The sequence below is a fragment of the Pteropus medius genome, unplaced genomic scaffold (genome assembly GCF_902729225.1).
Source record: "Pteropus medius unplaced genomic scaffold, Ma_sr-lr_union100, whole genome shotgun sequence".
In the NCBI taxonomy this organism is placed as follows: Eukaryota; Metazoa; Chordata; class Mammalia; order Chiroptera; family Pteropodidae; genus Pteropus; species Pteropus medius.
Genome location: NW_024350259.1, coordinates 490,281 through 632,278, shown reverse-complemented (window position 1 = coordinate 632,278; position 141,998 = coordinate 490,281). Strand labels below are relative to the sequence as shown.

General features: G+C 38.6%; 1 protein-coding gene and 2 pseudogenes across 1 annotated transcript; 1 reads left to right on the top strand and 2 right to left on the bottom strand.

The window, feature by feature from the left end:
* Positions 1–68,402: 68,402 nt before the first annotated feature.
* On the top strand, positions 68,403–68,521 carry LOC120583115 (uncharacterized; annotated as a pseudogene).
* Positions 68,522–70,841: 2,320 nt separating this feature from the next.
* On the bottom strand, positions 70,842–84,982 carry LOC120583114 (heat shock transcription factor, Y-linked-like; annotated as a pseudogene).
* A 17,250-nt stretch (positions 84,983–102,232) lies between these two features.
* LOC120583113 (heat shock transcription factor, Y-linked-like) lies at positions 102,233–107,062 on the bottom strand. Its single transcript, XM_039838452.1, is given in 4 exon segments — positions 102,233–102,572; positions 105,431–106,065; positions 106,552–106,567; positions 106,569–107,062. Coding segments are annotated over 4 exon segments (1,485 nt in total).
* Between the last annotated feature and the right edge of the window lie 34,936 nt (positions 107,063–141,998).

Sequence of the window (141,998 nt, the reverse complement as noted above, 5' to 3'; positions counted from 1 at the left end):
GCTGCCTCTTTCTACCGGATCTGACAATGGACTTGCCGTTGTGTCTGAGACAGTCCAGACTCTGAACAGAGCTCTGGGAATCAAATGGAAGCTCCACACAGCCTTCTGGCCACAAAGCTCAGGGAAAGTCTAATGCATGAACCAGATCCTCAAAACCACTCTAGCTAAGCTTTGTCAGGAAACCCAGCTAACCTGGACTGAGTTGCTGCCTTTGGCTCCACTCTGGACACTGTTCACCCCAAGGTTTTCAGGCTATCCTCTTTTGAAATCATTTCCTAGAGACCTCCACCAGTGATAGGAAATTGAAAGCAGATTCTTGATTAATGATGACCTAGAGCTGTCCCAATGCCTTCAGGCCTTAGGCAGAATTCTCTGCCATATCACTCAGGAAACTTTAGAAAGGGCCCATATCCCCTTAGGAAATTGGGTATACCCCTATAAACCAGGAGATGAGGTATGGGTTAAGTATTGGAAAAAGGAGCGCCATGCCGTCAAGAGGCACTGCAGAGCCTCTTCTTGATCAGCTGCTCCGAGTCACATTCTGGAGATAGCAGAAGTCCACCTGACATCTTCGGCCCTGCTCTGGCCACCCTCGGAAGCTGGCCAGTCTATGCATGGCAGAAGCATGAGGATGGACCATCCAGACTGTCCAGATGTACTGTTATCCTCCTGTAGCCTTACCCTCTTTGGTGTATTGGTCCTGCTACTTGCTTTAGGTTTGGCCTCAGTAGTGCCCTCCAACTGGACTTTGATTCAAAGGATCATTGTAGCCTTGACCAATCTAAGTTACGTAAGGATCCTCTCAATTCTTACACATTTAGACTAAACTCATTCATGGTATTGGACCACTAACAGCACGACAACTGACTTTTCCTGGGTATCTGCCTCCTTCTCCCTTGCCTCATGCATCTTATTGTTCGCTCCACTACCTCCCCGATAGAGGCTATGGTAGACAGAAAGACTGCAGCAAAGGTCCTTATGCTGTGAAAGTACCAGCTCCTAGCTGAGGAATATCAAAAAGTTGACACCCTGTAAAAATGTAAGAGCACCAAAAGCGAGGAATGAAGAATTTCCCTCTCAATTGCAAACATTTCTAATTAGCTCTTTCTGCTTCTGTAAAAATGCTTGTTGCAAAACCAAACATCTCAAGGTCAACGGAGAACTCATCCTCCCCTAAAGATATATTACTTTAGTGCTTGTTACATAGAAAATCCTATGATCTATGACTGCCAGTAGCAAATTCAGAGATCTGTAAATCAGCCCATGCCAACTATATCAACACAAGTATGAAAACAAAATTGCCCCTAAGTTCAGGGCCCATATTTTCACAGCACTAGCTCTTCTGAGACCACCAGAGTAGAAAACTGAGTTACCCACCACCTCCAGGTACTGCTTGTTTTCTTGCTTCTCTGAGTTTTTGCAACACCACCTTTAAATTTTCTAATGCATTTTTTTACCTTGCTTTATGTTCCATCCAAAGAGAGACTTAATGTGTCATTCTGGCATTGACTGACTCTTAGATGCTGAATTCAGTGCCTCAGCATGGCTAACAAATCTCTTGAAGATCTGGCCTCTGTGTTTCTTCCCTATCTTCCCTTCCCAGCACAGATGTATCCTCTTTGAGATTCCTTGCCAACTTTCCTTGTCTACATTGGCAGAGATCTGGCACAGTGCCTGCCAGATAATATATTTTAGTATTTATTAAATGAGCCATAATGAAATTTCATCTTACACTAATTAAAATCTACTTTCTTTTTCAAAACAGCAAACTTCCCATGGTCATCAAGCTATTGTTGCTGCTTGAGTCAGTCAATTGTGCTAGGTCTAGGGACAGAGAGTGTTAAATATTCTTCTTTAAATCATACCCCAGAAGTCACAATAGATCTTTCCATACTCTGGAATTGTTACTGTGTCTTCATGCCCCCACCATGAATGATTCTCCTCCCCATTACTGTGTTTCAATTGATGCACTACTTAGACACAACCATATCCAAAGGGTTCAAATAGGATCATAAGTTTATCAGAATAGGTCTCTTTATGTCATACAACCAGTTATTCTTCTTATCTGTACCCAGGAAGTAGCCAAAAAGACATAGGCCCTCATTTGAGACAGTTGCATTTACTAATCAAATTACTTTACAAAAATGTGTGGACTTAGGTTAGGCGAGGGTGGGAGAGTTAGAAATAAGCTCAATGTGCAATAATACCAAATGTCTGCATATCTTAGGGAATATGGAACATCCATGAAATACTTGGACTTTTTCACATTGCTTTGAATAAAAGGTGCAACATTATCAGAATGCAACAGACCTGGAAAGCTAAATGCAGAGACATGCTGAGGCTTTGCAACACCATTGTGTTGCTAAAATTGGTTAATCAGCCAAGAAAAGCAGGTTGTAGCTTAAAGAAGTGTCACCAGTGTAGATGCAACTTAGATTGTTTTGATAGGAAGCAAATGGGTCAGGGGAAGCAGTGGCTGCATCCCGTATAATAATATCTTTAGGACTAAGGGTCAAATGGAGCAATTTTCATCAGGAGTCACAAGTCTGGCATTCAGTGATAACTTTTACATGAACTGCATAGACTTTCTCAGTTTGTGTACCTGTACTCTTATGATGGTTCTGCTGTCATAAACACTGAGAATCTGAGATTCAGGTAGTCTGCATCGGCAGCTAGACTCTAGCTCTCTCTTCAGTCAGTTGGACTTATGGCGGACATCCTCAAAATTATCTGGATTGGAGTCATCTGCTGATGTTTGTTTCCATATTTAATGCCCCAAAGAAGAATGTTTTTGAATTTTCAGATGTAATTTTTCATGATGAAGCAGCTACACTACTGACAACAGCCTCAGATGGGCTAGAATTGTAAAATCAAATACCCTGTAAGCTGAAATTGGCCCCTTAGTCTTCCCACTGAGTCCAAAAGACATATCTGTCTTTCCAAGTGTCTAACAGCTTGTGATGATGACTAGCCAGACAGACCACTAGACACCACCAAGCTTTGACATAGCTAAGCCATCAAGTGAATTACACCTATGCAGCTAGAAAAATCTTTATAAATCAAGGGTCTCATTGCACTACCAGCTTTACTTGGTGGCAGAGACTGACATATAAAGTTTCTCCTGGTAGAATATTTGTGACCCCTTCAGGCAAAACCTAGTTGATGCCAGGGCCAAACAAACCAGTCTTGAATTATTCACTAGACGTAGATGCATTTTCCAGTACCTAAAGTCCACCGACGTACTAGGTCTCCTTCTTAGGTTGGGATGAACTTCTGTATCTCCATATGTTCAACATTGACACCACTTATCTTCAGCTCTGGGCACCCTTCAATTCATTAGCCAAAGCCATATTCCTTATCAATTGGGAGCTGTCATATCATCTTGCTTCTTGCAACCTAGAAAGCAATTATTAACAACTGACACGTTATTTGGGAAGAAACATTCAGTTTTAATAGTGCAGGATCCTTACTCTCTTTTGTTCACCACTTGGGTAAGAAAATTTGCTACAGCGTCCCAGAAAGTATTCTTCAATTCTTAACCTAAAATCTTGGACCATAGCCTCTGTAGTATGCAACAATTTTATTTTATTAGTTTTCTTTTAGCTGCTATTAACATTGTACCATGAACTTGGTGGCTTAAAAAACACAAATCTGCTCTATCTCAGTTCTGGAAGCCGAAAATTTAGGGTTGGTTCCTTCTGAGGACTATGAGGGAAAATCTGTTCTCTGCCCCTCTCCTAGCTTTCTATGGTTTTCTGGCAATCTTTGGAAATCTTTGGCTTGTAGACACATCCCCCTGATTGCTACCCTAATATTCATAAGGCATTTTTCCCGTGTGCATGTCTGTGTGTCCAAATTCCCCATTTTCATAAGGACACAAGTCATATTGAATTATGAGCCCATCCTTCTAGAGTATGGCCTCTGCTTGTATGCTATACCTGCTTATGTAGTCTGAGATTTTACCATACTTGAAAGGTAGGAACCTTCAAGTTACTCTTTGCACGTACTGGCAGAAGACATGAGTCTCTCGGTCAGGAAAAAAAAAAAAAAGTCCACATACCTTTTTACTCATAGCAAAAGCATTAGTCAATGTTTATGTTTGTATTAGTTACCCTAATCTTAACTGAGTAACATAGAATCACTCCTTGGTGCCTTCATATGCAGTGGTCTTTTTCAGGAGAGAATTATCAAGGACACTTGGAAATAATCGGGATGTGTTACTGTTCTCAACAGATGGGGCTTCTGCTCATGTGTAACATAAAATTAACATACTCCTGAAGAGAAATTAAAAAGCCTGGTAGGTCTGCTTCAAGGATGGAAAAGTCAATTCTGAATGCTTATAGGAAAACAAAAAAATATCACTCAGTTTTTCTTTTTTCTTTTCTCTAATATCCAGCTTTGAAGCAATCTCAAGGTGATGGTAAACTGAAAATGGGAGCCATGATTACTCAATAAAATAAAATACTGAATGAGGGAAATTTCCTGAGTGTTTGGGTAAATTGTGATGCCTAAAGTTGGGGTAAACAATCAGAATTTTTTTTCTGTCTTCATTCACTTGGATATGGGTGCAATTATGACGTGGGTATAGCAATGCTGGGCAACCAGAATTCCACCTTTCTGCCTGAAGATACAATAAGAAAGAACCCAGAAACTATAAAATGACAGCATGATTGTGGAAAGGAAGATATTGGGTAAGCAAGCCTATATAGTAGTGTGCTAAGTGACATCACCACTCAGCTGCCTATAAATTCCAAGTCGTTGATAATTGAACAGGCTAGTATTCACTTCTCAAGTGACCACTACATGGCATATTCTGGAAACAGATCTGAATACAGCAGCAAATGCTTCGAAAATGAAATTGATCTTGAAACCACAGGACCAGGAACCTGCCTAAGACAGGCACCTAAACCTATCTAGATGAATTTGATGTTCAAACAAAATATCAGAGGATGCATTTTTCTGTGTGTTTTTGAGTGCAAGCATGGGGACAGCTCGTGTCCAGGGTCAACAAGCAACAGGTTCATAGCTTAAAAAGAAGAATTCGAAGTGCAATTAGAACAACAAAGCAATCTAATCTATGTGATGAATTAAACCAGGAGCTCAAGCCTATATAGCAATGAAACAAAAACCATTATTATCTTGAAGTTCTTAATGACGGATTCATACCAAGGAAAGTTGCCCTTTTCACAATAGATTAGAAAATCAAACTGAGGGCACATTCTTTCTAAGAAAAGAGTAAAAAGAAATAAGAATTAATAATAAATAAAAAGAGTCATACAGTTCTGATCTGGTCATGTTGGGAAAACGGTTCCCTTCCACAGTTACTTGCGTTAATATTTTTCAGCTTTAGATTTAGGTCATCAGTTTATGTGAAGTTTCTTTCAGGTTTTGGTACCTTCTTTAGGAGTGACAAGTCTATCAAATGATCTGGTCGCTGGGTCTTAGCATCACAGGGGGTGTGTCAATGCTATCTGGTAAGTGTCCTTACAACAATGCTGGTGGTATTATTTTTTTAAGGTTTCTTTTCTAGTAAACCTAATCTTCATGTGGTAGATTTGGATTTTCAGTTTTTCATTTCCTTGGATTGCACTGTGAAGAGATTTTTCTATCAGAGTGTGATGGTGTTCTGTAGAAGCTATTAAGCCTTTACAATATTAAAGTATGACTTCCTTAACAACTTTTGATCCAAAGAGGCAGGAGCCAAAAGTATGGTGCATTCTGTAAAGTATCTTGAAAGGTGAAAGCCTATGGGTTCCAAAAAGTGTAGATCTGAGGGTGACAATGAGGCCATTAGTAGGTTCAAGAAAACCCAGAGATTGAGTGTGGTAGGCACAGTGAAAATGTTGTAGACTTGGCCAAATAGTACAGCCTTGTATTATCACCTTACCAGTAAAATAGTTTCCTCTGTCACTGTGCAGTTTGACAGGAGCTCCCCAATGGGATCAGTGTTCTCTAAGAAGCCTTTGGTCAGTAGAGGAAGTAGCTTTCTCAGTCCAATGAGAAAGTAACAGACTGTGAATAAAACATTTCTATCCATGAGATAGTGTTCGGGTGTGGGGAAAGCTATATGGAATCTCTACACCAAACATCAAACGGTCCATTAGGCAATCTAAAATTTCCAGCAGCAGTGGCAATACAGTTTCTGGATTATCCTTGAGACAAGTGGGAAAAGTGAGGCAGGCTCTTTTGCAGGCTTGTTAATATCTCCCACCACAACATAAGTTCATAGATGCTTCCATTTTGTCAATAGCCAAAGGTTTAAAGCATCTACAGTGTACGGAGTGGGAATCTGAAAATTTCTTGTAGGACTGGTTTGCTATTTGGCTCAAACTACAGTGGCGTACATTTATTGAACCAATACTTACTACATTTTCATATTGGATTTCCTTTTCTGGGTAAATTGTTGGGTATTTCAGTTTCAGTAGAACAGCCCAGCTCCCAAAAGAATGAGGTCAAACACTAGTACAGTTCCAATAAAACTGATCCCAAGTCAGGCAGGAGTTCCAAATGAATACTTGCAGGCAAAACAAGGACCTTAATCTGAACAGCAGGAAGTATTTCAACAGTTTCCTCATAGTGTCTGGAGAACTTCAAACACAAAGAGAGCAGAAGCTCTGAACCAGGAGAGAAACTAGCCCTTAAACTCCAGGGTCAGGGAGGGAACTTCTAGCTCAAAGGACTCTGTGGATACTGCAAATATTTGCTCAAGGTCCCCAGAAATTTCCAGGATCACTTCTGGATCCCTATGTGTGTCATTATATAATATCCACCTTAAATGGGCAACGTTTGTGGCGGGGTCATGTCATTTTCTTTAAAGTTTCACATTTGGGTGCTGGGATGCTGACTGTTTCACCAAGAGCATTAAAACGTGTTATTTCTGTTCAGGGCACATATACCACAGCCACTGCCTGATGTTCACCCATGAAGATTGCAGTGTATTTATAATCTGCTGATAAACATAGCAATAAACCCATCAAATACCAGCAAGGGCTGTGGGAGAAGGAGAAAAAAAGTATTGATGCAACAAAGAGAATCAAATAGATCAAACAGATGCCAAGCTAAATTTACAATGAACAGGTTGAAGAAAAGTGAGCTACAGAAAGTCCAAGACATGCGAAATGGGAAGCAAAACATTCCTGTCATCAGGGCCCATTGTGCATGCAAAGGAAAAAAATCTGGAAAATAAAATGGTACAGAAATTGTGGACATGGAAATTGTTTTGGAAAATCTTACTGTCCTTCACCATTTCTAAGAATGCACTCAAAAATCTCTTTTAGAGACTTAGAATGTATAAATTACTGATTTATTTTTTACATAAGGCAACTCAAATAAAAAGGTGATTAAGAACACATCCTCTATATTGCTATCAGCAAATATCGTATATTATGCTAGAGTACCCCTCTATGTCAACGCTTCATTGATGGATGTACAGATGGAAACCATGAGAAGTCTATAAATACAGAAGTGAATTATTGGCTATGAAAGAGTCATGTCTCTGATAATGACATGAAGGAACATTTAAGTAACAACTAATGATAAAAAGCCATGGCTAGCAATACATAAAATTGTCTTTGCAGTTAAAAAGAAAATAATGGTATTACCTGGAAAACATGGGTTTATTCCAAAACAGCAAACAGTTGCAATTTCAAACAAGCAGGTCATAGCAAAAGTCACAGGCAAGACCCACAGATGAAGAGGGGAAATGTTATTTCAAAGAGGAAATGGGGGATCTTGGGAGGGGTTTTTTTGAATGCAAGCCCACTGGAGAAATGAATGTGATCAGCGTTATTCAGAGTGAGTTCAGGTTTCTCGTTGGCTGGGTTACCAGGCGTCAGTTTCTTGCGGGGAAACTCAGTGTCCGACGTTCTTGTTGAGGCCTATTATTGCTCTTTCTTTAACGCGGAGGAGTCTTCTGAGGTGTGTGTAATTGATGTCGGGTGGTACCACATGAGAGCGTCCTCGCCTGGCTCCCGTCTCCATTCGAATGAGTTTTCCCCTCTTTCAGTTTCACAGTAATTATAAAACATCTCCAGTTAGTCGGCTTTTTAATACGTGAAAATTATGTGATATTCTGTGGTCAAATCCAGGTAAAAGCCAGAAACACTCTTTCCATTTTTCTCTTTTGAAACCCAGTAGGTGTTTAGTTGACACCCCTGTCTGGACACCTTGTCTTTGTATGGGATGTCTTATTTTTATGCAATATACTTGTTGGGTCGTTTTCAGGTTTTCGTTTGTGTTTGGTTTTAACTATGTCGTTTTACTTCTGAAGCCTTCTGAGACCCACCTGACTTAAACGTCCCTATTACCCATAACATCATTTCTTTCACATTTAAAATTCTCCAAGAGTGTTCTTCGAATACACATTATTTCACTCGTGTCTGCACCTTCGACACATATGGAATCCATTGTATGTCTGTACATGGTCTCACCAGAATTTACTGAATGACCCAGTTTTTCTCAGAAAGGAATGTGGTATTCACACCAGCTGGTTCTAAAGTTCTTGCTGAAAGTGGATTTCATAAGGAAGGGCAAAAATGGACTAGGTCAAAATTCGGGATGCTGACGTAAGTCCAGTAGAACAGAGAATCAGGACAGGATGGCTCCGTCCACCCTAAACATCTGGCACGAGCTCGCAGTGCCGGGCTCCACTTGGGTGTGGGCGCTGGAACCTGCCGAGTGGGTCTTTCACAAAGGCGCGCTCGAGATCATCAAGCGACACCCGCAAGGCCGTCGGAGGTCGCCGAAGGCTTCGTGACGCCCGGTCACGGGACCCAGAGCAGCCAATCCCGCGTGCTGGGGCGGGGCCTAACGCAGGACGTGCGGCGACACGCTCGCCGGCCACGCCCTCAGCCCAGGACTGGGTACTGCCAGTGACCGACAGGCAGGCTCCGCCCCATGCCCCGCCTCCTTGCGTCTTCAGACCTGCAATTGGCGGGTAGGACCCTGGGATCGTAGCACTGACTGGCTGCTGGAGATGAACTTACTCTACTAGCGGGTGCTTCTCTTCCTACTCCTGAGCCAGTCAAGTGCCAAGAGCTTGGATTCTGCGCCTGTCCCGGTCTGCGTGTGGCATGCACAGCTCAGTGGCGGGGACTGACAGGAAAACGGCGCTGTGGGGGAATAGCTATGCGAATTCCCCTTAGCCGAATATCTTCAGATTCCAGTCTAAGAGTGCCAGGGTCCAAATCCCATCAGCCTTGAGGGACATTGAAGCTTGTCACCTTGAGGAAACGAACCCACTCACGTCCTCTTACCTGGAAGGACCTCAAATGTCAGCGTCCCGACAAATCCCAGCAATGATTAGACCCCAGCAAACCGTGAAAACCACAATTCCCCTCAGCCCGAGACAACTTCAAATGCCTCATCTTGGGACACTCTCCATATAGCACCTATTGGAAGACCAAACTCATAGAGTCAGTTATCCGAAATGTCCTTGTACGGGAATTCAGCCCCGCCTGCTTCAAAGTCCCCAGCTTCATTCAGTGTCTGGGAACCTAGAGCATCTTAATGAGAGTCCTCACAATTCATCAGCCTGGAAGATCCCAACTCTCTCAACCTGAGAATCTCAATGGCTTCCTTCTGAAAGACTTCATGTCTTGTCCCAAGAGACCACCGCTAGCATGATGGACCCCAAATCATTTTGGCCCGAGAGACCCTTTGTCTGTGAAGACCGAGCCTGCTTTACGTGCTTTCTGTGCTTTATGGCCAAATTTCCCAGCAACTTCAAGTGGGATTGCCACAACACCCTGTGAGAAATACGCATATCCGATCTCTGTAAGGGCATGCTGATTGTCAGTCTGACCGAATTACTGGAAGCAAGTACCTCCAAGTTTCCTTTGTGCTTCTGTGTCCTCTAACCTCATGGCTCCCCACAATCACTCACAGCCATGTCCATCCTCTTGCCTTTACCCCCTTTCCAAAAATGGGTCCATCTACAGGAGAGCTATTGGTTGACTTTCTCCCACATGCACGGATCCTCTTAGGCTCTCTACATCTCCCTTTTCTGGACCCCTTATCAGATGGAGAAGACAGGATTTGCTCTGTGTACTGGTCTGCCCTGTCAGCCCCTCTCAGCACCTTCTCCACAACAGGCACCTCAGACTTGCATTCTAATGTTATTGATGTAATCTATTATTTTCTCTAGGCCAACAATGCTTACCAAGACATTATCACATATTTACTTCTCCAAGTAGAATGGACAGACATGGCAGACTGGGTGAAAATCTATTCCAGGAATGTGAAAAGGAACTATGATGTGCTGCAGGCTACAGGGAACAGGAAGTCTCTGGTGCAGATGAGCCTAGGAAACATGAAGCTCCTGTATAACCTTGGCTCTCTCTTAGGAATTTCCATCTGCCTACAGTCTCCTTCTGTGTAGATAACAATCTGGAGGGAAATTTAGGTCTTTTCTGTCAGCGCAGGGCTGGCACTAATAATACAATGCTCAGGATGTCTTGCTCTAGGCTCTCCCAATCCATCAGAGTGAGTCACTGTGGCTTTGTGGTGCTTTGTTTTTTTCTTCAAGCTGTTCCCTTTCAGGATAATGATTTTTTTTTCTTTCCAGGTCTCAGAAGCCCTAAACCAAAATTCCTGTATCAATGAAGGCAGGCCATCAAACCCCAGGTACATGACTCTGAGGAATCGAATGAAGAATGGGCTCCAAGGCAGCAAGGAGAGGGACCAAGAGGACTTAGAAGTAGCATCCTGAAACTTACCAGGTTTTAAGTCTAAGCTGCATCTCAGTAGGTTACAAGGGGATGGTGTCTGCTTATTTAGCAAAAAAGATATAAAACAGTAGGTTACACACTATTCATATAACATTTTGCAGTGTGTAAAATAATGACATATATCATTTATAAGATATATCCCTATAGCCACAGACATACACATTAGTAAACAGTAAGTGTATAATAACCTGAGAGTGAGTAAGATCAGTTCAGAATAGCTATCATCAAAAGAGAAGGAGGAAGATCTGGCAGATGACTTGTCTGTGTCTTGGTTAAATTTTTCTTTGTTCATTTTTTAAATTTGAAATAAGAATTAAAAGACTGAAACCCACTGTGGCAGATACTGAGATCAAACTGTACGGTTATGGATGTATAGATTCTCCAGTAACATTGTCTGCACTTTTCTATTTGTGTAAAATGCATCATTTTAAATGGAAAATTAGATTTGCTAAATATGGTCAATTACGTAGCAATTAAAGAAACCTTAGGTAAGTTGGAATCCATCAAAGAGATTTCTAATACTATTCTCACAGTAATTGCATGATTGGATTTAATGACTTAGAAGAAGAAATGAAAATATGTAAAGATACATAATTCATTTATGTATATTTTATCATACCACATGATCTTCTTCTTACCCCTACATAAATCTGATTCTTTATCTCGATTAAGGGAGGAGTTTTCAGACAACTGTGAGTCACCTTGATGTCTCCCACATGTCATAGACTGGAGACAACACCAAATACATAAAATAAGTTCAATCATAAAAGAGAAGTGAATAGCTTATTTCCTCTTGTGCTCAGGAGTGTTTAGAAGAAAGTCAATCTGCCTAAACTGGAGACAGCAACTTGACTGGTTCTGCACTTTCCCTGTCTATGCATTTCTGATTCCTCAGGCTTATTAAAAAAGCGTAAGAGCTCTGAAACTCAGCATATGGTTGTCCACAAAGGTTTTGACATGAAAAGAGAGTTTACCGTACATGTTCACCTTATCTGGACTCAGTGAAAACCCACAACTCAGTATATTTATTTATTTATCCCTGTGTTTAACAACACTTGCTATAAGTTGATCTTCTTCTAATTTTGAAGAGGATAAGTATTGGGAACTAGATGCCCATTGAGTTACAATGGATCCCTAGAACTTTGTCATCTTGCATGACGGAAACTCTAAGCATTGAACAAAGACACTCTATTGTCTCTTTCTTCCAGCCCTTGGCAACGGCCATTCTATTCTGTTTTCATAAATTTCATTCCTTAAGTACTTTCCATAAGTGAAGTCTTGCAGTATTTGTCTTTTTGATGATTGGTTTATTTTACTTAGGGTAAGTTCCTCAAGGTAGATCCACGTGGTAGCATATGACTGGATTTACTTCTGTGTTAATATTCCATTGTATGTATATACCATATTTTCTTTCTTCAATTATCCATCAGTGGGCATTTAGGTCGCTTTTACAACTTGGCAGTTGTAAGTAATGCTGCAGTGAGCAAGGGTGTGCAAATATTTATTCAAAATTATGTTTTCATTTTTTAAATATATACCTCAACTCTGTCTTGCTAGATTATGTGTCAGTTCTATTTATAATTTTTTGAAGAAACTTTATAATGTTTTCTGTAATAGCTGAACATCTTTACATTCCCACCAACTGTGTGTAAGTGTTCCCATTTCTCCACATTCTAGCCAATGCTTTTTATTGTCTTGTTGTTTATTTGATTGTTTGTTTTTCTGGCAATCCTAATGAGTAATATCTCACTGAGGCTCTATTTTGCATTTTCCTGATGATTTGTGGTACTGATCAACTTTTCATATGCTTCTTGGCCATTTGCATAACTTTGTTGGAGAAATTTCTATTCAAATCCTTCCCCTTGGTATTAGCTCAGGCTGCCATAAAAAAATATAACAGAAAGAGTGGCTTAAACCACAGAAATTTGTATCCTCACGGTTCTGGAACTTGGAAGTCTAAGATCAGGGTATCATCCTTGTTAAATTCTTTTCTTGGCTTTTGGGGAGTTTTCATCTCACTGGCTCACACAATCTCTTTGCCTGTGCATATTTCTGGACAGAAAGGAAGAGAGACATCTCTCTCTCTCTTTTAATAATTCCATCCTGAGAGCCACATCTTTATGGACTTCTCTAATCCTAATTACTTCCCAAAGGACCCATCTCTATATACATTCACATTGGAGGTTACAGTTTCAGTATATTAATTGGCAAGGACAAAATTCGGTCAATAGTACCAAGTTTTTAATCAAATAGTTTGTCTTTTTATTGTTGAGTTGTTGAAATTCTTTATATATTCTGGATATCAACCTCTTACTAGATATATGTTTTTCAGATATTTTCTACAATTCCATAGGTTGCCTTTCACTTTGTTCATTTTTTCTTTGCTCCACAGAATTTTGTAAGTTTCATGTAATCGCATTTGTGTATATTTGCTTTTGATTTTTGTGATTTGGGTTTCATATCCAAGAAGGCATTTCCTGTTTTCCTCTAATAGTTTTATAGTTTCAAAGTTTAGTTTAGGTTGTTTCTCCATTTTGAGTTGGTTTTTATATATGGTGTAATATAAGAGTCCACCTTCATTCTTTCACATGTAGATATTCTGTTTTCCCAGCACCTATTGTGTAGTCTTCGCACTCTTGGTGCAGACATTTGACCATATGCTCTAGAGTTTCTTCCTGTCCATGGATGTATGAGTGTGCCTTCATGCCAGTACTATTCTGTTTTGATTACTGCAGGTTTGTATTATGTTTTGAAATTAGAAAATGTGAGAACTTCAGCTTTGTTGTTCTTTCTCTTTTGCTCTTCTGGATTCTTTGGGAATCTGTATTAGGTTTAGAATGACTTTTCTATTTCTAACAAAAACACCAATGGGATTTTGCTAGGGCTTACATTGGTGTCTTAAAAAGGGTGTCTATATAAAGTAACCTCACATGGTGATCTGATCATGCATTCCTTACTGGGCAGGTTATGATGGGTAGGCATGTCCGGAGTTCCTACTTCTTTAGTACAAGCTTTAGCTTACCCATAGCAAACCCTATTCATTGTTTCTGTGAATCTGGGTCAACACAACTTTGAAATGTCTCTTTCAGACCCCTCAGAAGCAAAACCATCTCTGAAAGAGCACATCATTCTACTAACTCTTCTTTGTACCTTCATGTAATCTTGCCTAAGTCCCCTCTTTAATTTCAAAGGCCTAACAAGACTGCGTACTGTTACTCTGAGAAGCATATTTTCTCAGCCTTCAATATCATGCTTCTACATATATCGTCTGTTTGCCTCAAATAAATTTTTATAAAGGTTCTCTACAGTTTGGATTTTTTACATCAACACATTAAATCTTTAGATTGCTTTATGTAGTATGGGTATCTTAACAATATTAAGTGTACCGATCCATGAACATAGGAGGTTCTTACTTGTGTCTCCTTTAATTTATGTTCATCAGTATTTTGTCATTTGCAGTGTACAAGTTTTTCTGGTTTATTTTAATTACTTCATTCTTTTTGGTACAATGATAAACGATATTATTTTCTTAATGGATTAAGAAAACGGTGTTATTTTCTCTTTTGGATTGTTCGTTGTTATTGCATAGAAATGCAGCTGATTTCTGAGTGTTGATGTACTATAAAAGATTTCTGAATTCATTAATTACTTTTAACGTTGTTTATTTGTTTGTTTGTTTGTTTGTTTGAGATTCTTTAGGATTTCCTGTGCATAAGAGCACGTCATCTGAGAACTGACATAATTTTACTTCTTGTCTTGCAAATTGACTGCCATTTTATTTCCTACTCTTGTCTAATGCTTCTAGTACATGTTTACTGTGTCAAGTTTCCTGATGCCAAGAGCCCCCAAAAAGATGCTGACAACTGCATCATTACTTCAAGAAATTATTAAGGGAACTTACATATGAGGTGTATCTTTGGTGTAGATGGGACAAGATGGATATCCTCCATGCCATATGGCAGGTGCTAAGGAGTTATACAGAAAGTGTCAACATGAATTGGAGCACAAGGTGTGACCAAAGACAAGGGAGAAATGCCTCACATGTTTGCCTGGGGAAGGGCAGTGGTCTGTTTCAGAAACCAGCAGGGAAATGGGGGCAGCATCTGTGAGACTGTCTTTGGGAATTTAAGGGAAGCAATCTCTGTTCTGGCTTAGATGCAGCTGGATCTAATTTGAGAGACCCATAGCGGTCATATCATGGAACAGTTGCTCCTCCATAGTGGTGAATGAAAGTGGGTAGTGTGGGCACCTTTGACTTATTCTTGATCTTAGAGGAAACACTTTCAGAGTGTAGGTGAGCATTATGTTCGAGGAGGACTTCTTGTATGTGACCTTCTTTATATTGAGATAGTTACCTCTTTTTTGTATTTTGTTGATTATTTTTTGTCATGAAAGGTCAACTTATTTCTTAAGTAAATGTAATAGATACCTTATGAACATAGGATGAGAAATAGATGAGGCTTTGCCTATTTTTCTTAACATTTAATGAAAATTAGTTGATGCCTCAATAGAAGAATAGGGATAATGATTCTTCAGAAATCATTTTCCATTGACCCTTAGGTTGTCCTGGTACTCAATACTCTCAGGGTCAGAATTCTCCACCACTAATAAGATTTTGAAAACATTTACCAACCAAAACAGTGATTTCTCTTCACCTTTTTATCCGAGATTATTGGGTAGCCTTGAATGAAATGGAATAAGCAACAGAATGTGAGTGTTTCCCAAATCCCATTAATATTAAAATCTTCTTCATGGATGCAAAATCATGGAAGATGAGAAAAAAGCAGAATTACATAGGAACTTCTGCCTTTCTTTTGTGACCTCTCCAACACAGTGGCTGATTTAACCATCAGTTTAATATTTAATATAACAGCAACAATAGGAGCTACCATTTGTTTTATGTTCACCATATTTCATACACTGAAGTATTTTTCATGCATAAACTCACTCACATTCCAGTGAGGTAGGTATTATAACCAGGACCATTTATAGATGAGAGAATTGAGGTGTCAGAGGCACAAAAATGTTAGATTCCCTGTCTGAGACTATAGCGTCAATAGTAGTGTGGTCAATAACACAGTTTCTTCACTAAGCCATGTACAAACTCACTGAAACTCTCATAGTTTTATAAAGTCTACCCTGTCTTACCCTCACACATTTACATTCTTCATCTGATAGATGATCTCAACTTCAATTCTTTTCTACTATGCTACATTGAGAAGTGCACAAGCCCCTCTGACTAGGTGGAACTTACTGGTGTACAGACAGTTTATACAGTGGGTGGACCCATATGAAGGAGCATATGGGACTTTAGCCTGATGATCTAGGAAAAGGAAGTATCTCCCATCACTGAAGAGGTGTAAGGTTGATGATTGAGACACCACAGACAATAAAAGACTCAATGAATTCACATCAGTGTCATGCTAGAAACTCACATATCTGGAACTGATTTCAAATGTTTGTACCTATACGTGGAAGTAAGAGCTTCATTTATGAGCTCCAGATGGGCAACTCTCGTGTGGTTTGGAATTTGTTTAGCCAATCTACCCTGCACTGCAAACTCTTTGAGAGGGTGATTCACACCAGATCTTTCTCATAAGTCCCAGGACATTTCAAGGGACCTGTGAATGCCCCCTGAATGTTTTGGAATGAGTGATTTCATGAGTAGAAATTGAATCAGAAGTTAGAATGTCAATAAATGCTGACGATAATATCTGTGAGTAAAATATGGGGATGGCTGAATGGATAAATGTACAGCAGGACTATAATCTTACATTTATAGTCTGTTTAATAGCTCACAGAACACTTTGGAAAACATTATTACACGTCATGTTCACTATCACAATGGTAGAGAATTAGTATGTTATGGACTGGGAAACTAAAGGGAACTAGCTGGTGGTACAACCTATTCAGACAGGGTGATGGGAATCAGCTGATCAAATTATAAATATTTTTTCAAGATATATTAATATGCAAATTTTAGCATAATTTTCTATATTATCTAGAATAATTTAATTGTTTATTTCCTGGACCTTCACTCTTACTCTTACAGAGAAAGTCGAAAGGAAAGGGCACGGCTTGTAGCCTCTATCTCCATAGGCCCTTTCTTTTCCCTATACACTTCATACTCCCCAGATACTTCCAAGTTTTGTTGAAGTAGTGATTAAAGTTGTGTATTGTGAAAACACATCATAAGCTTTAAAGTATTAAAGAAGTACATGTTATCTTTTAATATGTGGCACTCATTTTGAAGGCAATGTCCATGGCTCCATTAAGTAATGAGCCCAGTTTGTAAAGAGTGGCAAATTTGCTGAAGGTTGTGGGTTTGAATAGGCTCAAAAACCACTGTCCTCTCCTGGAGAAGCAGGAGTCTCTGAACAGTACTCAAATGACATTGGTGAAGAGAAAATAATTTGGGAACTTTCATTTTTCTAAGTCCTCTGGAAAGGATGATAGTATATTTGGAGTGGACTGTGGCTAGGGTGGGTTTAAACTAAACTAAGCTGAGACCTAAAATTAGCACTGGTGCTTTGCGAAAATCTAATAAATTCTCTGAGTGACCTAAAGCTAATTTGTACAGGGAAGATAAGGACACCAAGTCCTTGTTCGAAACCATTAGATTAAATTGAAAAGGATTGCCAAAGGCCAATTGTCCAAGAAATCCATGAGTGACAATAACAAGGACCATACATTCTTGGTATTGTATGTCCATGCCTTGGTTCAATGCCTAACACATAATTTGCCCTCAACAAATATTTTCTGAATGAATGAATACGTGGATGAAACATTTTGTAAATAGAAAGGTTGGAAAGTTAAACTCGATCATAGGAAGAGTTAGAAACTGAAATTAAATCAGCTATGCATGGTCAAAGTAGAGTCCTAATCTCTCTTGATCAATTGTTAAGGGGGACAAAAAACAAAACAAAACAAAACAAAGCAAAACAAAACAAAACGAAGCATACAGGAAAGCAGGTGACAGTTTAATGAGATTAGACATCATGTTTTCTGACAAAAGAAGGATTGGCACCCCGGACCCCACCAATCTCACTCACTTACCTTTCTCCAACTTAGAACTCAGGAGAAAGGAGATTGAAATGAAGATGGATATCTTCTGAGAAAGAATAGACATGCATAACAAAAGTTCAGTGAGCCCCAGGATGATGGCTACCTGTGTAAGTGGCCCTCAGAGGAAGGATGTTAGGTCTTGATACTATACTTTCATTGTGTCACTTGTCCCAATCTTTTACTCCCTCTAGTTATGTATGATACAGGATTGATTCTCAATGCCATGAGTAAATGAGCTCTGCCTGAAGTTCTCATGTGAAGGGACATGCATGTCACCTTTCCTAGTCCCTGTTACTCTTGCCTCCAGATTTGAAAAGTGTCAGAACTCCGTTGTCAACAGCCATGCTGCCAATGGACCCCCACCTGCATTTGTATAGGATGTGCGATGAACACGGGTCATCCCAAACACTCAGCCCTCACTCTGTACCCTGGCCTGAGAAGTGGATCATTGTGCATCCCCAAAGATGGGCTCAGTGTGGAAAGAGACATCTGATCTCCCACTGGGCCTGCTCTTTGGCCTAGGATGGCCAGGCCCACAGGATGAACAGGTAGCCAATAGTGAATACTCTTGGCTTTTGAGAATGAGCAACTCGTTCTCCTGTCTTTGGACTTCTCACTTCCCCTCTGTGAACTGGTGGACCCTCACTTCCTGCAGGCTAGGACGTGGATGGGGATAATGTGGTATCTCTGTACACAGAGTGGATTCTGCATGGACATGGTGCTCCTGCTGAAAAATAACAGACTGAGAATGATTCAGTGGAACAGACACACAGGAGTGGCTCCTGCCTCTAGGCTCCAGCTTGAATGGCAAACTGACTCAGATGTGTACATGATGATAAAGTAATACATCACGTGGGCACAGTTGATGGTGGAATTCTTGCAGGCTGAAGTACTTGATGACGAGAATTAAATACTTCATCTAACTGCCACCTCCACACGAAAAAAGACTTTCACTTCTTTTCTTGATCCTCAGATCATGAAAGTGAGAAACTGCTGTGTATATGTTGATGGGAAGGATGAGTCTGGGCCAACTGGGTGTGGTAAGGCCCATTAGTTTATGGGCCCCAGAGGACAATCCTCTCTGACAAGCCCATATCCCTTTTCCTCTCTTTGTGCTTCCCTCAGTGGTTTCCTCAGGCCTCTATTTGTCTCTTTTCTCCACATTCAGTGTTCTTTCCTATCGAGAATAATTTTGGGCATTAAGGAAATAAAATAAGGTATATGTTCTCGAAACAGAAATCTTTATGCTAGATAAAATTGGGCAATTAAAAAGTTCTAGAAGAGGTTTGATTCACTGGGGACCCTGGATTTCCACATTACTTTATGCAACAGACAATTATTTAGCTCTTGTATTCCTGGTAGATAGTGGAATTCATTTTATTGTCCAGAGCTTAAAACCCATGTCTTTATGGAGGACTTCTTGCCAATAGACATGACAAAAATGATTTTAGAAACACTTAGCTATAATTTTCCTATTTTGTGAGAAGGGCACAGGGCAAGATTGCCTAAAAAATTGATATTTAGCCTGTGAGGACAGCAAAGCTCCCTGGTCTCAGTCTAACTAGAACTGGGTTGTGAAGCCTGTAGTAGAAGGACAGGGTGGTTGTGGTCCTGTCCTGTTCTGTTTTATCGGGGGTTAGAGAATGAGAATGGACTATGAGCGTTCTGTGTTATGCTGAGACAGAGACTTCAAGGGTAAGGGGAAACTTTCTAGGCAGGATGAGCACCGTTAGCAGTACTTGGAGATGGGAGTCCACAAGACATTGTGAAAGAGGTTTAAGAATTACTAGAAGGTTCCCCAGGAATGTTGCAGGAAGTAGGCGACATCAGATCATGAAGGCCGCAGCCATCAGGTGATGAGCTGGACATGTATCCGACAGATGGGGAAACTTTTCCCCTGTGGTTTTCTTTCCTCCCACCTGTCTCAACCCAGGTATGTGAACTGTGCTCAGGATGATGAGGAGTAGAACTTGTTGGCCTTTCATAATCACAGGCAGATTTTCTACCAAACCTGCTGGCATGTTAGGCCAAGGGTGTAAAGTGCTGGTCTGGTATGGGGACGAGTATGATCAGTAGCTGGGTATCAAGTTATGCAGCAAGTAGATGAGACAGTGAGCATTAGGGGTAAGTGAGCTCCACTGTCCTTCTTCAATGGAAAATTCTCCTTGGAAATTTTCATGGTCCAAATTAGATAGAGTAAAATCCAGTCTAAGGTTAGTAAAATTTCAAATGAGATGCTTCAGAAATTAAGGATTTATTTCTCATGCCTTTGAAACTTAGGGACAAATTTTATGTTTTTTTTGTTTTTAGTTCTGATTTTTTAATACTTCATGCACAAACTATATAACAGCACATAGTGTGTAAAGGTTTACAGGCAAAAACAAATAATTAAATAAAGAACCAAAACAAGTCTTCGAGCACTTACCATCTCTGTCACCAAAGCAGATTTTTCTGAAATTTTCTGCTCTTTATTCTTATTTTTCTTTATATTTCTAAATGAAATATGTGTTATTATGCATTCACTGACTATTTCATTTAGTTGTCCTGCTCTGTGCCACACAAGTTTCCCATAGATGGGAATGCAGACTGAACATAATGATTAGAATCATCACTCTTGAGAACCTCAAGGTGAAGGAAGGAAGCAAAGGTGCACCCACATGCATGTCATCGGACATGTAGATAATGTCTTAGAGTAAGTGTAAGGCAAACCTTCCGGGAGGGCTCTCTCAAGAGAGAACAATTATAGACAACTGTTGGCAAAGCATTCGGTAGATTTAGAAAGAGTTGTTTTGTTTCAGGACTGGCTGTGGACCACTCATGTCTCAGCATGGAAGATAAAAAAGGTGGTTGGAGGGATGACTCATAGTCTGGAATGTAGAGCCCATGATCTAGGAAAGTCACCACGGAGAGTGTCCTGTGTGATGTGGGGCAATAATGACATTGTCAGCTGGAGTGGTATGGTCTCTGTCCAAAGACTGTGCTTCGTGAATTTTTGGGAAATAGGCTGCAGAGGGGAATCCTCTCAGAAATGACTCTGTCTCCAAGTGGCAAGATGGCAGACTGGATGAAGATGGATGGGAGTCAGGGTTATAGGAAGTGAAAATGGAGATATATTGTACAACACGACTTCTTGTTGTATTTGGAGTGGGCTAATGCCAAATATAATACATCAAGTAGGACTATTTGGTGTGAGGCTACTTTATGTTCTGTAGAAGACTGAGAGAAAAGCAATTCATGACATAGGTAGAGCAATGGGAATGATATTTCTATAGACCAGAGGTCCCCAATCTTTTGGCACCAAGGCTTGTTGCTCCTATGAGAATCTAATGCCTGATGATCTGAGGTGGAGCTGAAGTGATGATTCTAGTGCTGGGGATTGGCTACAAATACAGAAGAAGTTTTGGTGGCTCACCCTCTGCCCACCTCTAGTTGTGCATCCCTGTTTTGAACTGGCCATGGACAAGTACTAGTCTATATCCCGGTGGTTGGAGACCTTGCTATAATATGTCAACCTAGATAATAAGGCAAATTGAAGCAAGCTTAAGTCATCAGAAATGGTGACTTAATTCTCACTGGCCATCTCCTGTTCTGCATAAGAGCAGAGGAGTTTGCAACCAAGTAAATTTGAAAATCTCATTGGCTTTATTCATGAATCACCAGAATCTACCTAGTAATGAATTACAAGGGTGCTGTGAATCATTGTACAAAGGGATGGTTTTTATAGGAAGCAATGTGGGGCAAAGGACCTCTAAGCAAGAAAATGACAAGATTATTCTTGGGCTGGGATAGCTTTTATGGCGGGCGGGGGGAAGTTTTTATTGTGTAGATTGCCTCTTTTTTGTGGAGTTAAGATGGAGTGGGCCCTCAGAGCACTTCATTGGTACTGACTAGAACATTCCATACTGGTTGTTAGAGATTAAGTTTCTGGAAGAGGTTGCAACTAATTAGAGATAGAGTCCAAAATCTAGATTTAGTTTCAGGGAAACTAGCGTGCATGACACCATTTGGGGTGGGGGGACTATAGTTTATTTTTTTCCTGTCTCTATTTCCTTAATATGACTTAGAAGAAACTTGCATGTGGGGAAAGTTACTGCAGTTTCATCTACATGAGAAATAAAATCTGTAGTCTGAGCCCTAAGTAGAAAGGCCCTCAACTAAGATTTTTGGGTTTCTGAAGAAGATGTAGTGCATAAAAATAGAATGAAAAGATAGACTGTAGAGGAACATTTTGTATGAAATAGAGCTTGTATTCCCAACAAAATAAGAGTAATTGTTGGGCAGGTCTTACCAAGTGACCAAGCATATGGCCCAGGCAGCCTTGTCAATGTCTACTCTGAACAAAAGGTTCTCTTTTAGCATAACCCAAGACAGGGATCCTCCTGCTCACTGGCCATCTCCTGTTCTCTGGCATTCTCCAGTCAGTAATTGCTCAGCCAGCACGTGGAAGGCAGTCGTCTCTCTCAGAGCCTTCCAGGAACACCTGCAAAAAAACAGCCCCAATCGGAGAAACCCTGCCCAGAGGGTCAAAGTCAGCAGCAGGAGCAGCATCCTGACCCACACAGCTGAATGACAAACTGAAGGACAAGAGATCAAAAAACGGTCCAAACCTCTGCTTGAAAGGATCAGGCAGAGGAAGATTTCTAGGGCCTTTTACAAACCACTGAATGAACAAATGGGGAGCTCTAAGGAGTGAGAGAATGATGGAGGCAGAGCTCACCACAGGCCAGAAAGTGAATCCAGGGGACATGGGTAAGTTATTTGTGGGAGTAGGAAAATCAAGAATGTAAGAGTCTAGTATGAAAGATGTGGCCAGGTTTTGATAAAGGGGCACATCTCATCACACACCAGGGCAGACACTCAGGGGAGAAGCTGTTAGTTTGCATGGAGTGTGAGCAAGACTTCAGTGTGAAGTCACATTTCATCAAATGCAAGAGGACACACTCAGAGGAGAAATCCTTTGTTTGCAGGGAGTGTGGGTGCGGCTTAACACAGAAGTCACATCTCAGGAGACACCAGAGGGCACACACAGGGAAGAAGCTCTCTGTGAGTGAGTCATTAGTAATAAATTGCATCTTGACAGCCCCAGGACAAAAGTAGCCACCACTGCCTTTACATCCCAGCTCTGAAGGGTATCAGGAGAGGGCCTTCAGAGAGGGCCTCTTGACTCCTTAACCTCTGCAAAAGTGAATGGTGAAAAAGTAACTGGTTAACAATTCCTCTACTTTCTTGACAAGAGACAAGTTAGATAAGTCATTCTTACTTGCTAGGGGGATATCACCACCACTCTCCATGATATTTTTTTTGCCTCTTTCTCTTCTAAATAGTATCTCCATACAACTCTGAAGCCCACAAACCTCATTACACCTTGTCAGTGAAAACAGAGGGGCCACAGAGACTTCTACCTTCAGTCATAGAATCTCAGCCCCTGGAAAGGCATAAGCCTGGAGGAGTCAGACTAGTTAGGGTACTGCCCAGGTTGAGAAGTCTAGGATTTGAGAAAGACTCTTCAAGGCTAGGAATTCCCTGAACTGTTAGCAAGCATGGACTTTTCTACCAGTAGGCTCCCCATCTTCCTTGCTCTGCTTCTCTTGGCTCCTCTCCTGGTTTCCTTCAAGTTAGAGCCTGAGTGGGAGGTGAGCATGTATGTGAACGTGTGCGTGGCTCAGTCTGGGACTCTGGTCTCCTCACTCTCCATGCTGTTCCTTCACTGTCAGCATCTCATGGTGCAGAGCATGTGGACTCCAGATGGGCCAATGCGGGGTTTGACTCTCAGCTCTTCATTTGCCAGTTGTTTGACCTGGAGCAAGATACTCTCCGTCTCTGTGTATGTATTCTAATCTATGACATGGGAATGGTAAGCAGCCTTTTAGTTTGATGGTCAAACCTGAGTCAGCACAGGCAGAATCCAGCACAGATGATGGGTGAGAACCTAGACATCTTCCTCAAAAGCTTCCAGTGCCCACGTGTTCCCAGTCTTCAGTGCTGGACAAATGGACGTAGAGGGAAGGTAAAAGCCTTGGATCCTAGATGTTCAGAGAATGCACAGACACGCTGCTTTCTCTGCATAAACTTGACTGCTGTGAAAAAGAATTGTGAGGCCAGGGAGGCAAGCTGCATGAGTACCTCCCTCCAGGCCAGTGCCTTTCCCACTGAGCCTGGGCTGACTTAGAACCTCCTTCCACAAAGGCTGTCCTGAGAGTAACCTGTGAGATAAGACCTCACCTGCTCCTGCTATGAGCTCTCTTTGAAGACAGCCATAAGTGAGTCTCTGAGCCCCTGCACAGCCTCATCTGCACAGGTGTTCACAAAGTCCCTCACACAGTAGCTTCTCTAATGCACTTCTTTGTACCTGGGCCCAGAGAGGTTTATTACAGAACTGTCATCATCCTGACATTTGAGTTATTGTATCTTTAAGCTTACCTGTATTAGGCCAAGTCTGATGGGACACTGGACATGCTATGAGCAAAGCAGCCATGCATAATGATGGACATTTTTGGCCTCCCGCTCACAGATATTGTCCACAATGGCTCAGAAGCACAGAATCCCTAGACCTGCTCTTAACCAGCCCTCTGCCCCCCGCCATAGGCATGAGGAATGCTCTGAGTGAAGCTTGCAGGCCATACCAGCCCAAATGACTTGGCTGGCCTAAAAGGGCTCTGACCAAATCCTAAATATTCAGTACTCACTGAACTTAAATGAAGCCCAGAGAACAGGTCTGGGTTCCATGGGCTTGCCCTACCCAGCCATGGGGAGTAATGACAAATGACCACCTATATGTGTAGTCCAGGGACGTGAGCAGATTTCTATTAGGCCAAATGAGTCAGGTCCTTGGTCTAAAATCCAGGGACATGTTCAAGGTGGTGAACTTTGAATTCAAGTCCAAAGTGACCCTTTATCTCAGTCCTGTGAATGGACCTGGGACTTTCTGTGCTCATCCTCCAAATCATAGGCAGCAGTGACAACTGCCTCAGGAGGTGCAGTGCAGGTTAAAGAAGACTGTCTTCTCTTGAGAGCATTCCCCTGACAGTGATTTGCATTAGTCGGCCAGATGGGTTGGAAAGACATGTGACCTACCTATGTTTAGCATCTGTGAAAAGGGAACAGTAATTGTGGCCCACCAGATGTGTGAGGACAAAGTAAATAAGTCACAAGAAGGTGACTTATTTTTCATATAATGACGGATCTAAACCCAGACCCATCTGATCAGAGAACCCACACTCTGCTGTGAGAGGTAACCTATAAATAAAAATTCTGTTGAACTCCGTTGCTGGGCCTGCTACATTTGAGACACCCACCACTCAGTGGATGAAGATTTGGTATGTGTCCTTTGATTCCAAGACAGAAATGTCAAGACTCAGACAGAGAATGGCAGGGCACAATGCCCACATTCCCAGTAAGTGAGCAGTGGAGGTTTATCTAAACATTATTCTCTGTTTTAAATGGTGACACGTAATTAACCCATCATCACTCTCTTGGAGACTGGGGCCCTTGTCAGGGTCTTCATCATTTTCTTGGGGACTGGGGCCCTTGTTCAGGCTGGCAGGTAGCCGGTGTTCCAGCTGAACTCCACTTAATGATCTCACATGCCTTACTAAGATCAGAGACACTAGCTCTTTGAAGACTGAGTTAGGGGAACATAATAAGAGATTGAGGGAATGGCTCAGGGGTGGGGCACAGTAGAAGCTGTGTGCCTCACCTTTCATGACCAGCAGGCTCCTTCTCATTGTAGCGGCCCCCTTACTGCTGCCGGATATGATGTGCTGGGATCCTGGAAGATTAGCCAATGTAGGCACAGCCCCTTCTCCCAGGCCCACTCAACTTTGACACCAGGGGGGTACAGGACCATCAGCTACTTCAGGACCCCACTGCTCTTGGCTGCATTCAGAGATGCCTGGCTCCTGGGTTTGTGATCCATAGTTTTATGCTGAACCCTCTCCCAGCTGAGGCATGGGTCTGACTGTCACGGTATGCCAGGCCTGAGTTTGGGGTATGCATGGCTGAGACATGGGGGCAACATGACCCCTTGGCTGCATGTGTGCTTTGTTCTCCCATCAGCAACTCTTGGGGGCTTGCAGGGTGGATAGAAGGGTGAGGGCTGGGGCAGAATTCTGCTGGCTCTGGTCTGAGAGAGGATCTTGGGGAGGTGGGGCATGGCCAGCTGGGGTTAGGGAGGCTTCCATGCCTGCATGGTTTGCTGGCCTTTGGTGAGCCCAGGGGAGCACACATTTGAGAGGTCTGTTGTGCATGGTGCAGTGCCTCCTTACTGCCCTTTAGCGGTTTGGGAGTCTGGCAGTTGAAACCCAACCATAGTGGGAGGAAGCCATAGGAACACCCTCTTTACCCCTTTTACAAAGGGTGTTATCAACGACCACTGGGGGTCAGCAGCCAGAAATTGTGTTCATGCTCATTTCCACTCTCATCCCTCAGATAGTTCCACTTATTATCCCCTTGTCGCAAGGAAAGGTCACAGACATCTAGTATGGGCCCAGTGGGGGCATTTTTCTGTGTGGCATCTAGCCAGGATCACAGAACTTAACTAGGATCTGGCAGCTCACCAGGATTGCAACTGACATCTAACCAGGAGTGTGTCACCAAAGTGAGATCAGCCCCACCCACCAGCCACTGAGGCTCCAGAGAAGGTAAAGCAGAGGATTAAATTAGTGATCTAAAAGACAAGGTAGCAAAAACAGCAAATCAGATTAGCAACAAGAAAAAGAAAGGTCTTAAACAAGGAGAATAGTATCAGAGCCTCTGGGAAAATATCAATTATGAAAACAGTCTCATCATAGGAGTACCAGAGGGAAAAGTGAAAGAGAAAGAATCTAGAGACCTAGATTGGACAAAATGACAGAAAATTTTTCTAACCTGGTGAAGGAAATAGATGTTTAATGTCCAAGAAGCACAGATTCGCAAACAGAATGAACCCAAATAGGTTCACACCAAGACATATCTCAATTAAAATGCCAAGGATAAAGATAAAGAGAAAATCTTAAAAACATCAAGGGAAAAACAAATATTGATCTAGAGGGGACTCCATGAACTGTCAGCTGATTTTTTTTTCACAGAATCTGTGCAAGCCAGAACTGATTGGCAGGAAATATTCAAAGTGATATGACTCTACTCAGCAAAGCTATTCTGTCAGATCAAAAGATGGAAAGAGGGCTTTCTAGACACACACACACACACACACACACAAACACACAAACATACAAACACACACACACACAGTAACTAAAAATATTTATCAACAAGAAACCAGTGTTATAAGAAATGTTAGAAAAAATTCTCTAAGAAGAAGAAAAAGTAAAAAAAAATAAGAATATTAAATATCAATAACTACATATCGATAAACTATTGTTTACAAAGAGAAAAGGTTTCAAGCTCTAATGAAAGATATAGTAGATTAATAGATATGGAAACAAGACCTTCACATAAGCTGCCTGCAGGAGACTCACTTCAGGTCAAAAGACACACACAGCTGAAAAGAATAAGACGGAAAAAAAATACACGATAAAAATGCAAACGAAAAAATATACAGATGGGTGAGCAATTCTTATAATTGTCCAATACTGTTGTAAAAGACACCTGCAATACAGAATGTTCCTGGCAGGATGTCTGGTGCTTGGAGCAACAAGAACAATGGAAGCAAATGTGGACTTGCACATAAGGACACATGGCAGGGTGGGCGCATATGCCTGATTGATTCCAAGACTTCTTGCTCTAAAGATAGAGATACTTAAGAGGATAAGAAAAAGATACTTGAGAGGAAGTAGCTAAGAACACAGTAGTGGCTTTGAGGCTGAATCTGGGAGTTGGCTGTAGCTTGTATCTGCTGACCTGAGAGTGACTATTATTAAATTACAAAGCCGGCATTGTTGTGAAACTTAATCAAAGGCCATGGAGATAGGGGTTGGTATTGTCCATCCTCCTCTCCTTTATCCATGTAAATTAGACATTTCCAGACTCCGACTCTTCTTCCAAACCATCTCCGCAACACAATACAATTTTAAAACAAAGTCATAATGAGAAACAAATACATTGAGAAAATATAGCCCTAGTAAACATATACACATCCAACACAGAGGCAGCTGCATACATAAAACAATTATTGATTGATGTAAAACGAGAGATAAATTGTAATACACTCATAGTATGAGACTTTGAGACTGCATTGACACCAATGGAGAGATCTGCCAGACAAAAAAATCAACAAGGAAATAATGGGTCTAAAAGACTTACTAACCAGGTGGATTCATAGATATTTTCAGTACATTTCACCCCAAGCAGCCAAATATATAGTCTTCCTAAGTGCACAGGGAATATTTTCCAAGATAGACCACATGTTAAGACACAGATTAAGTATCAGTAAATTGAAGAAGATTGAAATCTTATCAAACCATCTTCTCCAATCACAATGGTATGAAACTGGAAATCAACTACAAGGAAAAAAGAGAAGATACACATGCTAAATAACATGTTACTAAACAATCAATGGTTTAACAATGAGACCAAGAAAGAAATTAAAAAACAAAGCTAGGGACAAAAGAAAATGAAAATACAGTCCCTTAAAATTTATGAGAAATAGCAAAAACAGTCCTATGAGGGAAACTCATAGCATTACAGACCAACATGAAGTAACAAAGAAAAGCTCAAATCAACAATCTAACCTTACACTTCAAAGAACTAGAAAAAGAACAGAAAAGAGTCAAAAGCAAGAAGATGAAAGGAAATCATAATGATCAGAGAGGCAATAAACAAAAGAGAGTCTAGAAAAACAACACAAAAGATTAATGAAACCAAGAGCTGGTTCTTTGAAAGTATAAATAAAATTGACAACCACTTAACCAGCCTCATAAAATAAAAAGAGAAGACCAAATAAATAAAATCAGAAATGAAAGAGGAAAATTAACTACAAACTCCACAGAAATACAAAGGATATAAGAAAGTACTATACACCAACAATTGGACAAGCTGGAAGAAATGGATACATTCTTAGAAACATACAATTTCCCAAGACTGAATTAAGAGGAAATGAAAAGGCTGAACTGAATGACTATCACCAACAAAAATGAATCAGTAATCAAAATGTTCCACACACTCACAGAAAAACAAAAACACAAACAAACAAAAACAAACAAACAAAAACAAGCAAAAAAAAAAAAAACAGTCCAGGACCAGAAAGCTTTATAAGGGAATGTTACTAAAGAATTAGTGAAGAATTACATCTATTTTGCTCAAAGTACTCCAAAAATTTAAAGGAGAGGGAAAGCTCCCTAACATCTTTTATGAGGTCACCATTACCTTGATTCCAAAACCACACAAAGCCATAACAAAAAAAGAAAACTATAAGCCAATATCTCCTATGAACAGTGATGTAAAAATTCTTAACAGAATATAAGCCAACCAAATTTAGAAGTACATTAAAAATACCATACACCATAATCAAGTTGGATTTATTCTTGGGATGTGGGTTGGTACAATCTTCACAAATCAATTAATGTGATACACCACATTAACAAATTAAAATAAAAATCATAGGATCATTTCAATAGATGCAGAAAAAAAAACATTGTATGAAACTCGGAATCCATTTATGATAAAGACTCTCAACAAAGAGGTAATAGAGGGAATATATTTCAACAGAGCCTATATATGACAAAGATATAGCTAACATTATACACAAACAGGAAAAGTTAAAAGCATTTTTCCTAAGATCAGGAACCAGACAAGAATGTCTATAATGCCTACTATCCCCAATCCTATTCAACATTGTATTTGAAGTCTTAGCCAGGGCAAAATGAAAAGAAAGAGAAATAAAAGCTCTCTAAATTGGAAAGAAAAAAGTAAAACTTTCCTTATCTGCAGATGACATGATACTATATATAGAGAACCCTAAATATTCCACCAAAAAACTCTGTAGAACTCATCAAGAAATTCAGTAAAGTAGCAGGATACAAAATTAATCTTCAAAACTCAGTGTCATTTTCATACACCAACAATGAACTTTTAGAAAGTGAAATTAAGAAAACAATTCCATTTATAATTGCATCTAAAACAATAAAAGTTCTGGGGATCACATTAACCATAGAGATAAAAGACCTGTTCTCAGACAAGTATAAGTCTTTGGAAAAAAAAATGAAGAAGATACAAATAAATGGAAGCATATATCATGCCTATGGGTTGAAAGAAACAACATTTTTAAAATGGCCATTCTACCAAAGCAATCCATAGATTCATTGGAAACTTTATCAAAATACCAATGACGTTTTTCAGAGAATAGAGGAAATAATCTTAAAATTTGTGTAGAACCATAAGAGACCTCAAATAGCCATGGCAATCTTGAGAAATAAGAACAAAGGTGGAGGTATCATACTACCTGATATCAAACTATACTACAAGCCACCAGTAATCAAAAAAACGATGTTAATAGCATAAAAACAGAAACAATGATTCAAGGAACAGAATAGAGAGCCCAGAAATAAATCTATGCATGGAAGCTCATTTAACATATGACAAAAGAGAGAAGAATATACACTAGAGTAAAGACAGTCACTTCAATAAATGGATTTGGGAAAATAGGGCAGCTACATGCAAAAAGAAACAAACAAAGAAACAAACAAGAAATTGGATTATCTTCTTGCACCTTTATTGGAATAGACTGAAAATGAATTAAAGACTCGAATGTAAGACCCCAAAGCATAAAACTACTAGAAGAAAACATAGGCAATAATCTCGCTCATATCACTACTATTCATTTGTTTTCAGAGATATCGTATCAGGCAAGGAAAAAAAAAATGAGACTATATCAAATTTAAAAAGTTTTTGCATGGCAAAGAAAACAATCAACAAAACAAAAAGGCAACCCAATGAATGTGAGAAGATATTTGAGTATGATACATCATATATGAGTTCAATATCCAAAATATATAAAGAACTCATGCAACACAGCAACAACAAAAAACAAACCAAATTAAACAATGGATAGATGACTTGAAAACATATTTCAACAAGGAGGAAATACAAATGACCAATAGACAGACAAAAAGGTGATCAATGTCACTAAACATGAGTAAGATGGACATTAAAACCATAATGAGATACCACCTCACACATGTCAGAATGGCTATCAACAATTAATCAAAGAAAAACAATGTTGATGAAGACATGGAGAAAAAAGCCCTAATACACTATTGGTGGATTGGAAATTGTTACAGCTGCTATGGAAATAGTCGGGAGGGTTCTCAAAAAATTAAAAATGAATCTATCTTTTGACTAGCAATTGCACTTCTGGATGTTTATCCAACAAAAACCAACAAAATAATTCATAAAGATCTATGCACCTCTGTGCACATGGCAGCACAGTTTGCAATAGCCAAATTATAGAAGCAACTAAAATGGCCATCAAGAAATGATTGGATAAAGAAGTTATGGTTCAAATATGCAATGGCAAATTCTGTAATTGAAAAATAATGAAATCCTACCAGTCACAATGACATAGGTGGATCTTAAGGTTATTATACTAAGTGAAGTATGTCAGATAGAGAAAGATAAATACCATAGATTTCACTTATATGTGAATCTAAGGAAAAAAAGATCAAACTAATCAAAAACAGACCCACAGTTATAGAGAAGAATCTGGTGATGGCCAGAAGAGAGAGGGATTGAAGGACTGGAAGAATAGGTGCATTGTTAAAAAAATACAAATTGGTAGTTGATAGATGGTCATCGGGATGGGGAGCTCAGCATAGCAAATGCAGTTACCAGTAATGTAATGGCGACATGTAGAGCCCGAGGAAAGGAATAATAACTAGAAGGATTGTTCATAAAGTATATAAATGTCTAACCAATGACTTATATACTTGAAACTAATAACAAAATCACATTTAAAAAAAGTCACTACTGGCATTTTTCACAGAACCACAACAAATAATCACAAAATGTGTATAAGGCCATGAAAAATTGCCACAGCATTTTTGAGAAAGAACAAAGTTAATTTCTTAGTCCTTGGTATCAAGCTATACTAGGCTCTCCAACTTCTTGGAATTTCTAACAAAATCTCCAAATATCCCAGCAATAACTTTTACACACTACACTTTTCTCTACTACAACTCATACTTAATTCAACTTTAGAGTACAGTTTCAAAGTAATTGTAGCTACCACATTAATTCCACTGGAAAACCTATGTAGATATCTAAGCATATCCACTTATATAGTTTTTTGCAACCCAGACACTTATTGTCCTTTAATGTGGCACTTGAAAACAAAAGAATTATGCCTAGTGTTTGAATTTATGACAATAGTAGCAAAATTACTGGGTACTTTTAATGAAGGTGTTGGAAGTGAATGTAACACTGCACATACTGACTTCAAGTTTAAGTGATCATCCAGCTTTATTTATTGAAGTACCGACTCTAGCCCAGATTGATTGAGGAAATCACAGCCTGTTTATTGTTCATGCAAATAGAATTTACACATCTACCTAAGCCAAGAAGTAATTAATATTTTATTGGTTTTGAAGTAAACCTGGACTATGCCTTTTTCACCTGCAGCCTACGGATAATTTTCAAGATAATCCTTATTTGCATTTGTTCAAGAAACTATAACTTGTATGCTTTTTTTAACCTATTGATAAATGTCCATCGGTTCTTTGAAAATCAAAATACAGTAAAATCTTGTTAACTGTCATTTGTGGTGATATTAAAATTTTGGATGAATGATGTTTTCTTTCATAGCATTTATAAATAAAGCAAATGAAGAATAAGTTTAAGAACAAGACAAAATGTCAAGAATATTATAAATATTTATTCATAATGAATGTTTTATACCACTGTTATAAATCTATAATAGGCTATAGTGGTCAAACAGCATGGTACTGGCATAAAAAGAGACTCATAGATCCATGAAACAGAACATAGATACTTAAAATAAAATCATGACGAGATGCTTCTTTAATTTTTGACAAGGGAGAGAAGAATATACAATGGTATTAAGACTGTATTCAAAGTGCTTTGGAAACACTAAAGAGATAAATGCAAAAGAAATTAAACTTAACCACCTTCTTACCCCAAATGTAAGAGTAAACTTGGAAGACTCACATGTACGACCTACAAACCATTAAACTCTGAGAAGAAAACTCTATAACATTGTACTGTTTTTGTTTTATTTTGTTTTGTTTTTGATTTTTTTTTGGATGTCTCCTCAAGCAGGAGGAAAATAAAATAAAAAGATAAATAAATGGACCTGAATCAAGCTAAGAAGTTTTTGCATGGCAAAAGAATCCATCAGCAAAACAAAAACACAACCTACTGAATAAGAGACTATACTCAACAGTGATACAATTTCATAGAGTTTAATATCCAAAACATATTTTGAAAACTCATACAACTCAACAACAATGAAACAGAAAATCCAATTTAAAAATTGGCCAAAGCCCAAAATAGGCATTTCTCCCAAGAGGACGTATGGATAGCCAATGGATAAAAAAAAAAAAAAAAAAAAAAAAAAAAAAAATGTTCAACATCTTTAACCATCAGAGACACATCATTAAAACCATAGTGAGATACCACCTCACACCTGTCAGAATGGCTGTCATCAAGAAACTAACACATGTGGGTTCATGAGGATGTGGAAGCAAGGGACCCCTCATGTACTATTGCTGGGACTGTAAACAGGTGCAGCCACTGAAGAAAACACTATGGAGTTTCCTTAAAGAAATAAAAACAGAATTACAATATGACCTAGCAATTTCATTTTTGGGTTATTTTTTTCAATGAAATTCATAGAAAAGATATCTGCATCTCTATGTGCATTACAACATTATTTACAGTAGTCAAGATATAGAGGCAACCTAAGTGCCCACCAAACGGTAATTAGATAAACAAGTGCTACATATACACAATGGAATATGACTCTACCATAAAATTGGAAATCTTACTGTTTGCGACAACATAGACAGACCCAGAGGGTTATAAGCCAGGTGGAATAAGCTACACAGAGGAAGACTATTCTATATGCTCTCACTTCTATGTGGAATCTGAAGAATAAAATGCATAAATAAGCAAAACAGAAGCAAATTAATAGGTACGAAGAACAAGCTGATGATTGTCAGATGAAAGGATTAGGCTGTTGTTGAAGATATTAGAAAGTGCAAATTGATACTTACAAATATCATGGAGACTCATCGATGATCTCATCATAAATTATATGAAGTATAACTCCTGCCTGTCCATTTGAAGCTAATATGAAATAATCATGTTGGGTATCATTAGCTAAAAACGTATGGAAGGTGGTAGTTATAAAATAGTCATCAGAAGGAAAGTTACAGTATAGGGCATTTCTATTACCTTTCGTCTGAAATTTACACTTCCTCTCTTGCTTAATTGGATAAAGACTGTTGTAACACCTTCTTAGAATATTTATACCTTTACGATTATTAATTTCTTTCTGGATCTTGATAATTTGCTTTGATAATTTGTTCTGGTATTCTGAAATGAAAATAAACATTTCAACTTTTTAAAGTAGTTTTATTCATGACATATCTACTTCATGTCTTTATTTTTAATATGACACTGTAATCCAATTATATCAAACCCTGTATGATTTATAATTTTTATTATTATTATTCAACTAGTGCTATCTTATGCAAGATACTTAACCTAAACACCAGAAAACACTTAATTTGCTACATAAGTATCTCGTTATTGGACAAGTGACATGCATAGGAAATTCCAATTAACCTCAAAAGTAAAATTCCCTTTATGAAACTGTGACATTTTATATTTACTAGATGTTTTTACCTAAATTTGAGGTTTTACTATAAATGTTTGTTTAATATTTGTAACATCTATTATAGCTATTCAGTTATAAAATGACAGAAACAAGTTATGTTGTTCAGTAATGAAATATTTCATTATATGTAGAATAACTTGGAATTTGACATTTTGCGTGGCTAATATTTAAAATTCTATTTTAATATATAATTTCTATTCATGTGTAACATAAATACATACACACTCATACTGAGACAGAGCTCAATTTCGGTCTCTATGTTTTAGTGCTTAATATTATAGGATTGTTTGCAATCTTCTACAGCTTTAGCCACATTTTCTATGCTAAAGAAATTCTCAAAATACAATTGTAACTTTTATTATAATAACTGATTGTCACCTTGCCATCTTAATTCCTTTCCTTTTGTCATTTGCCTTCCAAACTCTTCTACCATCTGTCACCTATGAAAGTATCCTCTGCATTTGAGTTAAATTTTTCCTTTGTTCTGTGTTCCCATTTATTTGTTTTGTTTTGAGTTTTAGATTTCACATATAAATGAAATCATAAGGGATACATTTTCCTCTTTGTGATTTATTTCACTTAGCATAATACCCTCTAGTTTCTTCCATGTAGTAACAAATAGCAGTATTTTAGTTTTTCTTATGTCTGAATAATAATTCATTGTATGTATGAACCACAACTTTTCTTTAAATATTATTTTATTAGTTTCAAGTATACAGGATATTTATATAGTTTATGAAATGATCCCACTAACTGCTCTTACTCTCTTCTGGCTCTCCACCTAGCCAATACATTAATGTTAACTGCATTCCCTATGCTGTGCTCCCAATCCCCATGAATATCTATAAACTATTAATTTATACTTTTTTAACTCTTCATTCCATTCTCCCAGTCTTCAAAACCCAAATCCCTTTGGAGTCATCATTTATTCCTCTATACTAGTGAGTCTATTTTTGATTAATTTGCTCTTTTTTTCCTTAGATTCCGCATATAAGTGAAATCTTATAATATTTATCTTTCTCTGTCTGACTGATTTTACTCAGCATAATAATCTCCAGTACCACCCATGTCATTGTGAACAGTAGGATTTCACTGCTTTAATGGCTGAGTAATATTTCATTGTGTATGACCCCTAACTTCTTTACCCAATTGTCTTTTGATGGCCATTACAGTTCTTCCATATCTTGGCTATTGTATATTGTTCTGCCATGAATTTGGTATCACAACATTTTTTATTCAACTTTTTATTGCTATGTAACTTGTGTTGCTTCTGTATCTTTGGTATTGTAAATGTTATAAATAAATTATAATTGTAAATGCATAAGTCATTTTTGAATTAGCATTTGGGTTTCTTTGACAAAATCCTCAGAAACGAAATTTCTGGGTTACTCTTTTTCTCTTTTTATAATCTTTGTTTAAATATATTTTCTGATATGAATATTGCTCTGCTCAAACACACACAAAACTCTTTAAATTTTTGTTTGCATAAAATATTATTTTCCATCAGTTTAAGTGTCTCTGTATGTGTGTTTGTCATTTGCATCAATAGTGTGTCTCATTTAGCTAGCATGTTTAAGACAAGTCTTGTTTTTTCATTCATTTGTCACCTTATATCTTTTGATTGAAACATTTAATCCATTTACATTTAAAGCAATTATCCATAGGTATACAAGTACTGCCAATCTTTTATTTCCTATATTTTTAATCTGTCTTCTTTCTGCTTCTTAAAGAAGTTCTTATAACATTTCTAGTAATACTGGCTTGATGGTGATAAACTCCTTCAGCTTTTGCATGTTGGAAAGCTCTCTATAATGGTTTTGATCCTGAAATGATAGCCTGGTTGCATAGTATAATTTAGGTTGTAGATCATTGCTTTTGTTTACTTTGAAACCTAATCCTGAGTATAAAATTCACCTTTAGCCTCGTTCTAACCCTAACTCTAATCCTAAAACAACAAGATTAATAAACTGAAAACCTAAACTCCAACCTTAAACTAAACCTACCGCTGACATTTATTATAAACTCAAATCTAATTGTTACTCTAATCCTGAAATAAATTTAATCATAGACTTACCCTAATGACAATCCAAACCGTACACCATTAACCTAACACAAAACATACCTCTAACAGTAACCATAAATGACACCTACTGTATCTTACCATTTCAAAGGTACTTAACCTAACATTAACTTGAACTCTAATTCCCAGTGAAAACATTATTTGAAAGCCAAGTCTAAACTGAACCTGAATCAGAAACTCAATCGTAAATCTAATTCTATCTTGATTTAAACCCAAGTTTTAACATCAAAGCTAAATGTAACCTAAACCTAAACCCAAATGTAAACTCCACCCTAAACCCAAAACTAACTTTAACTCTAAAAGCCTAAAACTAATTCTAATTTAAATTCAAATCTTGATCCCAAAGCTCTTCTCAACCTAACCGTGGCATCACTCTATCAGCAACCTTAAACTTATTGATGTCTCAAAATATTACCTAAACATAAATGTAAACATAAATCTAACCCTAACCTGGACCTTGTCTTACCACCTAACCTAACCCTAAATTAACCAAAACCTTAATGTCAAAGCCAACTCAAGCCAGAACTCTAACCTTAATATCATAGATTTAACTTTTATTCTAACCATTTCTAAACTTATTCCTTACTCGAACCTTAACTCAACACTTAAACACAAACCTAACCCTAATTCATAAACTAACCCTAACCGTAACCTAAACTTAGCCCTATTCTAACCCTAATAGTGATCCTAACCATAACAAACTAAACCCATACCCTCAAAGTTAACTCTAATCCTAATTATAAACTTAATCGTAATCATAAACTCAAATGTAACTGTAACCATAATCATAACACATAATCTACCAGCAAAAACCAACACTAATCTAAAGCCAAATCATGCCTTGCACTTACAATCACTGTAATATTAACTAATTTTGAACCAAATCTTAAAATCAAAGGAACTATAACCCTAAACCTGAACTTTAGCCTCACTCAATTGTCAACTCATCCCTAATTTTAACCTTAACCATAAAGGTAACCTAACTCTAAACCTAACAATAACTCTAAATATAACCAAAGTCCTTACCTTAAAATGAATCCCAACACAAATGATAAGTAACACACAAAGCCTGAACTGAAAAATCACACTAACCATATACTTAAGCCAACACAAAATATAAAAGAAATCCTAACCTTCACCCCAACCCTAAAACCAACCATAACCCAAATTGTAATGCATCACCTAACCTTCTACTTAAGCCTAACCCTAAACCTCACCATATATCAAGGTCTTTACCTAACACCAACTTTAGCCATAACCCTAACTTAACCCAAACCCTAACACCAAAGATGATGGTAACCCTAATTATAAATTCATCCATAACATTAACTCTGATCTAACTCAGAAATCTAACCTTAACTCGAGTTAAACTCAAGCTTATCCTAACCTTAACACTAACTCTAAAGATAAACATCAGTCTCACCATAACACTAACCCTAATATTACTTCTAACAATAAGCTTCATTTCTGGCCTAACTCAAAACCTAACCCTACCTTTACACTAACCTTAATCTTTATTACAAACCTAACACCAGATCGAATCCCAAGTTAAACCTAACCTTTATGTCTAAGCTAATTCTGCACCTCACCATACCCCTAACACTAAATTAAAACTCAACAGCAAACTAACTTTAACACTAAACCTAACCTTAAACCTAAAAATTACCATAACCATAACTCATAATACAACTGTCACCTGAACATTATCTTACCTAACCATTTACTGACCCTAACCCTCATCCTAACCATAAACCTAATATTAAACTAATCCTAAACCCTAACACAACAATGAACCTAACCCAGAAACTAATCCTAATGTCTACCAAATAATAATGCTAACCTAATCCATAACTCTGTCGTTAACCCAAACCCTGACACAATTCATAACCCCGAATCAAACAAGAACCCTAACCTTAACATTACTTGTAACCCAAAATGCAACACCAACCCAGTTGAACATTAAACCTAATCTTAATACTAACCATCACTAAAACCATAATCGTAAATCTAAACTAAAATAGATCATAAATCTAAAACAGATCGTAAATCTAAACTAAAACCATAATCGTAAATCTAAACTAAACCTAACCTCAAACAAACTCTAATCCTAACTCTAACACCACAATCCACATGCTAAACTCAATCCGTACTTTAATCTCAACCCTAAACCTAACCATCATTGTTACCTATACTTACATACTATCCATTAAACTTTAGCTAATTCTAAATGCAATCCTAAACTAAAGCTAACCTTAACACTTAACTCTCTTAACTCAATCCTAAACCTACCTGTAACGCTAAACCTGTCTCTAATAGCCATAACTTTAAGCCTAAATCTAACCCTAATTCTAACTTTAAATTCTAAATTCTAACCCTAACCCTCAACCTAACAATAAACCTAATCTCCAGCATAATCCTAACCATAACCATAATTTTAATGCTAATCCTAATGTAAAGCTAAACTGAACCATAAACCTAACCCTAATATTAATCCTAATATTAAACCAAACAAACCACTATGAGGTGCCAATCAAATGGTAGACTACATAAACTCTGTGCTTGCTTCCTCGCAAGACCACATTAAAATTATAAATAAATTATAGAAAAACCGCCTTTGGGAAGAAACTGGATACATGCTGAACAGAAGGTGCATTACTAAGGATAGAACAAAGCAGCCTCATGGAAACTGGTAGGAGGAGCAGAGATGCAGAGCAGGACTGCTCCAACAACCATATATGGATCACAAATATCAAAAAAGATATCCAAGCTGTGAAGTTCCCCCTGGAGAAGCGAAGCACCCAAAATTCCTACTGGGCTCCTCAGTCCCAGCCAGCAGTGCCGGAAAGAGGACTCACCACATCTGGCTGTGAAAATCAGTAAAGATTGCACCTTTCTGGGTGAGCTGGGAGGCTGCCGGAAACCCAGCTGTCTCCTTAAATGCCCTATACACAGACTCAGTCTCACCTGAAGCTCCAGCAAAGAGACAGAAACTTAGAAGTTGCCAGTGACATTTACAGAGAGACTATGTCATGTGGCTTCAGGATAAAGACTACGGGGACAGCCACCATTGGCCTTGGCTAAAAGTCCTTTTCTCATTTAGTAGTAGGCAGCTGCCATATTTTTCTATTGAACCAATCTGCATATAGGTACACACCCAATCAGAATCTGTATTAATCTGGTGAACTCAGCTTACATCCATCTCATCACTCCCTGAAATCCTGATCCAGAAAATTCTTGATTTTTTTGGCACTTGCTCTTCTCTCTGGGAAGCAAGCATAAGTCTGTGCTGCAGAAGTCATTTATGACTTTCAAAGGTCCACAGATCCAGGGCATTCTGGCGGGACTCGGGGTGCCCTGTAACACTTGCTGAGCCTGTTATTGGTGAATTGTGGTCTATTTTGCAGCTTGTCCTTTCCCACATGACACTGGGCTCATCATAGGGAGCCGTATAACCTGGGGCAAATTCATAGTTCCTACTAGGTAGTCCTAGGATGAGGAGAGGCGGAGACTAAACTTTCTATAACAAAGTCCCCCTCAAAGTCCCCTGAACAAACACAGCTGGTGGCCAACTTAACACATCAGAGTATCACCTGGTTAACTCCACAAGCAGGCACCAAAGCTCTACTAAGATGAAGACAAAGAAAAAGTCAGCCCTCGTACAGCAGCTTTATATGGAAAATACTTAGAGTTGCTTAACCTGAGGAGCCAACAACAGACAAGGATAAACTACAAGGATACACTACTCTCTCAAAGGACACTCTGAAACACTTGGGTCAGGTGATCAGGGAGACTACACCAGTGGGCCCTAGAGCACACCTACTGCATAAGGACATTCTACCAAAGCTGGAAAGGTGATAGGTCTACCTCATATGAAGAAACAAATACAGAGAAGCAATGAAATGAGGAGAAAAATGAACATGTCCCAAATTTTTAAAAAATAAAAAATATATCTTTACAAAATATCCTAAACAAATGCAATAAGCAACCTACCAGATGCAGAGTACAAAATGCACATAAGAATATTCAATGAGCTTAGAAGAAGAACAGAAGAATAAATAAACTCAGTGAGAATAAAACAAAGAGCAAACAAAAGAAAAGGTAAAATAAAGTAAAAAGAAACAGTCAAAAATAAGGGAATAGTAAAAGAAAATACACTAACAGCAGTCAATGGCAGAGAAAATGAAAAAGAAATTTTAATTAGTGGTTTAAAGTAAGCAGCAGAAAACACCAATCAGAACAGAAATAAGAAAAACAATCATTTAAATATGAGGATAGTTTAAGAGGCCTTTGAAACAACATCAAGCATCACAATATTTGTATAATAGGGGTAAAAGATAAAGGAAAAGGAGAGTAAGGAGTCAAAAGCTTCTTTGAGCAAAGAATGACTGGATCCTTCCCTGACCTGGCAAAATCATCATCATCATCATCATCATATAAGCCCAGAAAGCACAGCATCCCTAACTCAAAGATGTCCATATCCAGGTACATCTTACCTAAAATGCCAAAGTTAAAAGAGAAAGAGATAATCTTAAAAGCAGCTAGAGAAAATCAGGGAAGCTCCCATAAAATGGACAGCTGAAACATACACTGTGCTCATGAATAGGTACATTCGGCACCATATAATCATCTATACTACACAAAGCGATTTATAAATTCAGTGCAATTCCTATCAAGATACCAATGCCATTTTCCCAGTATTAGAACAAAGAAGTCTAAAGCTTGTACAAAAACACAAAAGAACCCAAGTAGCTACAGCAGATTCGTGAAAGAAGAATAAAGTAGGAGGCACTATAATACCTGATATATGCTATTAGGCTATAATAATCAAAATAGCATGCTACTAACATAAAAACAGACACATCAATCAATGGAACAGAATAAAATTAACTAACGCCTATGTCGCCATGTAATCTGCAAAATATTCAATAAAATAAAGATGCTTTCTTTAATAACTGGAATTGGAAAAACTGGACAAATCCTTTTTTTATATCTTTTTCATATACCATATATAAGAATAAACTCAAAACAGATTAAGGACATATGTAAGACACAAATTGAAAAACTCCAAAAAGAAAACATATGTGGTATATTCTTATACATCATTCTTGGTCATTTTAATTTCTTAGATACATTTTCAGGCTAGGAAAACAAAAAGAAAATAAACAAATGGTGTTACATCAAACTAAAAAGTTGTGCACAGCAAAGGAAACCATCAACAAAAGAAAACGGCATCCTACTGCGTGGGAGAAAATATTTGTAAATGATATATCCAATCATAGATTAATGTTCAAAGTATATTAGAAACTCATACAATTTAACATAAAATAATTTTGATTAAAAAATCAGCAGAGGCTCTGAATAGGCAATTCTCTCAGGAGGACATACAGAGAGCCAACAGACATATCAAAAGATGCTCGACATCTCTAATCAACAGGGACATACAAATTGAAACACAAGGGGATATCACTTCTCACCTGTCAGAATGGCCATCATCGATAAACCAACAACAAACAAGCATTGGGGAAGATACAGAGAAACGAAACCCTTGTGCACTGTTGGTGGGGTTACAAATTGGTGTAGCCTCTGTGAAAAACAATTTGAACATTCTTCAAAATTTAAAAAGAAAAATTGCCTGTAGATTCTGGACAAACAAAATGATGAAAGACTCCCAGATCCAGAGAACAAACCGATGGCTGCCAGATGGGAGGCCGATTTGGGAGCTGAGTGAAAAAGGTGATGACATTAAGTGCAAGTTGTCAGTTACAAAGTAGGCATGGGGACATTAAATACAGCTTTGGGAATAAGGCTAATAATTTGTAATAACTGGATATTGTGCCAGGTGGGTGCTAGATTCATTGGGGGATTACTTGAAAATTATATAAATATCTAAATATAATGTGTAATGCCAACACTAGTTAAAATAACTTTCTTTAAAGTAGAACTACTTAGTGACCCTGAAATGTTACCACTAATTATTTGTTTGGAGAAATCCAAAACACTCATTCAAAAAACTATATATGCACTACTATGTTTATTGCCACATTACTTATAATAGACAAGATATGGGTGCAACCCAAGTGTCCATCAATTGACCAATGTATTTTTAAAGAGTCAATGAAAAAAGGATTTATTCTGAACTTTGCAAAGTCTGCTAGCTCTCGGTTATCTAAACTATGACTTCCCTATTGTCTTTTTCTACATGACATTTCATGGAGAGTATGTACAAAAAAGCAGAAAGGATATTTTCGCTTTTGAATATTACAGTGAACAGTTAGACTATGAAGACATTGCAAGGACATTCTTAACCACTTAAGTATCCATGCAGTGGAAATTTTACTCACCTCATTATTACATGCAGCATCAATGAGGTAGCAGGTGAACTTTGTACAATATAACTCTCCACTCAGCATCCCATATCACCATACTGAAATGCATCTTCTCAATCCATTTAGGTGATTAGACTTTCTTTTAGTGAGAAACGTGAATCCAGGACAAATCTCTCTTCGAAGGGTCCTTTTCCTGTTCTTGTTTCTGTGTGAATTTCTCTGCAGCCAAGCTCAAAGTAATCAAATCTTGGACGTGTGTTTTCTACTTGAAAAAGGCTAATCGCAGCCCACCAACCTCTGGCATCAAATGTGTCTGACCATGAGAGGAAGATACTGACAGCTTTTAAAAATCTGCTTCCACTCAAGAGTCTGGACCAGGCAAGTATAAACTTTAAATATTGACCTTTATTAAGCATAATTCTTATGTTTATTTTATACTTGTCATAGAAATCTCATTCTTAGGATTTCCGATAATTCTAGATTCACTATTGTTCCAAGCCTGTCAACTCCCTTGTGTTTTGATTGCTTATTTGAAGTCATCATCGTTATTATAAAGGTGATTTATGAGTATCAACTGCTTGTGATGGTTAGCTTTACTCTGGCATGAGCAGCTAATTTCTTCATCAGAACTTCACAGGTGATTGCAAGTGCTAACCTTCTAACAAGATGTTGAGTGTGCCACCCTAAGCCCCATACCAACCATAGTCATAGTGACTTACTCATACACCTGATTCTAATTTCAGTTCCATTCCATATTTTACTTTCAGTAAGACTCAAGCTACCAATTATTAGCTATTGTGTTTGTCTAACCCACATGAACAGGTAATTAGGAATCTCTCCATTACCTTTGATGACTTTGCTAGTGAAGTGGTCACCTCCATTGCAGTACATCAAAGAGCTGTTGATGCTTAAACCAAAGTCTTATGAGATAACTGAATTGCTGCAGGCCATCCATTAGCAGGACAAGGAGGTGTATGCACAGTACTTAATACATCTGGTTTTCTATGTATAAACATTTGTGTCTCATGAAGTAGACATTCATTTAGAAAGTATCAGAAAAGAAACCACTTGACTATGGATTTATTCTCTTTACTGATCATTTTAGTTGGGCAGCAACAGGGATGTTTATTGTTTGGACAAAATTAACACAAATTGATTTAGTAATTCTACTAGTTTTTTGATGTCATATGTGTCATCTTCAATTATGCAAGTTCATGAACAAAGCTTCAGCTAACATTATGTTTACTTTACAGACTGAAGTATCCACCTAGAACTTTCTAGAAGAAACTATTCTTCAAAAATATTAAAAAACATCAATAGTTGACTGATGGCCATCTTAAAACTCTTGTTGCCCCAAATTGGCCAAAGACATATTATCACGTGACATAATCTTTATCCGTGCCTCTTCCATGTGACTTAATCTGCTAGACATAGGACTTCACTAGCAATGTTGAATAAAGCTAGTAAAAAGCCATGGGAGCATGGAAAGGCGATTTGAGCATCATTAAAATCATGCAGATTTTTAACAACAGTGCTTTAATTGAAAGATCTTCATGAAAAAGAAGAAATGTCCCCAAAAATCTGAGACGCTCCAAATTAACTTACACCAGCCAGAGGTTGAGAGAAAGAAAAGAACTGTAAGTCTGATAATGGCAGTGGGCCAGGTAACGACAAACTTCATGCTAAGTTGGTCTGTATGTGGATAATTTCCAGGTGGCTCTTTCTGTGATTATCCAGAAAAGAATAGCCAGGCATTTATCAAACTCTAGGATGCTCCACTTGTTTATATGTGAACTTACTGAACTGTCACCTATAACCTTCCTTGTGCAGAAAAGGCCAAAAAAGCAGAAATTTTTAAAAAATACAGAAAAGAAAAAAAAAATTTCTGGTAAATACAGATATACAATTATCACAGTTAATTGACTAATTAGACATAGTCGCAAACTTAATTACAACTAATAGAATCAATTATAAGACTCACAGAACAAAAACATCTAAAACATGTTATCGAAACATAAAGAGGGGAAGGGAGTAAAAGGTATTGCTTTTAAAACTTAGTATGATTGAACTTAAATGCCTATCAGCCTAAAATAGACTGCAATGGATATAAATGTGGGAACCTCATGGTAACCGTGAACCAAAACCATGCAAAAATACACAAAAAGATAAACACATGATCCAAATATTAAAAAAAACTCACAAGTCAAAAGGAAACAGAGAAAGGAAACCAAATGACAACAAAACCGATATGAAACAATTAACTAAATGACTTATCAATAATTATCCTAAAGGTAAATGAGATCAATGGTCCAATCAAAAGACATAGGATGGCAAAATGAATGTATTTGAAAAGTGACCCTTCAGTGTGTTGCCAAACGAAACTCAATGAAAATCAAAACACACACACAAACTAATAGTAAAAAGATGGAAAAAGATATTCCAGACAAAAAGAAATTAAATAAAATCTGGGGTAGGAATTCTCATATCAAAAAAAAAAAAAAGTCACCACAAAACAAAGATGGAAAATGAGAGAAAGAAGAACATTTCATAACTTTAAAAGAATTGATCCCAGAAAAAGATATGAAAAACTGTAAATATCTATGGACCCAACACAGGAGCACCAAAGTTAATAAACATGCCTCCAAGTTAATGAACATAAAGGGCAGAATTTAACAGTAATACTATAACAGTAAGGGACATTTTTAAAGAAAAGTAAGATTTACTGAAAGTTCAGTTTAGATGATTGGCTATGCCAGAGAAGGCTGCAGCCCTGTGGAATCTGAATGTGAGAATGCAGCCAATGTGAGAAGGTCATAATACACTCCAAGGGAGTAATGGGTTACCAGCAAAGATGTGGAACCAATTGTTGTTGGCTTTAATGCTCCACTTATGTCAATAGAAAGGTCGTTCACATATAAAATCATTAAGGAAATAACACTATTAAATAGCACTTTATGTCAACATACCTAGATAGATATCTACAGAATTCTACAGGAGACACATTTTTCTCAAATGCACATAGACCATTTTCCAGGGTAGGTAAATACTAAGTACAAGCCTCTATCAATTCAAGAAGATTGAAATCATATCAAGCATATGTTCTGACCACAATGTCATGAAACTAGAAATCAACTATAGGAAAAAAAAGAACAAGAAAAAAAAAATAACTCCACAAATATGTGGAGATTAAACTACATCCATCTAAATAAATGAATCAAAGTGAAAATTCAATAAGAAATCAACGACTACCTTGAGACAAATGAAAGTGAAAACAAATTTGCCTACCTCAAAAAGCAGGAATAAACTCACATAAATAATTTAATTTACATGGAAAAAGAAACTTAAAAAAAGAGGAACAGACAAAACTCAATGTGAACAGAAGCATAAAGTAATAGAAATTAGAAGTAAATAGAATAGAAAATTAATAATCATTAGAAAAAAAATCATAAAGATAAGGCCTGGTTCTGCCTTTAGCAAGACTCAAATGTCTTTTCATTTAATTTATCTTTTTTTTGCCTTTTCATTTTATTTTTGAATAATTTTACTGACGTGCCATTGGTTAATTAATTACTTAGGTTTCAAGTGTACAATTCAATAATACATCACCGCATGTCCATCCCAAAGTCAAATCTCCCTCTGTCACCATAGATTTGATCTCCTTTAACCCTATTTCCTCTTGCCCTGCTTCCCTCTAGAGACCACTAAACTTTTGTCAGTGTCCATGAGTGTCTGTTTGCCTTGTTCATTTGTTTCTTTCACTTTTATGTCCCATACATAAATGAAATATGGTTTTCTGCTTTTCCTAAAACTTATCTCGCATAGCATGATAATTTCAGATCCATTAATGTTGTCACAAATGGCAGTATTTTACCTTTTCTTATGGCTGTGTAATATTCCATTGTATATATGCGCTACATCATCTTTCACTTAATCATCTATTAAACAGTACTTGGAATGTTTCCATGTCTTGGCCACTATAACTACTGTTACTATTAACATAGGAGTACACATATCTTTGTAGATAAGGAGAAGTTTTTTGATTACTAGTTTTTTTTTTCCCTCTAGGTTTATTTTTTAAGATAATACATTTCTAGGAATTTAACCATTTCTCTAAATTGTCTAGTTTCTTGGTATGTAGTGTTCATAGTATTTTTTAAACTCATTTTTCTATCTCTGTGATATAGCCTTTTTATTTTGATTCTCTTTATTGGGTTTGTGGCTTTTTTCTTGGTGAGTATGGTGAAAAGTATATTGATCTTTTCTGTTTTTTCAAAAACAAGCTCTCCATTTTATTGATTTGCTTTTCATTTTTTAATTTCTATTTTGTTTATGTCCACTCTGATCTTCATTAGTTTCTTCTTCCTCTTCTCTTTAGGCTTTTTTGCTCTTCTCTTTCTAGTTTATTTTTAAGTGGAAAGTTAAATTGTTTACTTGAGCTATCTCTTGTTTCTTAGCTCAGGAAAATATTCACCACCTATGTTCATAGTATTATATTGCTATTAATTTTCCTGTTAGGAGTGCTTTTGCTGTGTACCATGGATTTGCGTTCATCAAACTTTCATTTTCATTTATCTTATTGTATATTTTCATTAATGCCCTACTCTCAACATTAACCCATTCATTATTCAGTAGCATGTTATCAGGCTCCAAGTGTTTGTGTGATTTTCATTTTTTGTACTTGATTTTTGGTTTCCTACCATTGTGGTTGAATAAGGCATCTGATTTTATTTTAGTCTTCTTAAATTAATAGAGACTTGACTAGAGGTCTAATACATGGTCTATCCTAGGGAACTTTTTGTGCACATGAAAAGAATTTCTGCCGCATTAGAGTGAAATGCCCTACAAATACAAATAAAACCCATGAAGCCTAATGTGAAATTTAAGCCAGTTGTTTCCATGTTGATATTCTTCCGAGGACATCTGTCCATCCGTGTCAAAAAGGTGCTAAAGTCTCCAACAATGACTATATTACTGTCTATCTCACTCTTTATGGCTGTCAACATTTGCTTATATTTTTAGGTGCACCTGTGTTGGGTGCATAAATGATTATCAAGGTTATGTTTTCATGTTGGACTGAACCTTTGATTCTTGTGCAATGGCTTTCCTTATCTCTTCTTATAGCCTTTGATTTAAAGTCTATGTTGTCTAATATCATTATTGAAACCCCAGCTTTTCTTTTATTTTCATTTACAAGACATATCTTTGTCCATCCTGTGACTTTCTGGTTTTGTCTGTCTTTCCACCTGAAATAAGTCTCTTGCAGACTGTGCATACACAGGTCTTGTTTTCTGACTCATTAAGCTACTCCAAGCCTTTTGATTGAAGCATTTATTACACTTACATTTAAAGTGATTATTGTGAGGGACAAACTTATTGCCATTATATTATCCACTTATATGTTTTTCTCTTCTTTCTTTTTATGAAAGATGCTTTAACATTTCTTGTAGTACTGGTTCGGTGGTGATAAATTCTTTTGGCTTTGTTTGTTTCAGTAATCTTTTTATCTCTTCTTCAGTTTTACACTGAAGAAACTATTATAATTGAGCTGGATAAATTAGTCTCAGTTGTAGATCCTTGCTTTTAAAGACTTTGAATATTTTATGCCAATCCCTCTGGTCTAAACTTTTCTGTTGAGAAATATCAGCTGACAGTTATGGAGGCTCCCTTGTAGGTAACTAACTGCTTTTCTCTTATAGCTTTTAGGATTCTCTCTTTGTCTTTAACCTTTTCCATTTCAATTATGATGTGTCATGATATGGGTCACATTGGGTTCATCTTGTTTCTCTGCACTTCCTGCATTTCTATGATATTTCCTTCACAGGTTAAAAAAATTTTCAGTCATTGTTTCTTTGAACAGGTTGTCAAGTCCTTGCTCTCTCTCATCTTCTTGTTGGCCCCCTGTGATCAGATATTGGTATGTTTGACATTTTCCCAGAGGCCTCTTAAACTCTCCTTATATTTTGGATCCTTTTTCTCTTGTTGCTCTTCTGATTGAGTGTTTTCTGCTACCTTTTCTTCTACATCACTGGTTCAATTCTCTGCTTTATCTAAAAGGCTGTTGATATTTTTCTGGTGTATTTTTAATTTGAATGTTGTATTCTTTACTGCTGAGTGGTTCTATTTAATGGTTTCTTAGTTTTTGTTTTTTTTTTAATGCTTACTATCTGTGTCTTGAAGTTCTCGTTAATTTCAATGAACAGCATTATAGCCAGTAATTTGAACTCTGTATCCGTTAGGTTACTTGTCTTCATTTTTTTTTTCCTGACATTTTCTCCTGCTTTTTTATTTGGGCCACGTTTCTCTGACTCCTTATTTTGGCTGCCTCCCTCTGTTGTTTCTGTGTATCAGATGAGCTATTAAAGCTACAGGTCTTAGTAGAGTGACCTTATATAGTATGTGTACTGTGTGGCCTAGTGACATAGGCTCTCTGGTCACTTGAGCCTAGCTGTTCAGCTGTGTTCTTTGTTTGGGTCATTTTGCCTTCTTGTTTTAGTTGAGGCATGGTTGCTATTGTCACATCAATGAGAAGGAATGACCTTCAGACTGAATGGTTGTGGGTACTGGCCACACCCACAATGTATAAGCTGCTATGTGGTGGCTGGCTCCATAAAGCAGTAGTTGCCACAATGGTAATTGGTGCCTGCTGAGATCACCCTTTGGATTTGCCCCTTGTGTAGCCAACTTGGCGGTGTTCTGCTGTGATTTGAACTTGGCCACCAGGAATTTTGGTACTGGAGATTTTGGGGAGGAGTTTCTGTGGAGATCAACATCAGCCACTGTCTATGACTGCCAGAAATAATTTGTCTCTTGTTGGGAGCCACAAAGCAATCTGAAGTTGGTCCCTGCCTGAGATGGATCTGGGGCTGCATAGGAGAGATCACACCATGATTCAAAACATGCTGCCACCAGCACTGGGCCTGGAAGCTCAGCAAACTGTCTAGGGTACCCAAGGCAAGCTGCCAACTCGTTGTCTGCCAGTTCAGTCCCAGAGAATGAATAAACTTTGGGTAGTATGCAAGTTGGGTGGGTTGGGGTTTCTGGGCGTTACCAGTGGGAGTGGCAAGTGGTATTTAATGAAGATTCGATTTGCCACTGGGGGAAGGCTCAACATAGGAAAGATGTCAGCTGTTCCTTGAGCACTCACACTGACGCCACAAAACTCAGTGTTTTCCTGTATGTCTCTGGCACCTACCGAGCTGCTATTTCTTTGCCAGACTTCAGTATGAGTTCCCAGGAGTGAGAAAGTTAGTGGAGGGGCACCTTAAGAAAGTGTGTGGTATTCCAGTATCCCTCTCTCTCATCTAGACAGACAGAATCTCTGCTGGCTTTCACAGCCAAAGGTTGTGGAGATTTCTCATCCTAGCACTGGACCCCTGGCCTGGTGGTCCCAGGGTAGAGCAGGGGTGCCTTGCTCATAGAAGGCAACCCTCCACAGCTGAGACATTCTGCCCTGTGCTTAACCACCACACATGGGTGTGGAGGCAGCTCCTCTCATATTGTTACCCCTCCTACCAGTCTCACTGTTTCTCCCTTTTTATACAATCATAGTTTTTGAAGTTCCTATTGGCTAGTCTTCAGACTGTTCACCAGTCTGATTTTTTTGTTTATTTGTTTTAATTTTTTTAGTTCTAATTTTAATGCAGTCCTAGGAGGATTGCAGTACAATTTTTACCTACTCCATTACCTTGACCCCGTTTTTCCATAGTGACTATTAAAAAGTGACGTCTGCCATTTCATTATTTCTGTTCGTGTATTTCTGTTGGTTTATTGTTCATTAGTTTCTTAATTGCTATTTTTCATTGTGAATGACTTCATTTTTAGGGTACCTTGTAGGTACCCTTCCCATTTCATTTCATTTTTGGTATATTTTTGAATTATTTTGTTTGTGGTTAACTAGGAGGTTTCAAATAACATTTTATATTTACAGAAATATAGTTTGAAAAACTAGTTTAAAAAAATCTGCTCCTATACAATTCCATTCTTATTTTACATATTACACGTTTACACGTCCATTAAAGTACACGTCCATTTATTGTTTAAAATATTTCTTTTTTACATGATAAAATGTAATTGCAAACTAAAAATAATAAAATGGCCTTTATCCATGTCAATTCACTTACTAGTGCTTTTTTAAAATTATATTATAGTCTTCTTTTAAATTTCAGCTCTAAAGATTCTCTTAAGTATTGCTCGTATAAAATCTCCTCCTAGTGAAAACTTGCTCAACGTTTGTTTAATTCCTCTTCGCTTTTGAAGAGCAGTTCTATTGGATTTAAAGTTTTCCACAGCCCTTCGTATGTGTTCTGCTTTTGCCTTTCATTTCATATATTCTAAAAGTTTGTAATATGTGTGAAGATACATTGTATGTTATGAGTCCTTTCCCTTTCACTGGTTTTAGACTATTGAAGCTGTTGAAAATGATATCTAGCCAAGGGAGTAAAAGTTCCAAGATTCATTCTTATCTTAATTTTAAAGCTTCTTTGTTTATTAAGGATCATCCTGGTTTTACAAGTCCTTGATTCTGGAATTCTGAGAAATTAATACTGACAGTTTTTGACAGCTTAATCATTGCTCTAATGCAAGAGTATAAAGTTTTAGGATTTCTTGCTTGCCATGCTTGGTGGCATTCTTCAGCTTCCTCTGTTTCAGATACTTTCTTCTAATATTCATATCTCTGAGTATAACATGCTGATGCTCCTTTTGTTTCATCATAATAGTCTTCCATTTAGTCATCTTGTCATCATTTTCTCATCTTAGCCCTTGAATAAAATAGTTTTGCTTATTTTATTACAAGTGTAAGTAACAGTCACTGAATCACTGTACCTCATAGTAACTTTTCCTTGTAAAATGTTTCTTATTTTAAGTTAACTCACTTTTCTACTTGAAGATTTAGTTATATACATATACATATATCTAATTTTTTATATACATATATCTAATTTTTCCACAAGTTATCATGTTTGCCTTAGCTGTTTTTTTACTAAATACTTCCTCTCAGAGAGAATCAGTCAGTTTACACATATTTCTCTGGGCTTTATTGACAGACTATGTTGTCTTTATGAGCAATACGTTTTTTACTTTAGGTCTGCTTAATTAACATTCTGGGATTTTCTTATACAAAGTTCAATTCTTTATTAAATCTATGGGGATTTAAGCTGCTATATATTCAAACTAACATCTGATCACTTTATTTTTCAGCAAATTTATAGCAAAACAGTCATTAATCCTACTGATATAAGAACTTTTGGATTTTAAAAATATCGATTTTATTTTTAAAATCTCTTTACTAAACAAAGAGAAGTCTATGAAAAGAGCTTTAGATACATTTATTAACAAACTCAGCTAAAAGCTGAGTTTCTGGGTATTTAGGGTTTCCAATTTTATGAATATACACAATTTTGGAGAAAAAAAGTTGTTTCTAAATCACTTTGATATTATGTAACAAGTGTTAGGTGTGACCTTATTTAACATTCTATGTATCTGACCATGAAACTCATTTATGTTTTGATTGATTGATTGTTTGTTTCTCACAGTCAATACCCCTAATTCTCAGGTATGTACTTTATTGAGGAAAAGGTTTCTACCCATTTCGTGCATTTGAAAATAGAGCAGCACTTAGCAAATTCTTTTGTATCTTTTAGCAAGTAAATAGATTGAGAATTCTGCATGTAACAAAGAATTCACTGATGAAGAAATGAAGGTGTTACTAGATAAACCAATAATTTCATTTAGGTACACTTATGGTATGTAATTTGCTTTAATGTGTCTATTTAAATGCTTACATATCATAAAGGATGTGGAAGAAACTTAAAGACCTCACTTTAAGAAACTTATAGTCACACATCCCAACATAAATTTAAGTAAATTTTTGTTGGAGTGAAGCACTGATAACTAAAAACTTACCATTTGAAAGTTTACAATTCAGTGTCATTAAGTATTATGTTTCAAAACTTTTTCATTGCCTGAATATAAATGCTTTACACATTGAGCACTTGTGTCTCTTTTCCTTCTTGTGTTCAGCTTCTTGCAACCAATAATCTGATTTTTCTCTCTCTCTTTGGAGGTACTTATTCTATATATCTTACACAAAGGGAATCAGTTGTGAATGCAAAGAAAAAGTTCTTGAAAAATATTAAAAGAGATACTCTAGTGAAGGTAGGGATGACAAGAAAGTGAAACAGCCTTAATACTGACATGGAGGAAGTTTTAGTGATCTGCGTAGAAAACCAACACAGCCACAACATGCCCTTAAGCTAAAGGAAGGCTTGGAGTCGCACCAATTCTGTGAATGCTTAGATATGAGGAAGCTTGAGAAGAGAAGTTTGAAGCCAGCTGAGGTTGGTTTATGAGATCTAAGGAGAGAAGCTACTTCCGTAATATAAAATATAAGGTGAAGCAGCAAGGGGTGACACAGATGCTGCAGTTATCCAGCGAATTTAGCTAAGATGACTACCAAAGGTGACTACACCCAAAAAAATGGTTTTCAATGCAGACAAAACAGTCCTATTTGGAGAAGATGTCATGTAGGACATTCACAGCTAAAGACAATGCCTGGCTTCAAACCTTCCTAGGACAAGCTGACTCTCTTGTTAGGCAAAATACTGACGATGGCTTTAAGTGGAAGCCAGTGCTCATTTTCCATTCTGATTATCCTAGGGCCTTAAGAATTACACTGTCTACTCTGCCTGTGCTACATAAATAGCAATGTGGTTTACTGAGTATTTTAAACATACTTTTGAAACCTGTTAAGGAAAAATAATCTCATTAAATATTTCTGCTCATCCAAAATACACCTTGTTACCGAAGAGCTCTGATAGAGATGGACACTGAGCTAAATACAGTTTTCATGCCTGCTAGCACAACACCCATTCTAAATCATGGATGATTTTGAATTTCAAGTCATATTGCTTAAGAAAAACATTTCATGAGGCTTGAGATACCACAAATAGTGATTCCCCTGATGATCTCTGCACAAAAGATTGAAAATCTTCTAGAAAAGATCCCTTATTCTAGAGGGCATTAGGAGCATTCATTATTCATTGGAAGAGGACGGATACCAGCAATTACAAGAGTGGGAAATAAGTTGATTTCAAACCTCATGAATAACTTTGTGTGTTCAAGATTTCATTAGAAGTAATGACTGCAGATTGTGGAAGTAGCGAGAAAATGAGAGTTAGGTCTGAAACTGGAAACAGTGATAGAATTGCTGCCACTTTTAATGGATAAGAGGTTATTCTTATGGATGGTCAAAGAAAGTGGTTCCTTGAGATGGAAAATACTCCTAGTGAAGATGCTGTGGAGACAAATATTTAGAATATTACATATTTGTAGCTGAAAAATAGCAACAGCATTTGAGAGAACTGACTCCAATTTTGAAGAAGTTCTACTGTGGGTAAAATACTATCAAACAGCATTGCATGCTTCAGAGAAATTGTTCATGAAAGGAAAAGGCAATCGATACGGCAACTATCATTGTTGTCTTACTCTAAGAAATTAATGCTGCAATTCTAGCCCTCAGCAACCACCACTCTCATCAGTGAGCAGCCATCACCATCAAGGACAGAACCTCCACTGGCAAAAGGATTATGATTGGCTGTAGTCTCAGAGGATGGTCAGAAGTGTTGGCAATAAATTAAAGTATACATATTGCCTTTTCAGACATAATGCTGTTGTGCACCTAGTAAGACTACATTATAGTGTAAACATGACTTTTATGTGTACCGAGAAACAAAAAAGAAATTGTGAAATTGTTTTGTAATATTCACTTTATCAAAGTAGTCTAGAACTGAATCTGCAATGCATTCAAGTTATGCTCATCTGAAATAAATGCCAGAAAATAAAGTTGTCTTGACACAAGTTCTCTGAAGAAGAATAATTAAGGCTTCTAAATAGGCAATTTAATCTAGTTAAGACATCAAGGAAGAGTTTCCTAAGAAAGCATGATTGAAATGAGATATGCAGTTGCATAGAAATTTTAATGATGATACTAGGAGTGTTTTTCATGCAGGAAGCAGTTTGACAGTTTAAAAAACTGAAAACTCAGCAAAATTAGAGAAAGGGAGCATACAGGGATGCTGATAAATGAATCAAGGAGTAAATAGAGATCAAATTTAGCTTGACCTTGGAGACCTTGGTGTGATACTGCTAGTGTTATTTAGTGACTATTCAGAGAATTCAAACAAAGTTGAATTGCCTATTTGTGTTCCAAGAGATCATTTTGGCCATATAATAAATAATTTGAATGTGTAGAGAATCCCCTACATGATCAATAAAATGGTGTTCATTAAAAGAGGCATTATTGTTAGTAGTGAAGAAAAATGAAGGTGACTCAGATGTTTATAAGGCAAAATGTATCAGACTTATTGAAAAGGAAAATGTAGATAGTGAAGTTAAGAAAGTGGGCTGCATTGGATGATTTTGTGATTTTATTTTAAGAATAATATCCACATTTAGGAAGAAAAAAATGACATAGATGATGAGGTATTGTTCATTCCTCTTGCGACCAAATGAAAGTCATGAGAGATATAGTAAGCAAAGTAACCTTAGATCCAGATGAACAAGATTTACAACTAGGAAGAGTAATAAGAAATCACCCTTCAAAGGGAGGAGGTAGGATGGGGCGAAGACACGAGGCTGCCCTTTGACAGAGATTGTGGCAGCAGGCAGCTACAGATGCCTTTGAAAGGGTTGTGTCCGCAAGTGGATTTTTGTGGTGATAGAACTGCACCATCTAAGCACCAGCACAAGGTCAGCTGTGTGGGAGCACCACACACTTATAGGGGGACAAAGCTTTCAGAGTGAGGGCCAGAGGCAAGGCTCTCTTGCAGACAGAAGTATGTAGACACAGTGCTGCCATAGCTGAGACGTCATCAACATAGGTCACTCGATTCAGATGACTCTCTGAAACTCTGCCTTCATCAACTCACAGCCCCACACAATCCACATCCAGGTGTTCCTCATCAAATCAGGAGCTCCTTGCTGAGCAAAGCCAAGACTCATACTAGTGGCAGCTGGCCTCGGTTTCTATTATGACTTACTGAGGCAAATATAAGCACAATGTTTGTGGAGTGCTTGATGAATTTCAACAGGTGTTCCCAGAGGGGCACATGCTGGGGATAAACTTGACCTGCAGCTGAATCCCTCTCAGGACTGTGCCACAGGACACCTACCATACAAAGCCATTCTAATGAGATAAAGACACTTAGGAGCTTTGCTTATACATAGAAACAGACACAGAAAGGTAGCCAAAATGGGAAGTCAAAGAAGCAGAAACCATATGAAAGAATAGAACACAGCTCCAAGAACAATGAAGTGAAGCTATCTAACAGAGGCAGAGTTCCAAACACTGGTTTAAAGATGCTCAGTGAACTTAGGGGAAATGTAGATGAATTCAGTGAGAACATTAACAAAGAGATGGAAAAAGATAAACATGGAAATAGGAACTATAAAGGAGAACCAGTCAAAAATAAAGAACACATTATCTGGGATGAAGTGCATCAAAACACTGATACAGAGTATAAGTAAGCCAAGAACACTCAATCGGAACAGCAAGAAAAAGGAAGCCAAGACTAAAAAACTATGGAGCCTGTCGGACACAATTAAATGTAAAAATATTCATGCCATAGGGTTAGGGGGGAAAAAGTTTGAGAGCTATTTAAAGAAATAGTCATGGAAAATTTCACTAACCTGGTGAAGAAAATAGACAAACAACCCAGGAAGCCCAGAGAGCCCCAATAAAGAAAGACTCAAAGAGGTACACCCCAAGACAAATTCTAATTAAAATGTCAAAGATTAAATACAAAGAGAGAATCTTAAAAGAAGCAAGAGAAAAACAGTGACTTACCTACAAGGAAAGACTGGCAGCTGATTTCTCAAAAGAAACTATGCATGATATAAGGGCTTAGCACATAATGTTAGATGTGATGAAAACTCAGGATCTGCAAACAAGAATACTTGATTCAGCAAAGCTATCATTTAGAGTCAAACAACAGATAAAGAGCATTCCAGACAAAAATAAGCTAAAAGAATTTATCAACTCCAAGCCAGTATTACATGAAATGATGAAGAAACTTCTTTAAGAAGAAAAAGCATGTACCAAAGCATGAATAAAGGATGATAATAACTAACTTCCTATTAACAAGTACCTCAAATGGGGGAAAAATTAAATGTTCCAACCAAAAGATAGATTGACTGAATGAATAAGATAACAAACCCCCACATATGCTGCCCACAAGAGACTTCAGATTAAAAGACATGCAGAGACTAAAGAGAAGAAGATAGTAAAGAATATTGCCTTGATGGGCATTGTGCTGAATGAAATGAGTCCAATAGAGAAAGATAGTCATTGCATAATTTCAAGTACATGTGGTATCTAAAGGGCTTCTAGATTGGAAGGGGCTTGGTGAGACAGAAAAAAAAAATACAGCAAAAGGATTAAGAGGTACAAATGGATAATTGCAGAACAGACATGGAGATATAACCTTCTCTATCTCTCCCTCCCCTTTCCCTCTAGTAAGCACTAAACTGTTGTCTGTATCCATGAGTCTCCATTATCTTGTTTCTGTGTTACTTTAAATTTTATATCCCATGTGTGTGTGAAATCTTATGGTTCTCAAAATTTTTCATCTGACTTATTCACTTAGCATGATGATCTCTAGATCGATTCATGTTGTTGCAAAGTCAGTAGTTGGTATTTTCTTACAGCCGACCAATTTTCATTGTATATATGTACCATATTTTTCTTATCCAATCATCTATTGAAAGGTACTTTTGTTGTTTTCATGTCTTGGCCATCACGGACAATGTTGCCATGAACATCAGGTGTATATATCTTTATAGATAAACATTTCAAATTATGAATGTAAAGACCCTGAAGAAAGGTTGCTGGGTCACATGGTAAATCTGTTCTTAATTTTTGAGGAAACTCCATGCTGTTTTCCATAGTAGCTGTACCAATTTATATTCCTGTCAGCAGTGTATGAGGATTCCTTTTTCCCCCACAGCCTCTTCAATGCTTGGTATTATTTGTTTTGTTATTGATAGACATTTTTACAAATCCTAATTCTAGTCTAATCCCAAATTCAGCATTAACTCTAAATCTCACCTAATCATAATCCTAACTCAGAGTCAAATGCTAACTCACTCTGGCATGACATCAAACATAACATTTTCATCATAGAGTAAAAGAGAGAGCAAAGGATTAAAACCTATTTGAAGAAATATTAACTAAAATTTTTCTAAATTGGTGAAGAAAATAGACATAAAAGTACAGGAAGTACAAAGAGGCTGAAGCAAGGTGAGATAGAGGCCCATACAAGGCAATAAACAAATATGGGTGAGAATTGGAAACCCTTATACACTCTTGGTGGGAATGCCAATTGGTACAGTCTCTATTTAAAACAGTAGGTAAGATCCTGAAAAAATTAAAAATTTGAACTGGCCTCTGCCCCAGCGATTGCATTTGAGGGTGTTTATCACAGGAAAATCAGAACACAATTTTGTAACAATGTATGTGTTGGGAGCTGAGCTAACTTGGTGAGCTTTGAGATAAGTGGCACTAAACTATTTTAAACACTCGGTGTTTTCCAAGAAGGGAGTTGTTAGAACTTCATTGTTTTGTAGAATGAGTAATTTGGCTGACCTTGGGTCTTGACTGCTGTTTTCTCATTGCGATGCTATAAGTAGTGTGTTTTAAATAAACTCGGGGACACAGACACAGACACAGCTTGAATCTGTGATCCCTCCTGCAATTCTGTCTGTCTTCTTTCTTTTCCTCAGTCCACGCTCCCCCTTTCAGGTACCCTCAATTACTTCGTCGGCTGGTTCCGACAAGTGGCGCCTGAACAGGGACCTGAACACGGGGGATAACAGCTAGGACGTGCCGCAGAGTAAGGCGTGCGCACGCGGAATCTGGGGACCTAAGAGTCCTGTAGGCGGCCAACCATAAGTACACAGGAGTATTGTAATATAGAAACTGAAACAGAAACTTAAAGAAGTAAAAATGGGCCAAGGAAATAGCCAGCTGCTTTTTGTACATATGCTTAAAAATATGCTTAGAGTAAGAGGGGCCAAAGTGGGCCAGCAACAATTAACTAAGTTTTTGCAATTTGTAGAAGAAGTATGTCCCTGGTTTCCGGAAGAAGGGACTATAGATTTAGAAACCTGGAAAAGGGTAGGACAAAAATTGCAAGATTATTATGATGTTCATGGGCCTGGTAAGGTCCCAGTGGAAACTTTTGGGTTGTGGACCCTAGTCCGAGACTGCTTAGACCCCCGACATGAGAGGGACAAATGGCGAGAGCATGGCGCCCCGTGTCCTGAGGCCTCCCCTGAAGTGGAAGGCTCCAATAGTAAGCCTCAGGATGAGAGCAAGCCCTCGGTGCCACCTGATGAAGGTTTAGGTACACACTATTCTTCTTTGTTTTTTGGGGATGAGGAAGATCCTCTCAACCCCGGGGATGTGGCGCAATCAGGAGAGGAGTCTGCTAGGTACCGTGGGGATGACAACCTGCTGCCCTTTGAGGCGTTTGTGGATGATTCGTTGGGAGGAAAACAGATAGCAAAATTGGAAAAGAAGATAGAGGCGTTGACACAACAATTTAAAGCCTTTGGCTATGAGTCACCTGGGCCACCTCGAATGCCTACTCCTGCTATGATAGCTGGATTGGACCCTCCTTTGGTTAATATGAATAAAGGACAACATTTGACCCCTTTAAAATTACCTGGATCTACTGCCCCGCTCCGTTCAGGGCTAGAGCAAGGCCTTCGGCAGGCAGCTGCTGCCGGAGAGTCCATTCCTGGGTTCTCTTTGATGGCTTTTCCTGTTTATGATGCACAAGACCAGCAAGGACAAGCCCAAAGGGTTCATGGGCCTGTTTCTTTCAAGACGCTGAAAGAACTTAAGACTGCTTGTGCTCAATATGGAGCAACGGCTCCTTTTACCCTGGCTCAGTTTGAGAGCCTCTGTGCAGGGGCTTTAACACCATGGGATTGGAAAACGATTGCTCGTGCCTGTTTGTCGGGAGGTAATTTCCTCCTCTGGGACGCTGGGTATCGAGAGGAATGCGAGAAGACAGCCAGGTTGAATATCAAGGTAATAATGGAATCACTTATGAGATGTTAGCAGGGGAAGGACAATATCGGGATAATGCTCAACAGTTAGGGTATCCAGTTGGTGCTTATGGGCAGATTAACACTGCAGCAAAGAGGGCTTGGACCATGTTACCTGATTCTGAACAAAGAACTGAGGAACTTTCTAAAGTAAGGCAAGGACCCGATGAGCCATATCAGGATTTTGTAGCTCGTTTGCTTACAGCCTCCTCACGCCTAATTAGTGACCAAGAGGCAGGCATGGTCCTGGTGAAACAGTTAGCTTATGAAAATGCTAACTCTGTATGCCAGACGGCCTTGAGGCCTTTCAGAAAGAAGGGTGACTTAGGGGATTATATCCGACTATGTTGGGCCGTCCTATCAGCAAGGTGTTGCTTTTGCTGCCACAGTCCAGGGTCTTTCCATAAAAGATGTTTTGTTTAATCAGCAAAAAAAAGGAAAACAAGGCAACAAGTGTTTTGGGTGCAGACGCCCCAGTCATCAGGTGAGGGATTGCCTTACCAAAAATGACCAAGGAAAAGGAAGGGAGCCTGGGGTGTGTCCCAAATGCAGGAGGGGAAAACATTGGGCAAGAGATTGTAAGTCTAAGACCAATGTGGCAGGCCAATTTATTCAGGGAAACGGATGGAGGGGCCAGCTCTGGGCCCCGAAGCAGTGTTACGGGGTAATGCAATCATTCATCCCTCAACAACAGGGAAATCCGTTCTCTCACTGGCCCGAGCCACCGCAGGAAGCGCAGGACTGGACCTCAGTTCCTCCACCTATGCAGTCTTAACTCCAGAAATGGGGGTACAAGCCTTGTCCACAGGGGTTTTTGGATCTCTTCCCAAAAATATGTTTGGGTTGCTTCTTGGGCGCAGCAGCACAACCCTGAGGGGAATTAAGGTGCAACCTGGTGTGATTGATGCAGATTATACAGGAGAAATTAAAATTATGGTAGAATCCCCTTCAGGTGTTGCTACCATTCCAGCTGGCCAACGTATAGCTCAATTAATACTTCTACCCCTTCCTAAAACAGGTTTTGTGGCTTCGGCTACCCCTCGAGGGATCACAAAGGAATGCTCTGGACCATCAAGGAGCACCAAGAAAACCCAGGGGGCATTCATAACAATAAAAAAACTGGTCAAGAATACAGTGGTCACTCAGGAAAATTAGGGCTTTATCAGCAACACTGGGGTCCCTCACCACCAACAGGATAGTAAGAAACACATATGGGCACTTAGGACCAGCAAGTCAATATCCACATAACTAAGGAAGCACTCATGACTATGAAGGTGCAATCAAATAGCAGGAGATCATCAGGATTGCCAAGGTGCTATCAGGGCCACCATGGGGGACTGAACACAAACAAGGAACAACCAAGACAATTAGATGGTACCTAGGACAGTCAGGAGTCATTCAGTATGACCAGGGATGCTCAGAAAAACCAAAGTCTCTAAGTACCAACAGGGACAACCAAAAGGACTAGGGGCACCTTAGGACTAGCAGAGAATACCCAGCAAAGATAGATGAACACTTGGGACCACTTGGATGCTATGAAGATCATCATGTAGAACAATAAGCAATTCTCAAGACCATCATGGGGTATCGGAACCACCGGGTAACACAAATGCACCAAGATGGTCTCAAGACCACCTGGGCACTAGCGGAAACACACGGAGTAGCTCTAGGCCATCAAGGCCCTTTCCAGATTACCAGAAGGAAATTACTAGTAAGTATTTAGGACAACAAGGGAGCATTTAGGACAAGCAGGTGTAGCTCATGACCACCAGGACACTCTCAGAAACATCAGGGAGCACTCAGGATGAAAACAGTCACCGAGACCACCAGGAGGCACTCAGTAACAGTGGGGGGGCACGTAGGTAAACAAAACTCTCTCAGGACCACATGGTAGTACTCAAGATGACCAGAGCACTTTCAAAGTAACTAGGGGTGCTAAAGGCCACCATGTGGTCTTCTGGGTAAGCAGGGGGCACCCAGAACAAATAGGCAGTGCTGAGGACCATAAGAGGCCACTCAAAATTACCAAGTCACTACCAGATGAACAAAACACTTAGGACCAGCGGAATGTGCAAAAGTCTACAGGGGCCAACCTTTACCCAGAGGATGCACTTAGAACCACTAGTGCACTGTAGGATTAATAGAATGCTACCAAAATCACTGGAGCAGACAAGAGAAAGAAAGGAATGGCATCCAAATTGGGAATGAAGAATTCAAATGTCACTTTTTGCAGATGACATGACTCTCTTATAGAAAACACTAAAGACTCCACTAAAACAAAACAAAACAAAACAAAACAAAAACAACAACAACAAAAAACAACTGTTAAAAACAATAAACAAATACAGAAAAGTTGCAGGATACAATATCAATGTGCAGAAAAAATACAGCCTTCTTATAGGTAACAATGAGTTTTCAGAAGAAGCAATGAAAAGAATAATTACTTCTACAATCATGGCAAAAATAATAAAATACATAGAAATAAAGTGAACGAGGCATGTGAAGGACCTACACTCAGAAGATGATAGGACAGTATTAAAAGAACTTGAGGAAGATACAAAGATATGAAAAGACATTTTGTGTTCATGGATTGGAAGAATCAACATAGTTAAAGTGACCATACTAACCAAAGCAATTTACAGATTTAATGCAATCCTGATTAAATTTCCAACAAAATTGTTTTAAAAATGAACAAAAATAATCAGATTTGTGTGGAAGCACAAAACACCTGGAAGACTCAAAGTAATCCTGAGAGAAAGGAACAAGCCTGGAGATATTATTATGCCTGAATTCCAATTATACTACCAAGTGTTTATAATCAAAATGGAATGGTGCTGGTAGAAAAACAGACACACACACCAATGGAACAGAATAGAGAGTACAGAACTAAACTCCCATTATATGAGCAAATATTTTCAAAAAAGGAGTAAAAATATATACAATAGAAAAAAGAAGTCCTCTTCAATAAACAGTTCTGGGAAAATTGGAAATCCACATGCAAAAGAATAAAACGAGACTGTTATCACCATTTACCAAAATTAACACAATATGAATCAAAGACATTAATATAACATTTGAAACAATAAATTGTAAGAAAAAAACCTAGCTACTAAGTTCGGAAGCCTTAGACTTTATAGATTTGACCTCAAAGACAAGGGAATAAAAGCAAAAATAAATGAATAAGACTATAACAAATTAAAAAGCTTCTGCAGAGCAAAAGAAACAATCTACAAAACAAAGAAGCAATCATCTAAATGGGAGAAGATATTTGCCAACAATGCCTCTGATTAGAAGCTGATATTTAAAGTATATAAAAAGCTCATACAATTCAAACACAAAAACACAAGCAATCCACTTTAAGAAAAGGGCAGTCAACCTGAAAAGACATTTCTCCCAAGAAAACATTTAAAGAGCCAGCAGACACATGAAAACATGCTCAACTTCACTGGCTAATAGCAAAATGCAAATCATAACCACAATGAGATACAACTTTGCACCTGTTAGAATGACTTTTGTCAACAGGACAAATAACAACAACTGTTGGAGAGGTTGTGAGGAAACAGGAAAACTTATATACTGCTGCTGGTAATGTAAATTGGTACAGCCATCCTGGAAAACAGTATGGAGGTTCCTCAAAATAATAAGAATAGAATTAGCATATGATCCCGCAATCCCTCTTCTAGGTTGAGAACCATGTGATTTGATTCCTTTGTAAAATATAAAACTGAAATCTACAAACAACCAAGAGAAACAGAGACTCCTAGACACAGACAACAGCTTAGTGGTCACCAGAGGGAAAGGGAGAGGGGAGAGGTAGATCAGGGTAAAGGGTCAAATATATGGTGATGAAAGATTTGATTTCGGGTGGTGAACACACAATGACATATTACTGAATCATACACTCGAAAATTCTGTAATTTTATTTGTCAATGTCACCCTGAAGTATTTAATTTAAAAAGAACAGTAAGTAAAAGCAAACTGTGTAGCTACACTGTGAATATTTTCTTTAAAAAGTCTAGGTTTCTAGAATATTAGTAATAAAACTCCAAATCATCATTAACAATAGATGCAATGAAGTGACATCAGATACATGGTAGGGTGAGAGATGTCCCCAGTTCTCTCCTGCTGACATAATAATAAGCTGATCGTCTAAAACTCAAGGACAAATATACAAACTACACACCAGTACATCTGAGAATGAGATCTGCACATAAGAACTATTACGGGGGTGGCTCCATACTGTATTGGTTAGCACATCTGCTTTGCATGCCCCAGGTGGATCCATGGACCATACCCTGGGTGTTCCCTTAAGGTCTCCTAATGGCTATGGAGTCCGAATAGGCTCATCTACAGTACTGTCATGTACGGCATATAATCCAGGTTGGCACTGGACTAGTGTCATAAGTAATCGTGAGTCATAAAGCTGAGTCTGCTATGGTTAAGTGTGACCTAAGCTGCTATGGCTAAGCTCCTTCAGGACATGGCCAGATGAGCACCTGAGTGGTTTCATCTCTAGAAAAGGCACCTACCCTGTTTGTCTTTGTGTCACCAACACAGGGTGGAATACATGGAGGGGTGAGGGGAGGGGAAATTAACCACTGGTTTGGCTTAAGAATTGGCTATCTCCAAACGGCCCTTTTGACATAGGGTCCCTCTGCTGTATTATTTTCTAGAAAGTGTAAGGTACTAGGAAGTCCCTAGGGCAAATATAGGGAGAGGTTCCTCTGACCCAACTGTCTTAAATTGTACGTTGAAAAATTTTAAGAAAGACTTCTCAGGGGTTATGGGGTCAAGTTGATCCCAGGAAAACTTTGTACTCTTTGTGAGCTTGAGTGGCCCATCTATGGGGTAAGATGGCCTTTGGAAGGGATCCTGGACCTCTCTACTGTTAGAACTGTGTACCAGGTAGTGACAGGGCCCTCTAGAAATTCAAACTAGTTTCTATACATAGACTCATAGTTGCAAGTCGTTACTGTAGTGCCCCCGTGGGCCTGGTTCTGTGCAAATAGGCAGGGACAGAGTAAGGTACTTGTGGCCCAGCCAACTCTGGAAAAGAACAAAGAATATAAAAGCCATGAACTATGAGAACTATGAGAACAATGAGAAGCTTAGAACTATCACTCAAGAAAAAGAGGAGAACCTGGCTAGCTTTTTTTTAACTGGCTGAAAGAATCCTTTAGGAGGTATATTAATTTAGATCCCACTTCCGCTGCAGAGTTAGCTTTGCTAGGCCAGCATTTTCTTAGCCATTTGGCCCTTGATATCAAACACAAGCTTCAAAAGCTAGAAATGGGGTGGGGCCACAGACTAATCAAAATTAATTACTATATATGGCCTTCTTGGTCTATAACACTCAAAATCTTGAAGAGTGAAAAAGAGGACAGAATAAAGAAAACAATAAGCCAGGATATGTCTGTCACAATTGGCCAGGCCCTTGATACCCAACAAGTGTCCTTTAAGAGACCGGGGAATAAGGAGACATTGAGTTCCTGCTTTAGTTGCAAGAAAGTAGGATGCTGAGCAAAGGACTGTACTGAAAAGCCCCCGAGCCTGAGCCCCTGCCACACATGCAAAGAAAGCATAACTAATCCTTGGCATTGGAGAATTGACTGTCTGTCCATACTCTCAGAGAGGAGGGTGGCCAGCCAACACCCTAATAGCCCAGGTCTGGGAACTGTGTGACCGAAGAGGCCCAGGGCCATCCTCACTACCCCAGCCCAGTAATGAGGTCATTACTACCGAGGGACCCTTGGTGACTCCAGATATAATAGGTAAGCAAATTCAATTTATTTTAATACAGGGGCCTTGATGCCAGAGGTCTTTAAGATGTCCAATAACTGGGACAGAGCAGAGAAGGAAGTAGTATTTATATCCCTGATGCTCTGATGCTTATGCTGCATTTGTTTTGTCATAATAGTCTTCCTTTTGACCTTCTCCAGGCAATGTCTTCATTTTCTCATCTAGGCCCTTGAGTAAAATAGCTTTGCTTACTTTGTTACAACTATGATTCGATAACACTCACCGAATCACTGTACCATTTGAGTTTTGAGAGTTTAATACTGGCAGTTTTTGATAGCTTAATCATTGCTCTAAAGCAAGAGTGTGGAGTTTAGTGTTTCCTGCTTGCCATATTCGGCTTCAATTGAGGTGGAAAGTCATTGCTGTCTGAATTTAAAAAATGTGTTTCTCTTCACCTGTAAATGATTTGTTTCTTACTTTGTGATGTCTATACTTTAAGAATTTTGGTGGACAATTATGATTTCATTCTAATCTTTCTCTCTCATTTGCTCATTAGTTTATATTTTATGTCTGTTTACTTAGTTCTTTGGAGGCATTTAATAGGGACATCCATAATTTACCATGGTCATCCACAAGTATAGCTAACACATTATTTTAAGTTGTGAATGCAAAGGAAAAGATTTTGAAGAAAATTAAAAGCACTACTTCAGTGAATGCAGGGATGACAAGAGAGTGAAACAGCCATACTGCTGATATGGAAGACATTCAGTGTCTGAATCATAGACCAAACCAGCCACAACATGCTGTTAAGTCCAAGCTTACAGAGCAAGGCTCAAAGTCGTTCCAATTCTGTAAAGTCTTAAGAATGAGAAAGCTTCAGGGGAGAAGGTTAAAGCCAGTTGAGGTTGGTTCACGAGGTCTAAGGAAAGAAGCTTACTCTGTAATATAAAGTACAAGATGAAGCAGCAAGGGCTGACATAGATGCTGCAGAAAGTTACCCAGAGGATCTAGCTAAGAAGACTAATGAAGGGGGCTACACTAAACAACCGGCTTTCAGTACAGACAAAACAGTCTGATGTGGAGAAGATTCCATGTAGGACATTCACTGCTAGAGAGGCAAAACCAATGCTCGGCTTCAAAGCTTCCAAGGACAGGCTGACCCTCTTGTTTGGCACAGAAATGGACTATGGCTTTGAGCTGAAGCCAGTGCTCATCTTCCATTGTGAAAATCCTGGGGCCTTAAGAATTATGCTAAGTCTACTCTGCCTGTGTTCTATAAAAGGAACTGCCATTCTCATGATAGCACATCTGTTTACTGAGTATTTTAAAACTAATTTTGAGTCCAGCTCAGGAAAATTAATCTTATTAAATATTTCTGCTCATCCACATTGTGCCTTTTCACCTAAGAGCTCTGATGGAGGTGGATGTTGAGCTTAATATGGTTTTTATGCCTGCTAGCATGACACCTGTTCTAAATCAAGGAGTGATTTTGAGTTTCAAGTCTTATTATTTAAGAAGAACATTTCATGATGCTTGATATATCATAGATAGTGACTTTTCTGATGATCTCTGCAAAACAAGAATGAAAACATTCTAGAAAAGATCCCTTATTCTAGAAGCCATTTGAACATTCATGATTCATGAGAGGAAGTCTGATAACAACAAAAACAGGGTGGGAAAGAAGTTAATTTCAAAACTCACAAATAACTTTGAAGATTCAAGACTTCAGTAGAGGTAATGACTACAGATGGTGGAAACAGCAAGAGAATGAGAGTTAGATCTGAAATCGGAAACTGTGATTGAATTACTGCCATCTCATGATACACTTTAATGGATAAGAAGTCATTCGTATGGATGTTCAAAAAAGTGGTTCCTTGAGTTGGAAAATATTCCAATTGAAGATGCTGTGGAGGCTGTTGAAATGACAACAAATATTTAGACTATTACGTAATCATAGCTGAAAAAATGGCAGTCATGGGTGAGAATTGATTCTAGCTATGAAGAAGTTCCACTGTGGGTAAAATTATATACAAAACAGCATTGCACGCTTCAGAGAAATTGTTCTAGTTGCTGATGCAGCCTACCTGAACCCCAGATTGTCACTATATATGACAGCACATCCCTCATCAGAGTTCAGGTACAGAAGTTAAGAAACACTGTGTGGTTCTTATAAAAGTTATCACTGAATGCCAAACTTGTGACTCCTGATAAAAATTGCTCCATTTGACCCTTGGTTCTACAGATATTACTATTTGTCTTCTAAAAATTATTCGATGGAATATCATTTATTTTACAATCACTAAAGACCAACCATACAATTGAATAATAATATTAGGTCACACCTAAGACTTGTTAGAGAATTTTAAAGTGATTCAGAAACAAATTTTGTTTTCTCCAATATAGAATGTGCTCATAAAATTGGAAAGCCCAAAAACCTAGAAGCTCAGCTGGCTTGTTAGGACAATGGTCAATAAATACTTCTAAATCTCTTTTCATAGCCTTCTCTTTGTTTAGAAAGCAGATTTAATAATAAAATCAACCATATCTTTAAAATTCAAAAGTTCTTTGTCTATGGCCATGCTCCCCTGAACAACCCTGATCCTGGCTGATCTTGGAAGCTAAGCAGGGTCAGGCCTGGTTAGTACTTGGATGGGAGACCACCTAGGCAGACCAGGTGTTGTAGGTGTGAAAAGAAAAAAAGAAAAAAAAAAAGAGAGATTGTTAGCTGACCAGGGCCTTGAAATATGTGAGGTCAAACAAGAGTTGCCTCCCCTAAAAAATAAAAATAAATAAATATCAAATACAATCCAAAAGCTCTTGTATCAGTACAATTAATAACTGTGTTGCTACAAAATAGCTGAAAAATAAAGTGGTCATATGTTACCATCAATATATTCAATCCCTGTAGATTGAATAAAAATTAAACTTCATATAAGAAAATTCCAGAATGTTCATGAAGCAGACCTCAAGGAAAAAAGTATTGTTCATAAAATCAACGTGCTCTGCCAAGAGAAAAATGTGTAAACTGATTGATTCTATGAGTGAAGAACTGTTTAGAAAAACAACAGCTAAGGCAAGCATGATAACTGGTGGAAAAATTATATATAAGTATACAACTAAATCTGCAAGTAGAAAGATGAGTTAAAATAAGAAATATTTTGAAAGAAGTTAATAAGTCATACAGTGATTCAGTGACTGTTACTTACATAATAAGCAAAACTATTCTACTCGAGTGCCAAGATAAGAAAATGATGACATTGACTAGAGAGGGTCAAATGGAAGACTATTATGATGATACAAATGGAGCATCAGCATCAGAGAATCAGGGATATAAATACTAGAAGAAAGAATCTGAACTAAAGGAATCTGGAGAATATCACCGACCATGGCAAGTGGAGAAACCTAAACTCCATTCTCTTTCTTTAGAACAATGATTAAGCTATCAATACTGCTAGTATTAAATACTCATAAATCTGGAATCTAGTCAGGGACTTGCAAAACCAGGATGATCCTTAATGAAGAAAGAGGTTTTAAAATTCAATAAGAAGGACTCTTGGCACTTTAACTCAATTGGCTATGACCTCATTTCAACAGCTTCAGTAATTTAGAACATTGAACGAGAAGTGACTCATCTCATACGATGGATCCTCACACACATTACAAGCTTATAGAATGTGTGGAATTGAAAGGCAAAAACAGATGGCTGGAGAAAACACGGCCATCAACATTTTAAATCCAACAAAATTGTTCTTCAAAAGTGAAGTAGAATTAAGAAATTATTAACTAAACCAATGTTGAGCAAGTTTTTACTAGGAGGATATTTATCACAAGAAATATTTAAGAGAGTCTTTAGGGTTGAAATTAAAGAAGAGGACGATAATGTGAGCTACAAGTAAATATTTAAAAAACACTGCTGAGTGAATTCAAATGGAAAAGTTAAAGGCCATTTTATTTTTTCATTTGTAACTACATTTTATCATATTAGGTATAAAAGAAAAATGTTTTAAACAATAAATTGATGTGTAGATTAATGAACCCATGTGTAGAAGTGTAATGTGCACAATAGGAAGAATGGAACTGTACAGGAGCAGAGTCTTTTTTTTTTTTCAAACTAAGTACTTTCTCACTGTATTTCTATAATTACAAAATGTTATTTAAAATCTCTAGTTACCCACAAACAAAATAATTCAAAAAGATACAGAAAATGAAAGGAGAAACTCAGAGGTACACTAGAGATAAAGCCATTCGTAAAGAAAGGTAGTAATAGAGACTAATGAACAATAAATATGCATGAAACATGAACAGAAATAAAAAAATGCCATTAACAGACTTACAGTTCTTTTTCACTCTCTCAAACTCTGGCTGATATAGTTACTTTAGAAAGTCTCATTTTTTGGACATTTCTCTTTATTGATCAATATCGCAGTAAAAGCACTGTTGATAAAAATTTGCATGATTTTAATGATGCTCAAATGGCCTTTCCACACTTAGATGGCTTTTCACTTGCTTTATTACACATTGTTAGTGAAGCCCTATTTCTAGCAGGATGTGTCACACAAAAGATACACATCCAAGGATTATGTTACGTGAGAAGATGTACTTGGCAAATTTTGGGCAACAAGAGTTTAGGGTTGGTTTCAGTTACTTATACAATGATTTTAATATTTTCAAAGAATTGTTTCTTCTGGAAAGGTCTAGGTTTAGTCTGTAAAGTAAACATAATGTCAGCAGAAACGTCATTCATGAACTTACTACATAATTGGGAGATGCCACATAGGAGAATTAACGTTTGTAACATCAAACACAAGTGGAATTATTAAACCAAATTGTATTAATTTTTTCCGAACAATAAATCTATCCCTGTTGCCACCTAACTGAAATGGTCAGTGAGCAGAAAAATCCTTTAATGTCCTTTCTGCTACTTTCTAAATGAGTTTCTACTTCATGAGACACAAACATTTAGATGTAGAAAAACCAGATGTCTTAAATATCATGGATACATCACCTTATTCTGCTAACAGATACCCTGCAGCAATGCAGTTATCTCTTAAGACCTTGGCTAAATCATCAACAGTGGTTTGTGGTGCTGCAATGGAGGTAACGACATCACTAGCGATGTTATCTAAGGTAATGGAGAGATTCCGAATTGCCTTTTCAGAAGTGGGACAAACACAATAGCTAACAGTTAGAGGTCTGAGTCTTACTGAAACTAAAATAGGGAGTCGAACTGTAATTATAACAGGGTGTACTAGTGAGTCACTATGTTTACAGTTAGTATGGGGCTTGGGAAGGCACACTCAATATCTTGTTAGAAGGTCAGCAGTTGCAATCGCCTGTGAAAATCTGATGAAGAAGTTAGCTCTTCATCTGAAAATCTGATAAAGAATAAGGCTAACCATCACAACCAGTCGATACATATGAATCACCTTCATAATAACAACGTGACTTAAAATAAGCAATCAAAACACAAGGGAGTTGATAGGCTTGGAACAACAGTGTACCTAGAATTATCAGAATTTCTAAGAATCAGATTCCTATGACAAGTGTAAATAAACATAAGAATTATTCTTAATAAAGGTCAGCATTTAAAGTTGATACTTGCCTGGTCCAGACTTTTGGATGGAAGCAGTTTTTTAAAAAATGTCAACAGCTTCCTCTCATGCTCACACACATGGGATGTCAGAGGTTGGTGGGCTTCAATTAGCCTTTTTTAAAGTAATAAGCATACATACAAGGCTCATTTCCCTTGAGCTTGGGTGCAAAGAAATTCACAAAAATAAGAACCTAGAAAGGACCCTTTAGAGAGATTTGTCCTAGATTCACATTTCTCACTGAAAGAAGGCTAATCACCTGAATGGATTGAGCTGATGCATTTCAGTATGGTGATATGTGATGCTGAGTGGAGAATTACATTGTACAAAGTTCACCTGCTATCTCACTGGTGCTACGTGTAATAATGATGTGAGTAAAATTTCCAATGCATGGGTAAAATAAACGGCTAAGAATGTGCCTGCAATGTCTTGACAGTCTAACCATTGACTGTAATATTCAAAGGCAAATTATGCTTTCTGCTTTTGTGTACATATCCTGCAAGCAATGCAATGTTGATGTAGAAATAGACAAAAGAGAAGTCTTAGTTTGGATAACCCAGAGCTGGCAGACTGTGCTAATTTCAGTAAAAATCCTTTTTCCATTGACTTTTAAAAATCCAATGGTCAATTGATGAACACTTAGTTTGTACCCAAATTTTGACTATTATAAGGAAAGTGGCCATAAAATAGTAGTGCATAGATTTTTTTTTGAATGACTATTTCAGATTTCTCCAAACAAATAAACAGTGGTAACATTTATGGGTCAGTAAGTATTTCTACTTCAAAGAAAGTTATTTTTAACTAGTGTTGGCATTACATATTATATTACTTACAGGCGAACAGCATAGTGGATAGATATTTGTATAATTAATGAAGTAATCACCTGATGACTCTAGCTCTCACCTGGCACAATACACAGTTATGACAAATAGTTAACCATATTCCCAATGCTGCATTTAACATCCTCATACCTATTTTGTAACTGCCAACTTGCAGTGAATGTCGTCACCTTTTTTACTCAACCCCCAAAACGGCCTCCCATCTGGCAGCCATAAGTTTGTTCTCTGGTTTGGGAGTCTTTTGTCATTTTGTTTGTCCAGAATCTAAAGGCAATTTTTCTTTATAAATTCTTAGGAATGTTCAAACTGTTTTCTGCAGAGGCTACATCAATTTGCAGCCTCATCAACAGTGCACAAGTGCTTCCTTTCTCTGCATCCTCTCCAAAGGTGTTTGTTGTTAATTTATGGATGATGGCTATCCTGACAGCTGAGAGGTGATACCTTCTTGTGTTTCAATTTGCATGTCCCTGTTGATTAGAGATGTCGTACATCTTTCGATATGTCTGTTGGCTCTCTATATTTCCTCCTCGGAGAAGTGCCTATTCAGGTCCTCTGCCCGTTTTTTTAATCAAATGATTTTCTGATGTCAAACTATATGAGTTTCTAATATATTTTGAATATAAAGGCCTGATTGGATGTATCATGTGCAAATATTTTCTCTTGCTCAACAGGATGCCTTTTAGTTTCCTTGATGGTTTTCTATGCTGTGCATCACTTTTGATATAGTTTGATGTTGCACCATTTGTTTATTTTTATTTTGATTTCCCAGCCTGAAAATGTATCTCAGATATGAAAATGACCAAAAAACAATGTTTAACTGTTTATTACCAATGTTCTATTTCAGGAGTTTTATTAATTCGTGTCTGGAATATGTCCTTAATCTGTTCTGAGTTTATTTTTGTACTTGGTATAAGAAGAGGGATCTGTTCAGTTTTTCCAATGCCAGTTAATATGGGTTAAAGAAAGTCCTTTTACCTCATTGAATATTTTGCAGATTACATGGTCACATAGGTGTTGCTTAATTTTATTCTGTTCCATACATAGATGTTTCTGTTTTTATGTCAGTAACATGCTCTTTTGTTTACTCAAGCCTAGTAGTCTAGTGTGATATCAAGTATTGTAGTGCCTCGAACTTTATTCTTCTTTCTCAAGTCTGCTGTGGCTACTTGGGATCTTCTGTGGTTTCATATAAACATTAGATTTCTTTGTTCTAATACTGGGAAAATGCCATTGGCATCTTGATCGTAATTGCATTGAATTTATATACCACTTTGTGTAGTATGGATGATTTCATGGTGCTGAATGTTCCTATTCATGAGCAAGGTGTATGTCTCAGTTGACCATCTTATGGTAGCTTCCCTATAGATAATCTAACTTCTTTTCTGTTGCAGCTTTTAAGATTATCTCTTTCTCTTTTAACTTTGGCATTTTAAGTGAGATCTGTCTTGGTGTGGTCCTCCTGGAGTTCATCTTGTTCGGGACTGTCTGTGCTTCCTGGTCTTGGATGATGATGATGATGATGATGATGATGATGATGATGATGATGATGATGATTTGGACAGTTTAGGGAAGCATGTAGTGATTATTTCTTCAAAGAAGCTTTCATTTTGCTACTGTCCCTTTCCTTTTTCTGATACATTTATTAAGCAAATGTCATGATGCTTGATGTTGTTTCAAAGGCCTCTTAAACTATCCTCTTATTTAAATAATCTTTTTTTTCTCATTGCTACCCTGATTGGATGTTTTCTGCTACTTTTTCTTCCAAACCACAAATCCTCCGCTTCATTTTCTCTGCCATTGACTCCTGATAGTGTATTTTTTATTAACATTTTTCATTTCTGACTGTTTTTTTTAACTTCTACCTCTTTTTTTGTCTATTTATTCCATCTTTGTTTTAGTCCTCACTGAGTTTATCTACTCTTTTTCTAAATTCTTTGAGCATTCTTATGAGCATTTTGAACTCTGAATTTGGTAAGTTGCTTATTCCATTTGTTTTGGATACTTTGTAAAGTTTCATTTTATCTTTTTTTTTTAAATTTGGGATCTGTTTATTTCTATCCTCATTTCACTGCTGCTCTGTATTTGCTTTTTCATATGGGGTAGACGTCTCAAGTTTCCAGTTTTGGCAGAATGTCCTTATGTAATAGATGTGCTGTAGGGCCCACTGATGCAGTCTCTCTGATGACCTGAGCCAGGTGCTCCAGGAGTGTCCCTTGCGAGAGTAGTGTATCCTTTCGTAGTTTATCCTTGTCTGATGTTGGATCCTCAGGTTAGCCGACTCTGAGGTCTCGCTATACTACCACACACAAGCTGCTGTACGAGGGCTGATTTTACTTTGTCTTGTGGAGTTAATCAGGAGATCCTCTGGTGTGTTAAGTTGGCCACCAGATGTGTTCAGGGTTCTTTGAGCGGGACTTTGTAACAGAAAGTTTAGTCCCTGCCTCTCCTCTTCCTTGTAGGAGCTACAAATTTGCTTCAGGTTATATAGCTGCCTATGTTGAGCCCAGAGACATATGGGAGAGGATAAGCTGCAAAATCAGGCCACAAGTCACCAATACCAGGCCTGGGGATGCTCAGCAAGGATTTCTGAGTCTTGCTACTGTGCCTTGTACCTGGGGACATTTGAGAGTAAATAGTGACATCTCAAGCACAGACTCATGTTTGTTTCCCAGAGAGAACAGCAGTTGCTAGAAATCGGGAGTTTTCTGGGTCAAGATTTCAGGGAGTCCTTAGGTGGGTGTAAACTGAGTTCACCAGATTAACACAGATTCCCATTTGGTTTATACCTAAATGTGCACACCTTGTGCAGATTGGTTCTACAGAAGAATACGGCAACTGCCTACTGGTTATATCGGAAAAAGACTTTTAGTCAAGGCCAATGGTGGTTGTCTTTCCAGTCTTCATCTTGAAGCCACATGACATAGTTTCTCTGTATACGTCACTGGCATCATCTAAGCTTCTGTCTCTTTGCTGAAGCTTCAAGTGAGTCTGTGAGAGAGTCTGTGTGCAGGGCGTTTAAGGTTTCCAGTAGCCTGCAGCTCACCCAGACAGGTGCAGTCCTTACTGATTTTCACATTCTGACATGCATAGTCCTGTTTCTGGCACTAGGGCCTGGGACTGGGGAACCCAATGTGAAGCTGGGGCTCTTTGCTTCTTCAGGGGAACATCACAGTTTGGATAACATTTTTGATATTTCTCATCTAACATCATTGTGGAAGCAGCCCTGTTCTGTATCTCTGCCCCTCCTACAAGTTTCCATGTGGCTGTTTTGTTATATCCTTGGTAATGTACTTTCTGGTCAGTTTGTCTTCATTTTATTCCCAAGGGTAGTTGTTCTATTTATTTATAGTATTTATAATTTATATTTATTCATAATTTTAATGTGGTCTTGGGAGAGAGCAAGCACGATGTTTATGTACTGTACTATGTGACTGGCACCTCATAGTGGTTTGTTTGGTTCGATTTTAGGATTAGTATTAGGATTAGGTTAATGATTCAGTTTAGTTTTATGTTAGGATTAGCATTAAAATTATTGTTATGGTTAGGAATAGGCTTGAGGTTAGGTTTATGGTTAGTTTGAAGTTTAGGATTAGAATTTCGAGTATATATTAGGATTAGAATTATTTTTAGGCTGAAAGTTACAGCTATTAGAGACAGCTTTAGCATTACTGGTAGGTTTAGGATTGAGTTTAGAGAAAAGGGTAAGGTTAGCTTTAGTTTAGGATTGCATTAGAATTAGCTAGATTTTAATGGATAGCATGTAAGTATAGGTAATAATGATAGTTAGGTTTAAGGTTGAGTGAGATTAATGTATGGATTGGGGTTGTAGTGTTAGAGTTATGGTTAGGATTTTATTGAGGTTAGGACTATGGTTCTGATTTAGTTTAGAGTTAGGATTATGGTTTAGGCGATGGTTAGTATTAGGATTATGTTTAGTGTTCGGGTGGGTTGTTATATTTCAGTTTACGAATAGTGTTAAGATTAGCGTTCAAGTTTGATTTTGGATTATGCATTGTGTCAGGATTTGGTTTAATGATAGTGTAATGGATTAGGTTAGCATTATTATTTGGTAGACATTAAGATTAGTTGTTGGGTTAGATTCAGTTTGAGTTAGGATTCAGGATTGGTTTAATATTAGATTTATGTTTAAGATGAGGGTTAGGGTCAGTGCAATGGTTAGGTTGAAGATAATGGTTAGGTGAGGGTTACATTTTGAGTTATGGTTATGATAGTTTTTAGACTTAGAGTAAGGTTTAGTGTTAAGGTTAGTTTGGAGTTGAGTTTTAATTAGTGTTAGGGTTATGATGAGGTACAGAGCCAGCTTTGAGGTTAAGGATTAGGGTTAACTTTGGTTTCAGTCTGGTGCGAGATTTGTAATGAGAACTAAGTTTAGTGTAAGGGTTAGGGTTGTGTTTTGCATTGGGGCTAATATGGGGCTTATTGTTAGAGATAATATTAAGGATAATGTTATAGTGAGCCTGATGTTTATGTTTAGAGTTTATGTTAAGGTTGGGATAAGTTTGAGTTTAACTTGAGTTAAGGTTAGATTTCTGAGTTTGGTCAGAGTTAATGTTATGGATGAGCTTATAATTTGGGTACTGTTACCTTTGGGTTTAGGGTTGAGTTAAGTTAGGGTTATGTCTAGGGTTGGTGTTAGGTAAAGACCTTTGTGTATGGTGAGTTTTAGGGTTAGGCTTAAAATGAAGGTTAGGTGATGTATTACAGTTTGGGTTATGGTTGGTTTTAGAGTTGGGGTGAAGGTTAGGATTTCTTTTATATTTTGTGTTGGGTTAGGTATATGGTTAGTGTGACTTTTCAGTTTAGGCTTTGGTTTTTCTTATCATTTGTGTTGGGATTAGTTTAAAGAAAGAACTTTTGTTATATTTAGAGTTATTGTTAGATTTAGGGTTAGGTTATCTGTAGGTTAAGGTTAAGATTAGGGATGAGTTTATAATTGTGGGAGGCTTAAATTCAGGTTTAGGATTATAGATATTCCTTTGACTTTTAGATTTGGTTCAAAATCAGGGTTAATAGTACAGTGATTGTAAGTAGAAGGACTAGGTTTGGCTTCAGATTAGTATTGCTTTTTGCTGGTAGGTTATGTGTTACAATTATAGTTAGAGTTACATTTGAGTTTATGATTATGATTAAGGTTATAATAAAGGTTAGAGTTAACTTTGAGGGTATGGATTTTGTTTAAATTATGGTTAGGATCAGTGTTAACTTTAGAATAGGGATAAATTTAGGTTCTGTGTTAAGGTTAGTTTTTGAATTAGGGTTAGGTTTGTGTTTCAGTGTTGAGTTAAATTTCGGGTTAGGGTTAAGTTTAGAAATGTTTAAAATAAGAGTTAAATTTATGATAAAATATGGTTAGAGTTCTGGCTTGAGTTGGCTTTTACATTAGGGATTTGTTTAATTTAGAGTAAGGTTTACTGTTAGTTCAAGTTCCAGGTTAGAGTTAGATTTATGTTTACACTTATGGTTTAGGTAGTATTTTGAGAAACAAGTAAGTTGAAGGCCACTGGTAGAGTTATTGCCACGGATAGGTTGAGACTGGCTTTGAAATCAAGATATGAATTTAAATTAGGATTAGTTTTAGGCTTTGGGGAGAGCTGTGGATACATCCAGTTCTGTGACTAGGGTAAAGTAAGTGTTCGGGTTAAAGCTGACAAACCTAACCTAACAAGGGTTAGGTTTACCGATAGATTTGATTTTAAGAAATGGGTTTAAATAAAGATAAAATTGGATTTAGGATTGAGTTTTGAATTAGGATTATGGTTAGACTTGGCTCTCAAATTATGTCTTCATTGGGAATTAGAGTCAATGTTAATGTTAGGGTAAGTACCAGGGAAATGGTAAGATACAGTAGGTGTCAGTTAGGGTTACCTTTGGGATTAATTTTTGTGTTAGGTTAATAGTGCATGGTTTGTATTAATATAAGGTAATGTCTTTGCTTAGAATGAGTTTTAGGTTTAGAGTTACAATTAGGTTTGTGTTCATAATAAAAGTCAGGGTTAGGTTTAGTTTAAGGTTGGAGTTTAAGTTTTCAGTTTTAAATCTGGTTAGTTTTAGGAATACAGTTAGGGTTAGAACTATGCTAAGTATGAATTTTATCTTTAGGATTTGCATTCAAAGTAATCAAAAGCAATGACCTACATTCTAAATTGTACTATGTAACAAGGCTATCATTCTAGAATCAAATCCATTACAGAAAGATTTCCAGACAAGAAAAAGATGAAGATGACCATCAAGCCAGCACTACCAGAAATGCTATAAGAACTTCTCTAAGAAGCAGAGAAAAAAACCTATTGATAATTCTGTAAATGTAAATGGATTGAAACTTTCAATCAGAATGAACATAGGGTGGAAAATGAATGAACAAACAAGACTTGCCTTACATGTGCTGGCTACCAGAGACCCACTATTATTGAAAATACATACCCACACAGACACACAGACACACACACACCCACACACAACAACAACAACAACAACAACAACAAATGCAAAACAATGGAAAATGGTATTTTATGCAAACAAAAATTTAACACGTGTTGTGAAAACAGTGCTCATGTCAGAATATATATTAAAACAATGATTATAAAAATAGAAAAAGAGAAACCCAGAAATTACACTTCTGAATATTTATCCAAATAAACCAAAATGCTAATTCAAAAACATTTATGCATTTATGATAATAACTTATTTATAACATTTACCATAGCCAAGGTATAGAAGCAACTCGTTACACAGCCATAGAAAGTTGGATAAAAATACTGAAATTCGTGGCAGAACAACTTACAATAGCCAATATATGGAAGTACTAATGGCCATCGAGAGACGATTGGTAAAGTTAGGCTTCATACACAGTGGAATATTACTCAGCCATTAAAGAAATGAAATTGCACCATTCACAACAACGGGGGCTGAACTGATGTTTATTATTCTGAGTACATCGGTCAGACAGAGAAAGATAAATACCATATGATTTCACTTATAGAAGGAATCAAAAGAACAAAAAGAGCAAACTGATGAAAAACAGACTTACAAGTATAGAGGACAGACTGATGACACCCAAAGGATGACTGTTTGGAAGGCTGGGAGAATGGAGTGAAGAGTTAAACAAGTAGAAATTAATAATGATAGATGGTCATGGTAATTGGGAGCACAGAACAGCGAACACAGTTAATTTTAATGTATCATCTAGGTGGAGAGCCAGAGGAAAGAAAGAGAAGTTAGTGGGATTGTTTTATAAATTATATAAACATCCTATATACTGGAAACTAATACAATGATATTTAAAAGAATTTTGCAGTCCATAGGTACAGTGAACTATTACTCAGCCAGAAGAAAAACTAAAATACTGTGATTTGTTACAACATGGATGAAACCAGAGGGTACTATGCTAAGTGAATAAGTCAGAAAGAGAAATACACATACCTTAGAGTTTCATTTATAAGTGAAATCTAGGAAACCAAAATAAAACAAATAAATGGGAACACAACAAAAGCAAAAAAAATAAATAAATAAACCCAAATACACAGGACATTGTGATAGATGCCAGATGGTAGAAGAATTTGGAAGACAAATGACAAAGAGAAAGGGCTTAAGATGGCAAAGTGACAATCAGTTTTTATAATAAAAGTGACAACTGTATTCTGAGATTTGCTTTAACATAGAATATGCAGCTAAAGCCACAGAACAATGCGAAGAACCATATAATGCACAACTCTTAGAGATAGGGGCTGAAATTAAGCTGTCTCGATGTGTGTGCGTATTTACGTTGCATGTGAATAGAGATTACATATTAAAATAGAATTTTAAAAATTATGCCCCAAAGAGTTCAATTCCAGGTTAATCTACATACGCTAAAAAATTTTACTACCGAACAACATAACCTTGTTTCTGTCACTCTATAACTGAATTGCTATAATCAATGTATTAAAGAAACGTTTATAGTAAACACCCAAATTATGACAAAAACATCTATTAAATATAAACTATCATAGTTTTATACAGGGAATTTTACTTCTGAGGGTAACTGGAATTTCCTGTGCATGTCACTTGTCCAAAAGAAGTAGGCAGGATTCCATAGCAAATTAAAAGTTTTCTGATGTTTAGGTGAAGTACCTTGCAGAAAATAGCACTATTTGAATAATAACTAAAAAGCGTAAATCATACAGGCTTTGATATAATTCAATTGCAGTGTCATTAGATTAAAAATGAAGACATAGAGTAAGATATGTCATGAATAAAGCTACTTTAAAAAGTTAAAATGTTTGTTTTCATTTCAGGTAAAAATTAAGAGAACAAATTATCAAGATCCAGAGATAAATTAATAATCGTAAAGGTGTAAATATTCTAAAGAGGTGATACAACAGTCTTTATCCAGTTGTGCCAGAGGAGTGTAAATTTCAGACAAAAGCTAATAGAAATGCCTTATACTGTAATTTTCTTTCTGATGACTATTTTATAACTACCAACTTCCATACTTTTTTAGTTCAATAGCAGATGATACTCAATGTGATTATTTCATATTAGATCAAGTGGACAGGCAGTGGTTAGAATTTCATTTAATTTATTTTGTGCCCCTCAATGAGTATGGTACTCACCTGACACCACACGTAGTTAGTACAATATTACCGACTACATTCTTTATGCTGTACTTCACATCTCCATGACAATTTTGTAAGTATCAATTTGCACTTTCTAATTTCTTCAACAAGGGCCCCAATCCTTTCCTCCAACGATCATCAGTTGTTCTCTGTACCTGCCAGTTTGCTTCTCTTTTGCTTGTATATGCATTTTGTTTTTCAGATTCCATATAGGAGTGAGAGCACATGGTGTAGTCTTCCTCTGTGTAGCTTATTTTACCTGGCTTACAACCCTCTGGGTCTCCATGTTGTCACAAACAGAAATATTTCCAATTTTATGGTAGAGTCATATTCCATTGTGTATGTGTAGCACTTGTTTATCTAATTATCTTTTGATGGGCACTTAAGTTGTTTCCATATCATGGCTATTGTAAATAATGGTGTCATGCACATAGTGGTACAGATATCTTTTCTAAGAATTTTCTTGAAAAATTAACTCAAAAGTAAAATTGCTAGATCATATTGTAATTCTGATTTTAATTCTTTAAGTAAACTCCACAGTGTTTTCCACCGTGGCTGCATATGTTTATAGTACCAGCAACTGTACGTGAGGGATCCCTTGCCTCTACATCCTCATGAACCCGTATGTGTTAGTTTCTTGATGACAGCCATTCTGACAAGTGTGAGGTGGTATCTCACTATGGTTTTAATGAAGTGTCTCTGATGATTAGAGATGTTGAACATCTTTTTTTTTTTTTTTATCCATTGGTCACCTGTATGTCCTCTTTGCACAAATGTTTATTTAGGGCTTTGGCCAGTTTTTGAATTGGATTTTCTGTTTCGTTGTTGTTGACTTGTATGAGTTTTCAAAATACGTTTTCAATATTAAACTCTATGAAATTGTATCATTGGTGAGTATAGTCTTTTGTTAGGTAGGTTGTGTTTTTGTTTGCTGGTAGATTCCTTTGCTATGCAAAAACTTCACCCGATTCAGGTCTATTTATTTATCTTTTTTTATTTTACTTTTCCCCTGCCTGAGGAGACATTCAAAAAAAAAAAAAACAGTACAAAGAGCAATGTTATAGTTAGAGTCTAGGTTTTCTTCTCAGAGTTTCATGGTTTGTAGGTCTTAAGTTTGAGTCTTCCAAGTTTGCTCTTTGACTACAGTCTTAATTCCATTGTGTATTCTTCTCTCCCTTATCCAAAATTAAAGAAGCATCTAGTCACAGTTCTATTTAGTATCTATGTTCTGTTTCATTGAATTACGAATCTCTTTTTATGCCAGTACCATGCAGTTTGACCACTGTAGCCTACTATAGATTTATAAAATGGTATAAAACTTTTATTATGAATAAATATTTCTAAAGTTCTTGACATTTTGTCTTTTTCTTAAGCTTATTCTTCATTTGCTTTATTTATAAATACTATGAAGGAAAACGGCATTCAGCCGACACCTTAGTATCACCACAAATGACAGTTAAATAGATTTTACTTTATTTTGATTTTCTAAGAACTGATGGACATTTTTCAACAAGTGAAAAAAAAATACGCATTATAGTTTCTTGAACAAATGCAAATAAAAATTGTCTTGAAAATTATCCATAGGCTGCAAGTGAAAATGGCATAGTCCAGGTTTACTTCAAAACCAATAAAGTATTAATTACTTCTTGGCCTAGGTTGATGTGCAAATTGTATTCGCATGAACAATAAACAGGCTGAGATTTCCTCAATCAATATGAGCTAGTGTCAGTACTCTAGTCAATAAATCTGGATGTGCACTGAAACTTGAAGTCAGTATGTACAGAGTTACATTTCAACACCTTCATTAAGAGCACCCAGTAATTTTCTACTATTGCCATAGATTCAAACACTAGGCTTAATTCTTTTGCTTTCGAGTACCTCATTAAAGGACAATAAGTTTCTGGGTTGCAAAAAACTATATAATTGGATTTGGTTATGTATCTATGTAGGTTCTCTACAGGAATTAATGTGGTCACTACAATTCCTTGGAAACTATACTCTAAAGCCAAATTAAGTATGAGATTGTAGTAGAGAATATTGTAGCGTGTAAAAGTTATTGCTAAGATAGTTGTAGATTTTGTTAGAAATTCCAAGAAGTTGGAGAGCCTAGTATAGTTTGATATCAAGGACTAAGAAATTAACTTTGTTCTTTCTCAAGAATGTTGTGGCATTTTTTTTTATGGTCTCATACACATTTTATAAATATTTCTTTCAGTTCTGTAAAAATGCCAGTAGTGACTTTTTTTTAAATGTGATTTTGTTATTAGTTTCAGGTATATACGTCACTGGTTAAACATTTATATAGTTTATGAATGATCCTTCTAGTTATTCTTTCTCTCCTTGGGCTCTACATGTCACCATTACATTACTGGTAATTGCATTTCCTATGCTGTGCTCTCTGCCTCGATGACCATCTATCAACTACCAATTTGTACTTCTTTAATCCTTCATCCTATTCTTCCAATCCTTCAACCCCTCTCTCCTCTGGCCATAAACAGATTCTCCTCTATAATTGTGCATCTGTTTTTGATTAGTTTGATCTTTTTGTTCCTTAGATTCACATATAAGTGAAATCTATGGTATTTATCATTCTGTGTCTGACATACTTGACTAATCGTTATAAGCTTCAGATCCACCTATGTCATTTTGACTGATAGGATTTCATTATTCTTTAGTGACAGAGAATTTAGCATTGTAAATTTGGCAATGTCCTTACAAAAATGGGGAATTTGGACACACAGACATGCACACGGGAAAAATGCCTTATGAATATTAGGGTAGCAATAAGGGTGATGTGTCTACAAGCCAAGGAATCCCAGAGATTGCCAGGAAACCACTAAAAGCTACGAGAGGAGCAGAGAACAGATTTTCCCTCATACTCCTCAGAGGGAACGAATCCTGAGCTTTTGGCCTCCAGATCTGAGATATATCAGATTTGTGTTGTTTAAGCCACCAAGTTCATATTACAATGTTAATAACAGCCAAAAGAAAACTAATAAAATAACATTTTACATAATAGAAAGGCTGTGGTCGACAATTTTAGGTTACAAATTGAAGAATACTTTCTGGGACCTTGTAGCATATTTTCTTACCCAAGGATGAACAAGAGAGAGTAAGGATCCTGCACTATTCAAACTGAATGTTTCTTCCCAAATAATGTGTCACTTGTTAATAACACCTTTCCAGGTTGCAGGAAGCAAGTTGATATGTTAGCTCCCCACTGACAGGGAATATCGCTTTGGCTAATGAATTGAAGGGTAAAAATAAGTAGAGTCAGTGTTGAACATATGGAGATATGGAAGTTCATCCCAAACTAAAAAAGAGACCTAGTACCTTGCTTCACTTTAGAGACTGGAGAATGCATCTACGTCTAGTGAATAATTCTAGTCTGGTTTGCTTGGCCCTGGCATTAACTCAATTTTGCCTGAAGAGGTCACAAATACTCTACCAGGAGAAACTTTATGTCTCAGTCTCTGCCCCAAAGCAAAGCTAGTAGTGCATTGAGCCCCTCAATTTATAAAGATTTGTCTAGCTGCATAGGTGTCACATATATATTAACCTATTATAAGGGATAATTAAATTTTGTACTACCTTGCTTAAAACAGACTTCTTTCTCTTCTGCCAGAATATCAGCTAGAGAAGCAAATCTTTGAAAAATCTGTTGCACTTTACTAAATCCATAAAGATTAAGCTGTCGAACTAAACTTTTCATACTTGTAGTTTCAAATACTCTGAAAGGGGCTTTTCTTTCCAGAACTTCTTTCTTAAAGAGTTCTTCATTAATCGCTATACAAGTTCCAGTCCCATCCCAGCAAATAGACTGAAATTGATCGCTTTCAACTATATTCCAGAGTTTTCTGGGAAACGTCATAGATCAAAATTCATTATCTTCATCTGGTCCAGAGACAAAAAATGTGTGACAAGGTCTTCTTATCAAGGATCATGCAGAAAAAGTCTGAAAAGCACTTTCTGTGGATACAGACCTCAAGTGCAAGGCCTCAGTCAATGTGTGATCACACAACGGAGATGTAATGGAGGATGCTGAAGCAGTTGCTTCATATTTAGAAGAATCACCTTGAATTTCTGAAGAAACATGTGCCATGTCAAATAAACCTTTCTTCATCTACTTTTATCACTGATCTAGTTTTGAATATCACAGCCCCAAATGCTGCCTTGGCAGACCTACACTGATATCCATCTATTTTGTCTCTGTGCTCTTGTGTCCTTTACCCTTCGAGAATTTGGATCTTTGAATCCTCCCCTTTTCAGTCATTATTATCTCAATTTCTTTCTATGTATTGTGAACATTTGTTACTATCTTGCTAAAGCAAATCTCTTCGTGACCAGAAAACTCCTATGTTCATATTATTTCGTCACACTAATTTTCATCATTTAGTGTTTATACTAATAAAATTATATAGTACATACTAAGAGTTGTTTGTTCTCTCAGCAGTATGATTGGAAATGTATAGTTTGGTGTGACTCATCTTACACAGATTTAGTACTGAGTCTCATTCCCATGTGTGCGTATACCACCCTATATTTCTAACATGCTGATGGATGTTTGGATTATCCTCAGTTTCTTGCTACTACAATGAGATTTACATTAGCATGTTGTTTAATTTCCATGTATATGTAGTTCTTACTGTTTTGTTTTGTTTTGTTTCAGTCGATCTCTAGTTTCAAAGCATTATAGTCAGAGAATATGGTTGGTGTGATTTCAACTTTCTTACATTTGTTGAAGCTATTTCTATGTCCCGGTATGGGACGATTCTTGAGATTCTTGAGCATTCTCCACGTGCATGAGACAATAATGTAGAAGCAGTTGTTTGAATGGTAGGCTCTGTTTATTCCAATTATGTCCATTTGGTCTAATGTCATTTAAGGATATTATTTTCTTATTGATTTTCTGTTTGGATGATCTGTTCATATCTGACAGTGCAGTATTTAGGTTCCCTACTACCATAGTGTATTGGTCTGTTTCTCTCTTTAGAGATATTAACAAGTGTTATGTCTTCTTGGTGCATGATTCCCTTTATCATTATAAAGTGTCCCTCAGTATCTTTCTTTACCTTTTTTATTTTGAAATCTATTTTGTCCAATATTAGTAATGCTACTACAATTTTCTCTGAATGCCATCTGCTCTTTGATCCATTCTGCAATTCTGTGCCTTTTTTATATGTAAGTCTAGTCCTTTTACATTTAGGGTGATTATTGAAATATGAGGTTTTCTTATAGCCATTTTATCTTTTGCTTTCTGGTAGCTCGGTGTTTACATTGCTTCCTTGTTCCTTGTCCCTGTGTTTCTGTTTTCTTTATTTTGGTTGGCTTTTGTGGGGTTTGCTTCTGATTCTTCTTGTTTTCTGTTACACACTTCAGTTCTGACTCTATGGGTGTGGTTACCATTACCTATCTATCTATCTATATATATATATAGATAGATAGATAGGTAATGGTGTATGTGTGTGTGTGTGTGTATGTGTGTGTGTGTATATATATATATATATATCTGCCAGAGCTTCCTCCTTCTCTTTTGATGATAACTATTCAGAATTGATCTTAGTCACTCTCAGGTTATTATACACTTACTGCTTATTACTGTGTATGTCTGTGGCTATATGGGTATATATTATAAATTATATATATCATTATTTTACACACTGAAAAGTATTATGTGAATAGCTTAGTGTATAACATACTATTTTGCATCTTCTTTGCTAAACAAGCAAACACGGTCTCCTTGTCACCTACTGTGATGCGGCTCAGACTGAAACCCTGATAAGTTTCAGGATGGTTCCTCTAAGTCCTTTTGACCTCTCTGCTTGCTTTCTTGGAATCAGGCCTCATCAGAATCCTCAGAGTCATCCACGTAGGTTTGATAGCCTGCCTGCATTGATACAGAAATCCTGTATTAGAATAAATGAAACCTAGAAAGAAACAATCATCCTGAAAGGAAACAGCTTGAAAGAGAAACAAAGCACAACAAAGCCAGATATATATATATATATATAATATTCATGCAAAGTGACAAAGTTCTAGGGATCTGTTGTAGATCAATGGACACATAGTTCCCAATACTGTACTGTACACTACAACATTAAAAGAGGATCAATTTACGGCATGTGTTGTTAAACATAGGGATAAATAAATAAATATACTGGATTGTGGGTTTTCACTGAGTCCAGATAAGATGTATACATGTACGGTAAACCCTCTTTCATGTCGAAACCTTTGTGGACAACCACGTGCTGGCTTTCAGAGCTCCTACGCTGTTTTTTTTTTCATAAGCCTGAGGAATCGGAAATTCATAGACGAGGAAATCACAGAACCAGTCCAAGTTGCTCTCTCTGGTTTAGGCAGATTGACTTTCTTCTAAACTCTCCTGAGAGCAGAAAAGGAAAGGAGCTATTCATTTCTCTTTTATGACTGCACTCATTTTATATATGTGTTTCTATCTCTGGTCTGTGACATGTGGGTGGCATCAAGATAACTCAACAGCTTTCTGAAAATGCCTCCTTCTTTAGTCAAGACAAAGAACCAGAATTATTTAGGGGTAAGAAGATTACGTGGTATGATAAAATATACACAAATGCATTAGGTATCTTTCCACATCTCCATAATTTCTTCTACGATATTTAATCTAATCACAAATATACTGAGAATAATGTTAGAAATTTCTTTGGTGGATTACAGCTTAAGTAAGTTTTCTTAAGTAAGTTTTTGCCCTCTAATTGTTCATAGTTAGCAAACCTAATCTTCTTTTAAAAATGATGCATTTTATTCAAATAGAAAAGTACAGACAATGTTACCAGATAACCTATACATCCACAAGCATAAAGTCCTATCTCAACATGGCCACAGTGGCTTCAGATCTTTTATTTCTATTTCAATTTTCAAAAACAAAGAAAGAAAAATTTATCCAAGACACAGCCAAGTCATCTGCCAGAGCTTCCTCCTTCTCTTTTGATGATAACTATTCAGAATTGATCTTAGTCACTCTCAGGTTATTATACACTTACTGCTTATTACTGTGTATGTCTGTGGCTATATGGGTATATATTATAAATTATATATATCATTATTTTACACACTGAAAAGTATTATGTGAATAGCTTAGTGTATAACATACTATTTTGCATCTTCTTTGCTAAACAAGCAAACACGGTCTCCTTGTCACCTACTGTGATGCGGCTCAGACTGAAACCCTGATAAGTTTCAGGATGGTTCCTCTAAGTCCTTTTGACCTCTCTGCTTGCTTTCTTGGAATCAGGCCTCATCAGAATCCTCAGAGTCATCCACGTAGGTTTGATAGCCTGCCTGCATTGATACAGAAATCCTGTATTAGAATAAATGAAACCTAGAAAGAAACAATCATCCTGAAAGGAAACAGCTTGAAAGAGAAACAAAGCACAACAAAGCCAGAGTGACTCACTCTGATGGGCTTGGAGAGTCTAGAGCAAGGTATCCTGAGCTCTGCATTGTTAGTGTCAGTCCTGTACTGACAGAAAAGACCAAAATTTCCCTCCAGATTGTTCTCCACACAGAAGAAAACTGTAGGCAATTGGAACTGCCTAAGAGAGAGCCAAGGTTATATAGGAGATTCGTATTATCTAGGCTCATCTGCACCAGGGACTTCCTATTATCTGTAGCCAGAAGCACATCATAGTTCTTTTTCACATTCCTGAAATAGATTTTCTCCCAGTCTGCCATGTCTCTCTATTCTTCTTAGAGAAGTGCATGTTAATGTCTTGGAAAGCATTGTTGGCCCAGAGAAAATGATAGATTCCATCAATAACATCAGAATACAAGTCAGAACTTTGAACTAGGTTTTCTCACCTACCTGCGTGCACGGTATAGACTGAGATCTCTGGGTAGTCTCTTCGAAACAAGGGTGAATGTTTTCTCTCCCTCACAATCCTGTCCTGATACCTGAGCAAACACTGAACACTTTCCTAACTCTCCTCTTACTTAGAGCTGGTGTTGTTGCTCCTATCCTTTTCTCTCCCCCTCCATGCGCTAGAAAGTACAGAATACCCCATTCTGTGTACATACTGAGAGACAGTCACCCACCAGTGCAGGCTACGTGTCTGTGGTCCTCTGGTGACCAGCTTCTTATCACCAGGCCCCTTGCACCATAAATGTCGCTTAGAGGCTGGCTTTGCCTCCCTCAACACTCACCTTGAGCTTATGCCCTATCCTCCTGGTGTCTCCCACAAGCGTCATGTTGCCAGGACCACAAAGGCCCACTGAGTTTCCCAGCCCTAAGGCCAAGATGCCAGAGAAGGGAGATATAGAGACCCTAAGAGGATGTGTGCATGTGGGAAAAAGTACCGATAGCTCTCCTGTAACTGGGCTCATTTCAGGAAAGGGGGCAAAGGCAGGAGGATGGACATGGCTATGAGTGGTTGGGGGACGCCCTAAGCTTAGAGGCCAAAGAAGCACAAAGGAAACTTGGAGGCACCTGCTTCTGGTAATTGGGTCAGACTGAACATCAGCATGCTCTTGCAGAGATCGGAAATGCGTATTTCTCATGGGGAGTTGTAGCAGCCCCACTTGAGGTTGCTGGGAAATCTGGCCTTAAAGCATTAAAGCAGGCTCGGTCGTCACGAGGAAAGTGTCTCTCAGGCTGAAATGATTTTAGGTCCATCATGCTAGTGATATTTGTGGTCTCTAAGGACAAGATATGAGGTCTTTCAGAAGGAAACCATTGATATGCTCAGGTTGAGAGAGCTGGGATCTTCCAGGCTGATGAATTGTGAGAGATCTCATTAAGACGGTTCCCAGACACTGCGTGAAGCAGAGGCCTTTGAAGCAGTCGGGACTAAGAGTTCCCGGATGAGGACATTTCGGATATCTGACTGTGAGTTTTGTCTTCCAATAGGTGCTATAGGTAGTGTTTCTCAGGATGAGGGGTTTGAGGTTGCCTCGGGCTGAGGGCAATTTTTGTTTTCACGGTGTTCGCTGGGATCTAAACATTGCTTGGATTTGTCAGGACGATGACATTTGAGGTCTTTCCAGGTAAGATGATGTGGGTGGGTTCGTTACCTCAAGGTGACGAGCTTCTATGTCCCTCAAGGTTGATGAGATTTGGACCCTTGCGCTCTTAGACCGGAATTTAAAGATCTTCGGCTAAGGGGAATTCGCATGGCATATTCCCCCACACTGCCGTTTTTCTGTCAGTCTCCCACTTATCTGTAAATGTCGCACGCCCACCGGGACAGACGCGAAGTCCAAGCTCTTGGCACTTGCCTCGCTCAGGGGTCCGAAGCAAAGCCCCTGCTAGTAGAGTAAGTTCATCTCCAGCAGCCAGTCAGTGATGCGATCCCAGGGTCCTACCCGCCATTTGCAGGTGTGAAGACGCAAGGTGGCGGAGCATGGGGCGGAGCCTTCCTTTCGGTCACTGGCAGTACCCAGTCCTGGGCTGAGGGCGTGGCCGATGAGCGAGTCTCCAAGTGACCTGCAGTAGACCCTGCCCACCCCGCAAGATTGGCTGCTTTGGGTCCCCTGACTGTGCATCACGAAACCTTTCGCGACCTCGGACGTCTTCGCGGGTGTTGTTTTTTGATCTCGAGCGCGCCTTGGCGAAGGACCGGACAGGCAGGTTCCGGCGCCACAGCCAAGCGGAGCCTGGAGCCGCGAGCTCGCAGCAGATGTTTAGGGTGGACAGGACCATCCTGGGTTGATTCTCTGTTGCACCGGACTTTAGTCAGGATCCCGAATTTTGTCCTCGGCCCATTTTTGCCCTTCCTTATGAAATCTACTTTAAGCAAGAACTTTAGAACGCACTGGAGTGAATACCACATTCCTTTCTGGGGAAAACTGAGTCATTCAATAAATTCTGTGAGACAGTGTGTAGACACACAATGAATTCCATACGTGTCGAAGGTGCAAAGACGAGTGAAATAATATGTATTCGAAAATACTTCTGGAGACTTTTAAATGTGAAAGAAATGATGTTATGGGTAATAGAAATGTTTAAGACAGGTGGGTCTCAAAAGGCTTCAGAAGTAAAAAGACATAGTTAAAACCAAACGAAAACCTGAAAATGACCGACAAGTATACTGCATAAAAATAAGACATCCCATACAAAGACAAGGGGTCCAGACAGAGGCGCAAACTAAACACTAACTGGGTTACACAAGAGTAAATAGAAAGAGTGTTTCTGGTTTTGACCGCAGAAGTGTAACGTGATTTTCACTTATTGAAAAACAAAAGCCGACTAACTGTAGATATTTTATAATTACTGTGAAAACTGAAAGATGGGAAAACTCAAGTGGAGATGGGGGCCAAGTGAGGATACTCTCACGTGGTACGCCTGACATCAATTACACACACCACAGAAGACTCCTTTGCGTTAAAGAAAGAGCAATAATAGCCCCAACATGAAAGACCGACACTTTGTTTCCCACCAGAAACTGATGTCCGCAACCCAGCCAACGAGAAAGCTGAATTCACTCGGAACCATGCTGATCGCATTCATTTCTCCAGCGGTCTTGTGTTCAAAAAGACCCCTCCAAACATCTACCATTTTCTCTCTGAAATAACATTTCTCCTCTTCATCTGTGGAACTTACCTATGACTTTCACTTTGGCCTGCTTGTTTGAAATTGCAACTGTTTGCTGTTCCAGAATAAACCCATGTTTTGCTTGTAAAATCATTGTTTTTAACTGCAAAGACAATATTATGTATGGCAAGCCATGATTTTTTATCATTAGTTGTTACGTAAATGTTGCTTCATGTCATTATCGTGATATGACCCTTTTATGTCCAACAATTCATTTCTGTATTTGTAGAATTCTCATGGTTTCCATCTGTACATCCATCAGTGAAGCATTGACATAGATGGGTACTCTAGCATAATATACGATACTTGCTGATAGCAATATAGAGGATGTGTTCTTAATCATCTTTTTATTTGACTCACCTTATGTAAAAAATAAATCAGCAATTTATACATTCTAAGTCTCTAAAAGAGATTTTCAGGTGCACTCATAGAAATGGTTAACGACAGTAAGATTTTCCAAAACAACTTCCACAACTACATCCCGTTGTAATTTCTGTACCATTTAATTTCTCAGCTGTTTTCCTTTGCGTGCACAATGGGCCCAGATGACAGGAACGGTTTGCTGCCCATCTCGCATATCCTGGACTTTCTGTAGTTCTTCAATTTCTTCAACCTGGTCACTGTGAATTTAGCTTGGCGTCTGTTTTATCTATTTGATTCTCTTCGTTGCATCAATAGTTTTTTTCTCCCCCCATAGCCCTTGCTGGTATTTGATGGGTTAATTGCTATGTTTATCAACAGATAATGAATACACTACAATCCTCATGGGTGAACTTCAGGCCTGGCTGTGGTATATGTGCCCTGAACAGAAATAACACTTTTTAAAGCACATGGTGAAACAGCCTGTGTCCCAGCATCCAAACATGTAACTTGAAAGAAAGTTACATGGCCTTGTCACAGCCGTTACCTATTTAGGTTCGACATTATATAATGACATCCATAGAGATCCAGAGGTGGCCCTGGAAATTTCCGGGGACCTTGAGCAAATATTTGCAGTATCCACAGAGTCCTTTGAGCTAGAAGTTCCCTCCCTGACTCTGGAGTTTGAAGGCCAGTTTCTCTCCTGGTTCGGAGCTTCTGCTCTCTTTGTGTTTGAAGTTCTAAAGACTCTATGAGGAAACTGTTGAAATATTTCCTGCTGTTCAGATTAAGGTCCTTGTTTTGCCTGCAAGTATTCATTTGGAACTCCTGCCTGACTTGGCATCAGTCAGTTTTATTGCAACTGTGCTAGTGTTTGGCCCAATTCTTTTGGGAGCCATGCTGTTCTCCTGAAACTGAGATGTCCAACAATTTACCCCAGAAAAGGAAATCCGATATGAAAATGTAGTAAGTATTGATTCAATAAATGTATGCATCTGTAGTTTGAGCCAAATAGCAAACCAGTCCTACAAGAAATTTCGAGATTCCCACTCTGTACACTGTAGATACATTAAACCTTTGCCTACTGACAAAATGGAAGCATCTATGAACTTATGTTGTGGCGGGGATATTAACAAGGCTTCAAAAGAGCCTGCCTCACTTTTCCCACTTGTCTCAAGGATAATCCAGGAACTGTATTGCCACTGCTGCTGCAAATTTTAGATTGCCTAATGGACTGTTGATGTTTGGTGTAGAGATTCCATATAGCTTTCCCCACACCCTAACACTATCTCATGGATATAAATGTTTTATTTACGGTCTGTTGCTTTCTCATTGGACTGAGAAAGCTTCTTCTTACTGACCAAAGTCTTCTTTGAGAACACTGATCCCATTGGGGAGCTCCTGTCAAACTTCACAGTGACAGAGGAAACTATTTTACTGGTAAGGTGATAAAACAGGGCTGTACTATTTGGCCAAGTCTACAACATTTTCACTGTGCCTACCACACTCAATCTCTGGGTTTTCTTGAACCTACTAATGGTCTCATTAAGAGTCATCTGGCAAAATACGGATGCTCTTCATGTACCTTGGCCAAAAGCATTGTCAACTTCAGATCTACACTTTTTGGAACCCATAAGCTTTCACCTTTCAAGATACTTTACAGAATACACCATACTTTTGGCTCCTGCCTCTTTGGATCTTCAGCTGATAAAGGAAGTCATACTTTAATATTGTAAACACTTAATAGCTTCTACAGAACACCATCACACTGGTAGAAAAATCTCTTCACAGTGCAATCCAAGCAAATGAAAACTGAAAATCCAAATCTACCACATGAAGATTAGGTTTACTAGAAAAGAAACTTTTTAAAAAAATAATACCACCAGCGTTGTTGGGAGGACCCTTACCAGATAGCATTGACACACCCCTGTGATGCTAAGCCCCAGTGACCAGATCATTTGATACACTTGTCACTGCTAAAGAAGGTAGCAAAACGTGAAAGAAATTTCACATAAACTGATGACCTAAATCTAAAGCTGAAAAAGTATTAAAGCAAGTAACCGTGGAAGGGAACCGTTTTCCCAACATGACCAGATCAGAACTGTATGACTCTCTTTTTATTTATTATTAATTCTTATTTCTTTTTTCTCTTTTACTTAGAAAGAATGTGCCCTCATTTATGTTTTCTAATCTACTGTGAAAAGGGCAACTTTTCGTGGTATGAATCCGTCATTAAGAACTTCAAGATAATGATGGTCTTTGTTTCATTGCTATAGACTTGAGCTCCTGGTTTACATCATCACATAGATTCGATTGCTATGTTGTTCTAATTTCACTTTAAATTCTTCCTTTTAAGCTATGCACCTATTGCTTGTTGACCCTGGACACGAGCTTTTCCCATGCTTGCACTCAAAAATACACAGAAAAATGCATCCTCTGATATTTTGTTTGACCATCAAACTCATCTAGATAGGTTTAGGTGCCTGTCTCAGGCAGGCTCCTGGTCCTGTGGTTTCAGGATCAATTTCATTTTTGAAGCATTTGCTGCAGTATTCAGATCTGTTTCCTGAATAAGCCATGTAGTGGTCATTTGAGAAGTAAATACTAGCCTGTCCAATTATCAGTGACTTGGAATTTATAGGCAGCTGAGGGGTGATGTCACTTAGCACACAACTATATAGGCTTGCTTACCCAATATCTTCCTTTCTACAATCACACTATCATTTTATAGTTTCTGAGTTCTTTCTTATTGGGTCTTCAGGCAGAAAGGTGGAGTTCTGGTTACCCAGCACTGCTATACTTGTGTCTTAATTGCATCCATATCCAAGTGAATGAAGACAGAGGAAAAAAATTCTGATTGTTTACCCCAACTTTAGACATCACGGTTTACCTAAACACTCAGGAAATTTCCCTCATTCAGTATTTTATTTTATTGGGTAATCATGGCTCTTATTTTCAGTTTACCATCACCTTGAGATTGCTTCAAAGCTGGGATATGAGAGAAAACAAAAAAGAAAAAATGAGTGATATTTTTTGTTTTCCTATAAGCATTCAGAATTGACTTTTCCATCCTTGAAGCAGACCTACGAGGCTTTTTTTAATTTCTCTTCAGGAGTATGTTAATTTTATGTTACACATGAGCAGAAGCCCCATCTGTTGAGAACAGTAACACATCCCGATTATTTCCAAGTGTCCTTGATAATTCTCTCCTGAAAAAGACCACTGCATATGAAGGCACCAAGGAGTGATTCTATGTTACTCAGTTAAGATTAGGGTAACTAATACAAACATAAACATTGACTAATGCTTTTGCTATGAGTAAAAAGGTATGTGGACTTTTTTTTTTTTTTCCTGACCGAGAGACTCATGTCTTCTGCCAGTACGTGCAAAGAGTAACTTGAAGGTTCCTACCTTTCAAGTATGGTAAAATCTCAGACTACATAAGCAGGTATAGCATACAAGCAGAGGCCATACTCTAGAAGGATGGGCTCATAATTCAATATGACTTGTGTCCTTATGAAAATGGGGAATTTGGACACACAGACATGCACACGGGAAAAATGCCTTATGAATATTAGGGTAGCAATCAGGGGGATGTGTCTACAAGCCAAAGATTTCCAAAGATTGCCAGAAAACCATAGAAAGCTAGGAGAGGGGCAGAGAACAGATTTTCCCTCATAGTCCTCAGAAGGAACCAACCCTAAATTTTCGGCTTCCAGAACTGAGATAGAGCAGATTTGTGTTTTTTAAGCCACCAAGTTCATGGTACAATGTTAATAGCAGCTAAAAGAAAACTAATAAAATAAAATTGTTGCATACTACAGAGGCTATGGTCCAAGATTTTAGGTTAAGAATTGAAGAATACTTTCTGGGACGCTGTAGCAAATTTTCTTACCCAAGTGGTGAACAAAAGAGAGTAAGGATCCTGCACTATTAAAACTGAATGTTTCTTCCCAAATAACGTGTCAGTTGTTAATAATTGCTTTCTAGGTTGCAAGAAGCAAGATGATATGACAGCTCCCAATTGATAAGGAATATGGCTTTGGCTAATGAATTGAAGGGTGCCCAGAGCTGAAGATAAGTGGTGTCAATGTTGAACATATGGAGATACAGAAGTTCATCCCAACCTAAGAAGGAGACCTAGTACGTCGGTGGACTTTAGGTACTGGAAAATGCATCTACGTCTAGTGAATAATTCAAGACTGGTTTGTTTGGCCCTGGCATCAACTAGGTTTTGCCTGAAGGGGTCACAAATATTCTACCAGGAGAAACTTTATATGTCAGTCTCTGCCACCAAGTAAAGCTGGTAGTGCAATGAGACCCTTGATTTATAAAGATTTTTCTAGCTGCATAGGTGTAATTCACTTGATGGCTTAGCTATGTCAAAGCTTGGTGGTGTCTAGTGGTCTGTCTGGCTAGTCATCATCACAAGCTGTTAGACACTTGGAAAGACAGATATGTCTTTTGGACTCAGTGGGAAGACTAAGGGGCCAATTTCAGCTTACAGGGTATTTGATTTTACAATTCTAGCCCATCTGAGGCTGTTGTCAGTAGTGTAGCTGCTTCATCATGAAAAATTACATCTGAAAATTCAAAAACATTCTTCTTTGGGGCATTAAATATGGAAACAAACATCAGCAGATGACTCCAATCCAGATAATTTTGAGGATGTCCGCCATAAGTCCAACTGACTGAAGAGAGAGCTAGAGTCTAGCTGCCGATGCAGACTACCTGAATCTCAGATTCTCAGTGTTTATGACAGCAGAACCATCATAAGAGTACAGGTACACAAACTGAGAAAGTCTATGCAGTTCATGTAAAAGTTATCACTGAATGCCAGACTTGTGACTCCTGATGAAAATTGCTCCATTTGACCCTTAGTCCTAAAGATATTATTATACGGGATGCAGCCACTGCTTCCCCTGACCCATTTGCTTCCTATCAAAACAATCTAAGTTGCATCTACACTGGTGACACTTCTTTAAGCTACAACCTGCTTTTCTTGGCTGATTAACCAATTTTAGCAACACAATGGTGTTGCAAAGCCTCAGCATGTCTCTGCATTTAGCTTTCCAGGTCTGTTGCATTCTGATAATGTTGCACCTTTTATTCAAAGCAATGTGAAAAAGTCCAAGTATTTCATGGATGTTCCATATTCCCTAAGATATGCAGACATTTGGTATTATTGCACATTGAGCTTATTTCTAACTCTCCCACCCTCGCCTAACCTAAGTCCACACATTTTTGTAAAGTAATTTGATTAGTAAATGCAACTGTCTCAAATGAGGGCCTATGTCTTTTTGGCTACTTCCTGGGTACAGATAAGAAGAATAACTGGTTGTATGACATAAAGAGACCTATTCTGATAAACTTATGATCCTATTTGAACCCTTTGGATATGGTTGTGTCTAAGTAGTGCATCAATTGAAACACAGTAATGGGGAGGAGAATCATTCATGGTGGGGGCATGAAGACACAGTAACAATTCCAGAGTATGGAAAGATCTATTGTGACTTCTGGGGTATGATTTAAAGAAGAATATTTAACACTCTCTGTCCCTAGACCTAGCACAATTGACTGACTCAAGCAGCAACAATAGCTTGATGACCATGGGAAGTTTGCTGTTTTGAAAAAGAAAGTAGATTTTAATTAGTGTAAGATGAAATTTCATTATGGCTCATTTAATAAATACTAAAATATATTATCTGGCAGGCACTGTGCCAGATCTCTGCCAATGTAGACAAGGAAAGTTGGCAAGGAATCTCAAAGAGGATACATCTGTGCTGGGAAGGGAAGATAGGGAAGAAACACAGAGGCCAGATCTTCAAGAGATTTGTTAGCCATGCTGAGGCACTGAATTCAGCATCTAAGAGTCAGTCAATGCCAGAATGACACATTAAGTCTCTCTTTGGATGGAACATAAAGCAAGGTAAAAAAATGCATTAGAAAATTTAAAGGTGGTGTTGCAAAAACTCAGAGAAGCAAGAAAACAAGCAGTACCTGGAGGTGGTGGGTAACTCAGTTTTCTACTCTGGTGGTCTCAGAAGAGCTAGTGCTGTGAAAATATGGGCCCTGAACTTAGGGGCAATTTTGTTTTCATACTTGTGTTGATATAGTTGGCATGGGCTGATTTACAGATCTCTGAATTTGCTACTGGCAGTCATAGATCATAGGATTTTCTATGTAACAAGCACTAAAGTAATATATCTTTAGGGGAGGATGAGTTCTCCGTTGACCTTGAGATGTTTGGTTTTGCAACAAGCATTTTTACAGAAGCAGAAAGAGCTAATTAGAAATGTTTGCAATTGAGAGGGAAATTCTTCATTCCTCGCTTTTGGTGCTCTTACATTTTTACAGGGTGTCAACTTTTTGATATTCCTCAGCTAGGAGCTGGTACTTTCACAGCATAAGGACCTTTGCTGCAGTCTTTCTGTCTACCATAGCCTCTATCGGGGAGGTAGTGGAGCGAACAATAAGATGCATGAGGCAAGGGAGAAGGAGGCAGATACCCAGGAAAAGTCAGTTGTCGTGCTGTTAGTGGTCCAATACCATGAATGAGTTTAGTCTAAATGTGTAAGAATTGAGAGGATCCTTACGTAACTTAGATTGGTCAAGGCTACAATGATCCTTTGAATCAAAGTCCAGTTGGAGGGCACTACTGAGGCCAAACCTAAAGCAAGTAGCAGGACCAATACACCAAAGAGGGTAAGGCTACAGGAGGATAACAGTACATCTGGACAGTCTGGATGGTCCATCCTCATGCTTCTGCCATGCATAGACTGGCCAGCTTCCGAGGGTGGCCAGAGCAGGGCCGAAGATGTCAGGTGGACTTCTGCTATCTCCAGAATGTGACTCGGAGCAGCTGATCAAGAAGAGGCTCTGCAGTGCCTCTTGACGGCATGGCGCTCCTTTTTCCAATACTTAACCCATACCTCATCTCCTGGTTTATAGGGGTATACCCAATTTCCTAAGGGGATATGGGCCCTTTCTAAAGTTTCCTGAGTGATATGGCAGAGAATTCTGCCTAAGGCCTGAAGGCATTGGGACAGCTCTAGGTCATCATTAATCAAGAATCTGCTTTCAATTTCCTATCACTGGTGGAGGTCTCTAGGAAATGATTTCAAAAGAGGATAGCCTGAAAACCTTGGGGTGAACAGTGTCCAGAGTGGAGCCAAAGGCAGCAACTCAGTCCAGGTTAGCTGGGTTTCCTGACAAAGCTTAGCTAGAGTGGTTTTGAGGATCTGGTTCATGCATTAGACTTTCCCTGAGCTTTGTGGCCAGAAGGCTGTGTGGAGCTTCCATTTGATTCCCAGAGCTCTGTTCAGAGTCTGGACTGTCTCAGACACAACGGCAAGTCCATTGTCAGATCCGGTAGAAAGAGGCAGCCCATCATTTGGAACAATTTCGCTCAGTAAGGCCCTGGCTACTTCTCGTGCCCATTCAGTGCATGTAGGAAAAGCTTCAGTTCATATGGAGTAGTTGAAAACTAACACAAGGAGGTTCTAGTGTTCCCAGCAGGGCTTGACCTCAGTGAAGTCTACTTCTAGGTCATCAAATGGCATATTTCCAATCGGTTGTACCCCTTGGGTTAGGCCTCGGCCTTTAGCCAGCGTTGTTTCATGCACAAGCCAAACACCTAGCACTAATCTGGGTGCATAGGCTTGGGAGCTTGGGTATGAAATTATAGCAGTATAGCAGGTTTTCTAAAGTAGTCTTCCCTGGGTGAGTCAACTCATGGTGCTGTTTTAATGGTTGAGCTGCCTGTGCAGCGGGAATAAAAAGTCTTTGATCTGGAAGCTCTTACCAACCTTCCTTTTTGGTTCCCCGCCACTGAAAGCCTGTTGTTCTTCCTCCTTAGTGTGTTTTGAGGATAGTGGTCACTCAGATACTAGGAGGACCTTGGAGATAGACTCCAGACATGTTGTGGCACTCGGTTGGTGGGCAGCCTCCTTAGCTGCCTGATCTGTTAGTCAGTTTCTCCTACTGACGGGGTCAGTTCCTCTCTGGAGACCCTTGCAGTGGATGACTGCCACTTGGGAGGGCTTCCAGACTGCCTCTAACAGTTGAATTTCTTCCATGTTTTTAATTGTTTCTCCACCCTGCTGTCAGTAATCCATTTCCTTATAAATGGTCCCATGTATGTGCACGGTAGCAAAGGCATACCTTGAGTCGATGTAGATATTGGCCTGTTTCTCTTCAGCCGGCTGCAGTGCCTGGATGCATGCCCATAGTTTGGCCCCCTGTGCTGACCAACCCTGTGGCAGAGCCTCAGCCTTGATTACCTCATCAGAGGTTGTTATTGTGTTGCCAGCTTGGCACTGTCCTTCACGGGTGAAGATGCTCCTATCGGTAAACAATACTAGTTCTGATTCTAAAGAGGAACGTCTGTGAGGTCCGGCCTGCTTGAGTACACTTCTTCTGTGACCTCTTCACAGTCGTGGTTTGGAGGCCCCTCCTCAATGGGCAGAAACATAGCTGGATTCAATGTTCATACCGACTCAAGGTGGACTCGTGGATTTAGGCTAAGCAGTCCCTGATAATGAGTTATTCTGGCGTTGGTTAGCCTGTTATGTTCTTGATTATCCATTAATGCAATTATGGCATTGGGCCTTTTATATTTACATTTTGTCCTAGTGTAAGCTTGTTTGCTTCTCTGACCAGGATTATCGTGGTAGCTGAGGGCCGAAGACCCACTGGCCATCCCACAGCCTCCAAATCTAGTCGTTTGGACAAATATGCAATGGGGCATTGCCATGGCCTGACTGTTTGTGTGAGGACACCTAGTGCAGAGTGATTCTTCTCAAACATGCAGTTTTAGTCTCATATAATGTCCAGTGATCCCAATACTGGGGCACTGGTCATGAGTCTCTTTATTTCTCTGAAGGTCTTTTCTTGGAGCCCCATTCCTAGGGGCCCTTACTAGACCCAGCTGTGGCCTCACACAGAGGCCTGACAATTTCAGAGAAACCTGTATGCAGATCCGGCAGAATCCACTGCCTCCAGGAATACGAGGACCCCTTCTTAGTGTTTGGCTGAGGTATTGAACAGATAGCTCATTTACTCTCATGTCCAAATGCCTGTTGTCCTTCTGAGATGATGAACAGAGGTATTTGACCCTATGTTTGTGGATTTGAGCCTTTTGCCCAGACATCTTATATTCTGTGGAAGAGAGCAGGGTCAGCAAGGCTCTAGTACATTTCCAGCAGTCTCATTAGGTGGGACTAGCCAGAACAGGTCATCTGCGTACTGGAACAGGGTGCTTTTGAGAGTCTCTCCAGGGAAGGCAGCAAGATCTGTGGCCAGTGCTTTGCCAAAGAGGATGGGTGAATTTTTAAAGCCCTGTGGCCATCTCGTCCAGGTCAGTTGCATCTTCCTCCTGGTATGTGGGTCTTCCCACTCAAAGGCGAACAAAGGCTGGCTGGGCGGTGATAACCGGAAGCAGAAGAAGGCATCTTTGAGATCTAAGCAAGTGAACCAGCTTGTGTGGGCAGGTAAGAGACTCAGGAGTGTGTCCAGGTTGGGGACCACTAGATGGATGGTGACCACTGTGTTGTTGACGGGCAGAGATCCTGGACAGGGCAGTAGTTGTTCCCTCCCAGCCTCTTAACAGGTAAGAGTGGAGTGTTGCAAGGTGACTAACACTCAATTAGAATTATGGTGTTGCGAAAATGCTGGATATGGCCCTGAACTCCCGAGAGTGCTTCTTGCAACACGGGATATTGCCTGTGTATAACAGGAGTGGCTCCTGGTCTCAGGTCTACCACAATGAGCACGTGATTTTAGGGGGCCCTTTCTCAGCCCAGACAGTAGGAAACACTTCTAAAGGACTGGTGGATTTTTTTTGTTCCCTCTCTGGAGAATAGAGGTGCCATTCATCCTCCCTGGGCATAGTCCCAGCCATCATTAGAGTGGCTGGCTCTTCAGGGTGAGACTGGTGAGTTTCCCGGGGACAAAGGTGATTTGCACTCCTAGCTTTGTTAATAAATGTCTACTCAGAAGCAGAATGGGGCACTCTGTTAGCTATAGGAACTTATGAGTCACTAGGTGGTCCCCTAGAAGACATGAGTGGGCTTAACAGAACAAGCAGGTGACTCCATCCCCTGTGGTCCCAACAAGAGTTGTTGTTCGGTCCATGAGGGGAGCCATAGGTGTGGTTACTACAGAGTATTCAATCCCAGTGTTCACCATAACAGTCATTGATTGGCCCCCTATTTCTATTGAGACTGTAGGCTCTTGGGGGCCTAGTATCAGGGAGCACGGTCACCCCTAGTCTAACTGTCCTTTGACTTGGGCAGTGAGCTCTTGGACGACTGATCCAGGCTGGTACTTTCCTTTACGAGGCTGATTAAACTTCTTTGGTCCTCCAGTTGTCCTCCCATCGTGGGAACACTCGTTTCTCCAATGGCCGGTTTCTTTGCAGTTGGTGCATTAGTCGCAACATAGAGGAAATCTCTTTTTGGTTTCTCCTTTCAGTGCGGGAGCAGCAGCTTGCTGCAGTGGGCCTGGGTTCCCTACTGCTGCTGCCATCAGAGACCCCTTTTGTTTCATCCACCTATCATCTATCCTTTGGGCTTCCTGGTCACAGTTCACAAACATCTCTTGGGGTTCCTCCAAATAGGACAGGGTGTAATGCTTCCAATTGAGGAGATCAGTTGTGGTGAATGGCTGATAGTAGAGGACAGGGCGGCCATCTTCTCTCATCTCTAAAGGGCCTCGAGTTTCTTGTAGGGGTTTCTTAAGGGCTGCAACTGCAGGGCTGGTTGTGTGGCTGAGAGAAGACACTGTGAACTCAGGCCTGGTAGCCTCTCAGGCTGCTGAGGTGGTGAAGGCACCGATGATGGAGGACTGTCCAACAACTGGGGGGTAGAGTGACTGTGTGGGGGTGACAAACCTGTTGAGATTACGGAGGTGGGAAGGCAGGTTCTTCCTCGGGGTCCCCTTGGTGGATGATTTTTTTCTGGCTCTTCCTTGCTCTTTCCTGGAGATGGTCCGGCCACAAGTGCTTTACTCTCTCCCTGCCTATTTGTGCAGAACCAGGCCCAAGGGTGCACTACAGTGGCAATCTGCAGCCATGTGTCTATGTATGGTAACTGGTCCAGATGTCCGGGGTCCCTGTCACTACCTGGTGCACAGCTCTAACAGTGGGAAGGTCTAGGATCCCCTTTGAAAGCCATAATACCCCAAAGGCGGGCCATTCAAACCCACAAAGAGCAAGAAGTTTTCCTGGTGTCAACTTAAACCTGTAATCCTCTGAGAAACACTTCTTAAAATTTTTCAACATAAATTGAAGACAGTTGTCTTAGAGAAACTCCCCGCAATGCCTCCTGCAAGAGACAATTATGCCACATGGAGGGTAAGGAATAGGGTCAGAGATACTTTGGAGGGGACGCAACTCACTTCTTTCGTCTCTGTCCAAACTCCTTGCAGAATTATTTCAGGCTCCTCTTACATCAGAGGGTTAGTATAAACCCCTGACCCAGATCAGTGGAGTAGATTTCTCATGGAGATTCAGTGACACCACCTTAAGCCATATGAAGTCACCACAGAACCAAGGATAGGGCCTCAACTCTCACTTTATGCAAAGTCATGTTTCAGGTGCTCAGCATTCGCTCTCTTTTGTACAGACTCCCCCGCGTTCATTAATGTGTTTGCTGACCAGAAGGGTGTGTCGGATGTTTTCCACAGAGTGATGGAGTTCCTCTCTTTTCTTAGTGTTGACACAACACTATCCACCCTGCAATGGTGTTGCAAAGACAAAGTAAGATGGGTGCCCCCTACGAAGAGGAGACCACTCAGATGCTCATCTGCCTGTGTCCCCTTATGGGAGCTTAGGTAACACTTATCCGTAGTGGACTCAGCTTTGTGTGACTTACTATCAGACACTAGTCCTATGCCATCCTAGACTACACACATTTAACATAGACTCGCACAGTGAGTCCTAAGAAACTCCATGGACTTTAGAGGACCTTGAGGTTGCCCAGCCATGGAGCTACAAACTCAGATCTGACTGTCAGACCAGTCAAGCCACTCATTCATTTACTCATTCACACATCAGGTTAAATAAAACATTGACTCCCCCTTTTGAGAAGACGCTGAGCTATGTCCTCTCCTTCTGGAGGACCCTGATCTCTTCCCCTCCTTGGAGGACTCTGATGTCTCCCCCACTAAGAAGACCCTGACCTATGTCTTCAAACTAAAGACTAGGAGGTGATCAAGCTCCTATTCTGTCCGGAGTCAGGACCTGAATGGGGGCAGATCCCGGGACCTAACCTCATCCTGTGGCCATTCCTGGTGTGTGGATTCATCCCTCCTATGAGTCCAGTTGGAGGCTCAGCCGTCCCAGGCATCAAGGGACCAGTTAGAAAGAGAACTCGGAATAATTGTCAGCAGGTACATCTTCTCATTTGTTCATGCTGGCTCAGCCAGCCACCGGTCCAGCAACTCAAAGGATCGGCATGGCTGTAAATCTCTCTAGGGCCTCTAGAAATGTCGCAGAAAAGTTACAAAAACTCAGACCAGAGAGAAATCAAGCAGCACCTGGAGATTTAGAGTACTCAATTTTATTACATCGGCTATCCCAGAAGAGCTAGTGCTCTGAAATCTGGACCGTGAAATTAGAGGCAATTTTATTTTTATACTCATGTTGTTATAGTTGGCACAGGCTGATTTACAGACCTCTTAAGTTCCTACTAGCAGTTATAGATCATAGGATTTTTTATATAACAAGCACTAAAGCAGCATATCTTTAGCGGAAGATAAGTTCTCTGTTGACCTGGCTTTGCAACAAGCATATTTACAGAAGCAGAAAGAGCTGGTTGGCCACTTAAGGGGTAAATTCCTCTTCAGTGGACTCACAAAAGAAGGAAAAATGGACACAAGTAAGCTTGAATGCCTTGAGGTCAGTAGAAGAAAAAGAAACATCTGAAATATTTATAAAATTCTGCATGTGCAGACAGCATTGAAATGTATGAAAAGAGCATATGATCTTTCCAATTTCAGTGAGGGCATCATGGTGACCATGATTCCTGGGCTGTTAGAGTATGCTATTCTTTTAAGAGTGAGATGCATTTTGAATGAAGTCAGCTCTGCCAACTGAAATCCAATGTCTTATATTTTAGAATCACAGGAAAAAGTAATGAAATTGAGGAAATGCTAAAGTGAATACTGCATGAGTATCTTTTCTAGGTTTGATATGCATCTATCCCTTCCAAACATCCCAAGTTAGGCCTTCATTTGATTATACCTGGATTGTTTCAGATATCACTTAACTCCAGTTTCTTCATTTGCTTTTACTCCCTTGATCTCTACCCCTTTAAAACACTTAATTAGATATACTTTACTTAAATGTTCATAATGACCAAAAGGTCTAAGTAGTAAACAATAGTATATAGTCTACCATAAAAAAAAATGCATCATTTTACTCTTAACTCCTTCAAAAATAAGGAAATTAACACCTAAGGTGAACATTTAAGTTCATTGTTCAAAGGAGATGGTTGCATGCATTTTGCTGATGTTTGCCAATATTATTTTTAATGTTTGCTATTTTGCATAGTCTGGTAGACTAGTGATACATCACCTGTAATTAGGGTAATGTGTTCACCTGACGAAGGTGGTTGACTAATTGACCTTGAAAAAGTGGAAGCAGCTGTATCAGCCATCATTGGCATGGGGATCCACGGGTTGCCTGCTAGTTGCGAGCGGGAAAAAGGACCATCAATGACTGGTAAATCAGGATATCTAGTTGGAAAAGTTGAAGGCTGCATCCTTCCAAAAGAACTTGTCTGTAAGGGAGTTAGGATATAGTGAGAAGTAGAAGTTGTGCTTGTAATAATATTCACGATGTGGCCATTTGCTTGAGTGTAGCTGCCATATGAGTGCATTTGAAAAGCGGTCAACTGATTCAAAACAGCATGTGGGTCCATTACAGTTTGTTCTGATGATCTACCTAAAGTTGATGAAGGAGGAGGAAATTCACTTCTGATTGGAGCAGTTGTATTAGCAAGTATCTGGCTGGTAGCAGGCTTGCTTATTGGTAATGTATTTGAACTAGTGGAAGTTGAAAATATGCTTTCTCCATGAGTGTCAGCAAGAAAACCAGAATGATGGTTACCTACAATAATCTCTGTTCCAGTATGCTCCCTATTGAAATTGTGAGCTATTGAAGCTGCTGGAGAAGCTTTTTTGATCCCAACTCTTCTTCTCATTCTGAGGAAAAGTTGAGGACAGCTTCGTTTAAAATTTGGATTTTGATAGAAGTGTAACTAAAAACAGAGGACACAGTTACACCCTTTCACAAGTCTAAAGAATCCTAATCTCTAAATCTCATATATCAAGGTTATTATGCCAAGTTGATGTCATCAACACATGGACATTGTTAACTTTTGTCAAAAATCAATAATTGGGAATAAAAACTTAAATAGCATGGCCCTCATAAAAAATCATATTTACATTTAAAATAACAGTGAATGAACTCTATAAAGTGCTTTCACCACCTTGCCTTAAGAGTTCACTGATGAGATTCAAAGTTGCTAGTAATATTTTTATCCTGAATGCCCAAAGAGTTCTCATTTTTGTGAAAAAAAATCACAAAATATATGAAACCGACTAGTTTCATATATTTTTTGAAATATATAAAATGTATATGTATGTGTGCACACATATATATGTATATGTGTGTGTGTGTGTGTGTGTGTGTGTATATATATATATATTAACTTATTGTATGGAGTAAATAAATTTTGTACTACCCTGCTTAAAATGGACTTCTTTCTCTTCTGCCAGAATATCAGCCAGACAAGCAAATCTTTGAAAAGTCTGTTGCACTTTACTAAATCCATAAAGGTTAAGCTGTCGAACTAAACTTTTCATACTTGCAGTTTCAAATACTCTGAAAGGGGCCTTTCTTTCCAGAACTTCTTTCTTAAAGAATTCTTCCTTAATCACTACACAAGTTCCAGTTCCATCCCAGCAAATAGACTGAAACCAATTGCTTTCAACTATTTTCCAGAGTTTTCTGGGAAAGGTCATAGATCGAAAATCATTATCTTCATCTGGTCCAGAGACACAAGATGTGTGACATGGTCATCTTACCAAGGATTGTGCAGAAAACATCTGAAAAGCATTTTTTGTGGATTTAGAACTCAAGTGTGAAGCTCCAGTCAATGTGTGATCACACAACAGAGAATGAATGGAGGTTGCTGAACCAGTTGCTTCATCTTTAGAAGAATCACCTTGAATTTCTGAAGAAACATGTGCCATGTCAAATAAACCTTTCTTCATCTACTGTTTTCAGTGATCTAGTTTTGAACACCGCAGCCCCAGATGCTGCCTTGGCAGACCTACGCTGATAAACTGCCCAGATCTCCACAATAGTGCTCCCCCTGAGTAGTTGTGACATCTCAATATGAGATGTCTCCTAGCAACTAAACATAACCTGAAGTCAGGGTTTCCTTCTCACTCTGTAAATTTTATTCAGGTAACATAAAATTTGGCTGGTTATTTATGAAGTGTAATCTGCAAAAACTTATTGCGGCAGAGCTTTTTTTTTTTTTTCCTTTTTTTTTCTGCGCCTTATCTTTATTGGCTATGTGCAATATTAAAAAAAACTAAGAGCATTTTTACAATAGAACAAAATGTCATTTTGCAAATTAAATATATACAGATATACTTTTTTCTAGGGAAGTTGATGCAGACATTATTCATTTATTGACTCAAGTAATTTTTAAAATTAAGGTTATTGGAATAACATTGATTAATATGTGGTAAAATTTTCAGATGTACTTTATAATTTGATGTCTATGTATTCTCTTGTGTGAATACCGCCCAAAGTCCAGTTTACTTCAGCTACCATATATTTGATCCCCTTTACTCACTTTAACCTCTCCAATCCCAGTATATTACCCTCTTTAACCTATATACCTCTTCCCTCCTCCCCTACCCCCTACAATCAGATAACCCCTAGTCCATTGTTCATGGCCCTGAGTCTGTCTTTGTCCTGTTCGTTTGTTGCTTTTAGGTTTAAATTCCTACATATAGGTGATATTATGTGATTTTGTACTTGTTCAGTCTGGTTTATTTTGCTTAGGATGATTATCTCGAGGTCCATCCATGTTGTCGCAAATGGCATAATTTATCTCTTCATATGGCTGAGTAACATTCTATTGAATATATGTGCCACAACTTCTTTATCCAATCATTTATCGTGGACACTTTGATTACTTCCATGTACTGACCACTGTGAATAATGCTGCAATGAACATCGGTGTGCCAATATCTTTTTGAATATGGGTTTTCAGGCCTTTGGCATAAATCCCCAGTGTTGGGATTGCTGGATCATATGGTAGGTCAATTCTTAGTTTTTTGAGGAACCTCCACACTCTTTTCTATAGCGGCTATGCCAATTGGCAGTCTCATTAGGAGTGTATGAGGGTTCTTTTTTCTCTGCATCCTCTCCAACATTTATTGCTTGTCCTGTTGACAATAGCTATTGTAACAAGTGTGAGATGGTACCTCATTGTGGTTCTGATTTGCATTTGCCTAATAGTTAGCGATGCTGAGTATCTTATCATGTTTGTAGGCCCTTTGTATGCCCTCTAGGGAGAAGTGTCTGTTCTGGTCCTCTGCTCAGTTTTTGATTGAGTCATTTGCTTTTTTGTCGTTATTGAGTCCTATCAGTTCTTTGTATATTTTGTATAGGAGACCCTTATCGTTGGTGTTGCTTGCAAATATATTTTTCCAGTGAGATAATTGTCTCCTTTCCTTGTTGACAATTTGTTTTGCTAAGTAGCAGCTTTTAGGTCTGATGCAGTCCCATTTATTTATTTTTGCTTTTCCTTCCATTGCCTTGAGGTCAAATCATAAAATCCTCTTTAAGTCCAAGTTTCTTGAGTTTCATTCTCCTGTTTTCTTCTATGAATTTTCTTGTTTCTGGTCTTCTATTCATGTCCTTAATCCATTTCAAGTTAATTTTGCTGTGTGATGATAGACAACAGTCTAGTTTCATGCATTGGCAGGTGGCTTTTCAGTTTTCCCAGCACCATTTATTTAAGAGGCTTTCCTTTTCCCATTGTATGTTTTTGGTTTCTTTGTCAAACATTTTCGCCTTTAGGAATATGAGTTTACTTCTGGACTCTCGATTCTGTTGCACTGGTCCGTGTGTTTGTTTTGCTGCAATACCATGCTGTTTTGATGACTGTTGCTTTGTAATATAATTTGAAGTCGGGCAGAGCGATGCCTCCAGCCTTGTTCTTTTTTCTCAGGATGGTTTTTGCACTTCACAGTCTTTTGTGCTTCCATATAAATCTGATGATTTTTTATTCTATTTCTTTAAAAAATATCCACGAGATTTCGATCGGCTTTGCAATAAATTTGTATAATGCTTTAAATAATATGGTCATTGTAACTATGATGATTCTTCCAACTGAAGTACACAGAATATCTTTCAAGTTTTCTGTATCTTCTTTGATTTCTTTTAATAGGGTCCTCTAGTTTTCATTATATTGGTCTTTCACCTGTTTCGTTGAATTTATTCCTAGGTATTTTATACTTTTTTTGCAATTGCAGAAGGAATTATTTTTTCCACTTCTTCCTCTCATGGTTCATTATTAGCATATGGGAACGCTATGGGTTTTTAACATTGATTTTGTATCCAGAGAATTTACTGTGTTTGCTTATTGTTTCTTGTAGTGTTGTTGTGGGATGATTAAGGTTCTCCACATGGAGAATCATGTCATCCACAAATAGTGACAGTGAATCTTCCTCGTTTCCTGTGTGGATGTCTTTTATATCTTCCTTTTACCTGATTGCACTCGCTAGGACCTCCAAGGTTATATCGAATAACAGTGGCTACAGTGGACAGCCTTGCTTTGTTCCTGATCTTGGAGGGAAGGATTTTAGTTTTTATCATTAATCAAATATTGGCTGAGGGTTTGTCACATATGGCCTTTATTATGTTGTTTCTTTCTTTCTGCACCAATTTTATTCAATGTTTTGATCATAAATGGAGGCCGTATCATTTCAAAGGCTTTTTCTGCAACTACTGATATGATCGTATGATTCTTATTTTATAATTTGTGTCAAAAATGTGTTATATAATATTAATCAATTTGCTTATGTTGCACCATCCCTCTGCCCTTGAGATGAAGCCCACTTGATCGTGTTGTATAATCTTTTTAACATGTTGGTGTATTTGATTTGCTAGTATCTTATTTAGGATTTTTGCATCTGTGTTTATGAGAGATATTGGTCTGTCTTTTTTTTTTTTTTTTGGAGGGGGTATCTTTACCAAATTTTAGTATCAGTGTAATATTGGCCTTTTGAAATGAGTTTGCAGTATTGCCTCTTGCTCGATGTTTTGGAGGAGTCTGAGTTAGATCAGAGTTAATGTTATAGATGAGTTTATAATAAGTGTTTCAATTAGACTTATTGTTATCTTTGGGGTTAAGGTTTGGGTTAAGTTAGGGTTATGGCTAGGTTGAGTGGGTTAAGTTAGGGTTATGGCTAGGTTAAGTTAGGGTTATGGCTAGGTTGAGTGTTAGGTAAAGATCTTGGTTATGTTTTGCACTACAATTTGGGTTAAGTTTGATTTTAGAGTTGGGGTGAAGGTAAGAATTTCTTTTATATTTTGTGTTGAGTTAGGTTTAGGGTTAGTGGGGCTCTTCAGTTTGGGCTTTGTGTTTTACTTACAATTTGTGTTGAGATTAGTTTTAAGTAAGTTCTTTGGTTATATTTAGGGTTATTTTTAGGTTAGAGTTAGGTTATCTTTAAGGTTGAGGTTAAGAATCGGAATTAATTGACAAATAGAGGGAGACTTAAGTTCAGGTTTATGGTTACAGGTTCCTTTGACCTTCAAGTTTAAAATTAATGTTTATGTTACAGTGATTGTAAGTGCAAGGAGGAGGTTTGAATTCAGATTAGTGTTGGTGTTTCTGGTTAGGTTATGTGTTAATTTTATGGTTAGAGTTACGTTTGAGTTTATGATTAAGTTTATGTTAGAATTAGGGTTAGAGTTAACTTTGAGATTATGAATTTAGTTTAAATTATGGTTAGGGTCAGTGTTATGGTTAGGATTAGTTTCTGAATTAGGGTTAGGTTTGTGTTTCAGTGTTGGGTTAAGGTTGTGGATTGCATTAAGTTTAAAAATGATTAGAACAGGGGTTAAATCTGTGATAGGATTAAGGTTTTAGTTATTGCTTGTGTTGGCTTTAACATTAAGATTTTGATTAATTTAGGGTTAATTTTAGTGTAAAGACAAGGTCCAGGTTAGTTTTAGATTTATGTTCACATTTATGATTTAGGTATTATTAATTATCAATAAATTTAAGGTCTCTGGTAGAGTGACGGCCAGGGTTAGCTTGAGAAAAGCTTTGAGATCAAGATATGAATTTAAGATTAGTTTTAGGCTTTCATAAGTGCTATGGTTGCATTAAAGTCTATGGTTTGGGTTAAAATTAGTGTTAGGTTTAGGACAGAGTTTACATTTAGGTTTAGGTTTAGGTTTACAGTTAGCTTTGAGGTTAAAACTTGGGTTTAAATCAGGATAGAATTAGGTTTAAGGTTGAGTTTCTGATAGGGTTAGGCCTAGATTTGGCTTTCAAATTATGTTTTCTTTGGGAATTAGAATTAGAGTTAATGTTAGGGTAAGTATCAGGGAAATGGTAAGATACAGTAGGCGTAGGTTAAGGCTATCATTGGGGTTATGTTTTTTGTTAGGTTAGTGGTGTATCGTTTGGCTTATCATTAGGGTAAGACTATTATTAGAATTTGTTTTAGGTTTAGAGTTACAATTAGATTTGAGTTTATAATAAATGTCAGGGTTAAGTTTAGTTTAAGGTTGGAGTTTAGTTTTTCAGTTTTAAATCTGGTTAGTTTTAGGATTAGAGTTAATGTTAGAACTAGGCCAAGGGTTAATTTTGTATTTAGGATTAGGTTTCAAAGTAATCAAAAGCAATGACCTACAACCTAAATTATACTATGCAACAAGGATATCATTTTAGAATCAAAGCCATTATAGAGTGCTTTCCAAACAAGCAAAAGCTGAAGATGTTTATTGCCATCAAGCCAGAATTATCAGAAATGCTTAAGAACTTCTTTAAGAAGCAAAAAGAAAACAGATTAAAAAATATGAATTTAAGAATGGCAGTAACTGTACACTTATTGATAAATGCTTTAAATGTAAATGGATTAAATGTTCCTATCAAAAGACATAGGCTGGCAAATGAATGAAATAACAGGACTTGCATTACACATGTAGGCTAAATGAGGCTCACTACTGATGGAAATCACACACACACACACACAAAGTAAATGTCTGGTAAATGATACGTGATGCAGACAAAAAGTTAAAGAGTGCTGTGGTAGCAATACTTATGTCAGAAAAAAATATTTAAACAAAGATTATAAAAAGAAAAAAAGAGTAACCCAGAAATTCCATTTCGAAGTATTTAGCCAAAAAATCCTGTATGCTAATTTGAAAACACTTATGTATTTACAATTATAATTTATTTATAACATTTACAATAGCCAAGGTATTGAAGCAACCCAAGTTACACAGCAATAGAAAGTTAGATAAAAAATTTTGTGATACCTACATTTCTGGCAGAACAATTTACAATAGCTAAGATATGGAAGAACTGTAATGGCCATCAAGAGATGATTGGGTAAAGAAGTTAGAGTTCATACACAATGGGATTTACTCAGCAATTAAAGAAATGAAATTCTACCATTCACATCTACATGGGCAGAACTGGAGATTATATTGCTAAGTGAAATCTGTCAGACAGAGATAGATAAATGCCATATGATTTCACTTATATGCTGAATCTAAGGAACAAAAAGAGCAAACTAATAAAAAACCAATTCACTAGTACAGATGACAAAGTGATGACATCAAAGGAATGGGGTTTGGAATGCTCGGAGAATGGAGTGAAGGGTTAAACAAGTACAAATTAATAGTTGATAGATGATCATGGGGATGGGGAGCACAGCCTAGGGAATGCAGTTAACATTAATGTATTGGCTAGGTGGAGAGCCAGAGGAGAGTGGGATCATTTCATATGCTATATAAATGCCTTGTATACTTGAAACTAATAAACTAAAATTTTAAAAAGTGTTGTGATCCATATGTACAATGCCATAAAACAACAACAATAACTACAACAAAACGAAAATACTGCTGTTTGTTATAACATGGATAAAATGAGTGTATTGTGCTAAGTGAAATAAGTAAGAAAGAGAAAAATGTATACCTTATGATTTCATTTATATGTGAAGTCTAAGAAACCAAACCAAAACAAATAAATGAGAACACAGAAGAAAGCAAAAATTTAACTCAAATACAGAGGACCTTTTGATAGGTACCAGATGGTAGAAGAGTTTGGAAGACAAATGACAAAGAGAAAGGGAGTAAGATGGAGAGGTAACAATCAGTTTTTATAATAAATGTGACAGTCGTATTTCGGGAATTGCTTTAGCATAAAAGATGCGGCTAAAACAATAGAAGAATGCAAGGAACGCGTTAATGTGCAACTCTTAGAGATAGCGGCTGAAATTGAGCTCTATCTCAATTTGTATGTGTATTTATATTTCATGTGAATAAAAATTACATATTAGAATTGAAATTTAAAAATTACCCCCAAAAGAGTTCAATTCCAGGTTAATCTACATACAATAAAATATTTCACTACTGGGCAACATAACCTTGTTTCTGTCATTCCATAACTGAAAAGCTATAATAGACGGAACAAGTATTAAAGACATATTTATAGTAAAAACCCAAATTATGATAAAAACATCTATTAAATATAAAATGTTACAGTTTTGTACAGGGACTTTTACTTCTGACGGTAACTGAAATTTCCTGTGCATGTCACTTGCCCAATAACAAGTAGGCAGGATTCCGTATAACAAATTAGTGTTTCCTGGTGTTTCGTGCAGAAGATAGCACTATTTGAATAATAACTAAAAAGTGTAAATCATACAGGGTTTGATACAATTGAATTGCAATGTCATCAGATTAAAAATGAGGACATGGAGTAAGACATGTCCTGAATAAAACTACTTTAAATAGTTGAAAGGTTTGTTTTCATTTCAGATAAAGAATACCAGAACACATTATCAAAGTGAATTAACAGGATACAGAGAGACATTAATAATAATAAAGATGTAAATATTCTAAAAAAAGATGTTACAATTGTTTACATGTATGTGTTAAAGAATGAGTCTATATTTCAGAGAAGTGCTGATAGAAATGCCCTATGCTGTAACTTATCTTCCCGTGACTATTTTATAACTACCAACTTCCATACTTTTTCAATTCAATAGCAGCTGATACTCAACATGATTATTTCATATTAATTTCAAGTGGATAGGCAGTATTTAGAACTTCATACAATTTATGATGCGATCTTCAGTCAGTCTATTATCCACCTGACGCAATAAGTAATTAGTACGTTATTGACCCCATTCAATATGCCATACTTCACATCCCCACGACAATTTTATAACTATCAATTTACCCTTTGTAATTTCTTCAACAAGGGCCTAAACCTTTTATCCAGCAATCATTAGTTTGTTCTCTGTACCTATCACTTTGTTTCTCTTTTGCTAGTTTATGCATTCTGTTCTTCAGATTCCACATAGAAGTGAGAGCATATGGTATATGTCTTCCTTTGAGTGGCTTATTTCACCTAGCTTACAACCCTCTGGGTCTATTTATGTTGTCGCAAATAGGAAACTTCCATTTTTATGGTAAAGTAATATTCCATTGTGTACATGTAGCACTTCTTTATCTAATAATCTTTTGATAGACACTTAGGTTATTTCCATATCTTGGCTATTGTAAATCAATGTTGTAATGCACATTGAGTTGCAGATAACTTTTCTAGGAATTTCATTAAAAAAAATAAGCAAAAAGTGAAATTGCTAGGTCATATTGTAATTCTGTTTTTAATTCTTTAAGGAAACTCCATACTGTTTTCCACAGTGGCTGCACCCGTTTACAGTCCCAGCAATAGTACATGAGGGATCCCTTATCTCCACATCCTCACAAACACGTGTGTTAGTTTCTTTATGACAGCCATTCTGATAGGTGTGAGATGGTATCTCAGTATGGTTTTAATGATGTGTCTCTGAAGATTAAAGATGTTGAATATCTTTTTGTGGTAAGCATTGGCCACTCGTTGTCCTCTTTGGAGAAATGACTGTTTCAGACTTTGGCCAATTTTAAATTTGGATTGTCTTTCTTTGGTATTGAGTTGTGTTAAGTTTTTAAAATACATTTTGGGTATTACACTCTTATGAAATGTATCATTGGTGAATATAATCTCTTATTCAGTAGGTTGTGTTTTCGTTTTGCTGTTTTGCTGACAGTTTCCTTTGTCATGCGAAAACTTTTTAGCCTGATTCAGTTCCATTTGTTTATCTTTTTATTGTATTTTTCCCCTTCCTGAGGAGACGTCAGGATCAAATAGTACTAAGAGAGCAATGTTAGAGAGTTAGAGCCTACGTTTTTTTCCTAATAGTTTATGGTTTGGGTGTCTTACATGTCAGTTCTCCATCAAATTTGAATTTGCTCTTGTATTTGGGGTAAGGAGGTGGTCAGGTTAATTTTTCTTTGTATATACCTGTTTAGTTTTCTCAGTCTTTATCTCATTGTATATTCTTCCTTCTTTTTTGAAAAATTAAAGAAGCATGGAGCCATGTGTTTATTTCGGGTTTCTGTGTTCTGTTTCATTAATCTATGAGTCTGTCTTTATGTCAATATCTTGCTGTTTCATCACTATTACCTAGTATAGATTTATAAAAGTAGTATAAAACATTTATTATGAATGAATATTTTTAAAGCTTGAAATTTTGTCTTGTTCTTAAACATTTGCTTTCCTTATAAATACTATGCTTTCCTTATAAATACTATGAAGGAAAATGTCAGCAGACAATCTTTGTATCACCACAAATGAGAGTTAACCAGATTTTACTGTATTTTGAGTTTCAAAGAACTGATGGATATTTTTCAACAAGAGCAAAAAAGCATACACATTATTTTTATAGTTTCTTCCTCAAATGCAAATAAGAATTGTCTTGAAAACTATTCATAGGCTGCAGGTGAAATGAAATAGTCCAGATTTACTTCAAAATCAATGAAGTATTAATTACTTCTTGGTCTAAGTAGATGTGCAAATTTTGTCTGCATGAAAAACAAGCAGGCTGTGATTTCTATCAAATCGATCTTCACTAGAGTCAGTCCTCTAATCAATAAATCTGGATGTGCACTGAAACATGAAGTCAAGATATGCAGTGTTACATTTACTTCCAACTTCTTCATTAAAGTGCCCAGCAATTTTGCTATTATTGACATAAATTCAAATGCTAGGCTTAATTCTTTTTGCTTTCAAGTAACACATTAAAGGGCAATAAGGTTATTCAGTGGAATTAATGCGGTAGCAACAATTACTTTGAAACTGTATTCTAAAGTCAAATTAGGTATGAGATCGTAGTAGAGAAAATTGTGGTGTGCAAAAGTTATTGCTGGAATATTTGAAGTTGTTGTGAGAAATTCTAAGAAGTTGGAGAGCCTAGTATAGTTTGATATCAAGGACTAGAAAATCAACTTTGTTCTTTCTCAAGAATACTGTGGCAATTTTTTTACGGTCCCATACTTATTTCATGATTATTTGTTACAGTTCTGTGAAAAATGCCAGTGGTGACATTTTTTTAAATGTGATTTATTATTAGTTTCAAGTATATAGGTAATTGGTTAGACATTTATATAGTTTATCAACGATCTCCCTAGCTATTCTTTCTCTCCTCGGCTCTATACATCACTATGACATTACTGGTTACTACATCTCCTGTGCTGTATGCAATGTCCCCATCACCATCTATCCAACTAACAATTTGTACTTCTTTAACAATTCACCCCATTCTTCCAGTCGCTCAACCCCTCTTTCCTCTGGCCATCACCAGATTCTCCTCTATAATTGTGGGTCTGTTTTGATTAGTTTGCTCTTTTTGTTCCTTAGATTCACATGTAAATGAAATCTATGGTATTTATCTTTCTATGCCCGACATACTTCACTTAGCATAATAACCTTCAGATCCACTCATGTCATTGTGACTGGTAGGATTTCATTATTTTTCAATGACAGAGAATTTTCCATTGTATATTTGAACCATAACTTCTTAATCTGATCATTTTTAATGGCCATTTATTTGCTTCTATCCTTGGTTATTATAATTTGTGTTGCCATGAGCACAGGAGCGCATAGATCTTTATGGATTATTGTGTTGATTTTTGTTGGATAAAACACAGAAGTGCAATTGCTAGTCAAAAGGTAGATCCATTTTAAATTTTTTGAGAAACCTCCAGATTGTTTTCTACAGCCACTGTAACAATTGGCAATTCCACCAACAGTGTATGAGGGCTACCTTTTCTCCATGTAGAATTATTGATGATAGCCTTTCTGACATGTGTGAGGTGATATCTCATTGTGGTTTTTTATTCGTATTTCTCTCATGATTAGTGAGAAAAAATTTTTTCCTCTATTTGCTCATTGGTGAAATATGTGTTCAAGTCTTCTACCTATTGTTTAATTAAGTGGTTGAGTGGTTTGTTTTTTGTTGCTGTTCCTGAGTTGCACGAGTTCTTTATATATTTTGGATGCTGACCTCTTTTCAGATATATCGTTTGAAAATATCTTCTCATATTCATTCGGTTGTCTTTTTGTTTTGCTGATTGTTTTCTTTGCTGTGCAAAACTTTTTTAGTTTGATATGGTCTCATTTGTTTATTTTTTCTTTTGTTTTCCTTGCTCAATTAGATGTGTCTGAAAAGAAATAAATAGTAGTGATATTAGAGAGAGTATTGCCTATATTTTCTTCCAGAAGTTTTATGGTTTGAGGTTTTGCATTTGAGTCTTTAATTCATTTTCAGTCTATTCCTGTATAGGTATAAGAAGGCAGTCTAATTTTTGTTTATTTTTTTGTCTGTTTTTTCAGACACATCTGTCCAATTTTCCCCAAACCATCTATTGAAGAGAATGCCTTCACTCAAGTTTATATTCTTCCCTCTTTTGTCATATGTTAATTGAGCTTCTAGGTATGGATTTATTTCTGGGTTCTCTATTCTGTTCCCTGGATCAATGTGTCTGTTTTTATGCTATTAACATGCTTTTCTGACTACTGGAGCTTTATAGTACAGTTTGAAATCAGGTAATGTGATACCTCAAAATTTGTTTTTGTTTCTCAAGATTGCCATGCTATTTGAGGTGTTTTATGGTTTCACATAAAATTTAAGATTATTTGTTCTAGCCTCTGGAAAACACCTTTGGAATTTTGATAGAGATTGCAATGAATGTATAGATTGCTTTTAGCAGAATGGCCATTTTAACAATGTTCTTTCTTTCTACCCATGGGCATGATATATGCTTCCATTTATTTATATCTTCTTCAATTTCTTGTTTCAAAGAATTATACTTGTCTGAGAACAGGTCTTTTACCTCTTCGATTAATGCAATTTCCAGGAATTTTAGTGTTTTTGATGCAATTGTAAGTGGGATTGTTTTCTTAACTTCTCTTTCTGAAAGTTCATCATTGTTGTATAAAACTGACACTGACTTTTGAAGATTTATTTTGTACCTTGCTACTTTACTGAATTTGTTGATCAGTTCTACACAGTTTTTGGTGGAATCTTTAAGGTTCCATTTGTATAGTATTATGTCATCTGCAAATGATGAGAGTTTTACTTCTTCCTTTCCAATTTGGATAGCTTTTATTTCCCTTTCTTGTCATATTGCCGTGGTTAAGACTTCAGATACAATGTTGAGTAGGCGTGGGGATAGTAGGCATCCTTGTCTTGTTACTGATCTTAGGAAAGAATGTTTTTAGACTTTCCCCTTTGAGTATGATGTTAGCTGCAGTTTAGTCATATATAGTCCCTGTTATTTTGAGATATGTTCCCTTGATTCTCACTTTGTTCAGAGTTTTTGTCATAAATAAATGCTGGATTTCATGGCTTGTGTTTCTGAAATGATCATATGATTTTTATTTTTATTTCTTAATGTGGTGTATCACATTAATTGTGTTTTTGGTATTGTACCAACTCACATCCCAAGAATAAATCCAACTCGATCATGGTGTATGACATTTTTAATATACTTCTGAATTCGGTTTGCTAATATCCTATTGAGGATTTTTGCATCACTGTTCATAGGAGATATTGGCCTATAGTTCTCTTTTTTTGTAATGTCTTTGTCTGGTTTTGGAGTCAAGGTCATGGTGGCCTCATAATAAAAGTTATGGAGTCTTCCCTCTTCATGAATTTTTGGAATACTTTGAGAACAATAGGTGTTCATTCTTCATTGAATGTTTTGTAAAATGCCTCTATGAAACCATCTGGTCCTGGACTGTTTGTTTGTTTCTTTGTTTGTTTTCCTGTATGTATGTGGAACATTTTAATTACTTATTCGCTTTCGTTGGTAATAATCATCAGTTTAGAGTTTTCATTTCATCTTAACTCAGTCTTTGGAGATTGTCCTTTTCTAGGAATGTATCCATTTCTTCCAGGTTGTCAATATGTTGGTGTATAATTGTTCATAGTACTTTCTTATGATCCTTTGTATTTCTGTGGAGTTTGTAGTTATTTTTCCTCTTTCATTTCTGATATTATTTATTTGGTCCTCTCTTTTTCTTTGATGTGGCTGGTTAAGTGGCCATCAATTTTGCTTATGCTTTCAAAGAACCAGCTCTTGATTTCATTAACCATTTCTATGGCTTTTCTAGACTCTATTTTGTTTATTGCCACTCTGATCTTTATTACTTCCTTTCTTCTTCTTGCTTTTGACATTTTTTCTTTTCTTTTTCTAGTTTTTTTAAGTATACGGTTAGACTGTTTATTTGAGCTTTTCCTTGTTGCTTGAGGTTGGCCTGTAATGACATGAATTTCCCTCATAGACCTATTTTTGCTGTTTTCCATAAATTTTAAAGGGCTGTATTTTCATTTTCCTTTGTCCCAAGGTATTTTTTGCTTTCTTCCTTGATCTCATTGTCAACTCACAGATTGTTTAGTAGCATGTTATTTATCCTCCATGTGTTTGCGTATCTTCTCTTTATTCCTTGTAGTTGATATCTAGTTTCATACCATTGTATTTGGAGAAGATGGTTTGATACGATTTCAAACTTCTTCAGTTTACTGATACTTGGTTTGTGTCTTAACATGTGGTCTATCCTGGAAAGTGTTCTCTGTGCACTTGAGAAGACTATTTGGCTGCTTTGTGGTGAAATGCACTGAGAATATCTATTAAATCCATGTGGTGAATATGTCTTTTAGGCCCATTATTTCCGTGTTGATTTTTTGTCTGGCAGATTTGTCCATTGGTGTTAACATGGTATCTATGAGTGTTTTACACTTGTTCTCCCATTTTACGTCAGTCAATAATTGCTTTACATATGTAGGTGCTCCTGTGTTGGATGCATCTATATTTATTGTTTTCTCGATGTATGTGTTTCTAGTTATAGCCTTTGTTTTAAAGTTCTATTGGATGGGTATAAGAATTGCTCACACATCTGTATATTTTTTCATTTCCATTTTTATTGTGTATCTTTTTCTGTCTTATTCCTTTCAGTATGTGTGTGTCGACCTGAGTGAGTCTCCTGCAGGCAGCTTGTGTGAGGGTCTTGTTTTCTTATCTATTCAGCCACGGTATCTTTTCTTTGGAGTTCTAATCTTTTCTCATTTGAAACAATCGTTTACTAATACGTAGTTATTGATATTTTATTATTCTTATTTTTTGACTGTTTCTTCTTCCCAGAGAAGTCCCTCTAACATTTCTTGAAACACTGGTTTACTATTGGCAGACATTTTTAGTTACCATGTGCATGTTCGTATGTGAATGTGTGTGTGTGTGTGTGTGTGTGTGTGTGAGAGAGAGAGAGAGAGAGAGAGAGAGAGTGTGGAAAGCACTCTTTCTATCTTTTGATTTGACATGATAGTAATGCTAGGTAGAGTCATATCACTGAATATTTCCTGACAATCTGTTCTGGCCTGCCCAGATTCTGTGAAAAAGGTCAGCTGACAAGTCAATGAGAGCTCTCTCTAGGTCAATAATTGTTTTTCCCTTGATGTTTTTAAGATTTTCTCTTTGTCTTTAACCTTGGCATTTTAATTGGGATGCATCTTGATGTGAACCTACTTGGGTTCATTCTGTTTGCAACTCTGTGCTTCCGAGACTTTTTGCATCGATTTCCTTGAGCAGGTTAGAAAAGTTTTCTGTCATTTTCTCAATTAAGTCTTCAGATTCTTTCTCTTTCCCTTTTTCCTCTGGAACTCCTACAATGAGACATGTTTCATAATTGATGTTTTTCTCAGAGGCTCTGATACTATATTTCTTTATTAAAATCTTTGTTTTACATGTTGCTAATCTGATCAGCTGTTTTCGTAGCCTTGTCTTTTTGATCATTAATTTAATCCTCTCCTTTACCTTGTCTGTTGTGACTCCTTCTAAGGTATTGTACAATTTGATCATCACTTTTTTTTTCTTTTTAGTTTAGATTAGTTTAGTTTTTTACTTTTGTTTACAGACTTTTTGTTGCAGTTCTATTTCTTGAGCATCCATATAACCAGTGTTTTAAACTCTGTTTTGAACCAGTTGCTGGCTTTATTTCATTTAGTTTTTTCTCTGGAATTTTATCCTGTTTTTTTTTTTTCATTTAGGACATTTTCATCACTTCCTCTTTTGGCCACCTCTCTGTATTTCATGTTAGGTATATGTAAATGTGCCTCGTATCCCAGTTATAATTGTGTGGTCTGATGTTGTAGTAGTACTGTGGAGAAATGAAAGGTTTCATTAGTAAAATGAATGCACTAGCGGGAAATAACATTTGAATGAAAAAGATGTATAATTATCAATCTGAAAAACAAGATAGTAAAAAGCAACATATCAGAACAGAAAAGAAAAAAAAAAACTAGATATCAAAAAAACATGCAGCTAGTCTAAGGGGACTCCGGGATAACATGGACCATAGAAACATTCGCAACATTGAGATACCAGAGGTAGAAGAGAGAGCAAGGAGTTAAAAATCTATGTGAATAAATAATGACCAAAAACTTCCCTACCCTGGTTAAGGAAATAGGGGTACAAGCCCCAAAATCTCAGAGTCTCAAACAAAATGAACCCAGACAGGCCCACAATAAAACACATTCTAATTTAAATGGCAAATGTTAAAAGAGGGGAGAGATTCTTAAAAGTAATAAGACAAAGTCAGCTATTTATCTTGAAGGCAGCTCCCATAAGACTGTCAGCTGATTTCTCTACAGAAAATTTTCAAATCAGAAGGGATTGCCCAGAAATATTCAAAGTGATGAAAAGCAAAGAACTTATAATCAGGATTGCACTGCCCATTAAACTTATCATTTAGAACTGAAGAAGTAAAGATACAAATCTATAAGTTTATCATCACTAAACAAGAACAAAAAAAATGAGTTTTACAAGAATCATTAAACAAATTTTGAAAATAGAAAACAACATAAAAAATAGTGAAAAGTAAATAAAGAAAAGAAAAAAATCTTACTAACAAAGGCAAATAGTAAAAAGACAGGACAAACTATAAACCTAGTACAAACGTTAAAAGACAAAAGTAAAAATCTTGTGAAATTACAATGTAAAATAAATGGAACAAGAAACAAATATACATGATATGTAAAAAATAATTTTTAAAAACTTGAACGTGGAAAGAATGAGTAAACTTTGGACTATTTTAAAATGTGATCAAACTTAAACCACCATCAACTTAAAACAGACTGCTATAAACAGTTTGATATAGGGGAAGCACGTGGTAATTACAAATCAATGATCTGAAGAGAAATGCAGAAATAAAGAGAAATAAAGCCAAGCATAGCAGTATACTGTCATCGACACTCAAGAGAAAAGAGCAAAGAATTAGAAAAAAACCTGAGAACTACAAACAATAATAAAAAAAGCTACAGAATTATCAATAATTACTTGAAATTAAAAAAATAAATAAATGTTCCAATTAAACCACGTGGATGAAAAAATTAAAAAAATAAAATAAAACATATATATATATATATATATACTGCCTACAAATGATCCACTTCAGACCAAAAGAAACACAGAGTAAGAATAAATCAATGGAAAACTATTATGAAAATGAAAGTTGAAAAAAGATAAGCCAGGATAGCAATAGCTATATCAAGGAAAATAAACTTTAATACAAATGCTATTAAACAAGAGACAAGAAAGGAAGAAATATTTATATTGATGTAGGGTTATATACAACCAGAGATTTTAACTCTTGAAAGTATATACATACCCAAAAAGAAGCACCTAAATACATAAATCTAATATTGCTAGACAAAAAGCTGGAGTCAATAGTTAAACAATAATAATAAAACTGTAGGCCTCCGTTGACATCAGTGGATGCATCACCAAGACACAAAATCCACTAGGATAAAAGTGGCCTTAATTGATGCTTTAGTCAAACAGACTTAATTGGTCTTTACAGATCATTTTACTGAAAAGAAGCAGAATATACATTCTTTGTAAGGGCACATAACATCTTCAAGATAGACAACATGTTACACCACAAAACAAATTTTGAGAAATATGAATTGAAATTATATCAACATTCTTCTCGAGTCACATTAGCATGAAACTAGAAATCCGTTACAAGGAGAAAACTAGACAACACACAAAAACATGGAAACAAAAAGAAGTGCTACTGACTAATACATGAGTTAATAATGAGATCAAGGAAGAAATCTCAATAAATCTTGAGACAAATGAAAACAAGAAAACACTGCAGCTTGAAGTTTATGGTACAAAACAGTTAAAGAGGACAATGTATGACAATGCAGGCTCACCTCAAAGAACTTCAATGACCAGGTTATCTCTTAACCTAAATTAACTGAAGGGAAAAGAAAAGTCCAAAGTGATTAGAAGAAATAGAATATGAAGATCAGGGTGGAAAAAAAAATCAAATTGGCACCTAAAAACCAACAGAAAAGATAAGTGAAAACGAGAGTCATCGGTTCTTTGAAAAGATAAACAAAATTCATAAGACTTTAGTCTGAATCATCAAGAAAACAATAAGACTCAAATAAATATAATTAGAAATGAAAGAGAACTGACAACTCCCCCTACAAAAAAAAAGTTTATAAGAAAAATACTATGAACAATTATATGTCAACAAATTAGACAACCTCGAAGAAATGAAAAAATCCCTTAGAAACATGGAACTTTCAAACAAAGATTCAGTAAAAGCAAGCAATTAGATCAGAGAAATACTATTGAAATTGACTGTAACCAGAAAACTTCCAACAAAGGCCTACATCAGGTGGCTTTAAAGGCGAATATTATAAAGCAATCAAATAAGGTCTAAACCCTTATTTTCTCAAACTATTCCAAACAACTGGTAAGGAGGAACTATCCCTAACTCGTTTTATGAAAACAGCATTTTTTCTGATTGACAGTACCTTAGACTATTAGGCTGGTCTCTGGCAAACTTGCTGTCTGGGCCTCTGAAGGACACGTGTCTGAAGCTGCCGCCTGGACAGGCACAGCTGGGTGGATGGGGCTGAGTGAAGACGTGTTCCATGATGTTTGTGTGGTGACTGTAGAGAAGGCAGGAGTTCTGAGACCCTGTGGGTGTGGCTGTGGGTGCCATGCGCCCTTGCCAGGGCTGGGAATGTGAGCTATGTGCAACTGCATGTGTCTGCACCCACTTGGGAGGGTAAGCACAGGGTGCATGGCTCAGGGACCTCAGACCAGTTCTCCGTCTCCCAGTGTGTCAAGGTGGGCGTGAGGGTGGGTGTGAGTACACACATGCTCACACACATACACACACACCCCTTTGTTCTGTCTCTGCTTTTTAAGGGAGAGGAGAGAAGATGAAGGGGAAGGAGAGGAAGAGAAGGTGCAGATGCAGGAGCACTAGTCATGGGTTGCACTTTCCAGAATCATACATTACTGGGGCCGAAGTGCCTGGAGTGACGGGGGTGTCTGATCCCACTTTGGTGACATGATCCTGGTTAGGTGTCTGTCGCAATCTCAGTGAGCTGCCAGATCCCAGGTAACTTTCGTCATCCTGGCTAGTTACCTGAGAAAAACACCCATGTTGAGCTCTCCCTAGATGGCTCTGACCTCACCTTGCAACATGTGTGTAATAAGTGGAACTGTGTGGGGGATGAGAGGGGAAATGAGCATGAGCACAATTTCTGGCCGCTGAGTTCCACTGATCGTTGATAATACCCTTTGTAAAAGGGATTAAGAGGATATTTCTATGGTTTCCTCCCACTATGGTTGGGCCTCAACCGCCAGAGTCCCAAACAGCTAACGGGCAGTAGGAGGCACCATACCATGTACCACAGCCCTCCCAGATGTGTGCTCCCATGGGATCACCAAAGGCCAGCAAACCATGTGGGCATAGAAGCCTCCCTGAACTCGCAGGACATGCCCCGCCTCCCCAAGATCCCCTCACAGCCCAGAGCCTGTAGAATTCTGCCCTGGGCCCCACCGTTCCCTCCACCGTGCAAGCTCCCAGGAGTCACTGGTGGGTGAACAAAGCAGACAAGCAGCCAAGAGGTCATATTGCCCCCTTACCTCACCCACACATACCCCGAACTAAGACCCGGCATAGTCTTATACCTGACCATAAGACCCATGCCTCTGCTAGGACATGGTTCAGCACAAAATTATGGACCACACACCCAGGAGCCAGGCATCCCTGCATGTGGTCAGGAGCAGTGGGGTCCTGGAGTAACTGATGGTCCTGCACCTCAGCTGAGTGGGCCTGGGAGAAGGGGCTGCAGCTGTGTTGGCTTATCTACCAGGATCTCAGCACCGCATATCCAATAGCAGTCAGGGGTCTGCTGCAATGAGAAGGAGCCTGCTGGTCATGAGGGATGAGGCACACAGATGCTCCTGAGCCCTAGCCCTGAACCATTCCCCCTAACTCAGTCTTCAAAGAGTGAATGTTTCTTTCCTTAGTAAGTCTTCTGAGATCATTAAGTGGGTTTCAGCTGGAACACCTGCTACCTGCCGGCCTGAGAGGAAACACTGACATGGGTCCCAATCCGCTTGGGAGTGATGGGTTCATTATGTATCACCATTGAAAACAGAGAGTAATGTTCAGATACACCTCCACTGTGCACCTACTGGGAATATGGGCATTGCGCCCTGCCATTCTCTGTCTGAGTCTTGACATTTCTGTCTTGGGATCAAAAGACACATACCAAGTCTTCATCCACCGAGTGGTGGCCACCCAAGTGTAGCAGGCCCAGCAACAGAGTTCAACAGAATTTTTATTTTTAGGCTACTTCTCACAGCAGAGTGTGGGTTCATTGATCGGATGGGTCTGGGTTTACATCCGTCATTGTTTGAAAAATGTGTTATCACCTTCTCATGACTTATTTACTTTGTCCTCCCACACCCAGGTGGGCCAAAATCACGGTCCCCTTTTCACAGATGCTAAACGCAGGTAGGTCTCATGTCTTGCCAACCCAGCTGGCCGACTGATGCAAATCACTGTCAGGGGAATGCTCTAAGGAACAGACAGCCTTCCTTAACCTGCACTGCACCACCTGAGGCAAGTGTCACTTTTGCCTATGATTTGGAGGATGGGCACAGAAAGTCCCAGGTCTATCCACAGAATTGAGATAAAGGGTCACTTTGGATTTGAACCTAAGGTTCACCACCTTGAGCATGTCTCTGGATTCTAGACCAAGGACCTGACTCATTTTGCCTGATAGAAATCTGCTGAGGTCCCTGGACTAGACATACAGGTGGCCATCTGTCCTTACTCCCCATGGCTGGGTAGGGTCAGCCCATAGAACCCAGATCTGTTCTTTGGGCTTCATTTAAGCTCAGTGAGCACTGAATACTTAGGCCAAGGTTAGAGCCCTTTTAGACCAGCCGAGTCATCTGGGCCAGTATGACCTGCAAGCTTCACTCAGAACCTTCTCCATGCCTGTGGAAGGGCACAGGGCTGGTTAAGAGCTGGTCTAGTGATTCTGTTCTTCTGAGCCATTGTGGACAATATCTGTGAGTGTGCAGCCAAGAATGTCCATCATTATGCGGCTGCTCTGCTCATAGCACCGTCAGCATCCCATCGGACTTAGCCTAATACAGATAAGCTTAAAGATACAATAACTCAAATGTCGGGATGATGACAGTGCTGCAATAAACCTCTCTGGACCCAGGTACAAGGAAGTGCATTAGAGAAACTACCGTGTGGGGGACTTTGTGAACACTATGCAGATGAGGCCGTGCAGGGGCTCAGAGACTCACTCATTGCGGTCCCAAAAGAGAGCTCATAGCAGGAGCGGGTGAGGTCCTGTCTCACAGGTTACTCTCAGTACAGCCTTTTGGGGAAGGAGGCTCTAAATCAGTCCAGGCTCAGTGAGAAGGGCAGTGGCCTGGAGGGAGGTACATGCAGCTTGCCTCCCTGTCCTCACAATTCCTTTACACGGCAGCCTAGTCTCTGTAGAGAAAGCAGTGAGTCTTTGCATTCTCTGAATGTCTAGTCTACAAGGCTCTTACCCTCTATCTACATTCATTTGTCCAGCACTGATGACCTGAAATACGTGGGCACTGGAAGCTTTCGAGCAAGACGCCTGGGTTCTCACCAATCGTCTGTGCTGGATTCTGTCTGTGCTGACTCAGCTTTGACCATCAGAACAAAAGGCTGCTTATCATTCCCATGTCATAGATTAGAACACAGACACAGAGACATAGAGGATCTTACCACAGGTCAAACTACTGGTGAGGGCAGAGCTGAGAGTCAAAACCCCGTGGGCCCATCTGGAGTCCACATGCTGTGCACCACAAGATGCTGACAGTGAAGGAACAGCATGGAGAGTGAGGAGACCAAGGGCCCAGACTGAGCCAGGCACATGATCACATATGTGCTCATCTCCCGTCCAGGCTCTAACTTGGAGAAAACCAGGAGAGGAGCCAAGAGAAGCAGAGTGAGGAGGACGGGATGCCTACTGGCAGAAAAGTCTATGCTAGCTAGCAGTTCAGGGAATTCCTATCCCTCAAAAGTCTTTCTCAAATATTAAACTTCTCTACCTGGGCAGTACTCTAACTAGATTGATGCCAGGATTACCCCTTTCCAGGGGCTGAGATTCTATGGCTGAAGGTAGAAGTTCTCTGTGGCCCTCCTGTATCCCTTTGTTTTCACCAATAAAGGGGTTCTGAGGTTTGTTGGCTTCAGAGTTGTATGGAGACTAAATTTAGAAGAGCAAGAGGAAACAAAATATCATGGAGATTGGTGGTGATATCCTTCTAGCAGGTAAACATGACTTGTCTAACTCGTCTCTTATCAAGAAAGTGGAGGAATTGTTAACCAGTTACTTTTTCACTCACTTTCTTTTGTAGAGGTTAAGAAGTCAGGAGGCCCTCTCTGAACCCCCTGTAAAGCTGAGTTATCAAGGCAGTGGTGGCTCCATTTGTCCTGGGGCTGTCGAGATGCAATTTATTGCTAATGACACACTCACGGAGAGCTTCTTCCCTGTGTTTGCCCTCTGGTGTCTGCTGAGATGTGTCTTCTGTGTAAAGCCACACCAACACTCCCTGCAAACAAAGGGCTTCTCTCCTGAGTGTGTCCTGTGTCTGAAGAGATGAGATTTCACACTGAAGTCCTGCTCACACTCCATGCAAACCAAGGATTTCTTCCCTGAGTGCCTGCTATGCTTTGTGATGAGATATGACCCATCATCAAAGCCTGGCCAGCATCGTTTGTATTAGAATCTTACATTCTTGATTTTCCTACTCCCACTTGCCCACGTCCCCTGGATTCCCTTTCTGGCCTGTGCTGAGCTCTGCCTCCTTTGTTTTCTCTCATTCCTTAGAGCTCTCCATTTGTCTGTTATGTGGTTTAGAAAAGGCCCTAGAAATCTTTCTTTGCCTGATCCTTTCAAGCATAGGTTTGGATCGTTCTTTGGTCTCTTGTCCTTCAGTTTGTCATTCAGCTGTGTGGGTCAGGATGCTGCTCCTGCTGCTGAATCTGACCCTCTGGGAAGGGTTCCTCCGATTGGGGCTGTTTTCTCGCAGGTGTTCCTGGGAGGCTCTGAGAGATGACTGTGTTCCACGTGCTGGCTGAGCAATTACTGACTGGAGAATGCCAGAGGACAGGAGATGGCCAGTGAGCAGGAGGATCCCTGGCTCGGGTTATGCTAAAAGAGAACCTTTTGTTCAGGGTAGATGTTGACAAGGCTGCTGGGCTGTACGCTTTATCTTCCAGTAAGACGTGCCCACTAATTACTCTTATTTTGTTGAGAATGCAAGCTCTGTTTCCCACAAAGTGTTCCTCTACAGTCTATCTTGTCATTTCATTTTTATGCACTACATCTTCTTCAGAAATCCAGAAAGCCCAGTTGAGGGCCTTTTCTACCTCAGGCTCAGACTACAGATTTTTAAGTTGCATCTGAGGCAGTTTTGTTCTTCGTGGAGATGGAACTTCAGTAACTTTCCCCACATGCAAGTATCTTCCAAGTCATATTAAGAAAACAGAGAGAAGGATAAAAACAACAAAATGACAGGCCCCCAAATTAGTGCCACACATACTAATTTCCCTGAAAACAAACCTAGATTTTGGACTCCAAATTGAATTAGTTTCAACCTCTCCCAGAAACATAATCTCTATCAAACAGTATGGAATCTTCTAGTCTGTACCAGTGAGGTGCTCTGACGGCCCACTCCATTCAATCCCATAAAAAAGAGAGGCAATCTACACAATAAAAACTCCCCTGCCCATCATAAAAGCTGTCTCAGCTCAAGACTTTTCCTTTGCCAAGAGTGCCCTTGTCCCACCTTTCTTCCTATAAAAACCATAAAAACCATCGCTTTTGTACAATGCTTCATAGCACACTTGTAATGCAGATGCATGGGTAAAGTCAAGGAGATTTTCAAATTTACTTGGTCGCAAACTCCTCTGCTCTCATGAAGATACTACATTTCTAGTGACTTAAGCTTGCCTCACTTTGCTTTATTATCTAGGTTGACAGATTATATAGCAGGGTTTCCAACCACCGGGGTATAGACTGGTACTTGTCCATGGCCAGTTAGGAACAGGGATGCACAACTGGAGGTGGGCAAAGTGTGAGGCAGCGGACCTTCTTCTGTATTTGCAGCCAATCCCCAGCACTAGAATCATTGCCTCAGCTCCACCTCAGATTCAGGTATTGGATTCTCATAAGAGCACCGAGCCCTGGCGCCAAAACAGTTGGGAACCTCTGGTCTCTCGGATTGTTACTCCATCTGCTCTACCTATGCCATGAATTGCTTCTCTCTCAGTCTTCCGCAGATCGTAAAATAGCCTCACACAAAGCAGTCGTACTTGATGCATTACATTTGGTGTTAGCCCACTCCCAATACAATGGGGAGCTGTGTTGTACAATATAGCCTCAATTTTACTTCCTCTAACCCATCTTCATCCAGTCTGCCATCTTCTGTCACCTGGAGACAGAGTCATTTCTGAGGGGATTCCCCACTGCAGCTTATTTCCCAAAAATTCACAAAGCACAATCTTTGGACAGAGACCATGCCACTCCAACTGAAAATGGCACCACTGTCACACATCACATAGGAGAGTCTCCTCGGTGCCTTCACTGGAACATGGGCTCTACATTCCAGGCTGCAAGGCATCCCTCCAAACACCTTCTTTATCCCTCATGCTGAGACAGGAGTGGTACGTTGCCAGTCCTGAAACAGAAAAACTCTTTCTAAATCTACCGGATGCTTTGCCCAAAGGTGTCTGTAAGTGTTCTCTCTTGAGGGAGCCCTCCCAGAGGGTCTGTTATACGCCCTGCCCTCACACTTACTCTGGGGCACTGTATGCCTGATGACATGCATGTGAGTGAACCTTTTCTTTCCTCCTTCACCTTGAGGTGCTCAAGAGTGATGATTTTGATCAACATGTTCAGTCTTCATTCCCAGCTCTGGGAACCTTGTGTGACACAGAATAGGAACTCACATGAAAATTAACTGAAATTGTCAATGAATGCTTATTAACACACATATTTCATTTAGAAACAAAAAGGAAAATAAGAAGAAACAAAAATTCAGAAAAATCTGCTTTGGTGACAGAGATCAAGAGTGCTCAAAAACTTATTTTTGCTCTTTGTTCGTTTGCTGTTTGTTTGCCTCTAAGCCTTTCCACACTGTGTGCTGTTATATAGTTTGTGCATGAAATATTAAAAAAAAAACAGAACTAAAAACAACATAAAATTTGTTCCTAAGTGTCAAAGGCATAAGAAATAAATGCTTCATTCCTGAAGTATCTCTTTTGAAGTATTACTAACTTTAGACTGGATTTTACTCTGTCTAAGAGATGGACCATGAAAAAAATGTCCAGGGAGAATCCTCCATTGAAGAAGAACAGTGGACCTCACCTATCCCTGACATGCATTGTCTCTTCCATTTGCTGCCCAATTTGATACCCAGCTACTGACCAGACTCGTCCCCACAGCAGACCAGCAGTTTATACTTCTGGCCTAACGTGCAAGCAGGTTTGGTAGAATATCTACCTGTGGTCATGAAAGGCCAACAGGTTCTACTCTTCATCATCCCGGGCACAGTTCACATACCCGGGTCGAGAGAGGTGGGAGGAAAGAAAACCACAGGAGATAAGATTCCCCACATGTCAGATCCAAGTCCAGCTCATCATCCGATGCCTGTGGCCTTCATGCTCTGATGTAACCCACTGCCCGCAACATTCCTGAGGAACCTTCTATCCATACCTAAACCTCCTTCGCAATGTCCTGTGAACACCCATCTCCAAGTACTGCTCATGGTGCTCATCCTGCCTAGAGAGTTTCCCCTTGTCCTTGGTCTCCTTCTCACCAAAATAACACAGAACGATCACAGTCCATTCTCATTCTCTAACCCCTGATAAAACAGAACAGAGCAGGGCCACAATGACCCTGTACTTCCTTCTACTACAGGCTTCACAACCCACTTATAGTTAGAATGAGACCAGTGTGCTTTGCTGTCTTCACAGATTAAAGGTCCATTGTTTTAGGCGATCTTGGCCCTGTGCCCTCACAAAATAGGAAACTTATAGCTAAGTGTTTCTAAAATCATTTTTGTCATGTTTGTTTGCAAGAAGTCCCCCATAAGGACATGGGTATTAAGCTCTGAATAATAAAATGGATTCTGCTGTCTACTAGAAATACAGTAAGTGCTAAATATGTCTGTTCCATAAAGTAAAGTGTGAATCCAGGGTTCACAGTGAATCAAGCCTCCTCCAGGAATTTTTAATTGCCCATTTTTATCTAGCATAGATATTTCCATTTTGAGAGCATATATTATATTTTATCTTCTTAATGTCCAAAATGCTCTTCGATAGGAAAGAACACTGAATGTGGAGAAAAGAGATAAGCAGAGGCCTGGGAGAACCACTGAGGGAAGCACAAAGAGAAGAAAAGGGATATGAGCTTGTCAGAGAAGATTGTCCTCTGGGGCATGTACACTTATTGGCCTTCCCACATCCAGTTGACTCAGTCTCATCATTCTCATCAACATACACATAGCAATTTCTCACTTTCGTGTTCTGAGGATCAAGAAAAGAAGTGAAAGGCTTTTTTGGTGGAGAGGTGGCAGTTAGAAGACGTATTTAACTCTATTGTCACCAAGCACTTCTGCCTGTGAGAATTCCACTGTCAACTGTGTCCACGTGATGTGCTTCTTACTCATCATGTACACATCTGAGTCAGTTGCTCAAGCAGGAGCCCACAGGCAGGAGCCACTCCTGTTGTGTCTGTCTCACTGAATCACTCTCAACCTCTTATTTTTAAGCAGGAGCGCTGTGTCCATGTAGATTCCATTCTGTGTACAGAGATATCACATTATCCCCATCCGCATCTTAGTCTTCAGGAAGTGAGGGCCCACCAGTACACAGAGCGGAAGTGAGAAGCCCAAAGACAGGGGAACGAGCCGCTCATTCTCATAAGATAGGAGTATTCACTGTTGGCTTCCCGTTCATCCTGGGGACCTGGCCATCCTATGGGCCAGAGAGCAGGCACAGTGAGAGATCAGACACCTCTTTCCACACTGAGTCCATCCTTGGGGATGCCCAACGATCTGCTTCTCAGGCCAAGGTACAGAGTGAGGGCTGAGGGTTTGGGATGACCCATGTTCATCTCACTTCCTGTACAATGTGGGTGAGGGTCCATGTGAAGCACAGCTGTCGATGACGAAGTCCTGACATTTTTAACAATCTGGAGGCAAGAGTAACAGAGATTAGGAAAGGTGTCATGCATGTCCCTTCACATGAGGCACAGCTCATTTACTCATGTCTTTGAGATTCATTCCTGTAAGAAACATCACTGGAGAGAGGAAATGTTTGGAGACAAGTGACCCAATGAAAGCATAGTACCAAAACCTAACAGCCTTCCTCTGAGAGTTACTTACACTGGTAGCCATCAACCTGGGGCTCACTGAACTCTTGATACACATGGCCCATCCCTTTCTCCTGAGTTCTAAGTTGGAGAAAGGTAGGTGAGTGAGATTGGTGGGGTCTAGAGTGTTAGTCCTTCTTTTGTCAGAAAACATGAAATCTCCTTCCATCAAACTTTCACCTGCCTTTCTCTATGCTCTCTTTTGTTTTGTTTTGTTTTTCCTCCTTAACTATTGGTCAAGAGAGACTAGGTCTCCACATTGACCACACATGGCTGATTCAATTTTGGTTTCTAACTCTTCCTATGATCAGGTTTAACTTTCCAACCTTTCTATTTACAAACTATTTCATCCATGTATTCACTCATTCAGAAAAAACTTGTCGAGGGCAAATAATGTGTTAGGCATTGAACCAAGGCATGAGCATACAATACCAAGAAAGAATGGTCCCTGTTGGTATCACAAGTGGATTTTTAGGACAATTTCCCATGGCAATCCTTTTCAATTTAATTTAAAGCTTTGAAACAAGGACTTCGTGTTCTTATTTTCACTTTACAGATTACCTTTGGTTCACTCAGAGGATTTATATGATTTGTCCAAAGCCCCAGTGCTTTCAGGTCTCACCTTACTCTACTTTAACCCCAGCCCTAGCCACAATTCATCCCAAATACCCAGGCCATACTATCATCCTTTCCAGAGGACTAGAGGAATGAAAGTCCCCAAATTATTTTCTCTTCACCGATGTTCATTTGAGTGCTGCTCAGGGGCACCTCCTTCTCTGGGAGAGAACAGTGGTTTCTGAGCCTGGTCAGAGCCACACCCTTCAGCAAATTTGACGCTTTTTACAAAATGGTTTCATTACTCAATTGACCCAATGGCATTGCCTTCAAAATGAGTACCACATATTAAGAGATAACATGCACTTCTTTAATACTTTAAAGCTTATGACGTGTTTCCACAAGCATAACTTTAATTAGTACTGCAATAACAGTTGAAAGTAACTAGGGAGTATGAAGTGTATAGAGAAAAGAAAGGATCTAGGTAGGTAGTGAATCCAAGTCTACAAGCCATGCCCTATAAGGCTCTTTCCTTTAGACTTTCTCTGTAAGAGTAAGAAGTGAGTGTCCTACGAATAGCACCAATAAATGGGTGGCAGAAACATATCTAGACAATAAAGAAAATGATGCTAAAATTTTCATATTGCTTTATTTTAGAAAGAATATTTGTAATTCGATGAACAGGTTCCCATCACTCTATCTAAATAAGGTTGTACCACCAGCTAGTTCCATTTAGTTTTCCAGTCAATAACATACTAAATCTCTACCATTGTGATAGTGAACATGATGTGTAATAATGTTTATCAAAGTGTTCTGAGAGCTATTAAACAGATTACAAATGTAAAATTACAGTTCTTCTGTACATGTATCCACTCAGCCATCCCATACTTTACTCACAGATATTATCGTCAGCATTTATTAAACCTCTAACCTCTGTTTTAATTTCTACAGGTGAAATCACTCATTCCAAAAACATTAAAAAGGCCTTCAAGGGCCTCAGGCCTGAAAATGGCCTGGGACTTATGAGAATGATCAGTGTGAAGCACACTCTCAAAGGGTTCACAGTGCAGGGTAGACTGGCTAACCAAATGATTCCAAACCACACGAGAGTCGCCCAACTGGAGATCAGTGAAAGAAGCTCTTAGTTCCACCTACAGGTACGAGCATTTGAAATCAGTTCCAGAGACGAGACTTCCTAGCACGTGACTGATGTGAAGTTCTTGAGTCTTTTATCATCTGTGGTGTCTCAATCATCAACCTTACAGATCTTCGGGGATAGCAGATGCTTCCTTTTCTTAGAGCTCTAGGCTCTGTGGCTAAAGTCCCATATGCTCCTTCATCTGGGTCTACCCACTTTATAAAATGCCTATATATCAGTAAGCTTCACCTAGTCAGAGGGTCTTGTGCACCTCTCACTTTAGCATAGCAGAAAAGAACTGAGATTGAGATCATTTGTCAGATGAAGAATGTAAATGTGTATGGGAAAGACAGGGTAGATGTGATTAATCACTGAGAGTTTCACTGAGTTTGTACATGGCTTACTAAAGAAACTGTGGACTTGACCGCACTAATGCTGATGCTGTAATCTCAGGGAATCTAACTCTTTTGTGCCTCTGACACCTCAATTTTCTCATCTATAAATGGTGACAGTTATAGTACACACCTCACTGGGTTGTGAGCGAGTTTATGCATGTAAAATTCTTTAGAGTGTGAAATAGGTGAAAATAAAACAAGTGGTAGCTCCTATTGTTGCTGTCGTATTAAATATTAAACTGATGGTTAAATCAGCCACTCTGTTGGAGAGATCACAAAAGAAAGACAGCAGTTCCTAGAGTATTCTGCATTTTTCTCATCTTCTCTGATTTTGCATCCATGAGGAAGATTTTACTATCAACGGGATTTGGGAAACACTCACATTCTATTGCTCACTGCATTTCACTCAAGGCCACCCAAGAAGCTCTGAGAAAAAGGTGAAGAGAAATCATTGTTTTGCTTGGTAAATGTTTTCAAAATCTTATCGGTGATAGAGAATTCTGCCTCAGAGAGTGTCGAGTACAAAGACAACCCAAGTGTCATTGGAAAATGATTCCTGAAGAATCATTAAGACCTGTTCTATTTGGGGCAACACCTAAGTTCCATTAAATGTTAAGAAAAATAGGCAAAGCCTCATCTATTCTTCATCCTATGCTCATAAAGTATCTATTATATTTACTTAAGAAGTAAGTTGGCCTTTCATGACCATATGTATGAATTGGTCAAGAATTCCTCCTTGAACATTATGCTCACCGAGATTCTGAAAGTGTTTCCTCTAAGATCAAGAATAAGTCAAAGATGCCCATGCTAGCCATTTTTATTCACTATTGTGAAGGAGCAACTGTTCCATGATGTGACTTCTGTGGGCCGCACAAATTAGATCCAGCTGCATCCAAGCCAGAACAGAAATTTCTTCCCTTAAATCCCCAGAGACAGTCTCACAGACACCCCTACCCCGCCTGCTGGTTTCTGGAACACACCACTGCCCTTCTCCAGGGAAGCATGTGAGGCATTTCCCCCTTATCTTTGGTCACACCCTGTACTCCAATTCATGTTGCCACATTCTGTATAACTCCTTAGCACCTGCCACATGGCGTGGAGCATATTCATCTTGCCCTGTCTACACTTAAGACATACCTCATATGTAAGTTCCGTTAATAATCTCTTGATGTAATGATACAGTTCAGCCTCTTTCTTTGGGCTGTCGACATCAGGAAACTTAACACAGCAAACACATACTGGAAGCATTAGACGAAATAGAAAATAAAATGGCAATTTGGAAAACAAGAAGTAAAATTATGTCAGGTCTCAGATGGCATGATCTTATGTGTAGGAATTCCTAAAGATTTCCAAACAAACACCCTATTAGAAGTAATTAATGAATTCTGAAATCTTTTGGAGTACAACATCAACACTCAGAAATCAGTTGCATTTCTATGCACTAACAATGAACAATCCAAAAGGGAAATTAAGAAAATAATAGGGTTTATCATTGTGCCACAAAGAATGAAGGAATTAAAATAAACCAGAAACACTTGTACACTGAAAATGAAAAAATATTGATGAAAACAAATTTAAAAAGACACAAGTAAGGGCATTCATGTTCATGGATCAGTACACTTAATATTGTTAAGATGCCCATGCTACATAAAGTAATCTAAAAATCCAATGTGTTGATGTAAGAAAGTCCAAACTGTAGAGAACTTTCATAAAAATTTATTTGAGCCAAACAGAGGATATGTGTGGAAGTATGATATTGAAGGCTGAGAAAAAACTGCTTCTCAGAATGACGGTTTGCAGCCTTTTTTAGGCATTTGAAATTAAGAAGGGGACTTACATAATATTACATAAAAGTGCAAAGAAGAGTTAATAGAATGATGTGCTCTCTCGGGGATGGTTTTGCTTCTGAGGGTTCTGAAAGAGACATTTCAAAGCTGTGTTGACCCAGATGCACAGAAACAATGAATAGGGTTTACTTATGGGTAAGATAAAGCTTTTACTAAAGAAGTTACGAGGTCCAGACAAGCCTACCCACCATAACCTGCCCAGTAAGGAATGTATGATCAGATCACCGTGTGAGGTTACTTTCCCTAGACACCCCTTTTAAGCCACCAATGTAACCTCTAGCAAAATCTCAATGGTGTCTTTTGGCAGAAATAGAAGAAGGCATCCTAAACCTAATAGGATTCACAAAGAACCCCAAAAAGGAAAACAGAAAGAACAAAAAAGCTGAAGGTCTCACACTTTCTAATTTCAAAACATATTAAAAACCTGCAATAATCAAAACAGCACAATACTGGCATAAAGGTACACTCATACATCCAGGGAAAGGAGAAAAAAACAAACTCTAGAGCATATGGTCAAATGATCTGCATCTGTGCTTGCTGGAAAAATTACTGTTTGGCTATTGCCCTTGGGAACATAATGCGCTAACAAAAAGCATTCTGCTTCTATACCCCCCGCTTGCACAACCAACCTGTGGGTTGACAGTAAATAAAAGAAAAATAGACTTGTGTATTCAAACACAATGAAGAATAGGAGTTTAGGGCTTATAAACCCTGTACCTCTAAATTTTGGGGCTGCTTACTTTGGGGTCTGCGTACCCCTGGCAGGCCCAGTTGGCTGAATAAAGAGTGTGTTTCCTATAATTCACTGATTTCTAGTGGTCCATGTGTCTATCGGGGGCTAGCGGCTACAACCTTTGGAGACCCCAGTGAGATCACAGGGAGTGGCCCTGAGATCTGATAGTGGACTGGCCTCCGAAGCTGTTGCTGTCCCTCTTACGGACTAAAAGGGGTGATCACCCTGAGATGTTCCAGGGTGCTTGAATGCCGTGATGGGGTCAATGCAATCCTTAAGGACACAACCTTTAGGATGTACTCTTTGTTCCTGATCCCGCCGGGAATCTCCGAGGCTTTGATGTTGGGATAAAAAGGTACTTTTATGTTGCTGTTAACTGGTCGTTGGGGGTCTGTGGAGAGACTGGAAGCAGTCATATCTCCCGGACTGTGGCTAGGCCATGCGGTGCCGCCTCCTGTGCCCTGTCATCAGGTTCTGTCTATTGTCTTTGGTCTTGTCTGGGTTGTAGGTGGCAGACCTCTCTGGGTCTACCTACACCCCAGTAATTGTTCTCCCCCGAGGGTCTATCTAGTGTTTTCCACACAAGTGATGCGGGGAGGCCCAAGTTCACAGAAGACACCCTTGTGGTGTCTCCTGCGACACTTCAAAGAAGGTTTTGTAGAGGGGGCTGACTATGGCATAAAGTTTTCTCCAGGCTGACTAAGAACGTTGTGTGAAGTTGAGTGGCCATCCTTTAGTGTAAACTGGCCTCCAGAGGGTTCTAATGACAGGGGTTTAGTGAGGAATGATTTGGAAGATTGTCGTGGGAGACCCAGGATGTCCTGATCAGTTTTCCTACATTGATCAATGGTTAAACCCTGTTCAGAACTGCCCCTCCCACCCCCGCCTTGGATCCGTCAGTGTGCACAAGTCTTAATTGTGGGCACCCGAAACATACGGCAAATGAATTTCCAAGACAGCCCAGTCCTTCAGTCCTCCAATCTTCACCAGAGGGCAGTGACCTTCCCCCAACCTATAATCCAGGACAACAGAGTCCAAATAGCACAGCCTCACCTCCTTGGACACAGGCAAGTAACTCCTATGGGCCTCGCACTCCTGCTCCAGGCAGGGCCCAGGCCGATTCCACCACCCCGGGCATCCTCCCCTTGCGAGAAGTACCACCCCAGGGACTTCACACAGACAGGCACTTTATGGTTTATGTGCCTTTCTTGATTAGCGACCTGTACCACTGGAAGGTGCCAAATCCACCTTTCTCTGAGAAACCCCAGGCATTAATGGGACTCTTAGAAAATGTCTTTCAGACTCACCGTCCCACCTAGGATGACTGCCAACAGCTTTAAATCACCCTCTTCACCACAGAAGAATGCGGATGCATTCCAGTTGAAGCACAAAAGATAGCTGCGGGAGAGAAGAGATTTGAGGAAGCATGGGAACAGATTGAGGAGGAATTTCCCTCCACCCACTCAGGCAGGGAGAATGACAATAGATCGGTACCACCAGATTCTAATTGGGGGAATGAGGGTGGCCGCTCGTCAGCCCAATAACCTTTCTAAGGTAACTGAAGTTATGTAGTTACCTCAGGGACCTCAGGAATCCCCCGGAGAGTTTCTTGAATGACTACAGGAGGCATGCCGGGTATATACCCCCATTGATCCTGAGGCACCTGAGAACCAGCGGGCAATTAATGTAGCCTTTGCTACTCAGACAGCCCCTGATATTGGTGTAAATTACAAAAAATTAGAATGTTTTGCAGCGATGAACCTGTCCCAACTTGTCGAGATAGCCCAGAAGGTGTTCAACAACAGAGAGGCACTGGATGACCCCAAACATATGGCTAAAATCCAAAGCTACTGTCATCAACCCAGCCAATCTGTTGCCACACCCAGACCCCGAGACCCCCATTCATGACTGCATAGATTTCACTGACACTGTATGTTCTTCGTGGCCAGAGCTCAGGGACTCCCCTCTGCCCGAGGTCGATGAAGTTCTGTTCACAGATGGGAGCAACTTCATGCAGGAAGGAAGAAGGTACGCTGGGGCAGCGGTCGTAACTCTAACAGGCATCATGTGGTCACAAGCTCTTCTCCATGGGACTTCTGCTCAAAAGGCCAAAGTCATCACCCTCACTGAGGCACTAAGATGGGGAAAGGATAAGGCAGTCACAATATACACTGACAGTTGATACGCCTTTGCCACTGCACATATACATGGAGCCAAGGAAAGAGGGCTTCTGACGTCATCTGGGAAGGACATCAAGAACAAGGGAGAGATCTTAGCCTTACTTGAAGCCATACAGATGCCTAAGGCTCTTGCTATTGTTCATTGTAAAGGGCATCAAAAAGGGAACATTCCCGAGACTGAGGGAAATCAAAGAGCTGATGCAGAGGCAGGAAGAACAGCCACAAGGCTGGAGGGGGCCCCACCATTTCAACTGACTGTTGTCCCTTAACCAGAACTGCCTCCATCTCCGACCTATACGGTGGAAGAGAACATATAGTTTCAAGATAAGTGAGCCGGTAGGAACCAACAGGGGTGGTGGATGACCCCAGATAGAAAAATCGGGCTCTCAAAGGCCCTTGGAATGACTGTCCTTCACCAACTACAGCAGACCACACACCTAGGGTGAACTAAGATGCTCCAAGCTTTAGACCCCTACTTTCACTTGTTAGAAGGGAGAAGAACTGCAGAGGAGATTGCCTCACAATGCCCGGCTTGTGCCCAAGTTAATCCAAAGAAGGGGAAAATAAAAGAACTTAGGTATAGGGAAAGAGGAACTTATCTGGGGGACCACTGGGAAATGGATTTCACTGAGGTAACTCCGACTGTGGGGGGCTACAAATATTTAATTGTTTTCATGGACACCTTTTCAGGATGAGTTAGAGGCCTTCCTTTCCCACCAGGAAAGAGACTGCCTTAGTAGTTACTAACAAACTACTACAAAAAATCCTTCCTCCATTTGGTCTCCCTGGAACGTTAGAGTTGGATAACGGGCCAGCCTTTGTAGCAAAGGTATCACAAAAATTAGCTAGCTACCTAAATTTGCAATAAAAACTCCACTTTGCCTGCCAGCCCCAAAGTTCAGGCCAAGTAGAGCGAATGAATCGGACCCTAAAAGAGACATTAGACAAGTTAGGATTAGAAACCAGTGGGACCTGGGTAGAACTTCTCCCCTTTGCTTTTCTTCGAGCCAGGTGTACTCTGTATATTAATGGACTCACTCCATTTGAAATATTCTCTGGAAAACCCTCACCTTTAGTACCTAGAATACAAGATGATAAAAAGACAGAACTATGTAACCTTGTCTTACATAAATATTTACAGGCCCTTCAATGCGTACAAAAGGAGATTTGGTCCCGGGTTCGTGCTGCCCACTGAGCCCCAAGGGACAGACTTCCCCATCAGTTTCAGCCTGGGACCGTGTGTGGATCTGGAAGTTCACTTCCTAGGTACTAGAACCCAAATAGAAAGACCTTTCACTGTCTTCCTGACAACACCCACTGTAGTTAAAGTAGACGGCATACCATCATGGATTCATCACCCCCACGTGAAGGCAGCACGAGAGTGGACAGCCCAGGAAGACGGGCCCTTAAGACTAAGACTCAAGTCTAACCCTCTGTCTCTTCCTTTTTCCTCTTTAGCCCAGGCATACAGAAACATACACTGGCCTAGAGTATAGGAACCTATAGTAATCGAGACCGGTGAAATGATTGCCCGGAACATCACCAGCCACGATACTCCAGAGATACAAGTAGACTTATGCCGGCTTGCCAGAGATCCTCCTCCTCTTGTTAACTTTTGGTCCCTGTTTCCTCAATTTCTTGTTTGTATATGTAAGGAAGAGAATTAATTCTATTTAACTTTTAGTAATACAAAATAGAGGCTATGAGCAAATTCTGCATGAAGAATCAAGGAATAGATTTTCCACTAAGGCCAGTGGAGAATGTGCTGGCTGGAAAATTACTGTTTGGCTATCACCCATGGGAATATAACACTCTAATAATAAGCTTTCTGCTTCTGTACCCCCCGCCTGTATAACTGACCTGTGGGTTGAGAATTAGTAAAAAGAAGAAAAATAGACTTGTGTGTTCAAACAGGATGAAGAATAGGGGGTTAGGGC